General features: G+C 35.3%; 10 protein-coding genes across 15 annotated transcripts in view; 4 read left to right on the top strand and 6 right to left on the bottom strand.

Annotated features, from left to right (window-relative positions):
• The first annotated feature begins 23,764 nt into the window (after positions 1-23,764).
• On the top strand, positions 23,765-32,762 carry LOC131643362 (protein DWD HYPERSENSITIVE TO UV-B 1). Of its 3 annotated transcripts, XM_058913563.1 has the most exons (10): positions 23,765-24,004; positions 24,980-25,046; positions 25,322-25,575; positions 26,501-27,095; positions 27,649-28,269; positions 28,937-29,377; positions 29,605-29,799; positions 31,189-31,245; positions 31,690-31,752; positions 32,489-32,762. In XM_058913563.1, the coding sequence occupies exons 1-10, from the start codon at positions 23,973-23,975 to the stop codon at positions 32,570-32,572; spliced, it is 2,409 nt and encodes an 802-aa protein (XP_058769546.1). In that variant the 5' UTR covers positions 23,765-23,972; the 3' UTR covers positions 32,573-32,762. The 3 variants fall into 3 exon arrangements, with proteins under 3 accessions (XP_058769546.1, XP_058769548.1, XP_058769547.1); XM_058913565.1 differs by lacking the exons at positions 23,765-24,004; positions 24,980-25,046 and having other exon boundaries at positions 25,558-25,575; positions 26,213-27,095; XM_058913564.1 differs by lacking the exons at positions 23,765-24,004; positions 24,980-25,046; positions 25,322-25,575 and adding an exon at positions 26,213-26,329.
• Positions 32,763-33,099: 337 nt separating this feature from the next.
• On the top strand, positions 33,100-33,810 carry LOC131643363 (peamaclein-like). Its single transcript, XM_058913567.1, has 2 exons — positions 33,100-33,434; positions 33,519-33,810. Exons 1-2 carry the CDS (start codon positions 33,347-33,349, stop codon positions 33,701-33,703), a joined length of 273 nt encoding a protein of 90 aa, XP_058769550.1. The 5' UTR covers positions 33,100-33,346; the 3' UTR covers positions 33,704-33,810.
• Positions 33,811-38,149: 4,339 nt separating this feature from the next.
• On the bottom strand, positions 38,150-39,562 carry LOC131610863 (thioredoxin domain-containing protein 9 homolog). The gene is made up of 3 exons (XM_058882921.1): positions 39,162-39,562; positions 38,752-38,910; positions 38,150-38,632 (listed from the first exon to the last, which is right to left on the bottom strand). The coding sequence occupies exons 1-3, from the start codon at positions 39,459-39,461 to the stop codon at positions 38,450-38,452; spliced, it is 642 nt and encodes a 213-aa protein (XP_058738904.1). The 5' UTR covers positions 39,462-39,562; the 3' UTR covers positions 38,150-38,449.
• Positions 39,563-40,505: 943 nt separating this feature from the next.
• Positions 40,506-48,786, bottom strand: LOC131647682 (zinc finger BED domain-containing protein RICESLEEPER 2-like). Its single transcript, XM_058917550.1, has 6 exons — positions 48,659-48,786; positions 43,463-43,476; positions 42,642-43,104; positions 41,873-42,550; positions 41,480-41,788; positions 40,506-40,737 (listed from the first exon to the last, which is right to left on the bottom strand). Exons 1-6 carry the CDS (start codon positions 48,784-48,786, stop codon positions 40,506-40,508), a joined length of 1,824 nt encoding a protein of 607 aa, XP_058773533.1.
• An 11,209-nt stretch (positions 48,787-59,995) lies between these two features.
• Positions 59,996-66,600, bottom strand: LOC131647661 (pumilio homolog 12-like). The gene is made up of 6 exons (XM_058917533.1): positions 66,143-66,600; positions 65,784-65,946; positions 65,480-65,640; positions 65,105-65,363; positions 64,348-64,616; positions 59,996-60,095 (listed from the first exon to the last, which is right to left on the bottom strand). Exons 1-6 carry the CDS (start codon positions 66,598-66,600, stop codon positions 59,996-59,998), a joined length of 1,410 nt encoding a protein of 469 aa, XP_058773516.1.
• Positions 66,601-68,758: 2,158 nt separating this feature from the next.
• LOC131643361 (uncharacterized) lies at positions 68,759-73,228 on the bottom strand. Of its 2 annotated transcripts, none has more exons than XM_058913562.1 (6): positions 72,875-73,228; positions 72,592-72,737; positions 71,085-71,361; positions 70,766-70,873; positions 69,464-69,708; positions 68,759-69,304 (listed from the first exon to the last, which is right to left on the bottom strand). In XM_058913562.1, exons 1-6 carry the CDS (start codon positions 73,037-73,039, stop codon positions 69,187-69,189), a joined length of 1,059 nt encoding a protein of 352 aa, XP_058769545.1. In that variant the 5' UTR covers positions 73,040-73,228; the 3' UTR covers positions 68,759-69,186. The 2 variants fall into 2 exon arrangements, with proteins under 2 accessions (XP_058769545.1, XP_058769544.1); XM_058913561.1 differs by having other exon boundaries at positions 72,592-72,797; positions 72,875-73,224.
• A 9,155-nt stretch (positions 73,229-82,383) lies between these two features.
• On the top strand, positions 82,384-90,665 carry LOC131643360 (homeobox protein HAZ1-like). 2 transcript variants are annotated; one of them, XM_058913560.1, is made up of 10 exons: positions 82,384-82,668; positions 82,934-83,013; positions 83,381-85,062; positions 86,357-86,522; positions 86,612-86,735; positions 86,820-86,932; positions 87,225-87,773; positions 88,194-88,469; positions 89,534-89,623; positions 89,700-90,665. In XM_058913560.1, exons 3-10 carry the CDS (start codon positions 83,423-83,425, stop codon positions 90,378-90,380), a joined length of 3,639 nt encoding a protein of 1,212 aa, XP_058769543.1. In that variant the 5' UTR covers positions 82,384-82,668; positions 82,934-83,013; positions 83,381-83,422; the 3' UTR covers positions 90,381-90,665. The 2 variants fall into 2 exon arrangements, with proteins under 2 accessions (XP_058769543.1, XP_058769542.1); XM_058913559.1 differs by having other exon boundaries at positions 82,934-83,026.
• A 27,251-nt stretch (positions 90,666-117,916) lies between these two features.
• On the top strand, positions 117,917-122,860 carry LOC131643358 (TIP41-like protein). Its single transcript, XM_058913557.1, has 8 exons — positions 117,917-118,130; positions 118,277-118,462; positions 118,604-118,694; positions 118,875-118,985; positions 119,280-119,339; positions 119,443-119,484; positions 119,773-119,901; positions 122,303-122,860. Exons 1-8 carry the CDS (start codon positions 117,988-117,990, stop codon positions 122,405-122,407), a joined length of 867 nt encoding a protein of 288 aa, XP_058769540.1. The 5' UTR covers positions 117,917-117,987; the 3' UTR covers positions 122,408-122,860.
• A 120-nt stretch (positions 122,861-122,980) lies between these two features.
• On the bottom strand, positions 122,981-124,820 carry LOC131643359 (zinc finger protein 4-like). The gene has a single exon (XM_058913558.1). The coding sequence runs from the start codon at positions 124,340-124,342 to the stop codon at positions 123,758-123,760; it is 585 nt and encodes a 194-aa protein (XP_058769541.1). The 5' UTR covers positions 124,343-124,820; the 3' UTR covers positions 122,981-123,757.
• Positions 124,821-142,590: 17,770 nt separating this feature from the next.
• The window catches only part of LOC131643357 (alpha-L-fucosidase 2-like), a 5,764-nt gene continuing 4,175 nt past the window's right edge, over positions 142,591-144,179 (bottom strand). For both annotated transcript variants that reach the window (XM_058913556.1, XM_058913555.1), the window contains exons 6-10: positions 144,161-144,179; positions 143,944-144,045; positions 143,645-143,780; positions 143,278-143,473; positions 142,591-143,100 (exon numbers count right to left, since the gene is read on the bottom strand). The exon at positions 144,161-144,179 is cut by the window's right edge and continues 206 nt beyond it. In XM_058913556.1, the coding sequence (XP_058769539.1) occupies positions 142,782-143,100; positions 143,278-143,473; positions 143,645-143,780; positions 143,944-144,045; positions 144,161-144,179 (772 nt within the window). In that variant the 3' untranslated portion in view covers positions 142,591-142,781. The remainder of the gene's footprint in view (positions 143,101-143,277; positions 143,474-143,644; positions 143,781-143,943; positions 144,046-144,160) is intronic.

Below are 144,179 nucleotides of genomic sequence, written 5' to 3'. Positions count from 1 at the left end.
TAATCACTGATAACACTGTTTCCGAGACGTCTTGTCATTTTCAAAGATGTCTTCTCATAACCTACATTCCCACGTTTTAACCTTACTTCCTGATCATTACTCCTACATACTAGGAGTGAAGCTAACTCATTCGACCGCCGTTGGATTAAATCACCAGCCGCCACGTGTCTCTCGGGTTTTACCCAAAAGATTTAAAAAGGTTTCCGTTAAACCTTTAAATACTTGACCTTGTGTCTCTATACCGCCTTTCATTCATCTTCTTCACCAAAAATTTGAAACGTCTTCACTCTTTTTAGAATCTTGTTCTTTCAATCAAAAATTTCCTCATGGCTTCATCTTCAAATGTTCTTCAACCCGCTTTGAAGCTCCAATCAACAACACGTTCTGGGGAACGAGAGTTCGTTCCAAACCCTAACACTGAAGAGATACGCGCTATTTACGCTTCCCAGGTAATCATTCCCTTTGAACTCTCTGAGAAAACTCTTGCTTTTATGGGTCCATTACCGAGTGAAAGTATCCAATCTATGAATAAGTTTTTCCCTGCTTACTACAAGACTAGACCATTAGTTAGCAAAGTTAAGATAGATGAAGACGGTCGCTCTCCTTTAGGCAAATCTGCTAATGTTGAGGAAACTTCAACAGCAACCCCTTTAGCTTTAAACAAAATTAGGTTAAACTATATGACAAATTCTGTAAAAGTGTTTAGGTCAATCCCTTTAGCCAAAGATCCTGACTTGTACTATGCCTGGCTAGAAAAGGTAGAGAAACAAAAAGGATCCTTCTGGAAAACATTAGGAATATACGATTTGATTCAACTGTCAAGAACGGGTTTAGAATACAACCAACCCATGTTAGTAGCAGCGGTTCATTTTTGGGATGCTTCTCACAACACCTTCCATCTCCCATGTGGAATGGTTACCCCCACGCTTTTCGACGTGGCCGCTATTACAGGACTTCGACCAACTGGTGAAACCTTCGACCCCAATGACATGGACAATGACACTATTGGTTTTAACGATTCGCAAGTCACTTATACGGCATTCATCCAGAAGCATCATGTTACCACTGAAGCGACAGTATCTGATGAAGAGCATATTGCTTTTCTAGCATTATGGCTTTCACGATGTGCCTTTTGTTCAAGGTCTATCCAAGTTGCGAAAAGGTACCTTTGCATGGCTAATCAATTGCATGCTGGAAAAAAGCTCAACCTCAGCCAACTACTTCTAGGGTCTCTTTATGAAAACCTTAGTGAAGCTGCAAACCTTACCAAGAATTTCAAATCTGGTAGTTTACTTTACGCTGGTCCTTTCTGGCTATTGCAATTGTGGCTTAATGCTACATTCGAAACTCATCTTCCCTTTCGAGGAGATGTCAATGAGGAGGATAGCATAATAAAAAATCGAACTATAGAGGGGACCAGGTTAGCTTACCTAACTCCAAAAGAAGAAATGGGAAAGCTTCATGAACATTTCCTGGCGTATTCGATGATGTTTGCTCGGCGTGACCAGTTCGATCCTTCTATGGCCCCATTTGTACACAGAACAATAGGCCCTGAATGGTTTACTCGAAAATTTCCACCAACATCTCAGGATCAACAAACTGAATCTATGGAAATTTGGAAAGCCTTTCTGACTCCAAGATTGTTTTCCCACCGTCTTCGACCATCAAAGGGTCAATGTATCCTCATGTGCTATCAACCGAATTTGGTCTCAAGACAATTTGGGTTAACTCAAATAACACCCAAGTGCTTATATGAGAAAAGGAACCATATGTGTTTCCACACTTTGTATTTGACTGAAGAGGAATGTGAACAAAAAATCGACAAATATGTTGACGTCACCAATCTTTCTCCTATTCCTTTTGAACCTTCTTTTTACTCTACACCAGATTTTCATCAATGGTGGACAGAGTATTATAGCTCTCAAATTTTTGATGCTGATAGCCTTGCTCAGGAACTAACTGCAGCTTTCAATGATGTGCAGGAGAACTTCCAAAAAGGTACTTCCACTCATATTAAAGAAATCCAAGCTTTTCAAAAATTCTTTGAAACTATCTATAGGCCTGATGATCTTAGTCGGACTGTTCGTGAGGCTGCAGTTACTTTGCGCGAAAAGTTTTCCGCCAAACTAAATAAGTTGAAATTGCCCTCGTATGTTCGACCAGAACTACGTTATGAGGTGGCTTTCAAACTCAATCCTCCAAAATTCCCCCCACTACCAAGTGCTGATTTTGGTGTGGCTCTAAGTCCTCCTTTCCCAGACTGGTTCGTGTGTGGGAATGCTCTCAAAATTCTTCAAGAGAGTACCAAAAAACGCGCTGAACGAGTGGTTCCGACTAAGCATACCTTGGATACTTTCAAAGGACATCTTCATATAGATCTTAAACATGTTCGTGTCCTGACTCCAATACCTGAAGGTCTGGATTAAGGCAATCTTTTCGACTGACTTATTTCTTCTTTATTGATGTACTGATTTCAGTCTCAACTACAGCTGTTGCACGAAGGAGGAAGATTAAGGAAGCTGCTGCCCCAAAGGACTCTGGGACATCTAAAAGCAATAAACCAAGTGGGAGTGACTCCCTCGTCACTGATAAGAAGCCCACGGTACATACTTATCTCATACTCTCAATCTCGTACAATATGTGACTAGTACTCATTTTTCTCATTTTCCACTTGCCAGAGTTCGAAACCCCCAACGGGTTCGAAGCGTAAAGCTTCTTCGACCACTGGTTCGGATGGCGAAGATAAATCCCCCCCTCAAACTAGACAAGGACAGAAGAAAAAATACAAAGCTGTTACCCCTTCGAGAAAAGGGAAAAAGGCAAGTCCTTCCAAAGCTGCTTCTCCTGGTGATAAAGCGTCCTCTGAAGAGTCTCCTTTGAAAGCTGCTAGTAATGCTTTCATTGTGGAAAGCCATAATTCAAGTCCAGACAATATTCCACCCAAGGTACTTTGGGTTTGTCCCACATATCATCTTATGATTTTAACATTATTGTACTGACACTTTACCTTGTTATTGCAGGATGATGCTGGCACTGCTACTTCCGGTTTTAAAGATCCTGACCTCACCATTGAAGTTGACAAACTTTATGGTAGTTGTCAAACTTTAACTTTCGTTAACTAAACTCTTCAAAAGTTTTATTTATTTTTGAATAACTTTGCTCTGTTTAACGTAGGTACCTCTCAAAACCAAACTCGTGTTCTTTCACCAGTCTTTGAAGACGTTAGGCCAATTGCTACCATATTGCCTAATGAGCCAGTCGAAGAAAGCCATTCTACTGACGAATCCCCACCTACCCATCAAGGCAAAAATTTGGAAGAGGATCATCCATTCTCAGGCAGCGATAATGTGAATCAGCAATCACATGGCAACGAAGATTCTGCGTCGGAGAAAGATGCTATGGAAGAAATTTCTCAGCCTGAAAAACCAGTTTCTCATGGAACTTCAACTCTTGACGCAAAATCCAATCCTGAGACAACTTCGACGCCTGCCCCTGCAAAGCTTACTCCTTCAGAGCTTGAACAACTTAAGCAAACTGATCCTCTCAGTTTCTTAAAGGCCATTATGAATGTGAATACTCCTTCGCCTCCGGAGCTTAATGTCTCAGCAGCTGTTACTGCAGACTCTAGTGACAAGGAAGATATCCCCAGTCTTCTTCGACAAATAAAAGAAAGATTCTTTGGGGTCAATCTTGTAGATGTTCTCAACCGGGACCCTATTAAGAGCCACAACCTAAATCAACTTCTAAAGAGAGTAGATTTGCTTCAAGTATCCCCAGAAGTTTCAGAGGTAATTATTCTGCTGGGCTCTCTACTCGAGCAACTTCAAGCTAACATCCTTCGAAGGCAAAATGTCGAAAAAGAGTTATCTGAGACAAAGGCCTCTCATGACTCTTCATGGAATCTTGCTATGGACGCAACGAAACAAGGTGAGGCCCTCAGGCTCAAACATTCAGAAAATCAGAAGGCCATTGATGATTATGAGAAGAAAATCAGCTCTTGGAAACAAGAAATCAAAGTACTCGAGGGCAAGATAAAGGAGGCTGAAAGTTGTCAAGCAGACTTACAAAAGTCCAATCAACAAGACTTGCTCGAAGTGGTGCAGTCAGGAATGAAACATTTTGAAGCTGCGCAAAAGTTAGTGCCAGAAATCGAAAGGTTGAAGAAACACCGGGCACTAATTGAACTTCGCATGTCTTCATGGGAGACTCAATACTTGAAGATCAAAAAGGATCTCCCTGAGGATTTCAACTAAATGTTTTCGATCTTGTTACTTATTGCACCTTTATTTTGTAATCGAGGCCACTGTAGACATATAATATTTGTACGCTTGGCTCCCTTTTATCTCTATCATATTTGCCATTGTTGATTTAGCAAATCTTTCAATTTCTTGTCAAGATATATCTTTAGATTTCCTACAGTGCTTTTATTAAATGCAACATGTAGAACCTGAACATCCTTCGCAGCACTCTTGCCTCTAGACTTGACGTTTCCACTTCTTCTAGCCATAATCATTATTAAAAGTGACGTCACTTTCTCCAAACCGTCGGTTTTCAGACGTGCGTGCATCAGTTTAATGATTACTTCTCAACTTCCAAGGGCGGGAAACGGCGGAAGCCATAACTTCTTTCTTTGGAAAACCAACCGCAGTCCAATCACTCATTGGCAATTACAATCCACCCTTCAGTATTCCCCTTCTATATAAAGGGTCCAATATCACCTTTATTTCTCATTCATGCGTTCTCTCTCCAAACTAAACACAGAAAAAAAGAAAACACACAACTTCTCTTTCAGAACAACTTTCTTACCTTTCAATGGCTGAACCTCTCTTCTTTAACGACATCAAAGCCCTCATTAGAGGCGAGTTCAGACTCTCTGAAGATGAACTTGTTCGCCATTTCATCAACATCGAAACCCTGTTTGTTAACCAGGAACTAAACTTCTATTTTGAGGAAGTCCTGGAGGGTGCCATTTACCCTAACATGGTGGCAGAATTCTGGATGAATGCGTCTTTACGCATAGATCCTGAAGGCAGGACCACCATTGATTCTGAAATTCGACATGCTCGTCTTAGCATTACTCCCACCACTATTGCCAATCTGATAAAATGCAATAACTCTGGTGAAACTTTTGATGACAACAGTTTCAACATGACTACTCATCTCATGCTGAGAGCTCTTGTGGATAATGACCGCTTCAGTGCCAAAGTCATCAGGATCTGGCACAAGATGCTCGTGGGGAACTTCCAACCTCGGAGGATTAACGAAAACGACATCATGGTTGAAGACTTGGAGTTTATCCTCTGTGGTATTCGAGGGAAGAAAATTAACATCCCTTTGATGATCTTCAAGGGACTTGTTAAAGCTGTCTCTGCCGGTGTCGACCGTCGAGGGGTTGTGACTTGTCTTCCGTACGGGAGACTCCTTAGCTATATTTTTCTTAAGAAAGGCGTAGTGAGAAGGATGCGTACTTCTGGAGCCATGGATATGTTCGAGGCTGAACCTTCTCCCGTGTTGTCTTTGGACAGTTTAAACCAAAGGATTGACTAGCAAGTTTTTACCTTAGGTTTAATCTTTTTATTTATATTTATGCCTTCCTTCTTTTGTAACTTCAGATCCTATTCTTTGGATCTTTTTGTAATGAATGTACTCCCATGCTTGAAATGAAAAAAGAATATTTTGGTGTCTTCTTTGATTTTTCTCTCCCTAATTTTCCTGATTGTGAAGCCATTTTGGTGCCTGACCATTTTGGCTTTTCGTAGTACGCTGGGTATCTACGTCTTCGCAATCCTTACTTCGTGCATACTTGGTTTATATCTCTTCAAATATTTCCCGTTTACTCTCAAGATCCTATGATCTTCTGCTAATTCTTCAATTTCATAAGCATTGTTCGAGAATACTTTTAAGATTCGAAAGGGTCCTTCCCAATGTGGGGACCATTTACCAAGTGCCTGATTCCTTCGATCTATAGGCAAAATAACTTTCCAGACTAAGTCATTATTAACAAAAGTTTTACCTTTCACCTTTTTATTATAAGCTCTGGACACTCTTTCCTTTTGCCTTTTTATCATTTCCAGCGCTCGAAGTCTGTCTTCGTCCAAATCTACTAACTCATTCATCATTAATTCCCAGTATATGTTGGGAGGAATGTCTGCTTGTCTTTGTATCCTTACTGATTGCAAACATATCTCAATTGGGAGTACTGCGTCATGTCCAAACGTCAACTGGAAAGGAGTTGTATTCGTAGCTTCTTTTGGAGATGTTCGACAAGCCCAAAGTGCTTGATCTAAAGTCTTATGCCAATTCTTGGGTCTTTTTCCTACATGCTTCTTGATAAGGCCAATTATTATTTTGTTTGCTGCTTCAACCTGTCCATTTGCTTGGGCATAATAAGGTGTAGAAGTAAATAACTTGAAACCTATTTCTCTGGCAAAATCTTGCATTTTTCGTCCAGTAAAGACTGATCCATGATCAGTTGTTATACTTTCTGGGATTCCAAATCTATATATAATGTGTTTCTGAATAAACTCAATCACCGCCTCTTGATCCACATTTGCCAGTGGTATTGCTTCGACCCATTTTGTGAAATAGTCTATTCCTACCAAAATGTATCTTTGCCCTTTGGATGACTTGGGGTGAATCTCTCCAATCAAATCTAGTGCCCATCCCCTGAAAGGCCATGGTTTTACTATTGTACTTAGTTCGTTTGCTGGAGCATGTTGGATACCTGCATGTTCTTGGCACTCTTGGCACCCTTTCGCGAACTCTATGCAATCCTTTAGCATCGAAGGCCAATACATCCCAAAACGAAACAAGAGCCATTTCATTTTGTGCCCTGCTTGATGTGCACCACATGCCCCACTATGTACGTTCGACAGAGCCAAGTATGCTTCTGCTTCTCCCAAGCATTTCAACAATACCCCTTCAGGAGTTTTCTTGAACAATTCATTTCCCATCAGAAAATATGACAGGGCTCTATACTTGATTTTTCTGTCTGTATCCGTCGAAGGATTTTTCAGATAGTTAATAATTGGATTCCTCCAATCTGTGTCAGCCAATGAATCTATATTTAGTACCTCGAATTGTTCTTTATTGGCATAACCCAATTGTGAATCTTCCAGATCACTTGGCGAAAGTTTAGTAAACATTGCTCTTCCTCTTACTTCAATCAACTCTTCCAACTTTTCTTTTGATACTTTATATCCCGAAGCTAATTGCGCCAAGTCGTTTGCTTCCTGGTTATTCACCCTTGGTACATGTTTTAATTCCACGTATTCGAATTTCTTGAGCAGCCTATTTGCGATGATAAAATACATGATCAAATTCTCTTTGATGCACTTATACTCCTTTGTCAATTGTTTGATGACTAATTCGGAGTCTCCTTTAATTTCGACTCTGGTTGCCCCCAATTCTAACAAAGCCTCAAGTCCAGCAATTAAAGCCTCGTATTCAGCTTCATTATTGGAGCATGATGGACCTTCGATTTTATACTTGAGCTTTGTTGGAATTCCATCAGGAGAAATTATCAACATTCCAATACCAGTTCCCTCTCTATGCGTTGAACCATCGAAATATAACTTTCAAGGTTTCAAATCTACACAATGCTGATGATTCTCAACCACCGCATGGTCAACAATGAAGTCTGACACAATCTGGCCTTTCATTGCCTTGAGAGGCTGAAATATTAATGAATATTCAGTAAGGGCTAAAGCCCATTTGCCAATTCGACTATGTAGTATTGGCTTAGATAACATATGTTTAATAACATCATAATGAGATGAAACGTAAACATCAACTGGCTTTATATAATACTTGAGTTTGATACAGGAGAAATACAAACAAAGGCAGAGTTTTTCTATATCAGTATATCTAGTCTCTGCATCATTGAGTACTCTACTTAAGTAATAAATGGCTCTTTCGATGCCATTCTCATCCTCCTGGGCAAGCATGCTGCCTATTGTTTTATCTGATGCTGAAATATATAGGCGCATGTGCTTCTTCCCGTTTGGGGGAGATAGAATTGGTGGACAAGTCAAGTATTGCTTTATCTGATCGAAAGCTTCTTGATGTTCAGCACGCCACTCGAACTTCCCTTGCTTAAGCCGAAGTAGAGGTGAGAAAGCTTGCGTGCGTCCACTTAAGTTAGAGATAAATCTTCTTAAGAAATTTATCTTACCCAATAATGATTGTAATTCTTTCTTCGTGGAGGGAGAGTTGGTCTCCATAATGGCTTTTGTCTTGTTTTGGTTGATTTCTATCCCTTTTTTGTGGACTACGAAACCCAAGAAATCGCCTGCCTGCACAAAGAAAGCACATTTAAGGGGGTTCATCTTCAAGCCATATTTCCTCATTCTTTCGAATGATTGGCTCAGATGATCGAGATGACTCATACCCGAGGTAGATTTTACCACAATGTCATCTATATACACTTGCATGAATGTTTATATGAAGTCGTGAAATATAGAATTCATTGCTCTTTGATAAGTTGCCCCTGCGTTTTTTAAACCAAAAGGCATCACAACCCATTCGTAAGTGCCTATTGCTCCTGGGCAACGAAATGCTGTCTTGGATACATCATCTTCTGCTATAAAAATTTGATTGTATCCCGAATATCCATCCAACATGCTCAAATACTCAAAGCCTGCGGCCGAGTCTAATAGCATTTCTGCTATAGGCATGGGATACTCGTCTTTCGGAGTAGCTGCATTAAGATCGCGAAAGTCTATGCATACTCTTAATGAGCCATTCTTTTTAATTACAGGTACTATATTAGCAATCCACTCAACATACCTTGTAGTTCGGATAAATTTGCACCGTAAGAGTCTTTCGACCTCTGCCTTAATCTTCGAGTGAATCTCTGGCGCGAATCTTCTGGGAGTTTGTTTTATTGGCTTCTTCCCTTCTTTTATTGGTAATTTTAATTCGACTAAGTCTCTTTCGAGACCAGGCATCTCATCATAATCCCAAGCAAAACAATCTCTATTGTCTTTCAACATTTTGATGACCGTCGCTTTCAATTCTAGTTCTAGTTTCGCGCTGATATATGTTATTCTCTTTTGATCATTGTCTCCAAGATTGACTTCTTCAAGCGGATCTTGGGCCAACATCTTTATGTTCGACGCCATCGGGTCTTTTTCAAATCCCAACGGTTCTTCGTCATATATTGCATCTAACCTTTGACTTGGTTCTTCTCATATGATTTCTTCAACTGGACCCGTATCTTCAGGGAGTTCGAAACTCGTACGTATTTCCAATTCTGATATTCCTTCTTTGGTTAGGACTGAATCTATCTTTGTATTTGATAGTTCGGCTTCGAGATCCGTTTTTCTTTTGTTCTCGGCCACATAGGCCGAAATATTTTCGAAGAATGCAGACTCAGACATGATTAATGTCATCGTCCCAGCCCGTTGGCCGTACTGCTGGATAATTCTCCGATGTTGCTGGATCTGGTGGACCATCCATGATCTCCCTATCCCATTGGAATCCATTTGGATGTAAAGTCAAATAGTACATTGCATTTTTGTTTGGGGTATACATTTCTTCAGCAGCATGACAAGGGCCTATGTTTGCCAAGTTCCTGTCGAAGTTGTTTTTGTTCACCTGGTTGACCTCAGCCATGTAATAACTCTGATCACCTTCGATATTCTCCACTATACCATCTTCTCTCCAAATTGTCACCCTCTGATGCATGGTTGAGGGTACAGCCGCTACTCCATGAATCCATTCCCTACCAAGCAAAAGGTTGTAGTTTGCCTTTGCTGGTATAACCATGAACATGGTTGGCCTGGTAACTGAGCCTACTGTCAAATTGACTTGAACAACTCCCAGAGTTTGTCCTATTTTGCCTTCGTAGTTGGATAAAACCATGTTATGTGGCCTTATATCCGTATCGAACATACCAATCCTTTTTAGCATGTACTGAGGCATTAGGTTCACTGCTGCTCCCCCATCAACTAGGACTTTATTTATGCCCACGTTCTCAATCTTAGCCCTGATATAAAGTGGCTTCAAATGATTTCGCATACCCTCATCAGGCCTTTCGAAGAAAGCATTCTGTTCTTCTACTGCACCGTTATTCAGCACATAGTAACACACGGGTCTGTGTTTTGCCATTTCTTCGATATCAGCCTCTTCACAGTCTTCTACTTCAGTTTCCTGATTAAACTCGTGAGGGAGTACCGAGACAACATTGCAGTTCAAGTTTATAGATGACACTCCATCAGAGTCAAAATCATTTGTCATTCTATCCTCTTCTTTCCAAGAATTTGAACGCATCTTGTCCTCTTCATCTAAGAGTTTTTCAGCTTCGAATAGTCTGCGTTCCACCGGAGGTCTGTTCGACTTTGCCCCCTGGTATGGGACTTGGTTGCTACTAGATTCTCCAGCTTCTCTTGGCCTGTATTCCTTCTGAGCCTTTTTTATTCTCTGATGCCTTCTCCACTGGGACCGAGACATAGGATTTTTTCCTTTATAATTCTCCAACCGATACGCCTCTCGATTTGATCTTTGGAATTGTTTCCTATATGCCATTGCAGTTCTACCACCTTGGTCCCAACTTCGCCATTTGTTGGTTCTTGCATCAGCTTGTACCCACCTATCCCTGGGTGCATTTGCAGGGACTTTGAACGTCACCCTTCGAGTCCTAGGATGTGGGCTATCAGGCCTCTTTGTCGGAGTCCAACTGTCGAAACCGTACAGGTTGGGACGCAACCCCTTAATTTATTGACTCATGTAGCAATACACACGTTCGAATGATCGTGCTAGTATTTCGTCATAGACTGCCCCACATCTTGGGCAGAGAGCAACTTCAGTGTTTTCTTTGTGGCATCTGACCAAAAATTCTACCAAGCTTTCCTCCATCTTTGGGTACAGTTGTAGTAGGGGATTTGGCTCTCTTCCTGGGTGTTCCCACCTTTCGCGTCGAACCCTTTCGAAGTTGGCTTCGACCCTTCGATTCAGCATGATCGAACACCTTGGACACATCCATTGCTTACCACCATTTCTCTCGTGGCAATTCCAGAGATATTCTTTGAGGCTTTCAGTTCTTGGAGGAACTTCGATGCCCCCATTTTTCATCGTCAGCCATGTCTCTAGTTCGCCAAATTCAGACGCTGGTCGTCTGGCACTAACCATGTTGACCGCTGCTGGAGGAACTTCAGAGATCTGGATTTTCTGGAGTTTCATCCTGAGGTCTTCAGTGGCCTCGCTGTTTTCTTCCTTCGAGGCTTCAGTTATTTCTGCCTTGGAAGATTCTTCAACATCAGTATTGAAGACTATGTCACTATTTAGGCTTTCAGTAGCCTGCTTTCCATTGAACATTGCTTTAGTCTCCTCAACCTCGATTTCAGAAACTTCCACCATGTTGATATCTTCTACCTCGCAGAGGCTGGCGTCAGCAATGTTTAGGGGATTGGTATCGACCCTCATATGACTCTTGGTCTTGTCAGCAAACTTCAACCTTCCTTCATTGAGAGCATTTTGAATTAGATCCCTGAAAAGAAAACATTGAGAAGTTTTATGGCCTAAAAACCCATGATATTTACAAAAACCTCTTTTCTTCCGTTGTTCCAACGGAGGAATTTTTGAATTTGGAGGTAGTATCATTTGGCCATCTTTTACCAATAAATCAAATATTTCATCACACTTGGTAATGTCGAATGTATAAGTTTTCTTAGGGAACCTATCATTCTTATCGTTTTCTACTGGATTTTTCCCATTGGCAGGATTTAGCAATTTACAAGCATAAGGTGGCGCTTCTTTCAATTCAGCCAAGTCTATTTCGACTTCTTCAGGGCTATATGAGTCATCGAAAGACTCATTCTCAGCCTCCTTGGCTTCGACGTATGCCACTCTTTCTTTCTTATAACTTTTACTTGCCCTAGCTTTTTCTGCCTTCAGGCGTTCGACTTGTCGAACCCTATCTGCTAATTGGGCCATGTCCTTAAGGTATTGGGTATCTAGTTTCTTTCTTATTGAATAATCTAGACCACCTGCAGCCATTTCGACAAGTTCATGCTCTGGGACTGTTGTAAAACACCTTGACTTCAACAGTCGGAACCTATTTAAATAATCATCAATTGTTTCTGTGAATTTTCTTTTAACACTGGCCAATTCTTTCAAACTTATCTTAGTTTGGCCCATGTAAAATTGCTCATGGAAAAGTCTTTCCAAGTATGCCCATGCATCTATCGAATTTGGTGGCAAAGTAGTAAACCAAATGAAGGCATTTTTTGTCAGTGAACTGGGGAAATATTTGATCCTTAAATCCTCGTTTCCCGCTAAGTCTCCTGCTTCCGTCAGATATCTAGCAATATGTTCCACCGTTGACTCGTTTGTTTCGCCTGAAAATTTGGTAAATTTGGGTACCTTGGTGCCCCTAGGCAGTTCTGTTTGCATGATATAGTCTGATATAGGGGATGTATAATTTGGACGTCTAAGTCCAGTACTAAGGCCATTGTTGGCCATAACCCTTTCTATCATGGCAGTCAAGTTATTTTCTGTAGCCAGATTTTCTCTTCTGACTCTTTGAACAATCTCATCTGGGTGCTCGTTCCTACCCACAATCCTTAATCTGGGTTGCTCCTCCTCCGTTTCTTGTCGGACGGGGACAGTTCTTTGATTTGAAGCTTCTAAGTTAATTATTGGAATCCCTTCGAACACCTCTGTTCTTCGTGAGGGGCCTACATCCCTAGTAGCCGTCCTAGATGATGGAACTATGTCTTGTACACGTTCTAAAATGGGCCTCTCTTCTTGATTCGAAGGCTGTTTGTCTTTCCTTTTAGGTGTCGTTACTCCCATGAATTCTGCCATTCGATTCATCTGAGATGATATCTTTTGGAAAGTCTCCATGTTTTCTCTATTCGTAGTAGTAACATTTGCCATTAGTGGGCTTAAAACTGAAGTCAATTCTCTGGCTAAAACCCCTACCATATCATGGTTGCTTGCATCCATTTCTTGTCGAAATGCTGCTTGGTTATTTGTGGTAAAGTGAGGCATCTGGGTAGAGAAACCAGTGTTATGTGCGCTTCGACCCACTGAACTAACATTTGGTGAAAATGTCGCATTGTTAGTTGGGGGATATATATGTCCTGCCCCTCGTACGCCTGTTCCATGTGGGTATGGCATTCCGTATGGATTATTTGGTCTCCATTCGAAAGCGGAGTTCGTGCCTTGACCAAATAAATTGTTTGCAGCATTTGTCGAGGCAAACGATACGTCCTCTGCGCTTGTGGATGAGGGTGCGGTTGTCGACACTGAAACTGGAACAGTCCCTGAGGGTGCTGTATTATTTTCAGGCATAGTCTGGGAATTATCTGCAGGTCTCGAACCATTTGGACCCGTTGCATCTCGTGCTTCTTGAGTAGAAGTCGAATTTGCCGCTCCTGATCCTGAACCTTGTGGGGGATCTTGATTACCCCCTGCACTGGCCGTAACGACCATTTTCCTGTTGTACCTTCGTTTGGGAATCGGTTGTGCACTGTTCTTTAATTTACCGTTCCTAAGGTTCATACAAGATCTTGATATTGTCTAGACAAAAATAAAGCAATTGATTAAAACAATCTGCTTGACACTGTCCCACTGGGCGTGCCAATTTGTTTACGGTGATTTCCGGTAAACAACCGCTAGTCTTCCAAACTATAATAAATATGATTTGGTTACTTGCAGGATCGACTAGATTGATCCTAGGACACATAGCCAAGAAGATTGTTATCAATGTCTGTTCGAACCATATTCATTATTTGTCTTCTTCAATAAGCGTTGTTCGATTTATAGGACAAATAGTCTTGACAATCACTTTATTATACATAAATGTGACTTCAACGAAGTGACATGACATAAAAAATTAAAAGGACAATTGAAACATAAAGAATCTTAAATTGCAGAAATATAAAAGACTTTGAAAGTAAATAGCATGAAAGTAATTCGAAAGTAAATGACGTTAAAGTAAAGATGCAGAAACGTAAATGGCAAGAAGTAAACGAAATGCAGTAATTCTGAAAGATAAAGACAAAAAGATAATACACATGTATTAAAATGGTGGTGTCATACGTACATTTTCTCAGCGAACTCTTTCTCTTAACGCTTGATACTTGAGTAAATATGTGAGTGATTTGTACAAAATGAACACACAGAATCCTAACACTAAGACTCCTATTTATACTAGTTTCGACCTTAACGGTCCTACACTAATCTGCTGCCACGTTTCTCATCAGAACTTCCAGCGAAGCCATCTGTTGTTGAACGGTTACGAAACCGTCTTCGAATTTCAAATCTTCCCGCCTGAGTCCATCTTCGACGCGTGGCAGTGTATTAAATAAACACTACTAAAAACACGCTAAGTAGTAATACTTGAATACATATTCTATGAATTTTGTCTAAGTCCCGAAGACATATGCTTTCATTAATCTTTCAGCGTTCACTTATCTTCATCGAACTTAGAAGTCCTTATTCTTCGAAGCATGACCATCAGTAGCCATTTTTTTAAGGGATGGCCATCAGTAACCATCTTTCCTTCGATTCTCAACTCCTTCGAAGGATAAACAACATAAAACGAAATCTTCAGCTAACAGTGGTCATATCACACAACAATTTATTCTACTAAGGAAACACCATTCAAGATAGTTTATGGCGTTGATGCCACATTTCTCGTTGAGATAGACATATTCACATGACAACGTGATAGTTTTAGTGAACAAGTTATAGTGCACATGTTAGTGTCAATGAACAAAGTATCTAATCGCCTCATACAAAATTAATTGTGTTTTTGGATGCATTGGCAAACGTTATAATTACTTTTACTATAATATTGATAAAAGGACAAAAAAATGTAGAGAAAAAAATACTTTAAGTAGAAAATTATAAAAAAGATAAATATTCTTTAGTCTCCTTATTTTAATTTCTTAGTATTTTTTAAAAAAGTATAACTTTTTATCCCCTCTATTTAATATTTTCTGAGTTTTTTTTCTCATTCGAATTTATCTTATTGACACTTCATCTTATGATATGACTCAAATATGACATTGTGTATGCGCGATACTATACTTTTGTCATGTTCTTGGCTATCTGGTTTATTTAGTCTCATTATTAATTTATACTTTTTAACTAGAAAATTAAAAAAAAAAAAACAGAGTTTTGATACTTGAGATAGCTTCTGCTCGAGATATTTTTTGTCATATAATATAATGTAAGTCATGTTTGGATGTTGTAAAACGAACGAAATGGAATGAAAAGAAGCAGTATAGACCAAAGAAAAATGAAAATGCAATTCTATAATTTAGGTATTTTATGACAAAACAAAATAATTTTGTCATTCCACCAAAATTAGAATGTACAAAAAAAAACGATAAAATGGAATGAAAAACATTCAATCTAATTCGGCTTCATTCCATATTTTTTAATTTTTCCAAATAATAAAATACTATATGATTTCATTCCTCCACTCATTTCCATTTTATAAGATTCTGTTTGGATTGATGGAATTGAATGGAGCGGACCAGAATAGAATGGAATATAGTGATATTTCATTGTTTGAGTAATTTACAAATGGATGGAGCAAAATAGAATTGAGTGATATGGATTCTATTCTATTTCATCACTTATCATCATTTTTTTCCTTTTTATTTGAACGGAATGAACAACTTGTCCTATTCCATCCAAAAATTTCCAAATAATAAAATGATATTTTCGTTCTGTTCCCCTCTATTCCACTCCGTTAAACTCTATTCCGCTCCGTTCATTTTTTTAATATCCAAATATATCATAATAAAAAAAATCATATTTTTAACTACTAGTATATATTTTGTATATAATAATTGACTGTCTTATCCCTTAATTTTTAACCATCATTAAACTAGCTCTAAATAATTACTCCCTTCTTTCTTATTTATAAGTAAATTTTAACTTTTTAAATTCATTTAATAATTAATGTATCTAACTTATATATAGTCTAAATACATAATTTATTCAATGAGCTTAGAAAGTCAAAATTTGACTATATAGAAATGTATAGAAATGGAGGGAGTAAACACTAACACGCCCTAGATAATTAATCCTCGTAGTTTTGTATATTCTTATAGATAATGACATAGTGCTATTTATTCACTTTCAGTTTCACAGTGGCATATGCATGATCTTCAAATTCAGACACTTATCTTAAAGGTGTGGGCCTCCATAGTTACAGTTAAAGGAAATAATTACTAATTAGTGGGGTCAATACATTACTCTCTAGACAAATTTCTTGTTCCTTATCGACAAAGGCTTCTCTATTGCCATCAAACTTCATCTTCTCCTATACATTTGTTTAAAAAACGTATATCTAATTAAATATTCCCTACAGAATCATGTATATCGTTAGTATCACATTATTGAATCAGATAAACAATCATTAAAAACTATCCTTAAAACCGTCAAAAAAAAAATATTTATCCTTAAAATTTCAAAGCATGCATTGTTATTTAATTTTAAAAACCTAGTGACAATTATTTAAAAGACTTGATATAATTAGTTTATCTTTGTTTATTATATTTTCGAAAGTGGGAAATGAGTAGAACAATTAATTTTTCAATTATGTTCCACTTGAATTGATGTTGCAACCAATTACCTACAAGCAAAGCTACAATAGTTTGCACTTTTTCATAAACTTAAACTCTCAAATAGTGTCACTATCAAATAGTAGGAAGTTAGTTATAATAAGTGATATAAGTGAGTCCAACTTGGACCCATAATTATTAATTATGGTTTGATGGTTAGTACAGTTTTATTACTCTATCGGTACTCTTTCTAGTATTATTTTTTTGGGGGCCAATAAGTAATCTTTCTATAGATTTCTTTAACTGCTGATTTAAATGAGTATCAACCGCAATATCTTAGAGTAGTATTTATGAGTCAATAGGTAAATCTGTCCTTCAAAATTGTAGATCATATATAAAAAATAACTGTTTTTTTTAAAGTTAACAAACACATCATTTAAAATAATTATTTTATGCATGAGAAAATTTTTCAACCAACCCACGGATTTCTTACGGTCTACAGGAATTTCTATTTTTGTCCCCAGCTTCTATAGATGGATCTTCGAAAGCATTCCATATTTTGAAAAAATTTGATTTCTTCCGTAGATACATCTACGGAAGCGTACAAAATCAAAGAAATCATATTTAAACACATTTTTTTCATTTTAAAAATACTTTCGTAGAAGGTGGGTCAGGTACAACCGCAACTCCATTGGTCACCTGAGATACTGTACGCAACGTCCGTTCTCACTGAACGGATGCGTGCTATGTTGTCCTACCATGGATGACCTTGTCCGGACCGTGAATCATGATGTCTGCATTATGATACAAAAATGATCGAGTTAGAAACTGCGTATTTATAAATAAACATAAAAATAAAAACAGGAAAATACTCTTCCGTAGATGCATATACGGAAGCACCATTTTTTTAGAAACTCTGGGTGCTTCCGTAGATGGATTTGCGGAAGGACCTTTCTTTCAAAAACATTGGGTGTTTCCGTAGATGCATCTACGGAAGCACCCTAACGTACATCTATTACGTAGATGGATCTACGGAAGTTACTGAAAGCAAAGAACGTAACAATGGCGTATTTCCACTGTTCAATCACCAGAAAAACTATTTTTGTGCCTTGATCGTACGTTTAAAACCTAAAACATTACATACATTATCTATAAACACTATTTCTAAACCTATGCAATCAATTATACACATAAATATCGAATTCTAATTCGATTTCACAACTACTCTAAAATAACTCGAAATACCGAAAATATACCGATTAAATAGATATTTGAACTTGATGGAATGTGTAGGTTGTTGATGTTGACAATGTCGGCCGAACTCGAGAGAAAAAAATGCAACGGATGAGAGTTGTTTGATTTTTGGGTTGGGAGGAATTTTGAGAGAGAGTAAGTGAAAAATAAAGAATGTGGAGGGGAAGGGTCTGACGCGAACTATAACATCAAATGCTTCCGTAGATGGATCTACGGAAGACTTCCGTAGATGCATCTACGGAGCAAAGTAAACTTAAACAAAAAAAGGGGTGCTTCGGAGATCCATCTACAGAAGTACGAGAACAGCTTTGTCATTTCGGTGGTGCACCTAAATGCTATGGGGTGGGGTGGGAAATTTTCTAATTTGATATGTAGTAGTACTAAATAGACTTTAAAGTAAAACTTAAACCTTCCCCTTAAAAAAAACAAATATGCATCTAATCTATACTATATTTGAGGATTAATCAAAGGTGACAATCAGATATACTCATTTTACAAAAATTTGTCAGAAAGGAATCAAAATGAATATAATAGGGGGTGGATTGAAAATTTTGGTTGGCTTTATAAAAAATAAAACTTGTGTCATAAAATTTAAAAGTGGTCAAAAATTCGTGCTACACTCGTCAAAATCTGTCAAAAAATTAGATGGAATGAGATGAACAAAATAAAGACTGCAGTAGAGCTGTCAAAATAGGCTAGTCTATATGGGCCGGCCAGTCAGGCCCACAAAATCATAGGGCTTGGACTTTAAAATTAGAGCCCATATTTTTCAGGGCCTTTTTAGCCCAACCTTAAAAAGCCCGCTACCCATTAAGACTAGCCCATATGGGCCGTGGGTAGTCCATTAGGCCCGCATAATTATAAATTTTAAAAAATTATATTAATATTTATATTATCTTACTCCAAAATAGCATATTGATTTTTATGACTTCACTGAATTTTATCTCTATTATATTTAATCTTTTTCTTTTGAATATTATACATTAATATAATCATTTTTTCATCGTATTATATTAGTTTTTCTCTTATAATAAATATTCAAGTATTATTTTATACAATTTAGACATGTATTATATTTAGAAACCCATTATAGTATTTATAAGAGATAATATAGTACTTAAAAATGTATTATGTTTAAAATAACATAATTTTTAATTTTATTTATAAAAAATATTATGGAGTTTTTATTTTAATTTTTTTAAATAAAAAACTCATTTAGGGTCGGGTAGCCCGAAACTCATCTAGGATTCGACTCGGGTAGTAAATCTCGAGCCCATATTACATGGGGCCTTTTTGGCCCAGCCCTAAAAAGCCCAGGGCCTGCCCGTTTAGGGACGGGTAGCCCATTTTGACAGCTCTAGACTACAGTATACACACATAAAATATTGATTCGATTTGAAAAAAAAATTGTAGACGAAACGAATATGTCCATTAGACAAGATCCATTTGTCTTTTCTAAGTTTTTTTTTATATAATCAAATTGGATTTAAATAGCACTAGGGGTGCTTAACCCAAATACAAAGAGAAATAAAATCGGTCGGTGAGTCACCCACAAACCAACCCAACAACAAAGAATCCAACCAACAATCACAACAAGAAAAATCTCGGGTCTAGGAACCACTCCTCCCGAGACCTATTACAATGATTCTTAAAAAAAACACTAAACCAATCCCATGAGAGAGCTTTCATGAGAAATATACCATCAAAGGAGTTCACATCCAAGCCATTAAAAATAACATCATTCCTACAGATCCACATAATCCAACAAAAGACTAGACCAAAGAACCACTTCAAATCAAAACCAACCCCTTAGTAAGTTTTTCTATATTACTAAGGGGTCCTATATTTAGAGTTTTTATCAACATTGTCCTACAAGCCTAAAATCCAATTATAGCAGTCAACAATGAGACTCCAGAAAATTTGCTACTCCAATTTTTTTTTTGAAATCAGGGCAAATATCATGCAACTTACTATAAATTAGAAAATTTATACAATACGCTGTAAATTCAAAATTACCGAACATAAGTTATTAAATTGATCTATTTTAATTTTTAAAAGAAATCCATCATGATATTAACAAGTTTGACAGGTCTCATTTAAAGTCCGAACAGAATTTTGTATGGAGGATGAGCACATTCTCAAGATTCAAGTCTCTATCACTAGACCAATCTTGAGAGTTATCGTTATTTTATAGTTGAATAGTATATTGTCGAAGAAATGCACGTGATACTGTGTATATTTCATAGACATACCCATATCCTTATAGCATTATCTAAATTGGCAAATGGAGAACTTGCAAGACACCTTGTGATGAAAGTTTCTCAGTATTTTTGTCACATGCATGCTACTAGCTAGCTACTCATTACAATGCTAAACTAGTAAACACCACTTGCAATATTTTGGAATATTCGGAAAAAATATAAAAAAGTAAAATTATAAAACTCCTTCATGAAAAGTTGCATATCTCTTAATTTTCCTTTTTTTTTACTTTTTCAACAACTGCATCTTGTCACTCTCCCAAGTTAATGAGAATAAGATAGCTGCTACATCCAATTTTTTTTTAATATTCTTGTCCTTTTGTTGCTACTATGTTTCTTGATTTTGACCAGAACAGCAAAAAAAACACCCATGTTCTATGCTTCTTCTACTCTATAATTTACTACTAAGCTAGTCCTATATTATATAATAAAGCAACGTCTCTTGCTTTTGGGTCCCAAACCATATGCTACTTTCTTTGTATAGCTAGCAACCTTACTCTTTACGCACTATGGCACGTGCAACACAGATTTTGGGTCATAAAAAAAATATATCATGACATGGAGATATCAGAAGTGAGCACTTCATATGTAAGAACGTAGTTGAACAGAGTCCACTTCTTGATTGGTGTGTGTCATCAGTGGTGGGGCTCAGCTTTACAACTAATATTTGAGGAAGATGAAGAACAAGGGTAATATGAAAATATCTTATTTTAAAAAGTGGAATGTGGTCAACTTTTTTTTTTTTTTCATTTTATGATTATGATTATTATTTTTATTTTCATTTTTATTTTTGAGTTGTGTAGCTGTCAAGTCTTGTATGAAGAAAGTGAGGGACCAACATGGTTGGTTTTTTGAGCGACAGATTTGGTATCTAGATTTGAAAGCTTTAGTCTCACATTCAATGATGGCTTGTGGGAAATAAAATGATGGACACACTATAGTTAATTGATATTTTTGCACCACACTTTGGTTATTTTTGCACCTCAATTCAATGGATTTTTAATGTAACAAACAACAAGATCAAGTCCATAAATCCTATCTCAACCGACAAAATATTGATATTGTTAGGTTGAACGTCAACGTCAAAACTCAAACTCTATTTTTTAAAATTGTGTGTATAAAAATGATTATTGCTGCTTGTCTATAATCTTTTTTTTATATATAAACAACTACTTCTACTACTTTATTGATATTTTGATGTTCATTTCACACCGATCACTTTCTCAATTAAGTGGACCCGAACAAAAATCCATGAAACTTGAAAACACAACAAATTAATGTGGTTTACACACACGGAAATGTCTTCTTCTATGTTTTTCAATATCTCCTACAATACTTATGTCATTTGTGTTTTGATTTTACAACATGACATTGTTCATATAAAAGAACATCCTCTAATTTCTCTTAATTTAATATTGATTTTTAGAAAACAATTACTAAACATCTAAGAACATAAAATCCTTTCTAAATTTTAAGTTTTTCATAAAAAAGCATCACATTTCACACACCTATAAATTATAAGCAAGATGCGAGTTCTCATTTTCTATATGTTTTAGGTTGTTTTTTTTAGACATGTTTTGTTCTGATTATAGAATTCAAACACGATCATTTCATGTCTAAATTGTAAAACTTAGACGCTATATATACATGCTAATTTTTTTATTTGTTTTCTCTTTTGTTTCAATAAGAGAGAAATATGCTGAGATGCTAATCGTATTAGATAAGCACTATTATAGACAATACGTCTATTTTTCAAAGCGGTAGATAACTTATATGTGAAAGAGGTGATAACTCTCTAGCTCAAGTTCAAGCTCATGTGGACTCATATGCTCAAGAACAACCACAACCATAACCAAAAAGCACGTGAAGAAGAAGGGATTGTTGAGTGATATCTAGGGGACCTGTAATACATCGATGTTGGTTTTGTTCGGTGATCACATAATAAGGTGTATATGAGACATAGAGGTAAAGTTATCAATTTATTTTTCAATCTCAATTAATTTGTAATTTATTTCTTATATAGCTATTAATTTACACTTTTTTAGTTCTATGAAGCACTTGCGTCAATAACAATTGACATTTCACCAAATTATAAATTCCAAATGAGGAGTAGTTTGTCACTGCCATTAGGGATATTAAACTATCATAAGTCGTCACCACCGACTACGACAATATTGATTCCAACTTACTTTTCCATTTATAGAGAGGTGGCACAAAGAGACCACCAACTTTCATATCATTGTTGTATCTACATATCCATGCCCATTAGTTGAATCATGTGTCAATTGACAGAGGCAAGAATGTTAAGCTGTAGGTGGATCTTATAAAAGCTAACAGAGATGACGCTGAACATGACTTAAGGTTTTGCTTGGAGTACTAATGTCTTTGCATTCTTGTATAATCATTTGAATGATGTAAAAAAATTTGGATGAAGTAGCTAATCAGTTATATGACACTTCTTAAACTAATAGTTTTATTTAATTACTATTAACCAAGGAAGATGAAATTATTTAGTTGATTATGATGAGAGTTAGTTAGTAACTAACTTGTGTAGCAAGGTATCATCACATGTTGGAGATACATGTTAGTCGTGATGTACCATCATCAATATAAATTTGTAATGTTGCTGCATTCAAGAATAATGAGAAAACTCTTATTCTTCCATAACTTTCTTCTTCTTCTTCCTTTCTCACAATACATAAACTTGCTTGAGTTCTATATTGAAAATGTATGGTTTCAACATTTCTTAGATGGTATAAGTTGCAAACACATAGTTTCTCATTGATTTTGTTCTTATACATTCATTTTATGCACATCTTCTTCATCCTTCTTTGATCATGCACAATTCTTGATTCAAACTTCAACCGAAGATATTATAAGGATGTTGTCACATTCTGAACCACCCATTTGTAATGACATGTAATGTTAAATTTATGTTAACATTAACTATTATCTATGTAATGTTAATTTTGAAGTTAATTTATGTTGTTTTTCCATTCTGCCATTGTTCTTGCTTGTTTATGCTTAGAACTAACAAGTCATATTATGGTGTTACATCTTCGAAAAAGCTCACAAAATATTGAACTAAGGGGGTTTATGGAGATGCATATTCTAATTAACCTTTTATGCATATGAAGATGCATCTCTAGACTAAATTTTGACAGAGTAAATATTTTTCCAGCAATTTCGTCTGAGAGGTGTGTAAAAAAGGTGCGCTCGGAAATGCATTTTCTGACATTAAGGACAATTGTGATTTTTCCTCACTAAATTCAATGGTATAAATTAGATCTCGATGATATCAAATCAAATCAATATCACAAATAAAGATATCTGAACTATTAAATCAATATTCATGGTCGAGAATTTAAATACAGTGTTTTCAGAGTTGGATCGGCGACTCAAATAAAAGTCATGAAACAAGTTGCTGGTAAATTAAAATTCGATTGGGCACAATTCGCAAAATTAGAAGTTTTTACACAATTCTCTTTAGTTCTCGATAAAGCTACGCAAAATTAATTGGCAAGAGGTTAACGATTGCGCGAGTTGCTTAAACAATCCCAATCAAGGGGGGAGAACATACAAGGGTGAAAAGAAGAGCCCATCCACCTAGGTAGGCTTCATACTTTATATTGGGCCTATTTTCCGGGCTTGGACCATCTTTAATGGACTCCATTTACAGGCCCAACTGTAATAGAAAGGACAACGAAAAGATGAAGAACGAGTAAGACAAGAAGAAAGAAAAACTGAAAAACCAAAAAAGCAAGAGAAAACTCTTCGAATCTGAATTCCTAAAAAAAATCTGCGAACCCGTGGTTTGCATTCTATATACTCTTCTTATCCCTTCTTCTTTCTTTGATTTTCATTCCCCCCTTTGGTTCGATGTAAGCGTTGATCAGAGCGTTTTCGCAATCACTTTCAACAAAGCTCGATCGCCATGGCTATCGATATGCTAACCTTAGAAAACAGGTATACTTCATCAACTCAAAAATCAATGCACTATTATCGTTTTGTATAATCTATGTCATTCATTTTAAGTTCTTTGTTATTATCGAATTGATTCTGGTTATACATTAGAACATGTATAGTGATTAGTTTCAGTTGTTCGCTATTAATTTTCATGGGATTGAACGTTAATTATGATAATCGGTTACTTGATTTTCATAATTCAACTCGTTCTTTAAGAAGCATGATTTCAGAGAGTTTTATGCTTTTCGGTTTTTTCTAATGATTCTATATACTACTGAATTCACTGCTACTTCCTTTGTGTTATCTTATTGAATCGATGAGAACCAAGTTAGTTTGCGTATTAGATGTTGTTTAAATTCATTTTGGTCATAGTTGATAATTTCTTACTGTTGCCTAGTTGTTTGTTGCTTATCTATATTGTTGACTATATTATAATTATCTGATATTGGTTTTGGTTCTAGGTATGTTGATTCATTTTGATCATAGTTGATAATTTCTTACTGTTGTCTTGTTGTTTGTTGTTTATCAATATGGTTGAGCGCTTAAGAATCAACACGAGAATAAAGTAAGTGTAGCAGATATGAGGATGTTGTGTTGGATGCGTGGTAAGACTAGAAAGGATAAGATTAGAAATGAAAATATTAAAGAGTGTTGGGATAGCACCTATAGGAGAGAAAATTGTGAAAAATAGACTTAAGTGGTTTGGGCATGTAGAGAGAAGACCATCAGGTTCTGCTGTAAGGAAAGTAGACCAGATGGAGAGTAGTCAAACAATTAGAGGAAGAGGAAGACCTAGAAAGACTATAAGAAAAGTCATTAAGAAAGATCTTGACATTAACAATTTGGATAGAAGTATGGTTATGGATAGAACATTATGGTGAAGCGTGATCTACGTAGCCGACCTCACTTAGTAGGATAAGGCTTGGTTATTGTTGTTGTTGTATTATAATTATCTGATATTGGTTTTGGTTCTAGGTATATTGATTCCTGCAGGAGACACGGTGTTTTGCCTAACGCTACTATTTTGTCAAGCTTTTTCAAGGTATGATATTTATTCCAGTACATTATTTGCTGCTATATTCAAATATATAGTTTTGTTAGTGTCTTGGTAAGTGAGGACAAGAGATTTGTACTTGCATAAGTTACACCAATCTTTGGTACTCAATCAATTTTTAATTGTATATCAAACTATTTATTTTGGTAATCTAGTTCTTCATCTCTTGACTCTGTCCGCGCTGGGGGCAGTGAATGTATTCTGTTTTGGTACTCTATTCTTTTCACGGATTAGAAACTAAACTAAATCTGACCATTGTGCAGGCCGAGGTAAAAAAATCCAACCAAGAGCCATGCATCCTGGAGATTTTAATTGACGATCTTAAGGATATTGATTTTGCTCCACTCTTCGAGATATGCATGAACATTGATACTTCTGAAATAGAAGCTGTTGATGTACGTAATGAATCACCATGTGTATTAAGCGGAGAATATGCATTACCATTGATGCGTGCTATTAAGCAAAAGCTTCGGGTAGTCGAACTACAGGATGTTTCATTTGCAAAAGACTTCGTACGGTATATTATGGTGTTTGTCATGGATTATCTTTTGTAAAAATGAAGTTTTATTTTTTAATCATTTATAGTTTATTTCCACCTTTCGTTTAATTTGACACAGTAACATTTAATTTCCATCCCTTCGTTCAGAATAATCAACAAACTGCATTTTACTGACATAAGAGCTGGGTTTTTAGCCTGGCACAATGATTTTATATAAATGGGGATGTAACATTATTGTCGTGATATTGGCTTTTATGTCACTAAGGATATGCCTGATTTGCTTTTAAAGGGGTGCTAGACATGACAAATTATTCCATGTCCGATTTTAAAAATGGCCATACAACAAAACAAATCTGGAGGTGAGGTATAGGATAAAACTTAAGTACCCATTTTGACTTTCTAATCAACTAATATAAGTCTGCATGATTTGAGAAAATGCATTCTGTTTTCACTTTCAATTGGAAAATTGTTTTGTTTTCAACGTCTTTCCCTGTTTTTAAATATTTGTATAGGAAATAGTGAAAACAAGTTGTTATCAAACTAAATAAGTCATATGCTCTGTAATGCTAATATGTTGTGCAAAATAAACATTTCACGTAACAAAGAACAGTATTTTGCATGTATTGTATATTTACCATCAAACATATTATGTTAGGACTCGAGTGTTACTCCAATAACACTATTCTGTTTGTGACGTGCCTTGGTGTGTATCAAACACATCATAAGGATTCCTTTTGGCATTCCCAGCAGCCAATTAACATGATTACATGAGGTGCTTCCTTCTTATTGATACACGGTGAATTGGTGCGGTTGTTTCCCCTAAAAGTTTCAGGCATGCACTGTTCTTTCATTATTGGGAGAACGTGCTTTAGTGGATGCACTTTTTAGTGGCTTATTTTCTTGCAATTGATATTTTCTGATTAGTTTTGGGTTAAATCACCAGGGATATCTCGCAAAGAGGTTTAACATGCCAAGTTTTGACATTGAGGTCTTGGCGTTTCCGGAAGTTGAGCTTGATGGGGGAGTTCATGCATATGCACACACTTAATCTTGATTTCAGTTCTTCCCTTACCGGTTTTGAAGAAGACTGTTTTAATTGCATGCCCAATCTAATGTGTCTCTCAATGTGTGAAACAAGGATTTCAAATCTTTGGACAACTGTTGCAGCTCTCTCTAAGCTTCCTTCTTTGGTTGAGCTAAGATTTCAATATTGGCAGTATTGTAATGATGAGGGAACATCTTTTACCTCATCCAGTGGGAAGTCAGATGCCACCGCCGATTTTAGTCTGCTTGATAAAGTTCCTTTTATTGGGGAATCCTGCATTGATACAAGTGAACTAACAGATCTTAACATTAGTGTCGAGGATCCACTTAGAAATTTTTATTCCTTTGATGAAGAAGTTATGAATAATGATGTTCAAAGCATGGTCGAGGACTCGTCAGATGATAGTGAAATTGAATTGACAAATCATCATCATAGAGACTGGTTGGCAGGTGTTTTTCCTAGGTGGAGTTTACAAATGCCTCTTCAAAGTGAGGTAGCCAATCTACTTTTAATTTGAAAATATATTTCCTTAATAGCCGTCTCTATATCAAAATAATAATTGGAATTTGGAACTCTTTCTTGCTCTCTTGTCAGGGTTTTGATCATTTTTGTCTAATTTATTTGAAGTAATTTACTATTAATTGCATAAACATAATTTGGATTTTAAAATAATCACGTTGTAAGTGTAACTTCCAAGGTCATGGTGCGTCTTATGCTCTTGTGATTATCTTATAAAATGCTATTAAGTTATAGAAATTATTATAATTTAAAGCTAGTATACCGAGGTAGTCAAATTAATTACTTTATGGTTTTCTAGTTTGCCCATTTCTACTTTATTTTTATGGTCTTATTTTATTTTGGAACTTTAGTTAATGACTTTCTTTTTGTTAGATTTCAATATGCATGCTGTAAGAAAAATATTGAAATGCTTGTTATTAAATTGCATAGAAGTGATTCAGGTTATTGTACTATTTCTTACGTCAATATTAACCAAATCATAACTTCAAATTCATTTTAATCTTTAACTTCGACTATTTGTGTTACAGAATGAAGAACAATCGTCAAGAGATTACTTTACAGGGAATAGTGTTGATGTTTCTATGAAGTATATGTCTTGTCATGCATCACCAATATGTCAGGAAAAACATTACAGAGAATTCATAACAGCTTCATTACCGAAGCTTAAAAGTTTAGATAATCTACCGATCAGAAATATTGACAAGGAAAGGGCTACTGGAATATTTTCTCAATACTTTGAATATCTTCCGTACAGATGGAAGAGCAAAGAAAGTGTTTTAAGTATCTTACACAAGCGAGAAATAAAATCAGGCCGCATTAAAGTACAATCTTCTAAGCGTAGCCCATCACATATTTCTGGAACATCTCAACATTTTTATACAAGGTCTCTTTCTGCTGCTAAACTAGGGTCTTCAACTTGGCCTCTCTTACATCCTCTTTCTCTATCAGGATTTGAATTGGATAAGGGATTTCGGCCAAGGCAGTTTGAGTATCACCCATCTGACTCCAGCTTGATGGTGTTTGGAACTTTAGATGGTGAAGTAGTTGTCATCAATCACGAGAGTGAACACATTGTGAGTTATATCCCATCACTTGGCGCGATGAATAGTGTCTTGGGCCTTTGTTGGCTCAAGAAATATCCTTCTAAGGTAAGCTACATGAGAAGTCATTGATAGAGATTGCATCTACTTGCGATATTTGTTTATATGAGAATACTAACAGATACCTGCTACATATATATCCACAATCATTGACGTAATTCTTCTACAATGCTACATCAACAATCATACTTTGTTGTTTGTCATACATGGCCAGATAGTCTTGTAGAGCCTAAAGTAGTTTTAATGACATATTGGACTTTGTGATTTCCTGCAAGAAAGCTAGTAGATTGTTGGTATAGCCTTGCAGACTATAATTATGTTATGTCTGTCCCTAAATTTAGGACATTGTAGACTAAATCACAAAGCTAAACAATTGGCAATGTTTTTACAAGTTTACCCTTTAAATGAGATAATGAGCTTATGTTCCCATCGTCCTAGTATTTAATGCTGGTTACAGTAAAAGATGTAAAATTATTAGGAGTATGTTGGTAAATAAATAATTATTGCAGTTGGAAATTTGAAAAGATCCTATTAAAAGGGGCAAAGAAATTTCTCAATAGGATTCTATAATTAGGGATTGGGTAGATCATTTATCTAAGGAAGGCATTAATTCAATGAAGTATTCCATTCTGTTTAGTTAGATTTAGAGCACTTGATCCTCCAGTGATATTTTTTAATAGCAATTTCTGATGTTTTTTATTGTGTCGCATGTCAGCTTATAGCAGGTTCAGATAATGGTTCCCTGAAATTATATGACATCAACCATATACCGAGAAAAATTACTGGCTTATACGGGAACTCTGGTTGTGTTACCTTTGATGAATTTGACCAGCTGACATCTGTTCATGTTAACTCCACAGATGAGTTATTTCTTGCAAGTGGTTACTCAAGAAATGTTGCTTTGTATGACATCAACAGTGGAAAGCGCTTACAAGTATTCACAGATATGCATCGTGGGCATATTAATGTAGTGAAGTTTGCAAATCATTCCCCGTCAATTTTTGCCACTTCATCATTTGATCAGGATGTCAAGATGTGGGACTTGAGACAGAAACCAATTCACCCCTGCTTCACTGCTTCAAGCTCCAGAGGAAATGTGATGGTTTGTTTCTCTCCAGATGACCAATATATACTAGCATCGGCAGTTGACAATGAGGTATTATACTTTGTAGTGTGGTTAGTTATTGGTCCTTGCATGCAAAGTGCAATAGCTGAGATAGGCTATGCACACCAGAGAAAATCTGCTTCAGCTTCATAGTAGTGTTGATTGATGTTTTTCATATATATTTTCAATTGATTGCCTATATTCTTGTTTTTTTGTGTGGCAGTTTTTATCTTAAAAAAATCTTGTTCGTGTGCTGACTAACTTGTCAATTTTGACAGGTTAGACAATTTCTGGCTGTTGATGGTAGGCTTCACTTAGTTTTTGATATAGCTCCAACTGAAAGTTCTCAAAATTACACCCGTTCTTATTACATGAATGGGAGGGACTATATCATAAGTGGAAGTTGTGATGAACAAATTGTCCGTATTTGCTGTGCTCAAACAGGGAGGCGCCTGAGAGATATTTCCCTGGAGGTATGTCAATCATCTTATTACGCTCTTTACTGGCAACCATCTAATGAATATAACATAATGGAAGAGAAGAGACAGAGAGTAAGGGGGTACCAACATACAATATGGGAGCTGGGTAGTTTTTTGTTCCACACTTTGATGGGAACCCAGACTTTTAAAATGCTAGAAACAGTAAATAACAGAGAATGGAAATGAATTGTGTTTATTGATGGTGAATTTGGACAATTACGGAGGTAAATGACCGATGATTCTGATACAGAGCAAGCTCCTATGGAAAGCTAGAGCTTTCTATTCATATCTAACAACTAGATTCTCAAAGATAATCCTCTCAACCTCCCCTACTTCCTTATAGAGTGAAACCGTTACACAATCCTCTCACCTCAATCCAATCTAACAATTATTCCTCTCTACCCTTTTTGCCCCTTCTAGAGTAAACTAATCTTAGGCCCCACTGGGTCATGATGAATTAATTTCTCCTTTGGGCTGACTTCTAAAATTATGGATCAAGTGGCCTAAAGTATGACAAATTTATTCTAGAAGGGGCAAAAGAGGGAATTATGGATAACTATTGAGATGGCTGTGGGGAGAACAAACAGTCTATAACCATTTCCATTTAATGAGTTATTATGGATAACTCTTGAGATGGTTGTGGGAGAGCAATAGACTGTGACAGGTTCCTTTTATAAGGAGTGGAGGTGGGGTTTGAGAGGGCATCTTTGTGAATATGAGAAATTAGAACGAATAGGGAGTATTAGCTTCCTATAGGAGCCTAGCTCTGGTCAGAAAACTAGGGATTCTTTTTCCCCTTCCTAGCTCTGGTCAGGAAACTAGGGATTCTTTTTCCCCTGTAATCACCCTCGAATTATAAGCAATAAAAGCTCTCTCCCTCATATTGTGTATTTTCTACTCATTTTATTTTTTTGGGTAATGCTAACTTGTGCCCCAAGGGCACAAGTTAAGAGATAAATATAGTAAAATTTTCTTGAAAATTGTGTAATGCATTTAATACAAATTTATAGTTAATGATTTTATTATTATTTTTAATATGAAATTTCTATTTATGGGTTTATTAACTTGTGCCCTTGGGGCACAAGTTAGCATTACCCTATTTTTTTCTATTTACTGGTTCCTATCAAACTGCTCTAATACAACTTCACAAATAATATGAAGGAAGTATTTCTTATGTTACAGGGCTGCACTCTATGTGATGCTTGCTCACATTTTCCTACCTTACATTTATGTTTATATTCCCCTATTATTTTTCCATCCAACAAGCAACATCTCAAAAGCCAGCTTATGAAGGAACTTGAACAATTGATGCTTGAGTATTGTGCTTTTATTTGTTGCTCCATCCTATTGAGAATTTGAGATTACTTGTTTACTTCTATGCAGGGTAAATCCTTAGGAAGTTCCATGTTTGTTCAATCTTTGAGAGGTGATCCTTTCAGGGTAAGTTCTATTTGGCTTATCCCAGCCTTCTTTTGGTAAAAAGGAATGGCAACCCTAGTTAGCAGGCTCATGGAGAAGATGAATAATTTGGGGATTTCAATTGTTAAATATCATTCACTATCATACTAGACATAAAAGATTTTTCTCATTTGTTTGGGTTATTTCTTTTCATATTTCTTTGTTAATTCTGCTTACTTGGGTTGGCACTTGGCTCTTACTGTGTTGTCCTTGTTAAACTTTGACACGGCCTTTCGATTGAATGTCTTTTCCTCGGAAATACTTTTAGAAAGGCAAGAAAAAAATTCTATTTTTATCTTCAGGAGTAAACACATTTGTTCGGCCCAACGAACTTCTTGTTTTCATTATTTTGTTAATTAAAATTTAGTCCCACAGCTTTTCTTTAACGAGAGTTCTCTTTGTTCCTTTCAATGATGTTGTATGCAGGATTTCAATATGAGTGTGTTGGCAGCTTACATGCGACCAGGCTCCAAGTCTGAAATAGTCAAGGTTTTGTACCTTCCTATATATGCATTAAATAGGGATGTCAACTTGTATCCTCTAATGGGGACTCCCGCGGATGTGGAACTTCCTCCGTGGGAATGGGATGGGAAACAAAGTCCCTCCGAAGGCATTTCGAGGACGGGGACGGCAAACATATCCCCTCCCCGTGGAGTCTCCGCTCTATCTAGAATAACATAATATCCTTAATTAATATATATTTTATATTTATATGTAGGTTTATTTGTCGTTTCATATAACTTATTTTATAAAATTTCTTGAACATACATGTAATGTTACCAAAAGAGAGATATAAATGATGATTTAAAAAATTGAGTTTGAAAATTTGGTGGTCATGACTCCTCGTAAGTATAAATTACATGTTGCAAAACAATAGGTTTACCGAAGAAGATTACTTTCTTAATTTCTTAATTACTTAGGTTAAAAATAATAAAAGATCTCCGCGGGGGCGGGGATGAGGGTGGAGGACAATGAAAAAGCATGAATACAGATGAATTTATACAACAATTAAGATTTCCCCCATTCATTTGCTTTCACAATGACTACATAGTTAAATGTTATTGTTTTCCTTATTCACTTTTCAGTCTGACTCCCTTCAAGCAGGAAAAAAAAGTGTTCTTATTTATTCTGCCTTTCACTTTGGAACATTCAAAATGAATGAGAGGAAACATTTACTTCGCTTAACGGGAGATAAGATTCTTAAAAACTTGTTTTGATTTTGCAGATCAACTTACTAGCATCTAGTAGCCATGCTAACGACGACTCTGATGATCATCCTGTATGCCCATCCAACATTATGGGAGCTTGATGTACTATTTTGTATGTAATATATGTAGAGGTGATTTTGTATTGGTTTTTACTAAAGTAATAATAATTGTTGTAGTTAACTGCCGTGTTGAGCTGAGATTTGGCTACATATAATGTAAATCAAACAAATGTAAATTAAAAACATGTAATATCTCAAAAGTTATAGGGATCAGAAATCAGAGTTTGTAAAACTATTGCTTTTCAGTTTAGGATATTTTCTTTTATTTTGTACACTGATAAAAGTTTGCTTGAAAATAAAATAGATCTCAATAATTCATATATTATTTGGGAGTATGGTGTTATCTGTTTTTAATGTTTTTTTTTTTCACTGTCACGCACCCACCATGTATCCATTCATGAATCCAGGATGTGAGAATGACCCTATTATTTTTGTAAGTAAATAAAAGAGCAAAGCAACAAACAAAAAACAGAATGGGACAAAAGAAATTGAAGGCACTATAAGGACTCGTGGGTGGAGATTAGAGCCTGAACAGAAACCATTGCATGATGTCTCACTGTATCTTCCTGAGTTAAGACTGATCCTTCTGCTTTTTTTCATATTTTATTACATCACACACCGACACCACCTATTTTTCTATTGCATCACACGCTAACCACAGACCGATCCTTCTCCTTTTTCATATTTTATTGTCATTTTCACCATCCCTGTTAAGACTATTCCCAAGTTGTGACCATCAATATAAATACATACTCCTGCTTCTAGCAAATTCTATCATAAACTTATTGAGAGTTAAGTTGAGACTTGAATATTAAAATGAAGCCTCTCTTCACCATGCTGCTATTTTGTTCCCTTCTTCTATGCTCCTCTTTCTTGGAGCAATCCATTGCATATGAAGACTCATGTAAGAATTTATTCATTTAATTTGCTTACTTTATATCTTTTTTATGGTTGGTGTAATGAAATTTAATATTCATTTTAATGGCAGCTTATTGCACCAACAAGTGTTCAGACAGATGCTCTAAAGCAGCTGTTCAAGATAGGTGTCTGAAATACTGTGGAATATGTTGCGGAGAGTGCAAATGTGTTCCTTCTGGAACTTATGGGAACAAGCATGAATGTCCTTGCTACAGAGACAAGGTTAACAAAAAGGGCAAGCCTAAATGCCCTTAATTTACTGTTTTGTTTTAGGAGCTCACTGAGTCTGAGGTTGTTAGTGTTTTTGTGTAAGGCATGTTTCAGTATGTATGTTGGATTACTGTTAGTTATTTCAGTTTTCTTATGTTGTGGGGTGTTAGATCTGACGAGGATTAATAAATATTACATCAATGTTTGCCTTAAAAAAGAGGTTATGAAAATACATACCTAAGATTCTCCTCTTTTTTTAAATCTTTCTATCCGGCATTTCAAACAACTAATTCAAAAGAATCAATCCCGCCATTCATTAGTGGAGGTTCCGTTTAAAGTTAGAGGAAAACTCTGTAAGAATTAACCCAACACAAATATTATTAGCACCTAACAGAATTCGATTATGAGAATTTTAAAAGAGCACACTTTCAAGACCTAAGTCTTTACCTAATGCATAATAAATTTAAAATTCAAAAGTATCTTTTATATTTCACAAGTCTCAAGTGACATGTCACTATTCCTTCAGTATATATAACAATAACAAGAAAATATACAAAAAAAAACTACGATAACCACAAATCCAACTGCGGCATCAATCTCAGCATTGTTTGGCTTGCATTGCGTCCTCAAAAAGGTGTATATTTGATTTGCGTATTGTATTATTTTTATCTGACAGGAAAGAACTATAGTATTCGATGTTGATAACATTTTGATTCCTATGTTTTACATTTAATGTTTTGAAGCTGTGGAAGTTTACCATTGTTGATTTTTAATTCAATATGAATAAGCTACAGATTTATTTTTATATTTGTTAAAGATATGGAAACTGACAATCTTGACTATTAGGCTTTCTGGTGTATTAGATAAATAACTATTAGCATTAGGCTTCAGGGAGTGCATGTGAGTGGCTTGTGATGAATGCTGTGACACAAGAATAATGTATTAGTCCTAACATGACAAACTCTTCCTTTTGCAATCACAATTGACTAATAATTTCTTTTATAGTAGTAATTTGAAAAATCGCATTGTTGTATGAGATGAAATGTTGGACGGTAAAAAGCAAACACAAAACTACGCTGTAGGAGTGAAGTTCATGAGAGGGCACTGCACTAGATTAGGTGGTTTGTACACTTGTGGCGGAAATCTAAAAAATCCTACAGTAAGGAGAACTAAATCATATGGATGATGGCACAACTGATAGATGTATAGAAATTTCATGAAAAACTATTTAATGAACTATTAAGTAACGCAGAGGTCCATATTTTGGCTATATATATATAAGACTTACTCCCTCCGTCCCAAATTATAAGAGAAAATCATTTTTTAGATTCATTGAATAAATAATGTATCTGGTCTATATATAAACCAGATACATTAATTATTCAATGAATCTAAAAAGTGATTTTCTCTTATAATTTGGGACAGAGGGAGTATGTAATAAGTTATAACATTATGATGACTTTTGATTCAAGTAGGATAAAACTTGATTGTTGTTGTATAGTATTGTGACAATGTTATAAGGATCAGCCCTTCTGTTTTGTAATTTCAACAGTGAACTGTTATAGTAATGAAAATGAAAATGAAAATGAAAATGAGTAGCAACATTTTAAATAATGAGTAGTGAAAACTTGGTCAGAATAATGAGTAGCAGAGTACTCAATGCTGCCTGCAAAGAACTTTCTAACAATTTGTTCTCACTCCCTGCACGCACGCTTGTGCATGCACATGTCGCACACACATTTCAAACTCTCAGTTCAATTATTCAAGTCTCTAAAAAGAACTACGATATTTATTTTTAAGCTTGGCAAGGAAACGCGTGAGGCTCTCTCTTTCTTTCTGCGTGCTTTCATTCTGAAATTTGTTGAGGTGTGAGGGCAATCCCTGATTTCGCGGGATGCTTAAAAATGCAAGTTGTTTGTGTGCAAGATGTAACTTCTCAATACATACACCACTCCAATGCAAATCTAATTTTGTTCTTATTCTTAATCTGGTTTATCCTGTTTGTTTTTGTTTAGTTAGTTGTGTAATGTGGACAAAGTGAATTGAGCTTTTAAATGGAAAATGCAGAGTAATCCCTACTTGGAAAACGCAACCCAATGGCTTCATCTCAAACTAAACCTGCCTTAGTCAAAGCTAGCTCGAAAATTTTCATTCAACCTAGTATGGAAGAGCACTTCGTACAATGGAATAAGCCCCCTAGAGACTGGATTAAGATCAATGTTGATGGAGCAGTAGATAAGAAAGGCAATGCAGGATGTGGTGAAATAATTAGAGGATCGGATGGAGAGTGGATTAGAGGTTTTGCTAAGAGGATAGACATTTGCAATGTACATACTGCAGAGCTTTGGGGTGTCTTTGAAGGATTAAAGTTAGCTGAAGATCTGAGTTTCAATCAAATTATTCTTGAAGTCGATTCTAAACAAGTAGTGAAGGATATCACAAGTAATCAGGTTTCAACTGTTATTGGAAGAAGCTTGCTGGAAAAAATCAGGAACTATTTCCATCATGAGCTTGTAATTTCCATTAAGCATATCTATCGGGAGGCCAATTCGTGCGTAGATTCTATAGCAAAGAAAGCCATGCATCAACAAGCTAAATTTATGTTATTCAGAGAGCGTCCTAGATTTATTCAGTCTAGTTTTGAAGATGATTTGTTGGGAAAACATTTCCCGCGTTTTGTTCCGTGTTAGTTTGTTTTTTCCCGGGACTTAGGCCCTTCATGTAACCAAAAAAAAAAACTTCACCTTTTATTTACTTTCTAGAAAAATTTCCAATGCAAAAAACCATGACTATGAATGCAAGAGATACATATAGCCTCTAAATTGTTGACTTTTTTATTTTCTATTGACTTTTCAACCAACTACCTTGTGCCAACAGGCATGCTTTAAAGTCCTAAAATGATGAATGGCCTATGGATGAGTGGGATCAACCCTAAATTCTATGGGCAAAATTTGAGGTATGACAGCACTGTGATCACCACCAAATCGTTGTTACGAGGAAAAATTCCAAATGACGTTTTCGCGAAGGTGATTTTGATTTTCGCCTCCTCCAATCTTATTTCGGGACAGTCATTTATTATGCTCACCGTCAAAATCTGTATGGCATTCTTCCAGTGGCGGAACTAGAAATTTTAGAGAGCCTGGGCAAAGATTTTACACCTTATTTATATTAATTTTACACCTTGTTTCTACTAATTTTGTCTAAAAAATTTATCCTTGATTTTGTCCAAAAATTTTACACCCTGTTTTTATTAATTTTGCCCTTAATTTTGTCTAAAAATTACTAATTTTGTCCATGATGTTGTCTAAAAATTGACTATTAGTGTGGGGAGTATACAATGAAAGGAGGGGTTGAGCCCGGGCGCGTGCCCGGACTCGCTGAGCTATAGCTCCGCCCATGATTCTTCCAACAAGAAGAATTGGATTTTCTACCCACGACAAAACCTTCTGTGATGAGATATTTAAGCTTTATTTCGTCATCCCGATGGAAAAGGTGGACAAAGTGAGTGATGAACGATAATGAGTGTGGTCCAAGTTAGTTTTACTGAACTCCACGGTAAATATCAATTGTAATTGCTAAAAATACAATGAGTGACAATCCCTAATTGTGTAAGGTTGTTAGAAAATTTTAGGGTTGATGTTGGTGTTAGAGTAAGCTCGTATATGGATGGTAAGAAGCTTTGCATCAAACAGTTTGTATTTAACAATATCCATCAAACAGTTTGTATTTAACAAAGAAAAGAAAAACCCAAACTAAATGAGCTGGCTATCAGATTATTGATATCCTTCACTACAGGATACAATTTTTTCACATAGAGCGGAAAAAACAAATCACTGAACCACCGAATTATTTTAAATCTCAAGTATTGAAAGACAAAGAAACTGAGAGACAAACAAAAGAGCTCTAATTCATAGATTCACAAGATTAGGGAAATAAGAAAATGAAGACCTGATGAATATAGAAGACATGAAGATGAGCTTAAGTTTGATTTGATGACCAATGCTTCTCAGAGGTCCTTCGTATACGCTAGAAGCAAGCTTTTGTGGAATAAACATCCCCCTTCACATATATACTTTTGGAATTGATTGGAACAGAAGGAAAAGGAAAATTGTCATCTCAGATATACCATGTCACAATGTTTTTTAACGTGGTTGTTAACAATTAGTGTTCAGAAATTTAGTTACAAAATTTTAAAATTTTAAGGACTTCTAAAAAGGCTATAAACTATAAGGCCTTAACTACAAATTGACATAAAACTAGAGAGGCCAATGATTCAAATTTAACACACAGCATATGCAATCGCTTTTAAATCATTCAAATTCAACACACAACATAGTCATATTTATTTTTCATTTAGAAACTAAATCGAAGAGGCCGCAATAGAGATAAATATTAACCTCATTTACTTCATGACTACAGAGACTGCATAAAGTAATTCTTGGCAATAACACATTTGCAAAAAGGACAAACACATTAAAGGCTATGTGTGTCTATTTCAAAACTCTTAATATTACTAGTTATAATGATTAATATCATTGGTACAATCATCAGGGGATAATGTCAAAAAAATATTTCAGGAAAAAGATGATCCAAACAACAGTACTTGGAGTCTGATAGAAAACCTAGATCTATAAATTACTATAAAATCTTACAAGACACGCAAGTGGCCATTGAAACCCAATTCAGAAAGACACGCAAGCTCGGATGAAACAAAATTTAGACAGTGATCTGGGCTCTTGTCTTTTCAGGAGGAGGGCAGCGTAAATAAAACTCAACATCAGAAAATACAAGTTACTCAGAATCTGAGGAGTCTGCATGTGTGCCCTGCCGAACACTTCTTTTGTTTTGCGCGGTGGACCTTGCACGGTGCATTGATGATTCACCCTCCAAAAAGATGACTTGGGCTTGAGCCAATCTTTCTTCCAAAACCTCGGTGCTAAAGTCATCAGTACCACCGAGTTGGTCAAAACCCACCTAACACATTACCATACATTTATAAAATTACTTAAACAAAGATGGAAGCCCTAGCCAATGTAGCATTTCAGGCAATACGAATCAACTTTATCAATAAGTAAGGGCCTTAATACACATACCACATAATCATCCACTTTTGTATTCTTTATGAGGGCAATAGTAGGAAGAACAATGATCTTGAGCCTCTCCGCTAAAAATGGACTTTTTTCCGCATTAATTTTTACAAAACGAGTCTCGATATGCTGCTTCGCCAACAAACTTAAATGCTTGTCCACAACCTGCAAATGAACTGTGAGCACAAATGTTTCTCCTCATTTCAGTGAAATCAAATATCTAAACCGCAAAATTCAAATCGCCGTATAAGTTGCTTTTCCTCTAAAGACAAACCGATAATTCTAATTGAAATAATATCAAATTAGAAAAACTCCTTAATTGTGAACATGATTAGCTATTAGCATATGTTGAATTGAAAAATCAAATAACTATGAGAGATCGAAAAACGCAATGAGAGAGGTGAGATTGTTTGTACCTTGCAGGGCCAATTTTCGCGGAAGAAGTGACAGACGACGCGTTCGCTGGCCTTGACGACGGAGAAGAACTCTTTCTCGGAAGGAATCTCGGTGTATTCGCCGTGTCCGAGGGAGATCCAACGGCTACGCTTCTCAGACATTTTCTTCATTTGTTGCAGTCTGCGTTCCCTGAGGGCTTCAAGATCGTCATCGTCGAGGCGTTCGAGGGCGGCGATCTCTTCGTCGATCTTGTCCTCGACGGCCTGCGCAACCGTCAGGACTTGCTTCTCGATAACTTCTTCGATCTTTCCTCGATCCATCTTCCACTCCTAGATCTCCTCCCTCCCTCGCTTTGCACTTCAACTTCAAATTGAGGTGAAACGACGCCGGCTAAAGGTTCCTTTGAGTTTGGGGCAAATTTGAATTTAATATAAGTTCATTTACCTCAAATAGGGCTGTTATCGGTCCGGACCGGACCGGTTATTAGAAGTACCGGAATTTGAACCGATAACGCTATCGGATAAAATTGGGCCGGACCGAAATAGTGTTGGGCCAAAAAATCAATCCGCTACTCATCCAATCATTTTGGGTAAACCGAAATCGGTCCAGAGACTCGGTTCGGTTCCCAGGCCCAACAAAATATCCATTTTTTTTAACAATTTTTTTAATTTTTTTAGAGGTAATAAATATAATATAATGTAGAATTTTGATTATATTAAAAGTTGTACAATTCATGAGTTTGTACAATCCATGAGTTTGTACAATTCAAAAGATCCATGTTAAAATTCCTAAGAATTCAGTGAATATTACAAAGCGATCCAAAGATGCAAAATACATTTGTCCAATCATACTGATGCCTCAGAACATACTCATCATTGGCATTGAATTTTCAACATTATAAAGCAACAAAACAACAAAACAACATCTCTAAGAAGCGAAGCCACACCCAGATTTTCTATTGCTGACCAAAATCATATGTAAGAGGGTCATCTTGAGGTTCCTCAAGCTACAATGACAATGAAACATTAGTTAGAATCAATGTAACAATGAATATCAATGTAACAAACTAACAATGACAGATACTTACAATACTTGAAGTGCATCCCTTTTTAATCCCGTATCTCTCCTTGACCCAATCACCCCCACAAAGCACCATTTCCACGGTCTTAGTTTTCATTGAAGCTCGTTTTGGATCAATAATCCTTTTACCAGCACTAAAAGTTGCTTCTGAAGCAACTGTTGTAACTGGAACAGTTAGTATATCTTTTGCTAATCTACTAAGAACAGGATACTTGGCCTCATTTCCCATCCACCAAGTTAAAACATCAAACTTGGTGTTTGGGGGAACCTTCAATGGAGACTCCTCAAGATACAACCACAGTTTCTAAAAACCTCTCAAAACTTCTCTTTCCTAATCCAGAACTACTTCCTACTTCAGGAGTTTTAGAAATAAGGGCATCATTAACTCCAAAGGTGTCTTGATACAATTGGAATAGAGTGTGTAAGTTGGTTGCCAACTCTTGTTCATAGGAAGCTGCTTGAGTAGCATTTGGATACAAGAAGGGATATACCCATTTGATGAAGATCATTTTATACCTATTTGAACAATACGAGTTGTCAACCACCTTAATCAATTCCAAAGTATTTTTAGCCTCAGAAATCAGACTTCATCATTGGCCTCAAACATACACTACTAATGTCACACAAAGAGGTAACATAATTGACCTCAAACAAGGGCAATTAAATCACAACTGACAAAGGCAACATCAGTACAAAAAATGGTACAAAAAACTTAAATAGACTAAATAGACAGCTGCCAATAGCATCAGGGTCAGAAATCAGAATTCATCATAGGCCTGCCTGATATACACTACTAATGTCACACAAAGAGGTAACACAATTGGCCTCAAACAAGGGCAATTAAATCACAACTGACAAAGGCAACATCAGTACGCAAATAGGCTACAAAAAACTTAAATATGATGAACACTCAGCATGCATCATAGACTAAATAGACAGCTGCCAATAGCCTCAGGGTCAGAAATCAGAATTCATCATTGGCCTGCCTGATATACACTACTAATGTCACACAAAGAGGTAACATAATTGGCCTCAAACAAGGGCAATTAAATCACAACTGACAAAGGCAACATCAGTACAAAAAAGCTTACCAAAAAGCCTCAGAGTCACTGAGTCAGAATGCATCATAGGCTAAATAGATTCACTGAGGCAACAAAATAGTGACAACATAAACCATCAATCATCACAAGGCCACTTCAAGTAATCACAAGGCAACCTCAAATATAATCAAAAGGCAACATCAAGTATATTTTCATACCTTGGATCAAGAACTGCAACAATAGAAATCAATGTATTAGACTCTGCCCAATACTTGTCATACTTCAACTTCATCTCATTAGCAAGGGCCTGTAACTGAGGATTGTTTGAGATCTCATAGGGGTTATCAAGTAAAACCTTCACCCTGAAAAGCTCAGCCAAAAACAAATTAGCAGTAGGGTAAGATGTACCACTAATAATTCCTGTCACATCAGCAAAAACTTCCAAAAACTTGCATTTATCATGAACATCTTCCCAATCATTTGCATCAGGCAAAAAATTAAGAAATGCTCCATTTTCTTTAGCATATCTGGGTCATACTTCTCTGTAATGATAAGCTGTGGACAACATCAACCAAGTTGAGTTCCATCTGGTCTTAGTATATAATACTTGCATCCTGCCCTCAAGTTGCAACTCATCAACAATTTTCTTGAATGCTTTGCACCTTGTTTCAGAATTCAACAAATATTTGACACCATTCCTAACTTTATCCACAATCACCTTTATCATATCAAGCCCATCCTGAACCAACAGATTTAAGATGTGTGCACAACATCTAACATGAAACAATTTTCCATCCAGTGGAAGATTTCTCCTACCAGAAAAATCTCTCTTCAATCTAGAAATACAATTATCTTTGGCACTAGCATTGTCAATTGAAATAGAAACAACTTTATCTCTTATACCCCAATCATCCATCACCTTAATCAATTCCCTACATAAAACTTCACCAGAATGTGGTGGAGGAACATTCTTAAAAGATAAAACTCTTTTATGAAGCTGCCATTTTGAATCAATGAAATGGCCAGTCACAGTCATATAACCAATTCTTTGTTCACCAGACCACCACAGGTCAGTTGTAAGACTGATCCTGTTAATCTGTGCCATTGAACTTTTCATCTTAACTCTCTCAGCTTCATAAAATGTTTCACAATCCAACTTAACCTGATGTCTACTAATCTTTTTGTACCAAGGATAAATCTCTTTAAGGAATTCATTAAAAATCACACCTTCCATAACAGAAAAAGAAAATTCATGCCCTAGAATCATATGAGCTGCAACCTCTCTAACCCTAGCATGGTTATATGTCCAGGTTGCCAAACTAGGAGTACTATCAGAACCTACACTTAACCTAGATTGTGCTACCTCCTTATCAGTATTACCTCTCATCCTCAGCTTCCTTTGGATGCAATTTTCTAAGTGTTTTTTTACCATTAGAAGTGCCTTTCCATTTAGTGTCATAAGTATAAAGCTTACCACACCATTTGCATTTCCACTTCTTGACACCATCTGGCATCTCAACAAGAACTATCTCAACATGAACAACAGACTTTTTGGGACGAGGAGCTTTACCAAAAGCATTGATTTGGCTCTGAGAACTCTGAGCTGGGTCAACTGGAGGTGTTGGCTCAACAACAGTTGTTGTGTTTTGAGTGGTACTTGTATTTTGGGTAGTGGATGTAGTCTCAGTTGTAACATCAGTTGGGATTGGTACTGGGTCTAGAATTCCTAAGTCAATCATCTCACCAATCTCTAAATTGCCTCCATCCATTGTCTCCTCCTCTGCCCCATCAAGCAACAAGCTGATATCTATCAGATCAGCCATGTTGGGAGTCTCAGAAGAATCTTGAAAAGACATCACACAAAAAAAATTATATCAATCAAACAATAATAGAATGGTAATCAAGGTAAAATACAACCTCAAATCAGCAACACCGCCACTTATTTTTAAGCATCAAGGTAAACCTCAAATCAGCAACAAAACTTACAAGTTACAATGGATACAAACCTTAAATCAGCAACAAAACTTACAAGTTTCAAAACCTTAGGCCGAAAAAATTAATCTCAACTCAGCTCAACAGAAAAGTAAACCTCAACTCAGCAAACAAACTCATAAAATGGATACACTTTATTTAACAACAATGTAACGATTAGGGCAAACTATGTAAACTGTGTTCAAAAAATAAGCAGTCATCTTTAATACCTCCAACATGCAAACTATGTACAATACAACATAAAACAATAAAAAGAATATAGAGTTTAGATACATTACACAAAGATTTCAGATGATCACAGTTTGCCCTAAAACGCACGGTTGACCTAAAACAGCCCTAATGGTGAGACGTTGATTTCAGACGAAGCCCAGGGAGAGAGAGAGACATATGGAGATTGCATAAAAGATGGCATGATGATTGATGAGAGACGAGAGAGGGATTGGGTGTGACTTAGGGTTTTGAGGTGAACTCTGAGTGTGAGAGTGAGAAACTAAAGAAAAGAGAGAGACGAAGGAAGAAAAGAAATGAAGAAAAAATAAAATTTTGGTTTTTATATCAAACACTACTGGTTCCTTATTGGATTAATGGATCCGGTTCTTTGAGTTGGATACGGATACATTTTTTATCCATTACTTAACTAATGGCCTTTTCCGCCGGACCATTTAACCGGTTCTAGTGGTCCGGTTTTTGGACCGGTTCTGAGTATCAGCCTTCCACTAACAGCCCTAACCTCAAATACCAAATTAACTTCTATACTTTAAACTCTAAATAATTAAATAAATTTGAGTAAAAATAAACAAGTAAATAAATTTGAGTAAAAATAAATAAATAAATAAATAAACATTAAAATATCATTTCTCTTTTAAAAATATTTTTATATTTTATAAAATTGATTTTTTTTTATAAGCAATTTGAACCTAATAGAATTTGAATTTGGGATCTTGAAAAGATTACACTCTCAATACTCAAATCTTTATCATTAGACCACACACGCATATTATTTCATGTTACTAAAATGGGTTAACTCATTGAGATGTCTTTGTAACACCATACCTGATATTTGCTATGTAGTTGGAATAATGAGTAGATTTATAAACAAGCCAAAGTGGTCACATTACCAAGATGTTGTCGGGATACCGAGGTATATTAAAGGAACTCAGAGGTATGGAGTATTTTCCCTTTAGGTGTTAAATCTGACTCGGAGCTGATATGCTATTCAAACTCTGATTTGTGTGGAGACAAAGTTAACAAAAGAAGTACTTTTGGATATTTTTTTCAAGTATCTGGGAAGTCCCATTTCTTGGTGCTCCAAGAAGTAACATGTAATTGCGTTGTAAACTTGTGAAACTAAGTACATTGCAGGTGCTTTGTCTGCGTGTCAAGCTGTTTGACTTATGAACTTATTGCAAGATCTGAAGATTAAGATGAGCAAGCCTGTGAGGTTGATGATTGACAACAAATCAACTATAATACTTGCCAAGAATCCAATGTTGCATGGAAGGAGCAAGCACATTGACACAGAGTATATTTTTTATAATCAAGTTCAGAATTGAGTGCTAAAAGTTATATACTATATCACTCAAAAGCAACTTGTAGATGAATTGACTAAAACTATCAAGACTGAACACTTTATCCATTTGAGAGATGAAATTGGCGTAATAGATTTTAGTTAGCTGAATATGAATTAAGGGATGGTGTTAGAAGTAATTCATATTCAAAAATTGTTTTTAGTTAGAAGTAGAAGCTTCTAAGGTTGTTAGTCAGAAGCCTTGCATTAGTCAGAAGGTGTAAAAAATGTTTAGTCAAAAGCTACATGCTCAAGAACCTTGTTTAGAGTTTTATTAGCATAGTTAGTTTTGCTTATGTGACATAGTTTGCTTGCATGGCATTTAACTTTTTGTGTATTTAAACAAGTTTGTTATAATGAAATCATAACTAAACTTTCACCATTGAGAGTTTGTTACGTTTTTCTCTTTTCCCTTTCTTCTTTCATCTTCATCTTCAACCTTGTGCACCAACACCTATTACCGAAGTGGATACGAGGGAAGCCTTAGGCCTTCTAGCAGCAATCTAAGGGTTCATGAGTTTCATTTGGATGGTGTGGATTTTGAGTTAGATTCAAAAAGCGAAGCAGACAACGTGAATAGGCCACAACTGAATATTACGTAATTTGGCGAGATCATCGAGGAGTAAAAATGCTTGCTAACCCGTTATCGTATAAACTCTCATATTATGTTTTTTAGGAGACGAACTAATGAAGTTGTTCATATTATGGTTTTTAGGAGACGAACTAATGGAGTTTGTCATTTTATAGTAAAATTAAAACATAATATATACATGTGTAATAGACTTGGACTAAGTGTGGAAAGTCTTTTATGTCTTTGATTTATGATTTTGGCTTCTTTAATGGTTGTGTAGCCCAGAACTTTGAATATCCCGAATATATAAATTATACTTTTGTGTGCTAAAGCATGTAATGTAGCTTAGAAGTACTAACGAGATGGCAACCCACGATGAGAATTTATGAACCAAACTAGTTTCCTTAAGCACTAAGAGCCTTTAATAAAAATGTTATTCTAAAATAATCTAGAAAATAGTATCATATGTTTGGGTTCTGTCATAACTTGTTCTTTTCTAATGGAGGTCGCTTTACTACTGGAAGTGCTTACTTTATCATAAACATCTTTACTTACTGACGAGGACATCAATTGTAGTCTATATCACACTACAAAACAGTAACCAGATGTGGTGAATTGTAAGGATCAAATAAACCAAACTTCATGTAAAAGGAAACAAATTGCCCACAAAGAGGCGTAATATACCACGAGTGTTAGAATATGAGCTAACGAAACTAAGTTGAAAGCAAGGATTTATCAAGCAAGATTATTGGAAAAACCAGGAGGCTAGACAGGTGCAAGTTTATGTTTTATTTAATTGCGTTTATTGTTTGATGAAGTGAGCTAATGTCCCCGCCATTTGTAGTTTCTTAAAAAACTCTTTAAGTATACTCTAAATAATGAGGTGAAACTCTCTTTTGTACCCTACGTGGGTAGGTTTTAAACGAGGCATCCCCACCTTGTCTCGCTTCAGTTATATCAAAATTTACAAGGTCGCATGCTGAGAAGGACTGATGAAATTAATCTTGAATAGTTGGACTTTCACCAGAAGATCCCTGCCGCCTTAAAAAATAATTGTTGTCTCCTAAGGCATTACTTGAGTGTTGGACGTCCTAAGAAGATCTCTGGTTCCCGCTAAGATAATACATGAATACAAGATTTTTCAAGAAGGTCATTTTCGCCTCTTAAGACCAATGTTTTAAAAACCGAACCAGTCATCAAACCGGAGAGGGTACTAGATCACTGGTTCATTGGTTGAACCACTAGATCACTGGTCGAACCGCATGACTAAATCAGATTAAATCGGATAACTCGGTTGAATAAACCAGTCTTTATTACAACACTATATATTTATTAAATCGGTCGATTGGATGACTTAGTCTCTTAAAAATATCACAACACCTACAAAATTTTACAATTTTAAAATATCATAATTTCACATGTTTATTTTTTATATTCAAATTCCAAATATAATCATCACTCACAACAAAATAATATAAAATATAAATTTAAATAAATTTTAAACAAGTCTAATTGCAAATAGGAGAAAAGTGGTTCCAAATAAAATTTAATTATATTTTAATTATATTTTTTATTAAAAAAATCAAGAAAATGATGTCGTTTTATGCGAAAAAAGAGAGTATGCATTTGAACCACTGATTTTCTAAAACTGCCGGTTCATCGATTTTTTTCCGATTTTGACCGATTTTGGCCGATTCTCACCGGTTCAATAGCATATCTGGTTTAACAATCACATCATACCGATAACCCCTATAATTCTCGGTCTGACCTGTCTCACCGGCCAATTTTGTCCGGTTTTTAAAACACTGCTTAAGACTAGGGGAGGGAATAGGCCAGGCCGGCCTACAGGGGCCTATAGCCTAGCCTACTTAAGGCCAGGCCAGGCCAGGCCAGGCCTATTTGATAAAAAGGCCAGACTTGGGCTTTTTTAAAAGCCTATTTAATAAAATAGGTCAGGCCCAGACTATTAAAAAAGCCTATAAAGCCTTGTAGGCCAGCCTATATTTTCATATATATTAAAATTAGTCTAAATAGGTTGGCCTATATATGCATATATATTAGAAAAAGTGTTAAATAGATTGGTCTATATATGCATATATATTAGAAAAAAAATGCTAAATAGGTCGGTCTAAATGTTCATATATATGCGACCTATAAGACTTCTTAAGTAATATGAATTAATTCAAAACATTAATAATTGAAAACATTAATAAGAAAGAGGCTTTTAAATAGGCTTTCAGGCCAGGCCAGACTTTTAAAAAGGCCAGGTCAAACTGAAAAAACGAGCCTATAGTAGGCCATAGGCCAGGCTCAGGCCTTATAAGTTTATCGTAGGCCAGGCCCAGACCTTATAAAGCCTAGCCTAGCCTATTCCCACCCCTACTTAAGACAATACATGAGTGTTGGACTTTTCGGTAAGATCCTTGCCACCCCTATATACAATACAAATAAACTACGTGCGAGGACATCACTTTATATACAAATTGAATTTTATTTAAAAAACGTTTGATTTTATTTTATTTTTTTTTAAATTTAGAAGGTGAAATTTTCTTTTAACTTAGAGATTACCTTTAAAAGCATGCTATTTAATTAAAAATGATTAATTAAAAGTAAGAACATCAGAGTTAGTTTTAATAATCATATAACAAAAATGAGCTTGCAAGACCTGCGAGAGAGTTGCAAAATGGTTATTCCAATTTTGAAGATGTCCCTGAGCATATTAAGATTCTCCTCCATAAAGACTTCTTGGGCCTAGTTGCCTCGAGAGTTATAGCTTTGTTTTTGTTTTCGGGCTTCGGCCCTCCTAATTACCAAAATGAAAAAATTAAACAATATATTAATAGTTTAATGAACATGCACAAAATAAAAAAAAAGTTTTACACTATCATCTAATATAAATATATTATTATGTCATGTTATACAAGTTATTTAAAATTTTCAATCTGATTTAGTGAATACATGGTTATCATTGGTTGACTGTGTAAAACCTTATCATTGCATATTTTTTTCCATATATTAATTATTTAAATGAATATTAGAAATTTATAAAATTATAATTTAGTATGATGATATTATTTTTTAGTTATTATTATTATTAATTGTAGAGAGATTGAAAATTTTGGAGGAAAATTTAACATAACATGATTTAAAAAACTAAAGAAATAAAAATAGTTTAAAAGTAATAATGATGCGGTACAACACGACAGAGAATCTTCTACATTGATGTTTATCCTTTTTCTTCTTTTTACTTTGCTTTTTCTCAATTACCATTTATGTGTTTTAAGCACAGCACTGTGCACTGCACAACTGTTCCACTGTTCAACACTGAAACCTGCTTCTTTATCAATTGCAATATACCTTCCATCACTCTCTACCAACCTTGCAATATTTGGCATCTGGCTACACATTAACCCTAATTTTTTAATATAAAGAGAAATAAACCAAACACACCCAAGGAAAATGTAGAGGAACCGAATATCAGCCGTCGACGTCTTTTCTCTCCGCGATCACCGTCGGACCTCTCTCTCAATCACTTTCACTCTTTAATAGAGCCAGATCTCGGAGAAGAAGATTTGACTCCAGCTTTTAGGAAAAGAAATGTGTATGAAGTAAGTCCCTTTTGTGGTATAAGGTTTTAAATACTGTTCTCTCATTCTACATGCAAGCTCTTCTTTTCTGCTGAGGTCTGCTAAATATGAATTATGAAAGAACTTTAATAATCTTTTTACCAAAACACTTGAAGGATGCATGGAATCTGGTTCCAGAGGTAAAAAAGCGTGGATCTTCGTTTAAAAAAATTGGAGCAGCTACTAATCAGGTGATTGTTAATTACTGTTATTACTATTCTTAAGCAAATGTTATTCTTTGAAGTCAATCAATCTGTTTTATGTTATGCAGCCCAATAGGCCCAAAAGAATTAAAAAGATTCCTAGTTCTTTAAAAGATTATTATTATTAAAGAGGGGTGTTGTATCAGAATTTTTATTTTTGTTGTGTGAGTTTTTGGCCCATGGCCCATTAGTGGGGTGAAAACCCTAGCTATTTAAGTGTATCTTCTCCTTGATGAGAACTATGAAGAAAGTATGAATTTTGTTTAATGTCAATTTCTTTTAATGCCTTTTGATCTAAATTTAGCCTAGCAATTATCTAACATTGGTGCTTTCATCTCTTACCTCTCATTCCTCCCATGGCTCCCCCTAAACCTCCTAACCCTTCTTCTAAGGAAATCTTAGAGGAAGCCCTTCAAATAACCACTTTAAACCTCAACAATGTCATGCAAGAGAATCAAGAACAAATGGATGTCCGATTTCTACAACTCTCTACCGAATTATCTAACCTCCAAACAAGGTTGGATGATGACAAATCTATGGAGGATTCTAGATTTGAGTCTCTCATGGCTGCCATCACTAAAATCTCTACTCAAAAAGATCTACAACAAGCTCTCCTTCATAGTTCGGCTACTGTTCATGGAGCTGGTACAACTACCAGATCTGCTACTGTTCACGGAACAGTAACCACCGCTGGACCCGCTACTGTTCACGGAACAGTAACTCCCACAAGCTCTGTTACTGTTCATGGAACAGCATCCCCTTCAGGTATGGTACATAACCCTTCCTCTAATTCTAGGGTTATAGCAGCTAATTTTTACCCTCTTTCACCAACAAACACCCCCTTAAGAAATTCTGCTACCTTTTCTACCACACACCCACAAGCAACACCCATGAGATACTCTAATCCCCCCATTCCCACAACATTTTTACCCTATCCCCCTATCCCACCTATTTTGTCATCCACTCAGCCCTTCCACATTCCCTTGTCCCAACAGCCCCCTTTTTCACAATTTTCCCCCCACGTTTCATATCAAAATCTCTCCCATATTCCACCCTTACCGACACCGCGAACTCCAAAACTAGAACTCCCTATGTTTGACGGATCTGCACCTCTTGATTGGTTGTTTCAAGCGGAACAATTTTTTAATTTTTATAATATGCCACCGGAAAATCGTTTGTCACTAATTTCATTTTATATGAAAGGTGATGCCTTAAGTTGGTTTAAATGGATGCATAATAGTCATTTACTATCTGATTGGACCTCTTTTACAAGGGCCTTAGAGTTGCGATTCGGCCCATCGACTTATGACAACCATCAAGCAGCATTGTTTAAATTGAAACAAGAGGGAACAGTTGCTGAGTTTCAAACAAAATTTGAACAGTTGGGCAATCAAGTGGTGGGCCTGCCACAAGATGCTATTTTAAATTGCTTCATTTCTGGTCTTAATGCTGATATTAGAAATGAAATGGCAATTCAACGGCCCACAAACATCTCACAAGCTATTGGATTAGCAAAACTGATTGAAGCTAAGCTTAAGGATTCTAAAACCAAATTTTCAAAACCCTATGTTAGCCCTTATTCTAAACCCACTCATAATGCCTCTACTGCCCCAAACCAGAAAACCCATTATAACCCTTCGGCCCAAACTCCTTTTCAGCCCAAAAACCCTTCTACTTCCCACCTCCCAATAAAAAAGTTATCTCAAGCTCAAATTCAAGAACGAAGAGCTCAAGGATTATGTTTCAATTGCGATGAAAAGTTCATTCCCGGTCATAAGTGTGCTACAGGCAGATTCTTAATTCTTTTATGTGATGATGAAATCATCGACCAAGAGCAGTTGGGTGAAGAACAGCAAGAAAGTGGTAAAGAAACAGAACCAGCGGACACTTATTTTCAATTATCCACACAAGCTTTAACGGGTCAGTTCTCACCTCAAACACTAAAATTCAAAGGTCTAATTGGTGGCTTAACAGTGATGGTTCTGGTCGATACGGGTAGTACACACAACATTCTCCAACCAAGAATAGCACATCACCTCAACCTCCATACTACTCCTATACCACACTTTTCGGTTATGGTTGGCAATGGCTCTCATCTTCAATGTGAGGGAATTTGTAATGATGTCAAACTCATGTTACAGGAAAAACAATTTAAGCTGCCTTTTTACCTTCTTCCAATAGAAGGGGCTGATGTGGTTTTAGGCATGGCATGGTTGCGTACACTTGGCCCTATCCAAGCAGATTTTTCAATACCCTCTATTACTTTCACTCACAACAATGTACCCATGACAATCCAAGGAGATTCATGTTCTCTTCCCCAACACACTTCTTTCCACCAACTTAAATAACTCATCCACCAGAATTCTATTGCCTCTTTACACCTTATGATCCTTCAGCCAAACCCTACAACAATTACTCCAATTGACCCACATCCCTTGACCACTTTACCCACAAATATGAACCCCCAACTTTCCAAACTGCTCCACCAATATCCCACAATATTCCAAAATCAAACAAAACTTCCCCCACCAAGACCACATGACCATCATATTAACCTTTTCCCAAACACACCCCCTATCAATGTAAAACCCTACAGATATCCCCATTCACAAAAGACAGCAATGACAACAATAATCGCTGATATGTTAAAGGAAGGACTCATTACACCTAGTCATAGCCCTTTTTCATCACCAGTTTTGTTAGTAAAAAAAAAAGACGGAACATGGCGTTTGTGTTGACTATCGCGCCCTTAATGCTGTAACAGTGAAAGACAGATTCCCCATACCCACAATCGATGAATTACTAGATGAACTTGGCGAGGCCAAGATTTTCACCAAATTAGATCTTCGCTCAGGCTATCACCAGATTCGAATGGCATCAAAAGATACACATAAAACAGCTTTTCGTACTTTCGACGGACACTATGAATTCTTGGTCATGCCCTTTGGCTTGACTAACGCACCCTCTACTTTCCAATCGGCTATGAACGATCTTTTGCGACCCTATCTACGCAAATTTGTTTTAGTCTTTTTTGATGACATTCTCATTTATAGCTCCACTATGACTGAACATCTAACTCATTTGCAGGTTATCTTTGACTTATTGAAGACTAATTTTTATGTTGTTAAGCTTTCCAAATGTGTGTTTGCAGTTACTAAGGTTCATTATCTTGGACATGTTATTTCTATGGGCACTGTTGCACCTGATGCAGAAAAAATCAAGGCCATTTTGGATTGGCCTCAACCACGTTCTCTCACGGCTCTCAGAGGATTTTTGGGGCTCACCGGATTTTATCGACGTTTTGTAAAAAAGTACGCCACACTCGCCGCTCCTCTCACCGACTTGTTACGTTCCACTAAGTTTGTCTGGAGTACAGAGGCGGCCGAAGCCTTTACAAATTTACAGAAAAAGATGACCGACATGCCGGTCTTAACTCTACCTAATTTTACAAAGAAATTCATTGTCGAAACAGATGCATCCGGAATCGCGATTGGTGCCGTTCTGTCCCAGGAAGGCCATCCCATTGCTTTATTCAGCAAGAAAATGTGCCCTCGCATGCAAGCAGCATCGGTCTATGTCAGGGAAATGTTTGCTGTCACAGAAGCAATAAAAAAATGGCGTCAGTACTTAATTGGGCAAGAATTTCATATCTACACAGACCAGAAGAGTTTAAGAAATTTGTTGTTACAGAAAATTCAAACGCCAGAACAACAAAAATGGGCATCTAAACTACAGGGGTTCAATTTCGAAATATTTTACAAACCTGGTAAATCCAACGTCCTTGCTGATGCTTTGAGCCGCAAGTACACCGCTGAGGAACCCGTTCTGCTTTCCCTCTCTTCATCCATACCATATCTCTTGTCCAGGTTGCGCAGGTTATATACAACAGATAAAGCAGGAAAACAAATGGTCAGCGGAGTTATCAACAACAGAACAGAGAGTGCTAACTTCAAATTTTCCAATGGGCTATTATTCTACAAAGATAGGTTGTTCATACCTGAAGTAGATCAGTTACGCTCGAAGGTGATTCATGAATTCCATGCTACTCCGACTGCGGGTCACTCCGGGGTAAAAGCGACTCTGGCTCGTCTGTCTGCATCTTTCTCCTGGCCAGGCATTTATAAGGAGGTAAAAATGGTGGTTAAACATTGCGACATATGCCAACATAACAAGTACATAACTCAGAAGAAGAAGGGGCTGTTACAACCTTTACCTATTCCATCTCAGGTCTGGGAAGACATCTCCATGGATTTCATAACCCATTTACCCAACTCTTTTGGCCACACTTGCATTTGGGTGGTTTGCGATCGCTTGTCTAAGTCAGCACATTTCCTTGCCCTTCCCACTAAGTTTACAGCAAAGGATATCGCGACGAGATTCACTGTAGAGATCACTCGGCTTCATGGCCCACCAAAATCCATCGTATCAGACAGAGACCCGTTGTTCCTTAGTACCTTCTGGAAAGAGTTTCACAAAATACAAGGCACAACATTGAAGTTCAGTACAGCTTACCACCCAGAAACGGATGGTCAAACAGAAGTTCTAAACAGATCAGTTGAGACATACCTCCGATGTTTTGCAAGCACTCATCCTCGTAGATGGTATACCTTCCTCCATCTCGCAGAGTATTGGTACAACACGTCGTTTCATTCGGCGATTCAGACAACCCCTTTTCGTGCTCTTTACGGTCGAGATCCACCATCAATCCTGGATTACTTGAAGGGATCCGTGCACGAACCGTCTTTAGATGCAACCTGGCAACAACATCACGAAATACTGAAAACATTAAAAGCGAATCTACAAAGAAGCCGTGTTCAGATGGAAAAGCAAGCTAACACAAAAAGGATGGATTTTACCTTTAAACCTCAAGATCTGGTTCTTCTCAAACTCCAACCGTACCGACAACAATCGGTGCTTAAACGGACGTCTCAAAAGCTGGCTCAACGTTTCTTTGGTCCATTCACGGTCATAAAAAGAGTTGGTGCGGTCGCATACTTGTTAAATCTCCCTTCTTCGTCAAGAATCCACCCTGTGGTCCATGTTTCACTTTTACGTCCATATTTCGGCACCACCCCAGAAGCAGATTTCCGACCACTTCCGCCTCATACGAGCATCCCTTTCCACTCTGGAGTTGAAGACGACACCTGCGACACAACAGAACACACATTAGACAACAACAAACAAAAGGAAGCGTTGAAGGTAACACGCCTATCAGGCTCCTTACGGTCAAAAACGAGTGAAGACTCTTTGCAAAACTTCGCTGAGGAAGAAGGGAAGCGAGATCGCTGCAACTCAAACAGGGACGGAAGAGAAAAAGTGAAAGAAGTTGGAGAGAAGAAGTTAGCGTTTTCAGAAGAGAAAGAGAGTGAAGTAAATGACTTTGTGAAAATAGAGTTAGACTTAAGTGCAAATAATCCATCTCACAAGTACAACTTTGAAACACCTCCCAAGTACATTAAAGACTCTCGTGACAACCTGTACCCTTCAGATCTCAACGGATCTTTCCCCACGCCACATGCACCGTTGGATGTTAATCTCACGGTCCCCATCAAACCCCACACACAGCTGTCTCCAACTACTACTTATCTTCCCAACACTCCACCGCCCCATGCCCCTCTTTTCCCTCACCTACCACGTGATAACACACTGCCCAAGGAAGACTTTTCTGCCCTTTCAAACCACACAGATTCCTTCTTATCTCCAAAACCTACCTCTCCACATACTTCTCGGATTGGGCCCCTTGACCAATTCCAAAGCCCACCACTGCCTGGGTCCATGAACCTTGAGGACAAGGTTCTTCAAGAGGAGATAAGTATTGTTATGCAGCCCAATAGGCCCAAAAGAATTAAAAAGATTCCTAGTTCTTTAAAAGATTATTATTATTAAAGAGGGGTGTTGTATCAGAATTTTTATTTTTGTTGTGTGAGTTTTTGGCCCATGGCCCATTAGTGGGGTGAAAACCCTAGCTATTTAAGTGTATCTTCTCCTTGATGAGAACTATGAAGAAAGTATGAATTTTGTTTAATGTCAATTTCTTTTAATGCCTTTTGATCTAAATTTAGCCTAGCAATTATCTAACATTTTAACTTTTCTGATGTGCTACAAACACTTATTTTCCAATCCTCTACTATGAGATATATAAGATTGACTATCTTTTCTATTTGGGACCTTTCTAGAATTTTTGTGGCAAGCCTTGTAAACAAATCTAAAAATTTCAAGGTTTAAGTTCCACTTGCTAAGACACATTTTTTACTTATTATTTAGACATGTTTAGTAGGTGTCTATTTATCACGAGATTATAAGTTATTTTACTAATTTATAATTTATTTTTCAAACGCTATTTAAAAGTATTTTAACTTATCATTTTTTCTTTTTTTTATCTTTATTATTTTAATAAAAACTCAATTTTATCTTTTATATTTTTTTTTATTAAAAAAGAATTTACATTTATAAAATAATCGAATCGTTAATTTTACAAAACACTCCAATTAACTTAGCTATCAATCTCAATCATAGTTATAAGCTATATAAATTGTCAGTTATATATCAATCATCACCCATAAACTATAAGCTATCAATTAACTTTTTTGTCTACTACTATTTTTGAATTCTTACTTTCATATATTTTTATGAGGAAAATGTTAGCTGTTAAACCGTAGATTCTTGCTTTCATTTAGGGTTTCAACACTAGATCTTTTGATTATAACTTTGTCCATGTTCCTTATCTCACCAACCAATCTGCTTACTTGAGATAAATCCTACGTTTACATTCTTTTATTGAATTGTGGATTTCATATATTTTCTAAGTCATTGGTTAATGAACAACATTGTATAATATATAGACGGGTTAATACCTATTTTCACTCCTACCATATTGTTTAGTTTGAAAAACCCCTGCCAAAAAAAAGTTGTAAAAATGGGGTGTTAAATCCAGGACCCATAGAATACATGACAAACACCCTTAGACAAAAACCAAAGTGCAACCTAGGGGTAAAGGTGTTTTTCATGTATGTTTTGGGTCTTGGGTTCAACACCCCATGGAACCAACTTTTTAAGCTTTCATATTTAACATTTTAAGAACCAAACAATAAAAAAAAATTAAAAATTAAAAAAAGTTGCCACATCAGACTTTTTGATGATGTGGCCTGATTAAAGAGGCAAAATGAAACTTTTGAAATTTGTTAAGGCTATTCTTGCAACTTTTTTTTTTGGTATGAGGTTTTTTCAAACAGAGCCCATATGGCAGGAGTGAAAATAGGTATTAATCTATATGGACTAATGTCGCTCCCGAAATGTTCATCCAAGTAAAAATGTGAAATTGGCACAAGAAATATCGTGCCTATCTATCCCAAGGGAGGGAAAGGAAACACAGAATAAACCTGAGGGAAACGATAAGAAAGGTCGAAGCGAACTAGAGAAACATGTAAGGGCGTCGGTTACGTGAGGGAAAGGTGTTAGCACCCTCACGTCCATCGTACTTGATGAGATCCATGCTTGTTGTCTAATCTATGGGTGTAAAAGAATCTAAGTCTAATGCTAAACTAGTATGCATGAAATTTAGGGAAAAGAAAGAGTTGTACTTGCACAGGCCCTTCCTTGCTGCCGACATATCCTTTTAAGGAATCAGAGATACCATAACTTGGTTAACTAGTTTATGTTTGTTTGGTGTTTTTTTAGCTAAACAGTGAGGGAGGTAGGAAGGAAATAACCTGCTCTAAAGCACTGTGAGGCAAAAGAAACGAAACAGTGTGGTTTGTGTTTTAAAGATGCATGAAAAAAATCTTATTACGAAGGGAAGTTTCTACCTAAGTTGGCAAACAACTAACCACGATTTGGATACTGAGGTTGTGACCAGGGAATTGGGGTGCTATAGCCAACGACAAAGATCGTCCGAGGCAACCAAGCGGGGGATAAAAGGTGGGAGCTCAGCCAACGGGTCTTACAATAAAGGCTATGCGAGCTAACCATGGGAACAAATGGGTACTCGATAAATTGTGCTTGCGTATGCAGAGCATCAGCCTTTGATCAGTGCAAGCTTGAAAAAACATGGGCATCTGATTGCAAGATCCTATTCCACTTGCGACTCGAAACAAATATCGGGGGACGATTCTGAAGCAACAACGTGTAACGCGCGCTAACTGAACGAATGCATGAGGACTTAATGATGTTGCCCACTAGAGGTCTTTTGGCACATTGGCACCTGCAAGGACATAGATGAACACACAAAAACATGGCTTCCTAGTGAGGACTTCTAACTAGAAATTGAAACAGAAACAAATGAATGTCTATCCTATTTCTCATGGGAAAATATGATGCAGAAAAAGAGTAAAAGGGAAACAAGAAACAATACTGAACAGATAATAATCTGTAAATAACAGCAAATAAATGAAAGAAACCCAGAGGTCCGCGTGCAAGTTAGCAACAAGAAATAAAAAGCGTCAGATATCCAGTGGACGACATAGCATCGATAAAGTGCGTTGACAACATGAAAATAAATCGTGTCGGAATCGAAGTGTACGACAACACGTCCGGGTAATACACCTGCAATATAAGTCACAATACAGACATGCAACAAACAGGTGTATATGCCATGTCTCAACGGGTGAGATGGGAGAATTGGGATAGAGGGAATAATATCGCATCCCACAAATAAAGCAAAACACAAAGCAAAGCGCGTCAATCGGCAACCTCACTCAATGTCCCTTGCAAAAATTAGCACACATAATTAGAAACAAAAGAAACACAACCGTAGTTGCACAATTGTATCATGAAGTAAAATAGAAACAAATAGTCAAAAAAGGAGTGCAAATCGCATTGAAAGCGCAAGATGGTGCACAGGACAGCAACAACGCAAAATATCAACACATACGGTATATTAAACCAAAAGCATTCAAAATGGTAAATGAACATGTGAATTCATGAAGTAAGCATTGATTAGATCCAAATCAAGCAAACTCAAAGGAAATAGCACACAATTCAAAGCACAAGATATGTGTCAATCAGAAGCCGAAAACACGAAATCGTAAAATAAGCGTAAAAAATTATCGACTCGGAATTGAACAAAAATCGCATGGTTGAATGAAAACGTGCCAACGGACCTATAAACGAATTTGGTTTGCCTTAATTCCGCCCGGAAGTGAGACTTTTAGGCCAATTTCGTCGCTGGACAATAGCGAAACAGCATAAAAAAGTCGTTCGAAATCGGCCAAAAAGTTCATATCTTTCACACCATTTATCCGATTGGGCTGAAATTTTAATGGTAATTCCATCTCAACGTTCCCGACATTTCGTATGTTGGAACCTAAGGTCAATTCTACACCAGAAATTCCAGAATATTGCGGAAGTATCATGATTTTTCTGTCAAAATGCGTTTTCACGCATTGTTTGACAAAATTCAAAATTGCATAACTTCTTCGATTTTTATCCAATTGAGCCCATTCCGGCGACATTCTCTTTGAAATTTCGTTGGCTTCAATTTTGATTCTTGAAATTCAATGCACTTTTTTTGATTGATAATTGTTGAAGATGAATGTGTTAATTGTTGTAATTTGTTGTTAACATGAATTGCTAATAATTGTTGTGTGTTCATGCATCAAAATGCTATCAAAAATGTGATGATAAAAATTAAACCAAGTTGTTGTTGTTGCTCATGTTTGTTGACTTGAATTTATTTCTTGAACAATTGGTGAAAGGTGACTATTGGACAAATTATGCACATTGCTTAACCCTTAATTGTTGTTGTTCTTTGATTCAAATGTTGAATGAACATGATTGTTGATTAATTGGTGTTGACAAATGAGATTAAATGTTGAATGATGTTCATAATTGGTGTGCAATTTCTTTGGTTTCATGAGTAACGTAATTGTGTCGCTAAACTTGAAAATTCCTTTAATTTCGTAACCATGATGAGTTTTTGCGAATGCGATTAATGTGAATTTAGTATGTTAATGATTTCGAAGTCATTGGTTAGATCTAACTTCTCAGTCCTTTTGTCGAAGAACTTCAAATACGTCACCTATTCTCTCTCCTGCAGTCGAAGATTCCCGACTAAAGCCTGCTTATAGTATTCAGTAGGCATGTATTCAGATAGAATCAACAGTGGTTGTTCTTGCAGAGGCTCCATCCTGTCATACGACAATAGTAGCTTTTTGACCTGCTCTTGAACCCACTCGATATAAGGTGTCAAAGCAATGGCATCCTTCTTACCAAGGTAGACTTTACCTCTCCTATAGATTTTGTCCCAAGCAACTACCACTCTTTTCAACAATGCTGGATTGGTTCCTTTCTCGAAATAGACTGTTTCCTCCATTTCTCTGTCCAAGGGTTTATCTTTCAGAACATAGCCCAACTGGCGGAGCGAAAGCACATGATTGTAGTTGATACAACCCTTAGTCCCAATGAGAGGAACATTGTTAAACTTGCCGCAGCTGACGATAAGAACCGAAATATCAATCATATACTTGTGCCATTGGATGTCATAAGAAGTGAGCGACATGACCCTTAGAGTCCATCGCAAAGTCTTTTTGGTATCCGCAAAAGGTCCTTTCGAAGGCAAAAGAAACGGAAACAATTTAAACTAAAGCTAAAGACAACAACTTATAGTCCCACCTTTCCCGTGCCTGGAATGAATAGCAAAATACGTATCAGCGAGCAAAGTGTTTACCAAATTTTTCCCCATGAAAAATGCAAACAGGAACAAAGTCTACAAAGTTAGGATTATGAGGAAACAACACAATCCCGTAAATCGAAACAGCAAAAAACGCATTGAAAGCATCTCAGTTCTCCTTCTTAGCTTCTTCTTTCACTTGATTCACCATAAACGGTAAACCACCGGTACCACTGTACAACTTCCAATTGTCAGACACATCTTTCAACCTGAAAGATATGTCCGGCAATTGGAAGTTGAACAATAGTACCAGTGGTTTTCCGTTAAAATTTCTGGTGAGTAAGGTGAAAGAAGAAGCTAAAAAGGAGAAGTAGGATTCTTTCAATGCACTGTTGGCTGTTTTCAATTTACGAGATTGTGTTGTTTCCTCATATTCCTAACTTTGTAGACTTTTTTGTTGTTTGCATTTTCATGTGGAAAAATCTGGTACCCACTCTGCTCGCCGATATGTATTTTTCTATTCATTCTAGGCATGGGAAAGTTGGGGCTATAAGATGTTGTCTTCAGCTTTTGTTCAAATGGTTTCTGTCTCTTTTGCCTACCAAAGGACCTTTTGCGGATACCAAAAATACTGCGATGGACTCAGAGGGTCATATCACTCACTTCTTATGACATCCAATGGCAGAAATATAGGATTGATATTTTGGATGTTATCGTCAGCTGCGGCAAGTTCAACAACGTTCCTCTCATCGAGACTAAGGGTTGTATCAACTATAATCTTGTGCTTTCTCTCCGCCAGTTGGGTTATGTTCTGAAAGATAAACCCTTGTACAAAGAAGTGGAGGAAACAGTCTGTTTCGAGAAAGGAACCAATCCAGCATTGTTGAAAAGAGTGGTAGTCGCCTGGGATAATCCATGTAAGAGATGGAGTCTACCTTGGTAAGAAGGATGTCATTGCTTTGACACCTTTTATCGAGTGGGTTCAAGAGCGGGTAAAAAGCTACTATTGTCGTATGACAAAATGGAGCCTCTGCAAGAACTACCACAGTTGATTCTATCCGAGTATGCGCCTTCTGAATACTATAAGCAAACTTTAGTCGAGAATCTTCAACTGCATAAGAGAGAACATGTGACTAATATGAAGTTCTTCGACGAAAGGGATGAGAGGTTAGATCTAACCAATGGCTCTGGAATCATCAACATACTCAAGTTACATTAATCACATTCGTAAAAACTCATCACGATTAGGAAATTATAGCATTTTCAAGTGAAGCGACACAATTACGTTACTCATGAAACCAACGAAATTGCATGCCAATTATAAAAATCATTCAACATTTAAATTCATTTGTCAATACCAATTAATCAACAATCATGTTCATTCAACATTCGAATCAAAGAACAACAACAATTAAGGGTTAAACAATGTGCATAATTTATCCAATGCTCACCTTTCACCAATTGTTCAAAAAATAAATTCAAGTCTACAAACATGAGAAACAACAACAACTTGGTTTAATTTTTATTATCACATTCTTAATAGCATTTTGATGCATGAACACACAACAATTATCATCAATTCATGTTAAGAACAAATTGCAACAATTAACATCTTCATCTTCAACAATTATCAGTCAAACAAAAGTGCATTGAATTTCAAGAATAAAAACTTATGAGCAACAAGCATCCAAGCATTATGTTCAACCAATATCAACATTTTAATTCTCAACTAATCAACATTGATAATTTTTTTATCATTTTAATCCACTGATAATTTTTTCAATGTGAATAATTTGGCTTATACATTGAAGTTTCCTCTAAATCCTATCACCATTACATATGGACATTGGAGGGCACAAATTGGAAAAAAAAAATTATTCACATTGAAGTTTCCTCTAAATCCTCCGATTATCCTGGGTCAGGTACCAAGTTTTCTCTAAATCCTTGGTTTATACACCCCTTTCACGAAAGAGGATACACTCTTTGTGATTTAGAAGAATTTTTTAGATGTAGTTTGCAATTAACTAATTGCTTAATTGATTCTATGGTCTAAGGGCATGGTGAATTGCTTCTCATATATAATATAATTAGTTTCAGATGCCTCTAATTTTATTCTTTGGCCATTTTTTATAATTAGCATGTTATGTTAGTGGAGGAGTAGAGACAATAATCACCATATCACTCCAACGCATATCTTCCAACTTAACTTTGTGGATATTAATGACAAAGAATAATGACTCCTTGCTCACCTTTGGTTGACAATTAATGAAAAATTCAAGAAAAAGAATAAGAGTTTTATGTTCAAAGTGGATATTATCTGACTATGGAGACCAAGTAGATCATGACACAGATGAAAATCTAACTAAATATATTTTCATGCTTACTAAGAACTTTAGCAAGGTCACGAGAAGACTTTATAGGAGACCTGTGAATAATTTATCTACTAATGTTAAAGACAATAAACATCATAATTCGAAAGGTTGTAATTTTCAACGACGATGAAAAGATGGTAAAAGACGAAACTTCAACCATCTTAACATAGTCAAAGGGATTCAATGTCAAAAATGCAAAGAATTTGGACACATTCAAGTTAAATGTCTAAATTATCTAAGGAAATAAAGAAAATTCTACAATGTCGTCCCATATGATAACGGGAATGTCATTGATGATAATCTATCGGACGATGATCTTGTTGAAACTTATGAGACTATGTATCTTAGGTGGACTAAAGAATCACAAGTTGTTGAAAATCATAAGGAAGGATTGAATCTGTACTCAAAGACTAAACTCGTCTCATGTTCACTATTTCTGAGTTGAAGAAAGAAGTTGAAAATTTAAATTTTGAACTTCATGGAATGATTAAATTTGTTCGCATGCTAAATTTAGGAGCTGAGAATATTTATGTCATTTTAACTATAGGGGAAAACCATCAAAGGACATGAAGGAAATTGGATATATTGGCGAAACAACCAACCCAGAGACTATATTTGTTTCTCCTATCCATAAAGTAAAAACCAAGATGCCAAAAATGATTACCAACATACTAACATTTTTATCATACCCACTTAAGTTTGTCATTACAGTAGTCGACGTGATCATAGTCCATCTCAATGTCATACATTGTATGGCAAACAATCGAATCACAAACAACTATATCATTAGAGAATTGTGAAGTCTAATCTATATCCTCAACAACTTTAGAGTGCCAAACCTAAACTTCCAATTCATATTGCATGTGCCTTCCCTAGAGTCTCATCTCATAAAGGTTGATACCTTGATAGGGGTTGCTCTAACCAGATAACCACCTGAGTCAGTTGACCGCTACTAGCAACCGACATAGAGTGAGAAGATAAATCCTTCTTTGAGCCAAATGCAATTCTTCTCCAAAAGAATAATAATAACTGAATTAGTGGGGTTATGAACATTTTTCCTTCCACAAACCTCATCCTTAGCCCACCAAACCAACATCCTTTCTTAAACCCATTTTTCCCGAATAAAAAAAAAATCCTCCAAAAGATCTTTACCCAAAGTCCCGTCAGAATTAGTGCCCAATGATTTTGGCCCAATATGAAAAGTCAAATTAACTGAGAATTTCTTTTTGCACCCTATTACCTTCTCCCAGGCCCCTGGTGAAATGTAAAAAATGCTCTCAATTTTCGGAGATACAACTCGAACGCATAATTTATTCATTTTACCTAAATTAAATTCAGAGATACATTTACAAAGGTATATTTCGGAGATGTATATCCGAAAATGCTTAATACTACAAATCAAACGAAAACCAAAAACATGACAGTATGACCAAATTAAAAACCAAACCAACACCAACATTTACTTGACATTAAAATAAAACACTCAACATTACATAAATAGTCATTAAAATAAATTCAACATTACATATTGTTATGAGTGAACTTTACCTTAATTTGTAACTTCTTTTGTATATCCGGACAAAGCGCACATTGTTCAGCTCAAAATCAAGATTAATGCAAATAATGAGAGATGAAATGAGTAAACTTTATCTTAAATTGCAGCTTCTTTTGCTCCCTTTGATGTGATAAAATCCAATAATGTTGGTTTGGAATCGAAAAGTTGGTTGAAAATGAAATTGTTTTAAGGATTTTTGGTTATGGAGGAAGTTTGAAGTGTGAGAGAGATGATCATGCACGGTGGTCATATATTCAATTCTCCCCGGGAGATTTTTATAGATATATTTTCAAAATTATTATTGAGAATGATAAATTATCTAAATGAAAATGTTGGGAACTGACTTTAGGGGTATGTTCGAAGATGTACTTGCGAATTAACCTCAGAAAATTTTATGGTCATCTTTGAATTAAATTTTGGCAAAAACTAAATTTTGGTACATTCGAAAATATATTTCTAAATAAACCCAATAGTATTTTGGAGTTTTCATAAATGCATCCTACTTTATAAGGGTGGAAAAGAAATTTTCAATTAATTTCATATTGAGACAATGTAGAAATTCCTCTTCTAAAATCTAGTGTTGAATGTGTTAACCAGTTTGCAGTTAGTGGGCCAGAAAATGAATGTTCTTCCACACAAATAGGGTGCATATGTATCAATTCACTACATCCTCCTATGATTATATCATCCATTGGCACAAGCAAAATTTGGTCAACCTCCATAGTCCCCCATGAGGGGTCACTTTCAACAAAATATTTTCCTCCCATCAAAGGTGTAACATGAACATAAGTCCTAGGCTCTTTATCCAAAACTAATTGAAGTGAATTATCAACTGCTTCAGCCGAATGACTCAATCCCTCTTTCTATAAAAAGACATTGATGTTATAACTAACATTTGAATGAGGCAGCATGAATAACATTTTAAAGTTTTCACTACATAACAAAAGAGTTATAGTTCTACTATTTTTTCTACTTAAACAATAAACCAACAAACATGGAACATCATAAATTTACCAAAACAACCATACTGCACTACTCTCTATAAACTAGTAATCCTAACACATCACATGAATCAAGCTTAAAAATTATCTTTGGCTATATATTTGGCATTGTCCAACACTATTTTTCCATGGGGATGATTTTGAAGGTCGTAGCGATAGGATCGAATTTTAAAAGAAAGTCTTTTACGTAGGTAGCCCTGCAATAAACAAAACCAAAAAAATAATGATTAAAGAAAATATGAATAACTGTTTTAACACAAATACTATGTGAATCAAAAGATCAAAAAAATTTAGGAATATTAGATTTTTTTTTAAGAAACATTGAAAAAATGAGAAAAAGAAAGTCAAACCTGAGTGCATTTTAGTGCTCTTTGTGCAACATAATTCCCATAAGGATCTTGGATAACATTCAAGAAATTGTTGCTTCTTATTAGCTCTTCTACTATAGAATCAACATCATCTTGATTAGAACATCTCATTAGATCTTCCACCACATTGCTAGCATGCTTGTTCATAGAGAGTCTAGCAAATTTTCCATAAAGTTGTGCCATCATCCGTTCATTTACAAACGGAAACTCCATTTTAATTATAAATTGCACCACATAGTTTCTTCAAACATACAAAAAAGTATAACATTTATCAAAATACTAAATTTAAAATCAAACAATCTATTCAACAACTTTAACATAAGCAAAAAATATGAGTTCAAGAGTGTGGATTCGAACCCGTAAGGATCTTCTGCTAGAAACATAGCATTTGAGATGATTGCAGTTATCAAATCCATGGCTAGTATCTCACTGTCTTTAAGACAAATTTGAAGAACTGAACATCCAATCTTGTGCGTCGCAATATCAACACAATATTTTGCTAGTTCGTCCAAGATCACCTGAACACGTTATATAATTTGAAAGGCATTAATAGATGACAATAAAAAGTAAAGACAAATAATCGGCTGCAAGACTGGATACCAAGATTTCAAATAAAAATATATATCGAATTTGAATTTCCATTCTCAATTTACAACCCAACCTTTTTGAGTGCGGGTGGGAAAACCTTCACACATTGCACAATAACATAACCACCATTAATATTTTTCATCAATTCAACAATGATAGGCTTCATCTTATACAATACCGCATATTTTGTTACTGGGCATTTAATATTCTCCACCATTATCTGCACAACCCGAGTTCTGCAGAAAACAAAATAGAAAATTACACGAAAATTATCAAATAAAAAAAATTAAGAGAATAATTTTTTTTTGTCTTCACTACCAATATCTGGTCCACTTGACTTCGAAGTCAAGTCAATTCTGACCTCAAGTGGTTCCAGAATAGTAACTGCATTTAAATGAAATTGATTTTTATCTATTAATAATAGATACTTACCCATGATTGTTCTTGCAGACATCACTGAACTTTTGAGTACTAGAAATAATCAAGTAAACAATAGAATCTACTTGGATATTAGTGATACCAGTATTTGCTTCAAAAATCTTTTGAATCAAATAGTTGCCAAACTGGTGCTTCATGAGCTCGTGTAAATCATCCTTTATTTCAAAAAGGATCCTAGCAATATATCTTGGGTCACCCTCTTCAATCACCGCTTGCAAATATTGACAGTCGAGACAATCCATCGCCATTGGAACCACCAATCCTCTCCATGATGGTTGAAGGAAGTTGTTATTATAAGGTAGAAATCTATAATCATTATTCCATATATTTCTACCGGTATAAAATCCTCTCATTATTGGATTAATCCCTTCCATCGAAGGAGCACTATTTATAAAATAACTACTACCATGATACCAATGGATATTTCTCCCAACATGAATTTGTTCTTCCATAGCTAGAAAGACGTTAAAAATTAGTTAGGGCATAAGTATATATATATATATATATATATATATATATATATATATATATATATATATATATATATATATATATTCTTTGAACAAGATAGTGTTATTAGTTTCTTGAAGAATATGAGTACCTTGTTGAAGTTGAAGAGCACGAAATTGTTGCTCCATAAGACCAAAGTTAAACATGGCTGCAGAAGAAGAAACAGTACTCCTATTGTCCCCCAACGATAAACAAGACTCAGATGACAAATATTTATGGAGAATAATAATTTCTAAAGATTTGATGCACTTAATTTAATCACTTGCGCTACCACTGATTGTTATATATATTAAATTTGCAGCGGTTATTAGGATTTGAGAAAAAGAAGGTCTGATCAATTTGTTACTTTTTTTGTTGAGTATAAAGATGGAATATAATTTTATAACCTAAATAAAGATACGGTATATCAAATTAAATATGATAATTATTCTCAAAAAAAATTGAATCTGATATATTTCTTTCTCATATGGATTTGAATTTAAACTAACAGATATCTCTTCCTAAAAAATCTACCAAATCCCTATTTATACTCCAATCCAAAACTGAATGAAAAGATAATTTATTTATCTAATCTTTAGCTTTTGAGTTATATTGTGAATGAATCAAAATCTTCTAATAATAATATTTATTAGATTTAGATAGGTAGGAGATGCAAATTTTACAAGTTACATCGCACTATAGATGGTTAATAAATTAGTCAAAACTACATTATTAAAAAGTTTATGAAGGAAATTAGAAATTAAAAAAAAATAAAACATAACATTCTTCTTTAAACTAAATAGACACTAGTATTAATTAGGTTTAATTTTAATTTTTGTGTCTTATTTAATTTAATTCACAAAACTAATTATTTATTTTAAATTTAAATAATTTTGATCTTCTCTTATTAATTTACATTAAAAATTAATTTTTTAATTTATACTTTTTATTATAAAGTCTTACAAAATATTTTTATAGCATAGTCTGTCACATTTTATAAATGACATACAATATCATTCAAAATAAATACATAGTTAATTTTAAGTACAAAAGTGTGAAAAATCTAAAACTATTTGAATTTAAATACGTAAATATATACCTTTTAATAAAATGTGTATGTATCTTGTAAATCAATTAAAATAGTTATAATTAAATATATTAATTATTATAACCAATTGATTATTAACTTTTTTTTTTCTTTTATAGTATTATAAATTTATTTTTGATTGAATTTTATTTGTTAGTTTTTTTTTAAATGAAAGGCAGAATTAAAATATAAAGTTATAACTCATTGTATTTTGTTCACTTCTCAAACAATAATTGGTAGATATGTTTCGATTCAAATAATATATATAATAATGTTATACAATATTTTTACACATGTATTTAATTAAATAATATTAAAATATTAATAATTAAATATAGTCTAATGTGACCAAAGTGTTAGTTAAAAAAATCAAACATTGTTATTTTTAATAAAGAATTAATATTCATAGCTCTTTTATAAATTTTCGTGTAATATTTACATTTAATTTGCTTATTAATAATTATATACACTCACACACAATCTACTCCTCTAATTCAATTGCGTTAAAGACTTGCAGAATCTGATGATATTAGGTTTGAAAAATAATATTGTTTTAACTTTTATAGAGATTTGAAAATTTAAATATATCTGTAGAAAAATATCCACAACGATCCCTGCAGTTTTTGTTGGTAATTTATAAAATGAAACATTATTTCTTGTGAAAAATACCTGCTGTGGTTTTATTTTTATTTACACTATTTGAACTTTAGTAGATATAGTTGTGGTTTAGCCCAAAAAAAATCAAACATAGATATAATAATGAAAAAATTAGAAAGTCAAACGATCACCATTTGATCATGAACCAATCATCAAAGAATTGTAATGTGCTTGGGTAGTGACTTGTTGGTCTACCGTTACTACCTGGAAAAGATTCAAGAATATACAGGACAGCCATTTTGAATGTAAGCACTTCCTGATCTTTTGGGAGGGAACGACAGTGTTATAGGACACAGACAGCATGAAGAATCACCTCAATGCTAACTCCAATCCAGCCACACACACAAAAAAAACAATAAATGTGTCTAGCAAATTCATTCTTCACAATAAGGTCATCTAACTTAACAAAATAGTAATAATTTACAGAAAACTTAACATCTCGCTCATAGTAGTATGGACACAATGATACATCTAAGTAAACTGTTTTATTCAAATATAAACAGATAAATAACCAACTTCATTTTGCATCTCAAGCTGCATAGTGCGTCACATTTTCATATTCTCTGTGTAGACTATAAAATAAGCAATCAACCATCAACAAAAATGCCAACCACCTTCAATTCTTCTGATGGTCTGACATTAGAAGAGACTGAGAATTGTTACCGATTCAAGAAAGCAAGATTTGTTCTTCTGTAAGCAATGATAACCCTCAGCAGAAGTGACTAGCACTTGATGTGGATCATAATATGTTTGTGTTGAAACCACACCTCTATAAACAGATTGTACCCCAAAATTTGAACAGCGTTCAAACAATTTGTTCATTCCCAGAAACATCGTTCTCACCATCATTTGTCAAGGATAGCAGTTCTGTCAAGTCCATTCGGTACTCGAGACCTCTAAGATAGTGTCCCAACAGCATGCACCTACAGGGGGAGGACAGTGAGCAAAATTAGTTTAGTCCAGAAATGAGCACCGCACTGGTACATAGCCTTAAACATTCCAAATCATTTTTCATAAACAAATAAAATACATAAATGGAAGAAAAAAAACATATAAGCCAATGGCAATAAAAAAATACTAACCAAAAGAGCAGGCGGGCAAGATAGTCCCGAGTTAATGAAATAAATGGCTGAAATTGAAGTGAAGAATTCTCAACAACCTCGGCACAATCCTCACTCCCTTCATTTGCTGTTCCAACTGTTGCATTCTCTGACGTAGCTGAAGGTTTAGAATGCATCTTAGGAGAAAGGGTAGCCAAAAGACCGTGCACAACAGAGAGGATGATGTCCCTAAGCTCAGGGGATGTAAATTCTGACAGCTGCGCTACCTGTTTATTAGTGAAATACACACCCAGCTAAAACACTGACATAAATTGAAAATAAGATATAATGATATAAAATAGGTCTACACAAGCTAGTAAGGTCACAGACTCGCAGTTAACATTTAGGAATACAAAAGAACATGTTTATTAATGTTTGAATGGATATTTGGAGTTTTTACATCTTTGGAGTTTTCATCCTAATTATGGAAATTGGAAAAGGATACAAGTTTCCCGAAGCGGAAACAATCAGAAGTTTTTTCCAACCAAGAAAGGTTGGTTATAAGGATTAAACGGCTTTAATAAATCATATGAACATCAACAATAACAAACCAATCCTTATCCCGTTAACTGAGGTCGGCTACATGGATAAACTTTCGCCATAATGTTCTATCCACAACCATGCTTCTATCCAAATCGTTTATCTCGAGATCTTTTTTATTAAATTCTCTTAGGCTTTGTTTGGGAGTTTGAAAGGGAGGGAGAGGGAGGGCTTCAAAAAACAACTTTTTAAAAAAATATAGAGAAATCTTTAACATTTTTTGAAAAAAATATTTTGTTTAGAATGATAATAGAGTGTTTATCATTTACATATTTTTAATTTTTGGAATATTAAAACAACATAAATTATATTTGAACAATTTGTCTAAGCCCTCCAAACCCCTCTTCCAATACAATTTTTTAGTTCCCCAAATTAGGGGGTTTTGGTTTTGGAATAAAAATAAATCTCTCAAAACCCTCCCACCTAAATCCTTCTATTCTTTTCACTAAATCCTTCTGCATTTTTCAAAACCCTCCCCTCCAAACTCCCAAACAAAACCTTATGGTCTTTCTCATGTAAAAGAGTTATTTTAAAATAAACAAATGCAACAGCAATTACAGATAGACATTCTTGATATTGGTTTTAAGTAATGCATGAAAACAAATACAGGATAAAAAAACAAGGCCAGATATCATTCAAAAGAAAGATGCATTGCGGTAATGCATGAAAATTATACAACATATACACAAAAAGACGTGGCTCGTAATGAAAACACAAACAAAGAATTTTCACAAAAGGCAAAACCTGTTCAGGTTGAAGCGATCTCAAGTAATCCAATAAATCATTCTTTTCTTCTCCAACAAACTGTTGCATTTGAAGAGCAGCACTTTTCCTCTTCACTTCACGTAGCTCCTGGAAAATTTTTCCAAAAAACAAGGAAAATAAATAAAAATGAGAAAACAAGTTTGTTGTAATGGTAGCCTAATTGCAATTGAGATAAGTGGCATTCAATAACTTACAATTTCCAATGCAAAATAAAATTCATAGACAGTTCAATGAAGCATGAATCCAATTAATAAAACCCATCAAATGTCAAGGAATGATCTTAAATTCTACAGCATACCTTTTTCATAGAGGACAAACGAGATTGCAAACTGGAAATAAATTCTTGAGCTTCGGCGGATAATTTGCCAAGGTCTTCAATATCGACATCCTCGTGAGACTTTTCAACTTTGGAAGACAAATTATTCTTTCTACCAAAGTCAATATTTACACTGTCACGTAGGAAGTCTTGTAAGTCGAACTTTGTACTTTCTGTCTTTGGCTTCTCAAGATCTCTTTCGCACGTGTCAAGAGTTTTCTCCAGACAAAGCCTATATTCAGCATTACGCAGTGTATACCTGTAAATACATGAAGAAAGCTTCTCATAATCCCCCCATTTGGATAAACATTACTTGGCAATTAATAAGAAGTGTAGATAAAGTTTGCATTTTCTGTTATAACTAGAATTTCATTATGGAAAAGTTAGTTACAAAGGTGTATCTCTTTAGCACTTAAAGGTGCAAAACAGTTCACCTACAATGACTTGCTATTGCGTGTTTCTTCCTTACAAGACAACTAGCTCTAGTAGCTGTTATTAGTTAGATAACCTATAGAATATCTCTAATTGCAATGCATGATAAAATTAGCATTCTTTAGAAACTTCAAAATCCAGGGACATTTATCAAGTATCAACATATATTCTCACAAACTATATAGTTAAGAGTATGCAACATTCTCTCCCTTCTCCAAATGGATTATCATAACTCTGAAAAGGGAAAAAATGAGAGTAAACCACCAAATCCATCCCGGACTTCGTAGGGCTCTCCCAATTCCCAAAACATGTCCCCGAGGTTATGAATATTTCAAAAAAGAATCTGAGTCTGTCAAATTTTGCTCATAGTAATCCTTCCGAGAGTCAGAAGGACCAAAGCCAATAGTAATAATTTCAGGAACTAAATTGATAGTGGGTGACTAAATATAGGGACCTACTGAATATAAAGTGGTTAAATATGAGGACCAACTTGACAGTTTACTAGAGTCAGTGATCTTATTCATAAACTCATAGGTATAAGTGGTTAAATATGAGGACCAACTTGTCAGTTTACTAGAGTCTCATGGACCTACTCCAGAGCTTGAGTCAAACTAATTAGGTGGTTTATTCAAAAAACTAACTACCATCGTTAAAAGAGCATATCTCTTCCTCGTATGCAACGTTTTAAAAAACGATTTGTTCCCGGGAAAACCGCTGTAGCACCGAAACCTCTTAAAAAAGGCGTGTCAGTGTCGGTGTCTAAAGCCGACACTTATGATTAAGTTTTATTTATTTATTTTTTCAAACTATTACTGATGTCAAAGTGCCGGTGTCATATATCTGGTGTCCGTGCTTCATAGGGGAAAACTGCCGCAACAAAACGATATCGGATTGCTGTCAGAACACCTGTACCGACCGAAGTGGAAATGGCGAAAGCAGCCACCGTTATTTTAAAACATTGCTCGTATGTATGAGCAAAATAACAATTCTATGAGCTCCACAAAGAGAACAAGAACATATAACTGTTAACCGTAGTGATAGAAACTGAAGTGCTAACCCAGTCATCATAGAAGAAATCAACAACTTGGAAAGCGGCTCCCACAAGGCCTCAACAACTACATTAAACTGATCAGACGGAAGCAAACCCAGCATACCAGAAATAGTCCTTTTCATAGCATCAGCCGTCGTTAGCGGCACATCTTTCTGAATAAAACTCACATCAAGAGGTTCAATTTCGTGTATCAATTCAGAAAGAGCTGATTTCTACAAACAACAACAACTCAATTATCAAAATCAAACTTCAATTGAAATAAACAAACCAATTAGGGTTTAGAAATTACCTTGGAGGTGAAGTCGTCGTGTGATGAAGAAGCGAGAACGAGAAAGGGGGAACGAGGTTTTGTGGAGAAACGGAGAGAGGGGAAAGAGAGTGGGATGGAACGACGGAGGCGGTGGATAGGGAGAGAGGAGGAGATGGAGAGGATGGTGGAGGGAAGGGTTGCCATGTCGAGGTGAGAGTCGACGATGAACCAACCGCAAAACCCACACCACTCTCTTTTTTTAATTTTTTTTCTGTTTTCAGTGTGTTTTGTAGTTGCGGCCACAATAATGAATTGTGAGCGTGTGGGTGATATGAATGTGAAACGCACGGTGGATATGTCGTTCGGGATTAGTCCAAATTGTATAAGCTGGACGGTTTGGTAATCTGCAAATCTACATGACAGCCAAGTTAGCCAACAAGATTCTAACAAAATCTAAATTAAAATAAAAAAAATATTTAGTTTAAATTTTTGCATAAATAAATCAAGATATTTAAGCTCTAACGTGAATTATTATTTAAAAAATAGGATTTCTTTTGCTTATTATGAATTTTATGTGATGTGGCATGTTAAAGTATGACTTCAATGTCTAAGGATTTTGTGAGCCAGGTTAAAATTTGTTTTAATCTGAATATTTTAATTCATTTTTATAATTGTTCAAGGTCGGCTATGGATTCAAACGGAGGATGTTGAATACTAGTTCAAATCGCTTCACTAAGAGTGTGTTTGGATGGAGCATTTTAATGAGGGAAAGTAATGTTTTGAGGGAATTTAAAATGATTTGACCAAAATCCATTGTTTGGATACAAAAATGAAGAATTGTTAAAATGATGGAAATTTATGGAGTATTTCATCTAAGTTAAATTTAATCATTTTGAAATGACACCAAAAACCAAAGAATTTGAAATTCCTCTCATGTTCCATAGAATGTATTATTTCTTCAAATTTTACAAATTGGTCCTCATATTTTCCAAAATTATAAAATTGACCCCAAAATTTTTTTAAAAATTGCAAATTGGTCCTTAATAATTTTTAAAATTTACAATTTGGTCCTTCAAATTTTTAAAAATTGCAATTTGGTCCCTACTTTTCAATTTTTTAATTTGGTCCAAAAAATTTATATTTTATAAAAAAATGACCCAAAAAATCTAACAATGAATTACCTTAATACTTCATCCAAACAAAATAATTTAAAATGAATGGATTTCAATTGAATCATTTGAATTGCTTTGAATTTTAAATTCCCTTAAAATTTCTAATTACCTCATCCAAACACACTCTAAGGGTATATTTGGATTGATGGAATGTGATGGAATGGAATGGAGTGGAGTGGTATTTAATTAGATTTCATTGTTTGGATTTATAAATAATGGATAGAATGGAATATGATGGAATCCATTGCATCTTATTCAATTGTATCCTTCAATTTTCATTTCATCCAATTTGGAGTGTATGCAATGGAATGAACTAAAATATTCTATTATGCTCCGTCAAACTATAAAATATACACAAACAATATAATGGAATCTCAATATCGTTCCGCTTCGCTCCACTCCATTTCATCATGTTCCACTCCGTTCCGCTCCGTTCTAGTCCATTAATCCAAACATAGCCTAAGTGTCGATGATATAATGTAACTTTGCTCTAGACTTCCACATTAAATCCACGTTAGAGAATGTTGCCTACTATTAGATGTCATCGGACGGTTCCCTATATTACATGCCGAAATGGTAAGGAAAATTTGTAACTACCATCATATATATATATATATATATATATATATATATATATATATATATATATATATATATATATATATATATATATATATATATATATATATATATATATATATATATATATATATATATATATATATATATAACATCTCATGTGAGACTTTAGGTTCTTTCTCTAACTCATAACTCATTTTACTCGTAATTCTCTTATTGACTTAACCAATGAATGTATTTTACCAAGCATGGGTATCGTCGTACTAGGCTTTCTTCATCATTTTACCAAGCATTTTTTGTTCCTTAGCAAAACAGTGGCGTAGGCTTTGGGAATCGAATTTTGATTCTAGTAAAATTCCACAATTAGATTTCTTTTGATCCAAATTTACAAACCACAATGATTATGCTCGAACGAAAAATATGACTTTTGATCCAACCGCAAAAAAAAACTTAGATGCTCTAGCATCCAGATCGCTATTACCTTCGTCATTGATCTGTTGGTATCAAAATTCTTGGCAAGAAAAATGTTCCACCACGAAGCTCATTCAAATTGTTAGCACGAGTCCAAATGCAATGGAAAGACAAACCTATATTAAGGTTTCGAGACCACATAAAGGTGAGTGAAACTCCTATTGTGACACTTCCACTAGTTGTAACTGTTGTCATAGCCACTACTACAAAAATACATTTTGTAACGTTATTAAAATGCCCTTCATGTTAACCGTGGTAATATCTCGTTTACGTGCTCCTGCATTTTTTAATTATTTATTAAAATTCATTTAATTACGGTCTTATAACCTAACCCTTGTGGTATATTGAAGGTTACTTGCTTCAATTCCCATCACCAACATTTTTCTTCTTTTCGTTACAAAAATGAGTTGTCAGTTTAATCTTATGAATATATTAGAATAAAATTATTTATCACCACGTTTAATTATTGAAACCTTTGTAAATATGTGTAACTTATTATCACGGTTTTTGTAACATAAAGTAGATGAACTTCATCATTAATTTCACGATTCTTTTTATAAAAGGTACGTTCGTGAAACATTTTATAATATATTGTGTTATTGTATGTTGTTGTATGCTGTTGTATGTTGTCAGAGTTTTGTTGCTAAAAGGTATGTCGTTGTTGTGTCATAGATAAATGTTGTTGTATGTTTTTGTTGTTGATTAATGTTCTTAGAACAAGAACAAAACATTGCTAAGTCATAGGAAGTTTTCTTCGTGTGACTTAGCAGTGTTTTGTTCTTTAATTTCTTATGCAGATTGACAAAAGATCAAGTTGAATTTATTATATTGTATGTAGATTATTTGTTTCACTAACCCTTCGTTGAAAATGCATTCTTTTAAATTGATTCAAAAATTTATAATATGAAAATTAAGTTGTATTTGAAAACCAATTTAGATCAATCAATGTTTTTTGAATTGCATTCGTCTCATAATTTATCTAACGCTCTTTAACATATAGAACGTGGTTCAATGACCTAAGTTCTTAATGACATTGATTCTTTCTCTTATAGTTTATTTTTAACAACATCACTTTATTGAATAAGTCTACCTCATTATTGTCACTTACCATCATGATTGTTATGATGATAAGTCATCGTCACAATCATCATGATAGTGACAATGATGAGGCAGACTTAACCAATAAGTTGATGTTATTCAAAATAAACTAGAAGCGAAGGAATTGATATCATGAAGTACTTAGACCATTGAACTATATCCTATTTGTTAAAGAGCAAGATATGAGTTATGACATACATGCAATTCAAAAAATAGTTACTTGTTTAAGTTGTTTTTCAAGAATAGTTTAATTTTCAGATTATATACTTCTTCATCAATTTGAATGGTTGAATTTGTTTAGTGAGGTGTATGGAAAACAATCAATCTACATATTATATCATAAACTCAAGTTACTTTCCACAACAGTTATCTATTATAACCGTGCTAAAATGTTAATTATATTCCAAATAAATTGGTACGGTTGCGTTTCGAACCCATTACCTAAATATATATATCACAACGGTTATTAATCGTAATAGTTATGATTGGTAGCGCCCGTCATGCCTTATTATCACGGTCTCGCGATCGTGGTGGAAAGCACCAGACATATAACCACCCCTTACCTTACAACGGTTGGTCAGGCATTGTAGTATCCTTTTTCAAACCATTACGGTATATATGACTTTTTCGTAGTAGTGAGGCAACCTCTCAATATTAGAGATCCTCATCAATAACGGAAGCTCGTGTGACCTGATGTTCTTCTTAGCCTTCACAATATTAAGATTACACGTGAAATATTTTAAATTGTGCTAAGTCTATAGCCTTCTAGCATTCACTGGCTCCTTAAATCGTTAATATGGAACCATAGATCTATTGGTCTAGTTTGGAGAAGGCAGAAACAACAGATCCATGAAGATAAGATTCCTCGTTAACCCTTGCAAAAATAGTCTACAACGAAATCCTAAGAAGGTCATTAATGGCGACATTAGATGTCGCGGCCTCCATGGTCCATTTGAAGATGAAATATCACAATGATTCGAGTAAGCCACTCGTTATATGAGAAAATTTACGACGAGCTCTCTTATACATAGTACAATATTAAAGAACTCCCTTGCGACTTAGAAACGAGTAACTCATTCCCTATATTTTCTCAATTGTTCGGCCCAAGGTTGAATTCGCATGTGACGCAAATGATCGGGTAAGACCAATGAAGCTCTCACGAGTGAGGCTTGAGTTATATCTGGAGGTGATTTCTAGGAGTTCGTTGATATCTCAAAGTTTGGGTTCGGCGCGGGAGAAATGGGGTACCTTCAAACACTTTGACTCCCAAGCCATTGTCCGTCAATGGTGAGAGGTATTCTTAGGGTTAGAATGTGATTGCATTACGTGATATTTTACATATACTTTTATAGAAAATTCATTAGATTTCACAAACCTAAAATATTATATGTGGGATATGTGTCAGAAGGGACATTTGTCAAAAGCTTATTCATTTTATGATCAGATCAATGTGATTTATTCACATGCCTTAATCAAGTGTAATTATATGGTATGTTCCTCACTAGTTATGTGGTCCAAGTCATTCATATGGACCTTGTATGGAAATGTGACGTCCTCGACCTAACATCATTATTTAGTAGTTAATTTGATAGTACGTTCTCCTTTTAGGGGGTTTGGGATTTCAGAGAACCTTGTATTGGGTTAGTCATCACTTATTTGGGCCTTGTCACTAGACCTATAACATGTATCATTTCAACTATAAAATCAATTCAAAGAAAAGTATATTTATGGTTGCTCGTGTGCATGTTATGCTTTAGGGTTTTGGTTATGTTAAGGATCACCTTAATCTCGACAAAGACACTTTGTTAAAGTATTCAAAGATCTCAAAATCATTTAACACTATTAGCTTGGATCCATCTTTCCTTCTTATCTGTTTAGTTGAAACTTGAAGGTATGCCCCAAATTTGAACGTAAATTGAGACAAACTTTAAATCAAAACCCTTTAAGAGATTGTCACATTACGACTTCATAAAAAGGCATTTAATGCTCCTATTCTTAAGAAACGAAAATGTCCCATTCAGGACTTCCACATCCATGAATTCCTAGCTGGATAATAAAGTGTATCACAAACCCTCGCCCTACAAAGCAGTTACAATGGCTTGAGGGACAAATATTTCGGATCGTCCGAAGGCCTAGTAGACAAAGGCCTAATTACGAAGCAGCAAACTATAACACAAAGGATATGTATACCCTTTTCCCTGTGTCGCAAAGCATCCCTCACGAGAATACCATGGTATTCCATCTCACACGCTTGGAGTTATCAATCGTTTCCCCGTATTTAAAAGGAAAATGTGTCACTTCACGAGTATTCAAATCCTTTCCAATCAAACTTCACTTAATACTCTCTTACTAATTTAAAAGTTAGAGTGACAACCTTGCAGGTAAGTCTCCTCTCCACTGTCTCGGAAACCGCGAACCACCTTAATAGACTTTGAATTCCCTCCTTGTGGTTGATTATAGTTCCAATAATGAACAAATCGTTAAACTATTTTCAAATTTGTTCATGCTAAAAACACCTTATGGTTAACCTTCTTGATGCTAGTCAGAAGTTGTAACATCCGTAATTTTCCTTAAATTAATTCAATTAGAATTTAAATTATTTTATTGGAATTATTTGGCATTTCTCTGAAAATTATGGAAAATAATAGAATTGAGCCGAGGTAGTGTTTAGTAAAAGGAGGGGTGTTAGTCAGGAGGCCTTTTACTAAAATTATGTTGTTTTCATAAAAAGAATGAAAAGAGGAAAATTGGAAATAGAACGAGAAAAGAGCAAAAGAGGAGAAGAGAGCAAGAACCTGAAAGTGCAGAAGCAGAGAAAGAGGAAGAATTCAAGAATTTTGCTAAGGTAAGGGGGACTTATCTGATTAGCATCTATTATCGGGTTAGGGGTTAATAGCATAGAATAGATGTGGGATTTGTATCAATTGAGTCATATGATAGGTTTAGGGATTTAGTCAATTGTGTGATGTTTAATCCCTTTGTTGAATCTATGATGTGTGTGATGTTATGGTCTTAATCGATGCTTAATTAGTGTATTCTGATGTGCATTTTGTGTTGTATGTGTGATCCATTTCCTGAAATTCGTGCTGGTATGATTTGAGGGCAATTGGGATGTGTAGAATGTTGTTTTCTGCAATTTGGGGTTCTGAAATTACCGGTTGGCGCCGTGTCTCAGGGTTGGCGCCGCGAACGGCTGGGCAGAAAGCTAGGAAGTTTTGACACGCTCAGTTCGCGCCGCGTCCCAGTGTTGGCGCCGCGAAAGCGTACCTTTTTCTCGTTTCGCGCCGCGAGCATATGTTTGTGCCGCAAGCTGCTTGGCAGAGAGCCAAGGATTTTTGAGACGCTCAGTTGGCGCCGCGAACCAAGTTGGCGCCGCGTGCTGTTAGTGATTGGAACATTTTAAAAAGTTCAAAGATGCATAACTTTTTAACCGTTGGTCCGTTTGATGTGCCGTTTCGAGCTAAACGAACCTTATAAAATAATCTATTTGATGATTAATGATGTGATTGTGATTGAATGATGCATATATATATATATATATATATATATATATATATATATATAAACATGCTTGATGATGATGGTAGGTATGATGAAATGAGTATTTTGATAATGTTACTCATTAGACTTGACGATGGTATAAGTATGTTCATGTATGTTGCATTCATTCATATTCATTGATGATGTTGTATCCATGATGATGTGTTGGATCAGTGAAGGGCATGATTCCCATTGTGTGGAATCTGTGCTGGCAGGGCCGTATCTTGATGATGTTGGATCGGTCATGGGTTATTCCCATTTGACGATGTTGGTACCACATGCATAGTGTCAGTTCATACATATGCATATTTTTATAACATGATTGGATATACTCCAGTGTTGTAAATATTGATGATGTGTTGGTTGATTGTTCGTGATGATGAAGCTTGTCTGAATGTCTGTTCATGAAACAATTGGGTGAACGATGCAACTATGATGTGTTATTGCTTTATAACCTTATAACATTTTTTAATTATGATGAGACTCACCCTTACATGTTGTCATTTTCAGATTGAGGATAGCGGTTGTTCGACTCGGTGAGGATTAGCTCATGAGTCAGTTATTTAGTTAGCGTTAGGTGTCATGCTCCGATATTTGTAGCACTGGGGACGCGATGCTTAGAGTTTATGTTTTATAACTCTAGTTATGTTTGATGTTTTGAAGGATAAGTTTTAAAGATGTTGAACTTAGTCCGTTTGATTTAATTTCCGCTGTGTTAACATGAAATGTCTTAATCGATGATGATTGCCTCAGTGAATGCATGACATGACTGAATGATGTTTATTTTATTTATGAATTGTGGCACCCTTGTTTTCATGTACTCTGAATGAATTTAATTAAATTGCCGCGGGGTTAGTAAGGGGTGTTACAAGAAGAGGTCGCAATTGTTAAAGAATTATGTTCTATACTACTGTAATTGTGTTATGTATCTTGGATACCTTCATGTTCGTTTCGTTTGAGTGTCTTTTATATACTCTAAGCTTCAACCCTCTGGCCATAATGAACCGCCTTTTCGTTTTCCACACTTAAAGACTTAAAATAACATATGTCGTCGCTATAATTATCGACAATAATGATCCATAATTCCTTCATGAAATTCATAACCCCTTACAACCCTGAGACTACATCTGAACCGTTACATTTCGACTATCAACCCGAATATCCTGACGGCTACACGAATATGTGTCTGGGACCTCCACGTCCGATCTCCACCATAGGAAGATGTACGGATCCTACCAGACCATGGTATACAGATGCCAAGTCGGTTTTCCGGTTAAAGTCCTTCACACACTTCCGAATTCATCACCTCACACACTAAGATTTTCGGGATGTACAAAATTTATTTGTTATAAATTAAAATAATTTATTATTATAAATTTTATGATAATAAAAGTTATATATTGAAAAATTATTTTTAAATGATTTTATAAATTTATTCAAAATAGTTTCTCATTTAATTTTTTTTAAAAATATATCATTCAATATAATTCCTAACAATAAATATTTATCATTCAAAAATAATGATTTTGTCATGTTAAAACATGTAGCAACAAAAGATAAATTTTATTATAAAAAGGAATATCTATGTTATTGAATATGAAAACTATTTTTTTAATTCATAACAAATAAATTTGAAATAGATTCTATTAATTTAATGATTATATAAATATTATATCATATAATATAAGTCATAATAAAAAGATGAAATATTGAAAATGATTTTTTATGAGAATTTGTTTGTTACATTTAAAAATAAATAGAAATAATTTTTTCAAAAATTAAAAGGTATTTTTAAAAAATAATATTTGTCGATACATTTAAAAAAAAAATTTTTTTTATCGTTACATATTTTTTATAAAAATTTAAAAGTGAGTCTTTAATAAAAAAATGGCTTGAATAAGACTCTGGTTTAAATATTTTTTTCATAAAAAAGTATTAAATATTTTATTTTTTTGTTACGATTAATTTTGGGTATGAAATTTCAAAAAATAATAAAAGTGTATTTTTAATAAGTTTTCCTTAAAATTCATTTGAAAAAAATATCTTCTAACAAAACTGTAATTTTATAATGTTAAAATATCTAGCAATAAATATTTACCTTTATTGTTAAAAAGAAAAGAATATCTATGTTAATCAATATCAAAAATATTTTCTTTAACTCATAACAAATAAATTTGAAATAAGTTCTAAGCATTTTGAATAAATTAGTATAAAAAGGTTTTACACCGGTGCATACCCCCTTTTTCCTAAATTTTTTGTAAAACTATAATTCTTTGAAAGAGAGTAATATTCATACACTTCGTTTAAAATTATTTTACACAATCAACCAATAAAAAATCAACAAAATGCTATGTCATTAAAAATTTCTTAAAATAAAAGTGGGGTGTAATTGAATATATGGTTGTGATTGGTTGACAATGTAAAAGTGCATGACTTCTTTTCTGTTCTTTGAAGACCTTTAACAAATTTTCATATTTAGATATTAATTTTTTAAAATAAAAATATGTTATATTATGAAAACTAATTTAAAAATAAATCGTTAAAATTTAACCCTCAGTTGAGGTAGTTAGTTAACCTTGAACATGAAATTAAAATTTATTTAAAAATATTCTCTTATAAATAAATATAAATATATAACAAAGGAAGTGTCTAGACCAAAAAATATATGGGGTGCGGATAAGAGGTTTGTAACCTAATTAGCCATTACAGAATCTGAATGCAACGCAAGCCCTATATTGTACAAGAACGGTGGCCCAGATTTGCAGGAGCAGTATAGAAGCACCGCTTTTTTCTCGCATTGGCGCTGAGATTCCGAAAAGGGAACTCTCACAAACGTAAACACAACTCATCCCCCCTCTCTCTCTCTCCGTTTCACATTAGATCGAACTTTCCCCCCTTTTCCTCCATCTTCGTCTTCCTCGCCCCCTCTTTCCCGTTTCCCGCGGAAATTTCTATGTCACTCACTACCACACCGTAAGCTTTTCCTTCTCGTTCAAATCTACCGTTTCTGTTTCTCTTGTTCTCTATCTAATTTCTTAGTTTCATTTAGTTTGTCTTAAATGTTTTATCTCTTTGCTCTTGTTGGTTACTTGGTGTTGCTATGCAAGTTTGAGAATTAACTTAGCGTCTTAAGAATGGGAATTTTGAATGATATCTGTAACTGCAACTTGTTTGTTAGTTTGGTGTTTTCAACTGTCAAGTTCTTTATTTATTGGATGTTTCTTTGTTCATTTTTTAGGTAAATCCAAGTAACAGTTTTGCTTCATTGGCGTAAATCTGCAGCGGAGTTTGAGAGAGGCAAGTCCTTAGTGGTTAAAGGTAGTTGCACCTGGTGAGCTTTATTCTTCACATTCTCATCTTTCTTCAGCACTTCACTTTAGTTAGTTTAATTTAATTGTGTCAAGGAGAATTTTTGTTAAAGTTTTTTAGTAAAGAGAGAGATATGTATGTATTAATGTGCATATGTATACATATGTATGTATGTCTATGTATGTGTATGCATATGTATGTGTATGTATGAAATTGTAAAAGTTGAGACTTGAGAGAGGTTGCTTGTCTTCTTTATAGTTTTTAGACTTGTTTTTTTGGCTATGGTGGTGGTGGATGCTGTGGTGATGTGTTTTTCCTCTTACCAATGACTAGTTGAACTAGAAATTTGACTAGGCATAATGATTGTGATTTGTAGGTGAAATTTGAAAAGATTTCTGTGGTTCAAACTACTGACAAGATGGGAACTCAACAATGTGATTTGTCTGAAAAAACAGCAAAGATCGGCGCTGAATGTTTAGACAACGAACAGAGAGTACTTGGTAATGAGGTAACTGATTCTGTTATTGATGAAAAAACAGCTCATGTTGGTTCTGAGGGTTTAGACGACGAACGCAGAGTACTTGGTACTGTGGCAACCAATTCTGTAACTGATGAAGAAACAGCTAAGATCGGCTCTGAATGTTTAAACAACGAACAGAGAGTGCTTGGTACTGTGGCAACCAATTCTGTTATTGATGAAAAATCAAATCAAGTTTTGGGGAATGTGACTGAGAACTCTGTTAGTCAACTGCCTGTACCCTCTGAACAAGTCCCTGTTTGCTTATCTGATGATAAATTGGAAAACAAATGTCTTCAAGATGTTCAAAATAAACATGGGGAAACGAGTGATGCAGTTGCTTCCGTTGTTGTTGAAGAACCAACACAATCCGTTCTTGCACAAGTGAACTCGGATTCTGCGAATAAGCCATCTGATCCACCTTCTGGAGATGGCGTGAAAGATACTAGCCTTCCAAATGAGCCTAGTGAAATGAGTGATGCAGTAACTTCCCTTGTTGTTGAAGAACAAACACAACCTGTTCCTGCTCAAGTGAACTCGGAATCTGCGAATAAGCCGTCAGATTCACCTTCTGGAGATGGTGTGGAAGATATTAGTCTTCCAAATGAGCATGGTGAAATGAGTGATGCAGTAACTTCCCTTGTTGTTGAAGAACAAACACAACCCGTTCCTGCTCAAGTCAACTCGGATTCTGCGAATGAGCCATCAGATCCACCTTCTGGAGATGGTGTGAAAGATATTAGTCTTCCAAATGAGCCCGGTAAAATGAGTGATGCAGTAACTTCCCTTGTTGTTGAAGAACAAACACAACCCATTCCTGCTCAAGTGAACACACATTCTGTGAATAAGCCATCGGATCCACCTTCTGGAGATGGTGTGAAAGATATTAGTCTTCCAAATGAGCCTGGTGAAATGAGTGATACAGTAACTTCCCTTGTTATTGAAGAACTAACACAACCCGTTCCTGCTCAAGTGAACACACATTCTGCGAATAAGCCATCGGATCCACCTTCTGGAGATGGCGTGAAAGATATTAGTCTTCCAAATGAGCCTGGTGAAACAAGCAACGCAGTAGCCGGCCTTGTTGAAGACCACACACAATCCATTCCTGCTCAAGTGAATACAGATTCTTTGAACGAGCTACGGGATCCACCTTCTGGAGATGGTGCTAAAAATGTTAGCTCTGATTGTTCAGAAAGAAAGTCTAAAAGCTTAGCTCGTTCAAGTTCGAGACAAGGGGGTAAAAGTAACTCAAAATTACCGAAGAAGTATATATTGAGGTCGTTGGGAAGCAGTGACAGGGCTCTGCGGCCAAGAGATAATAAACCTAAAGCTCCTGAACCAATTAATAATGTTGCTGATGTTAACAGTGATGAAACAAAGACAAAAAAAGAGAAGAAGAAAAAGAAAAAGCCAAGAAAAGAGGGAATTAATGATCAATTTTCTAGAATCAGAGCTCAATTGAGATACTATTTAAACCGAATGGGATACGAACAGAACTTGATCGATGCTTATTCTGGTGAGGGCTGGAAAGGAGGCAGGTGTGTTAATTGTATCATTACCATGTGATTTGATTTACTTGTACTCTTTATTTGGATTTGCATTCTAATTTATGTTTGATCTTAGCTTCAATATGATAATGATAACATTATTTATACTGATTAATTGCGGGGCAATTGAAATGGAACTACATCTGCAATTTTCTGCCCCCTCCCCCCCGGGGCTTGTGTCCTGGTTTTAAGATGCCATCATAAGAATCCTTATCCTATATATTGCCTTTTACAAGTTGAATAATTTCAAGTCCATAACTGTATGTTTTGGAATATATTGAGTTCTGGAACAGTATGCTTACCATGTTCTCAACATGTACAGGAACTTTTATTTATTGCCCCCAGATAAAAAAAAGGTTCAATGTGATCTTAGGCATTTGGATTTGATATGGTATCAGATTATTTTATGTTATTTTGATCATTAAATCCTTTCCAAATATAAACATAAGAAACTTATAGTACAGATACCTTACTTTCCCTTTACTTGTCTTCAGTATCCTGCTGAAGAATGCATCAACCCATGTTTGGATTTACCTTTATTGACCATTTGAATTTTACCTTAGTTGTGTAAAAGTAAAATTACAAATGTACATCACCAAATGGAACTTTATAGAATTCAATTCAATTTATCTTTAATGATCCATTTTCTTGGGGTTCATTTAATTTGGTCCCCTGCTATATTACCCTCTTACCTTTCTGTTACTAAATTCAGAGACAGTTTGGTTTAGATTTGAGCAAGGCCCGTTTTACCTAATTGGCTTAAGGGGAAATTTGCTCTGTAGTAGTAGTACCCTGGCTGTAGTACAGGATTTGAACAATTGACTTAGCACATCAGTTGTTCCAAGCTTATCCCATGTATTCCACATCTTATTTGTGTCGCTTTTTCAACTAATTCTTTTCAGTCTGATATTTTAGAAATCATGTACATCAGCCTTTGATCCACATGCAGTTTTTGTGGCGGATTTTATTTGTGTCATTCAACTAATTTGTTTTACTCTAAAATTTTGGAAACTATATACATGCATTGATCCATCTGCAGTTTCTATGCTGCATTTAAGCATTAGAAAGTTTTCTATTTCAGTACTGATATAATGATCCAATATTTCCCTCTGTTTTATTGTCGTTTTTGAGCATATTCTTTGTTTAAAACTGATGAATTCAATGATATTTGATCATTCTTTCTTTGCCAGTTATTTTATGATAGCCAATTTCAAAGCTTGTTTCATTTTTGTTTGTTTTTGTGGTGGATAATTTATTTCTATTGATGATTGTGGTAATTTTGCAGTTTGGAAAAATTAAAGCCCGAGAAGGAGATTCAACGGGCTAAGTCTGAAATTCTTCGACGTAAATTAAAAATTAGGGATCTATTTCAAAATTTGGATTCATTGTGTGCTGAAGGAAAGCTTCCTGAATCATTGTTTGATTCCGAGGGAGAGATTGATAGTGAGGATGTAGGTTATTCCTTTATATTCATTCTTTAATGAAGCTTCCAGTTTCCCAGGATTTTGGAGTTGTGACAGTTTCAATTTTGTTGTTGCAGATATTCTGTGCAAAATGCCAGACCAAAGTGTTGGGCACTAATAATGATATAATTCTTTGTGATGGTGCTTGTGACCGTGGATATCACCAGCTCTGTTTGGATCCTCCATTGTTAACTGAAGACAGTAATATCTGGTCCACCTGATTAATTGATCACTTTATGCTTTGAAGTTATTTATCATTTATGTATTTTCTTATGTGGCTTACAGTTCCACCTGGCGACGAGGGTTGGTTATGCCCAGGATGTGATTGCAAAGATGACTGCATCGATATTGTTAATGACTTGTTAGGGACAAGTCTCTCTCTTACTGACACTTGGGAGGTCAGTTGTAAAATTCGGGGCCTATTTGATCCCTTCTTAAAACCTGGTTTTTAGGTTTTTTTTTTTTTTAAATTTTAAAAACTGAAAACCTTGTTTGGTTAACATGTTTTGTTAAAATGTTTTATGAAACAAATTTTTGATTTTCTTGTTTTTGAAACTAAAATCAAAACAAATAATACTTGTTTTAAAAACAGGTTTTCATAACTATTTTATATAACAGTTAAAAAACTAAAAAATAAATCAACATAATTGGATCTTTGCCCTCCTGATTATGTGACTGATCCTTGTTCAGAGGGTTTTTCCTGAAGCAGCTACAGCTGCTGGAAGTATCTTGGATAATAACTTGGGACTTCCTTCAGACGATTCTGATGATGATGATTATAATCCTAATGGTCCAGAGGATGTGGAGGTTAAAGGAGGTGAATCTAGTTCTGACGAATCTGAGTATGCTTCTGCTTCTGAGAATTTGGAGGAGACGCATCACGAGGATCAATACATGGGTCTTCCTTCTGAAGATTCAGAAGATGATGATTATGATCCTGATGCTCCAAATCTCGATGTTAAAGCCACTGAGGAAAGTTCAAGCTCTGATTTCACATCTGACTCTGAGGATCTTGCTGCTACAATTAAGGATAACATGTCTGTTGAACAAGATGGCGGCGTCACATCTGCATCCTTGGATAGTGTTAAGAACAAAGGTTCTAATAAACAAAATCGCAAGAAGCCATCTATAGCTGAAGAACTGTCATCTTTGGTAGAGCCAGATCTCGGTGAAGAAGATTTCACTCCGGTTTCTGGGAAAAGAAATGTGGAAAGGTTGGACTACCAAAAGCTGTATGAAGTAAGTCCTTCTTTGTAGTATGAGGTTTAAAATATTATACTATGATTCTACATGCAAGGTCTTCTTTTCTTATTTGAAGAAGGGTATGCATTACACAATTTGACACATGATTTACGGTTCTTGTATGTGTCGGAATATAATAAAATATCATCAATATCTTATAAGGTAATTTATTATATTCTAGCAGTATCAGAATAGTACCCTTAGACTGACTGGTTTCATTACTATTTTCCTGCTGAGTTCTGCTAAGTATGAAAGAACTCTAATAATCTTGTTAGCTGTAAAAGAAAACAAAATTCAGCTATTTTTCTAACCGCACAAACCGAAGACTTCTAGAAGGGGTGCGGAGTTAAATATACTTATTGTTCCTTTTGTTATTTTCCTCTCCAAATATTTTAGACTGCTATATTCCTATTGTAGGAGGCATACCATAGTGCCACTAGTGAGGATGAAGATTGGGCTGCTACCGCTACTCGAAGTAGAAAAAAAAAACTAACTGGCCAAATTACTCCAGTGTCACCAAATGGAAGTGCCTCAAATAATTCCAAACGTTCTGCTAAGAGGAACACCCATCGGCATAAAGTTGATAACACAAATAATTCTCCCACCAAAACACTTGAAGGATGCACGGAATCTGGTTCCAGGGGTAAAAAGCGCGGATCTCCGCACAAAAAACTTGGAGAAGCTGCTGTTCAGGTGATTGTCAATTATTGTTTGAATTTGGTTTTGAAGTTTGTTTTCTGTTCAGGATATCTTTCAATCAAGATTCTAATTTGCATTCTTGTTCATCCTCTGTATTTCACTCAATTTGTGCCCTTTAGATATGCTCAAGGACCTATATGCAAAATTGAATTGCAAAAAGGATCTTTTTATTTTGGGGGGGAGGGTTTATCTTTTTATCGGACTACTTGTAGTTTATTAGGTAGAAGGTTAAGAATTTTCTGGAATACAGAAAATACATTGAAATTATACTAGTTAATAACAAAATACTTTGTTTTTTACTTTTACCACTACACTTAATAACTGGTCCTTTTATGGGAATTTTAGATATCTTTCCTGGTTTGCCGCATAGGTTATATTTATTGTTTTACATTTCTATTATTTAATGAACTATTAAATTTGTACATGTTATCTACATATATCATGATACATTCAATAAATAAAGTTCAATAAATAAAGTTAATTTGTTTCAAACAACAGTGATGACATTTGTTTTGCTTAAAGTTTTTTGAATTAAAGCTTCATTGAGTCCTTTGAATTATATAATTGTCAGATTAGTAGTTTCATATATATTTGGACAGCATGTAAGACTATAAACCATTAAATCACTGAACAAAGAAGTTAGGTTTTGAGAATATAAGTTTCATCTAAATCTATATAGTTTTTAATATACCTATTTTCAAAAAAACAGTAAATTTGACTACTTTGAGATTAGAGAATTAGTAATGGTGCTGATTGTATAAAGTTGCATCTAAGTTGGGTTAGTGCTCACTTTACATATCTTGGGTTAGAGTTACTTATGAAGGGGTTAGCACACTATTCAAACCCCTTCATAATCAACCTTATCTTCTCGATGAAGCATGTTCACAAACAAATTCACACACAAAAACACAACCCACAGATTGGATAACGCCATATGATCTACTGTTAATTTTTGTATATTTTTCTATCTTTCCATTCAAAAGAAGAAAGACATAAAACACACCTCATTCTGCTTCGGATTTACCTTAAGAATTACTATTCTTGTATTTATTTTTCAGAGGCTTTACAAATCTTTCAAAGAAAATCAATATCCAGAACGAGCCACAAAAGAAAGCTTGGCGCAAGAAATTGGACTCACATTTCATCAAGTAATTTCCTTTACCATACTTTCGAGCCAATCTTCCTCAAACAACTCCGAGTTTACCATTCTTTTTTCACTTATAGGTTGACAAATGGTTTGGAAATTCTCGATGGAGCTTCCGACATTCAACACATATGAAAGCAAGTCCAGGTAGTAATGCTTCGCATCAGGCCACTGACAGCAAAGCTAAAAAGAAAGGAGAGATGGGTAATGCTTCGCAGCAGGTCACTGACAATGGAGCAGAAAATAAAGGAGAGAAGGAACGTGGATTAGTTTCCCAGGAGACTATTGGAGAAAAATCAAGAACCCCGAGATCTAAGAAAAGGAAGCAGCAGGACACTGACAGTGGAGCTGAAAAGAAAGGAGAGATGGGTAATGCTTCACAGCAGGTCACTGACAATGGAGCCGAAAATAAAGGAGAAAAGGAACGTGAATTAGTTTCCCAGGAGACTATTGGAGAAAAATCAAGAATCCTGCGTTCTAAGAAAAGGAAGCAGCAGGCCACTGACAGCGGAGCTGAAAAGAAAGGAAAGATGGGTAATGCTTCACAGCAGGTTACTGACAATGGAGCAGAAAATAAAGAAGAGAAGGAACCTGTATTAGTTTTACAGAAGACTATTGGAGATAAATCAAGAACCCCAGCGTCTAGGAAAAGGAAGCAATTGTCTGAGCCGCACGCATCTGAAGCAGTGTTGGCCCCTAACGACCCAACCCCACCGAAAGTTGAAACAGGCAAGAAAACGAAGAAAAAGAAAGGGAAATGATACATATTGCCGAAGAAAAAGAAAGGGAAATGATACATATTGCCTTTTTTCCTAAGGCAGAAAGATTAGCATCCATCCTTTTGTGCGATTGAGATTCTCAGATGATCAGCTTGGATATGGGATGTTTCTGTTCCGGGAGATAATCTCTCATTTGTATTAGTTTGTATTTTAAGAAATAGCTATTCAGGTATTCATGTCAAGTGACTTGGTTTTAGAGTTCCCTCATGCAAACCTTAAAAATAGTTGTAAGTTATCAGTTTTTGATGTATTTTTTGTTTTCATTCACATATTCTTTCCACCAAATGATGTTTTTTCTCCTCTTTTGAGAAGTGATTACCAACAAAAAAAAAACACAGATGGAAATTGGGCAACAATTTAAATTAGGATTCAATATTATATGATGTGTAGTGTTTTTTGTGTGTTATGTTGCACCGCAAGGAGCATCATTATATTTTACCATGTTTCTAACCATGACTAACAATCAATAATTAATAAGATTTTATAAAATTTCAACTTTGTTAGATATATTTATAGTTTTTTAGTCTCTGAAAAATCTAGGACAAGATTATTTTGGAATGAACTCAATGAAGTAATATAATTAAAGTACTTTTTTGAGTTTTTTCTATAACTGGTCACATTAATTAGATATTTATTAATTAAAGTTGTATTAATGAAGATCTTTGTATATATAGATATTCTTAATTAATGAGCTGTAATAATGTAATAATGGTAGTAAGTTTATTGATAAGATATTTTGGTACAAATTTATTCTTAGAGGGACAGTTCATTTTCAAATTTAAGATACTATGTCATAATAAATGGAAATTTATAACGTAATTATTAATTTTGGCCAAATCATTCATTGTTAGCCTTGGATAACACAAGCTTTTTCCAAAATATGTTCTACAATAAGGCGTTAATTTGAGTGTTTGGTAATAAATACAAAATAACACAAAAAAGCATTCTTATTAAAAAATTTGTGATTTATTGATCTTATCATATTATATTATTATATTATTAAATTAATTTATATTTGATAAAAATAAATATATTAATACAAACTTAAGCAATTTTAATATGTAAAAAATTTAAAAAACATCAAAATCTTTTAAATTTGTTTATAAATTTAACGAAATACATGAAATTTGAATTCAGTTAAATTAATCAAAATTAATGATAAAAATAAGTTTATTATATAATATTATACCATAAAAATATAACAAAAATTTTAATTTTCTTCGTCTCGGTTAATCTCATCGATTCTTCGATTATGTTTCACTAATTTGAGAATTATCAACACTATTTCAAAATTTATGTATACTTTAGATGTTATTAAAACCATTAAAGATTTAAAAAAACATTAAACATTGAATCATAATATATATCGAAGGATAAAAATAGATTTGTGTTAAAATAATATAAATGAAAGAAAAAGTCACAAGCTCAAAAGCTACTTCAAATAGCTTTTCAAAAAAAAGAAGACAAAAGCTAGTAAAAAAGCTAAAAGCTAAAAACAGTTATCAAACATAATTTTTTATTTATATGAGCTAAAAAGCTAAAAGCTAAAAGTTCTTTTTATGGCTTTACCAAACACACTCTAAATCTTTGAAAAGTTAAAACATATTCCACAATAATTCTTAAAACAAAATTGAAATCATAATTCTCTTGTCCAAAAGTGATTAAAGAACAATAAGGGTGTGTTTGGGTTGATGGTGGACAGAATTATTGATTCTAGCAGAAGAGAAATGTTAATAACACTCTCTTTTCAACACTCTATTTAACATTCACTTTTTTATTGGTTGAAACATGTGTGGGTTCCACCGCTTTATGTGAGATCCATTTTCAAAGTGAGAGACCCACACATGTTTTAACCAATAAGAAAGTGAGTATCGGGGAGAGTGTTGAAAAGAGAATTTTGCTAGCACTCTTCCTAGCATAATTGAGTTTGATAGAATTAATTTTATTAGAATTGAGTTTAGTATAATTGATTTATGTTTGAAAACATTTATGTAAAAATGAGTTTAATAATAAATTACAATGTAAAACTCATCCATAATCAATTCTGGAGGCAGAAGTTACAAATTCTAGCTTAAAATAGAATCAATTATGGAGCCAGAATCAATTATATTTTTACACTTTTAGAATTGCTTTTGGTCATTCCAAAAGTCAAACCAAACATGCATTAATTATATTTCTCTGACTCAAAAGGGATTAATTAAACAACACAAAATATAATTCCAGAGTTAAAAGAGGTAAACCCAAATTAAAAATCTTATTAAAACAATAGACACAATTCAAAAATAATTTAGAAGATACTTTGAAAAAACTCTCCGAAAAAGAAAACATAACTCAACTTGAAAAAGAAAACTGAAATTTATATCTCAAAATTGATTTAAATTGTTCAGTGCAAAAGAAAAACTTGATCTTGATAAAAAGTTCTTAATAATATTATATAAAAAAATCACAAAGAGTCAAAAAGTCCTTCTTTATAGAGTCTGAAAATGTGTTTCTCATTTATGTGGCCTAAGAGACAATACCCAAGGTATGCTAGATTTAACTCATTAGGTTTCATCCTTTTAATATATAGCCCATTATTCATTTGTTTAGTAACAGAGAATACATCATTCAAATTGTGAGATATTGGATCGAACTCTAGTATGGTCGAAGGATAGCTTCTTGGTTCGACATGATTAAGCATGAAGTCGAACGTTGTTCACATGCTTGTGTCGAAGATGCTAGGGTTGTTAGCATGTTAAATTAGGTTTTAGTGTTTAAACCCTAATTTGTTAAGTTAGCTTGTTTATTAAGTTGACTTGTGTAACGGGCCTTGTGGAAAAAGCCCATTAGTTAGTATGTTAGGTTTTATTATAAATAGCATACTAGTCTCTCATCATTGCAAAGCTGCAAATCCTAATTTAGGGTGAGAGAGCTTATTTGTTATTCTTGTAAACTTGTAATCTTGTTTTAAGAGAAAGTAAAAGAATAGCAGTTATAACCAATTCTTGTGTTCTTCTTATCTTCCCTAATTCCTATTATATTTTGTTCCTGACATCATTTTTCACAACAAATTGGTGCGGTGAGCGTGGAGAAGATGCATTCAACAAAGTATGGCATTGAAAAGTTCACCGGAGTGAATGATTTCGGTCTGTGGCGCTTGAAGATGAAAGCCTTACTGGTTCAGCAGAGTTGTTTGAAAGCGTTGAAGGGAGAGGCAGCCATGAATGCTGCATTAACGGCAGCGGAGAAGACAACTATGATCGAGAAAGCACACAGCGCAATTCTGTTGAGTCTTGGTGATAAGGTTCTACGACAGGTATCAAAGGAGACGACGGCATCATGGTTATGGGCTTAACTTCAAAGTTTGTATATGACAAAATCGCTGGTAAATCGACTCTACCTAAAGTAGGCTTTGTATTCATTCAAGATGATTGAAGACAAAGTGTTGGCTGAGCAGTTGGATATGTTCAACAAGCTGATTCTTGATCTTGAAAATATTGATGTGAAGATCGATGATGAAGATCAAGCGCTGTTACTATTGTGCGCTTTGCCTCGATCACATGCTCACTTCAAAGAAACTCTCTTGTATGGAAGGGAGTCCCTGACCTTTGAAGAAGTTCAATCAGCCCTATATTCATAGGACCTGAACGAACGAAAGGAGCATAAACCTTCGACTATTGGTGAAGGTTTTCCCGTTAAAGGAAAACTCTTACGAAAGGATGGTAAGTTTGACAAGAAGAAGGGCAAAAGCCAGTCGAAGTCCTACAGTGGCGAAGCATCTGGAATTCGATGCTATCATTGTAAGAAGGAAGGTCACACAAGAAAGGTGTGCCCTGAACGCCTGAAAGATCATGGAGGTAAGGATAACGGCAACGCTGCCATTGTTCAAGATGATTTCGAAACATCCGATGTTCTTGTGGTTTCAAGCAGTGACTCTAGGAAGAAGTTGATTATGGATTCAGGTTGCACTTGGCACATGACTCCAAACAAAGACTTGTTCGAGGAATTATGTGATCAAGATGGTGGATCAGTATTGCTGGGAAACAACAAGGCTTGCAAGATTGCAGGTGTTGGATCTGTGAGGTTCAATCTCCATGATGAGTCAATAAGGTTGTTGACTGAAGTCAGGTATGTTCCTGATTTGAAGAGAAATCTGCTTTCTCTTGGTGAATTCGGCAAGAAAGGATATGTTTTCCAAGGAGAGAAAAGTATCTTAAAAGTCATGAAGGGGTCGAAGGAAGTCTTGAGAGGCATGAAGAAAAAAGGCTTGTATACCCTTGAAGCTGAAGTTGTAAGTGGTTCGACAAATGTTGCATCCACGAAACCATTGTGGAAGGCAAAAATCTGGCACATGAGATTGGGCCATGTTAGTGAAAGGGGTCTAGTCGAATTAGGGAAACAAAATCTGCTTGATGGAGACAAAGTCGAAAAGTTGAAGTTTTGTGAACCCTGCGTACTTGGAAAATCTTGCAGAGTGAAGTTCAACAAAGGTAAACAAAGAACACATGGATCCCTTGACTACATCCATGCTGATCTTTGGGGACCTGCAAGGTGAGTATCACATTTTGGGGCGAGGTATTTCCTATCCATAGTAGATGATTATTCTAGAAAATTATGGGTATTCATCCAGAAGACTAAGGATGAAACTTTTGAGAATTTCAAAAGTTGGAAGACTCTGGTCGAAAATCAGACTGGCAGGAAGGTCAAGAGGTTGAGAACCGATAATGGCCTTGAATTTTGCAATGAAGCGTTCGACAGTTTTTGTGCTGACTCTGGTATTGCAAGGCACAAAACTACTGCAGGCACTCCACAGAAAAATGGTTTGGCTGAAAGGTTTAATCAAACTATTTTGGAGAGAGTCAGATGCATGTTGACTAGTGCGGGGTTAAAGAAGGTGTTCTGGGCTGAGGCTGTTTCGACAACAACATATTTGATAAATAGATGTCCTTCGATAGCGTTAGATATGAAGACACCTGAAGAAGTTTGGTCGGGGCATCCACCAAATCTCGACAAACTGAGAGTATTTGGCTGCATTGCCTATGCTCACATTAGGCAAGACAAGGTCGAACCTAGAGCTCTGAAATGCATGTTCATGGGATACCCTGAAGGAGTCAAAGCTTATAGGCTATGGTGCCTAGAGCCAAGTCACATGAGGTGTATCACCAATCGAGATGTAGTTTTCAATGAAGCTGAAATGGATTTTAAGAAAACTGATGATGATGGTCGAAGTGTAGAAGAGCTGGAACAAGTAGAGATTCCTGTTGAGGTGGAGCATGTTGATGCTGAATTGCATATCCTTGATGAAGTCAAAGAAGAAGCAGAAGAAATTGAGGAAACTATCGATGACTACCTATTGTCAAGAGATAGGTCGAGAAGAGCCATCAAGCCACCTCAGAGACTTGGATATGCAGATCTTATAGCTTATGCCTTAATCTCTGCAAGTGAGGTTCTAGACGAAGAAGCTAGAGACTACAAGGAAGTTATGAGGAGTCGAAATAAGACCGAATGGCTGAAGGCCATGAATGATGAGATGAAATCTCTTCATGATAATCATACATGGGAACTGATCAAGAAACCTGCTGGGGCAAAGTTAGTCAGCTGTAAATGGATTTTCAAAGTTAAGGAAGGAATCGAAGGAGTGACGTCGAAAAGATACAAGGCAAGGTTAGTTGCAAGGGGTTTCACTCAGAAAGAAGGTGTCGACTTCAATGATGTGTTTTCTCCTGTTGCGAAGCATAGGTCCATTCGAATGTTGCTTGCCATGGTGGCACAATTCGACCTTGAACTGGAACAGATGGATATGAAGACTACGTTCTTGTATGGTGATCTAGATGAAACAATTCTGATGAGGCAACCTGAAGGGTATGTCGAAAAGGGGAATGAAGAATATGTGTGCAAACTGAAGAGATCTTTATATGGGCTGAAACAATCTCCTCAACAGTGGAATAGGAGATTCGACAAGTTCATGGCACGCATAAGTTTCATTAGAAGTCAGTTTGACCACTGTGTTTACTTTCGATTTCGACCTGGTAATTCATTTGTTATTTTGTTGCTTTATGTGGATGATATCCTCATTGTAAGCAACAAAGTCGAAGATGTGATGAGGGTGAAGGCTGGACTCAATAAGGAGTTCGATATGAAGGATCTGGGAGTTGCTTCTAGGATTCTTGGAATTGACATTCGAAGAGATAGAAAGAAGTCGAAGTTATGCTTATCTCAAGAGGCATATCTACGGAAGATTCTCGAAAAGTTTGGTATGTCGAATTCGAAGCTAGTTGTGACTCCAACAAACCCTCAATTCAAGTTGAGTATTGATCAGTGTCCCAGTACTGATGTCAAAAGAGCCTATATGAATAGCATCTAATATGCTAATATAGTTGGTTCTTTGATGTATGCTATGGTCTGTACTAGACCCGACATAGCATATGCAGTAAGTCTTGTAATCAGGTACATGGCGAACCCTGGAAAGGCTCACTGGCAAGCATTGAAGTGGATTTTAAGGTACATAAATGGGTCTTTAAACAGAGTCCTAATTTATGGTGGAACCTTAAGTGAAGATAGTAAACACAAATTGAAGGATATGTCGACTCTGATTATGCAGGTTGTATGAATTCCAGAAAATCTATTTCCGGATATGTTTTCACTATGTTTGGCACTGCAATTAGTTGGAAAGCAACACTTCAGAAGTTTGTTGCTCTATCAACCACTGAAGCGGAGTATATTGCCCTAACTGAAGCTGTGAAAGAAGCATTGTGGCTTGAAGTTTTTGCGAAGGAGCTGAAACTTCAAGGTCGAGGTATCACTGTTAAATGTGATAGTCAGAGTGCAATACACCTGTCGAAGAATTCAGCCTATCATGAGCGAACTAAGCACATTGATGTGAGGCTGCATTTCGTCAGAGGAGTAATCGAGCGTGGAGAAGTCCAAGTGCTGAAGGTTTCGACTGGAGACAATGCTACTGATATGATCACCAAGACATTGCCGAGTTGCAAGTTTTTCCACTGTATGCAGTTGATAAAGCTGCATGAAGACAGCTAGTTTGTTCCCTTGACGTTGTAGAGTTAGGTCCAATGTGGAGATTTGTGAGATATTGGATCGAACTCTAGTATGGTCGAAGGGTAGCTTCTTGGTTCGACAGGATTAAGCATGAAGTCGAAGGTTGTTCACATGCTTGTGTCGAAGATGCTAGGGTTGTTAGCATGTTAAATTAGGTTTTAATGTTTAAACCCTAATTTGTTAAGTTAGCTTGTTTATTAAGTTGGCTTGTGTAATTGGTCTTGTGGATAAAGCCCATTAGTTAGTATGTTAGGTTTTATTATAAATAGCATACTACTCTCTCATCATTGCAAAGCTGCAAATCATAATTTAGGGTGAGAGAGCTTATTTGTTATTCTTGTAAACTTGTAATCTTGTTTTAAGAGAAAGTAAAAGAATAACAGTTATAACCAATTCTTGTGTTCTTCTTATCTTCCCTAATTCCTATTATATTTTGTTCCTGACATCGTTTTTCACAACACAAATGAACAGAGCAACAATTTTTCTTTACTATAAATTAAAATCCAAACTTGTCAAAACAAGAAATAGAAATAATATTCATGTTAATTGAAGATACATTAATAGCAGTTCTCTAATTAAATTATTAAACAACCAAGTAACGTTAATAATACTCCCTCCGTCTCAAATTATAAGAGAAAAAAGCAAAATCACGCTTATTAAGAAAAGTAAAAACACAATTATTTGACTTATGGTTTTCTTGAAATAAAGTGCTTTGGAAGATGTAAAAAAAATTCTAATTGGTGGTTGATTATAGAAATGATGAGAGAGTACCTTGAAAGAAATGAAAGATGGTTTTTTCTCTTATATTTTGGTACAAGAAAAATGTATTTTTCTCTCTTATATTTTAGGACGGAGGAAGTAAGTTCCTACGGATAAAGAACAACCTTTGCTCCATTTCTAACTCGTAGATCAACTTCACCTTTTTTCAACTATATACTCCCTTTTAGACCATGCACATTAGTATAAATGTGAGAACCATATTCAGTATCCAATACCCATGATGCAGAAGTAGATACTTTTATTTCTATAACAAAAATTTATGAAATTGCGTCTTTACTCCATTTTTCTTATCTTCCAGGTATTTTGGGCAATTTCTCTTGCAGTGTCTCGTCTTACCGTAATAGAAGCAAGTGCCCTCCTTTACTATACCTTTGTTAGGCTTCAAAGTACAGATAATAAGTTTGGACTTGGGAACTGTAGCGGGGAAATTCTGATATCGAAGCCATGGGATTGACTCGAATCAATATTTCGTTTGAAATCGCCACCGCGCTTTATTTTTTCAAAGGAAAAGGGAAAAGAACGAAAAACCCAAAGTTTTGTTTTTAAAACAAGAAAGAGATCTTAGGTACGGGTGTTGATTATATGAGGGGAAGGTTTAAAGCACCCCTCATATCTGTGGTACTCCACAGGAACCTTTTTGAAAATCTGTGTTGTGTGTGTGCTAAAAAACGGTTTGTTTTATTTTTAAAATAAGCTCGGCAAAGCGTTAAGCTTCGGGCCTACATACCTCCTCGGTGCAATGGAGAAGTCAGAGCTAATGTAGTTCCGCTTAAAGGGAAAAAACGTTTTAAAACGAATAAACACTTTGTTGTCGTTAGAGAGAAATACTCAGCCATTGATCTTGAGCATGAGAACAAACAAGTTCTTTGCATCGCAAATGAAAGAAGGGCTCCAACTCGGATAAAATCAACGAGTATGCCACTAGCTCTCTCACGCGGAAAAGATCTCGTTATTATCAATCAATTTCAAAATCGTGGGGTACAACCACTCGTTTCGACAATTAACGGTGTCTAAACTTTCGAAGAAAAGCCACTAAGGGCGAAAGATATTTTTAAGAAAAAAGTTTTGAAAAGGTTTGCAAACATAAGAATGTTTTGGAAAAAGAGAGAAGATTTTGAAAATTTAAGAATGGGAGGAGATGAAGAGGCTATCCTATTGCGTAAAATAAAAGCTAAGGAAAGAAACGGTCTGACCGAAATAAGAAGCCAACACTTGACATTAAGAGTCAATGTAGTTTTCCCATCCTTTGGACTTATCAATACCAATACATTAACACTTGGGGGATCCAGATGAACTTATTGTCTTAGCACCACTTTTTATTAAGCACATTAAGATTCTGACGAAAATCGGGCAGAGTAACGGCTGTTTTCGGGTAAAATCCTTATATCAATGCCTTGGAATTAACCATCAAGGGCTTTCAAGGAAGTACCTGCACACATAAACATACAACAGAACAAAGCCAGACAGACAGAACAATCACAGGGTAGTAATAGAATGAGTCCAGAGGTACTAGGTCCATATGTCCGAATCTCCAAAATGCTAGGGATAGTAACCGATAGTCCAAAGAGAGCCTTATGTATTTTTTTAGATTTTCGATTGTTTATTAGTGTTTTAGCCAAAAAAGGTAAAGTATGGTCCAAGTGGACAAAAGAAAAATAACGGAAGCATAAACATATGTCCAAGTGGACAAAGAAAAAACGGCGGAAAGTAAATATGATGAAATGATAAAATAAAGCGATAAAGCTAGAAATATAAAGAGCGGTATAGTAAAGGTGCGGAAATTAAAGTTAGTTGTTAAATGTTAAAGATAACCATCTTGAAACTTGTCAAGTATGTTATCAAAGTTAGTAGGAGATCGATGGTGAGTGAATGATGTACTCGGATTTAAATTCAATGGGGTTTATCAGAAGCTTGATAAAATCATAGCGTCTACACGATAAAAACCTCCACAAGTCTTAAATCAACCGCATACAATTCTCTTCCATATTTGATCTTTTTGATTCGGGACACGAAATATTGCGCTATGTTAAGCAGATCGCCAAGTGATTTATGTAGAAATCACCCTACAACGAGGCCGGTCAAAACTTTATGTGCTAATGCATGCGAGAAGAACGATATGTAGATCGTTTTCCGAAAGCAATACCGCACGAAAAGAAAAATGGTGAGTGATCTAGTCTTTACCAAGAATCCATAAGAATTCTCAAGGTATTAAGACTTTCATCGATCAAAATAAAGAGAAACAAAAGATGGAACCACATTAAAAGCTCCTTTCATCCATAATTTCAATCACATAATTTTGCGGATTTGGATTCTCATCCTATCGACGCCCTAAGTCCATTGAAATTAGAGAGAAATTAGGCCTCTAACTTGTGATTCAAAGAAAATATCAAAAGAATGGAGTAGAAGATGAGTTAGAACCAAAAACAAGTCAAAAACCACAAAAACAAGCATTCTGTCCAGATGTAAATCGATTTGCACAGAGTGTAAATCGATTTGCACAACTCTGTTTTCAAAATCTGCGCAGTTTTCAGTTGTGTAAATCGATTTGCACAAGATGTAAATCGATTTGCACAACACAGTTTTCAAAAAAACAGCAAATAAAGAGAAGAAAACTTGTTTAAACATAAAACCAAACACCTTGTGATCTTGGATCAATTTGTGCACGAAAATGTATCAAGTAAGCAAGCAAATCTCATCAATGTAGCACCAAAGGTGCATCAAGCATAAACAACAAAGGATCACATCTTGGATCATGAAAAGGATCTAGAATTTTACCAAATCTTCACAAACTTTGAGTCTTCTTCAAGAACACACAACCACAAGCCTTGATCTCTCACAATTGATGAAGAAACTAGTGTTTATGTTGAAGTTTAGCTCTAAATTAGTGAGGTTCAAGATGTGACTCACTAATTTGTGTGGAAGAGAAAGAGCTTTGAGTGATGGGTTTGGAAGAAATGAGGAGAGAATTTGCAATAAGTTTCTTGGCTATCAAAACTTGAAAAATGAAGAGGGGAGTGCCTCAATTTATAGCACTTAGGCTTGGGAAATTTTGTGGCTTGGAGTTAGGATTGGAAAATAGAATTAGGCTTGGAAAAGTGATTTGGAGCCAAAAATGAAATCCAATGGTCTTGATGCAATCACATGAGGGTACATGATTAGATGATGTAGGAAATCAAATGTAAGAACCAAGTCATGCTTCCCATGCTTGCAAATGATGTCAACACTTCAAAAAGCTGAAATTTGCCTTCATTTTTCCAAATTCGTGCTGATGCAATCGATTTGCACATTATGCAAATCTATTTACATGGCTGAAAAAGGCAAAATCTGGGGCAAAAACAGTTATGCAAATCGATTGATGTCTTATGCAAATCGATTTGCACTGATGGCAGAAGCAAATCTGGTGCAGAAACAGTTGTGTAAATCGATTTACACCTTATGCAAATCGATTTGCACAGTGAAAATGTTGAAAAATGCTCCTTTGATGGGTACTTTGACTTGGTACCTACAAAACACAAACATACAAGAGCACAAGGCAATATTTTTGGTATTTTGGTTAGTAAAGGAATATATACAAACTAAAACATGGGTGCTCGATGATTCCTTTGCAGATGAATTGAGCACAGCATTGCAAGTAGATATCTAGGTTAAAACTTCTTGATTGATGATTGGTATGCAAATGATGTGTGATCTTAGGGTCAAAAATTGGGGTATGACAGGAACTTCTTTGGCTTTCCCTTTTACAACTGTGCTTGTTGGGCCGTTTGTTCTACTTCTTAATGTTTCCATTATTGACCATCAGAATAGCCTTCCTTTTTGAATTCATATTCTGCTCGACAGTTTTTAACATGCCTAGTAGCTCTAGTGGAGTTTTGTCCAAATCAATCATATTAAAGTTTAGAACAAATTGACTGAAGCTATCTGGAAATAATTGCTCGATTAAATCAGCCGCAAGCTCTTTTTAAAGGGGAGATCCAATCTCTCAAGGTTTTACACATACCCAAACATCTCGAGTACATGGGGACTTACATGGACTACTACAAATAGTACATATCACAAAAATTTCACCTAGACCAACCAATAACCGAGGTATATGTCCTCAGAATGCCATGATTATTTTTTAAAAATATATACAACCTATTCCCTCAATTTTTGAGAAACCCGAGGGAATAGATCTACCGAAGACCTTGCTCCGAATCCTAGTTAATGCATTTTTTTGTTTTTTAAATTTTTCAATTAGCTTAAAGACTAAGCTTTAATTGGTGCCTTTCCCTTTCTCTTTTATTTATTTATTTATTTTGAATTACAAAATTAATATTTTTAAATAACTTTATTTTTCTATTAATTTTTTACTTTTAAATTTGTGTTATCCCTTTGCTACTTTGCCCAACCGAGGGGTAATATTATTTGTAAGAATTTCTCAGAATATGGCACTTTTATTAATTAATCCATTCACTTGTTTTTTCCAAACCCTGGTGTGAAATTTATTTTTCACGAATATTTTATAGAACTAGACTCTAACTTTTCATTTACCTATCAATACTTTTCGTCTCATCGTCATTTTCTTAAAAAAAACTAGGCGATTTCCATCTTCATCAAAACTCAGATTCCACCATCTCTTTCAAAATAAACTTGAACATAAAATCTTCCAACCTAAGTCGTAGAAGCTTCATCATCATGTTTTCAGAACGTAACTCACTTTATCTAGTGTTAGTTTGAGAAAATATTGTCATGATCACTCGGATATTGATATAAATGTTGTTTTTCTTAAATAATGTTAGTTTGAGAACATGGTGTCACTGACCACTGAAATATTGATAAAAATGTTATTTTTCTTGAATAATCTTAGTTTGAGTAAATAGTGTTACATACTGACCACTGAAATGTTCTTAGGAATATTGCTTTTCTTAAAATGTTGTTTTTCTTGAATAGTTTTAGTTTGAGAATATGTTAAATGTTTGTTCTTAGAGATTGTACCATTAGTATAATATAATTCATATGCATTAGGTGCATTATCAGAGATTTTTTTATTTGAATAATAAAGTTCTTGGTTTACATAAAGAAGAGCGATTTGACCAACACCTCTCATACAACCTTTGCTACAACCTCTGATAATATTAAAAGTAAAAGAAAAATTAGAGGAGCCACAATGTTGATCAAGGTGACAAAAGCCCAAAAAAACGGTGTTCCCTTCCCAGTTGATTTTTGGTCCAATAACTGGGCAGGGTTATGGTGAACATACTGATAGTTTTAGGGGCTACGTATCCATATAAGGTAGAAGCAAAGTCAGCATTTTGATAGATAATTGACACGAAATTAACAGTGAATTGAAAGATCAATTATGGACCAATATTTTTGTTGGAAAAAAAAACATAGCATAGAGAAAAAAGAGGAACACAATCACAACACAAGAACATAATGTGGAAACTCCAAAAATAGGAGAAAAAACCACGACTGTTTTGAATAGACAACCAGAGAATAATACTATGTGAAAAATTATTACAACACATAATATACCCTCAATTAACCTAGGCCCCCAGTACACCCAAACCTTCAAAAAAAATATTTAACTACATCTCACAACACTCTAATACAAGAGCATATGAGAGCAAAGAAAGTCAAATACAAGCTTAAAGTGCTTTTTGACTGGTGCACCTTGTAAAGAAAAAAATGAATCCTATATATAGCCTTGGATTCTCTCTCCCATCACTCAACTAAGAGACGTGAGACTTTGAAAAACTTTAATCCTATATATAACCTTGGATTTCCTCTTCCTTCACAAAACTAAGCGACGTGAGACTTCATCAAGACTTATATTTTCAACCAACCCCAACAATCTCCACCTTGATTAAAAATAATACATTAACTTTCATTGTCTTCAGCGACAATCATACTTCCCCATAAAGAGTATATTCACTTGAAGCTATACCACTCTAAGAATTTTTAAATTGTCTTTACCGATAATCATAGTTTTGCTGAAGTGGTAAAGCGGCGAGCAACAAAAGTTTTGGAAATATTTATCCGGGAACTTATCGTGTCCACAGAGATTAATGATACTGAATTGCTATTCAATAATTTCTGCAGTTGCGAGTTTGGTTTAAATTGTTTAAAGCATAAAAATTCAAAAGTAAATATTAACACAAAAATAATTCATTTTTCAGAGAGAATAAACTTATTAGGCATTGTATATAATCTACTTCTAACAAACTTTAACTTATCGACCAATTATACTCAACCTATAATATACATCAATATCATTAAGCATCGCTCACACCCTAAGCAATTTCTAACGCAAAGTAGAGAGAACTACTATATCATCTCGACGATGATCTCTTAGCCAACCTCAACAACACAACAGACATCCATATCATTCGTACCGACGATCTCTCAACCGACACAACTAACACGAAAGAATTAAACTTCAATACCCGTAAAGATTGTTAGCTCTAAATCTATCTCTAGAATCCAAAAACTAAATCATCCTAGATAAGGATTCAAGTAGTATATGTCTATAACAACTCAAACCCCGAGCACAGAGCAAAAATTTAAGACAACAATAAAAACAGATTTGTAAAGCAGATTAAATATAACGTCATGGGCGAAAAATATACATGAGTTCAAAGTAAATACATATACAAAACCCAACTAAAAGAGAATACAAAAAGAGGAAGAGAAATGAACCAAACATATCTTGGTTTTTCAGCTCCGATCGATGATCAATCCACCCCGGATCATTTGTATGCAAGCTCCGATGTTGTTTTCTAAGCTAATCTAACTAAAAAATGTTTGGTGATGGAGTGAGAGCAAAAAATCCCCAAACCATCTTCAACCATCTATATAATCTTGCACCTTGTATAATCTTAATTGTATCGACACATCTTTGACTTAAAATTTCCACAAGTCAAAAAATCTTCCATTAATTTTCTCTAGCGCAAACCGCACAACAGAATTTATGAATGCAACTCAGCTACTCTTTCACAATACTATCCTTCTTTTTGGATGTGGAAGATCAGAACGAAGCTGTAACCACAAAGCATAATAAGAATTCCTATCCCTAGATCAAACCAAAAGCTCTAATACCAATTGTTTGGAAAAAAACAAAGCATAGAGAAAAAAGAGGAACAAAATAACAACACAAAAGATTAATTTAGAAATTCCAAAAATAGGAGATAATCATTAATCCTATATACAGCTTTGGCTTTTGACTGGTGCATCTTGTAGAGAAAATCATTAATCCTATATACAGCTTTGGATTTTCTCTTCCATCCCTAATTTAAGTAATGTCGGACTTAGAAGAATTCTAATCCTATATATATCCTTTAACTCTCTCTTCCTTCACAAAACTAAGCGATATGAGACTTCTTCAACATGTATATTTTCAACCAACCCCAACAATTATGGTATTTATTTTAAAATTTATGATTTTTTATAAGTATATATGATCATTTATTTTTTGGTTTAATAATAGTATCAATTCTATTAGAAAATTTCTTAACCAACCTCCTAACCTTCTTGGTCACCTCTGGCGAATTTACAAAAATACCCCTTGTTTCGGAAGTTCATTTCCGAAAACGTACTTTTATTGGAAAAAAAGGTGTTTTCGGAAATGAATCTCCTAAAAGGTGAATATTTTAATGAAAATATTGATTTCGGAGATGCATCTCCGAAATAAGGTTAATTTTCAGAAAATTGGTGAATTCGGAAGTTCATCTCCGAATTCACCCCCCTTGGAGGAATTCGAAAATGCACTTCCAAAATAAGGTCTGGACAGAACAAAAATAACAAACAAGAACGATTCGCTTTATTTAATCGGATGAAGACGATGGAGGAGACGCTGCAATAGGTTAGAAAGTCCTGATCCTCTAGAAATCCATACCACATTGTAACTTACCAACATAATAAACAACAACAAAAAACTTATAAGCAAACTATACTTACATCATAGTGGTGTAGATCCTTATCAGCCACTCGCAACTGAGAATGATTAGCACGAACTTGAATTTTCCTTCCCAATTGACCGTAACCAGGTCGGTTAGGGAACCTAACCGCCTTGGAAAGTGTTCTAACCCTGCTGATCTATGGACAAGTTCTGTTTCACCGTTGCGACAAAGTTGTTGATAGGGATGCTATCAAAATCTTCCTTAGCAAGAATCCTGTTCCTACTCTACTTGGTGATTTATTGCATTCCATCAATGCCAGAGTGACAAAGAGACGAGGTTGTGTTCTAGGATGCATTCCCCTCCTGCATAAGTGGTTTATTTCTCACTTACCCCGATCAGCAGTAAAGAATGAAGAGGGTTTGACTTGGATTCAGAGGATTATGAAACTTTCGTATGATGACATCATTTGGTATCCAAAAGAGTTCGAGGGAGTTCAGTTATTTGATCACTGTGGAGAGTTTCCTAATGTGCCTCTTCTTGGCACCCAAGGAGGAATTACTTATAATCCTATACTTGCTCGACATCAGTTTGGTTTTGCTTTGAAAGATAAGCCTTGCTCCATATATCTTAGTGCGGAAAGTTTTGACTATGGTTCAGGTACAATCGAAAAGAAGAAGCGTTTCATTAAAGCTTGGTACGAAGTAAAAAAGGTAGGTGCAAGAGATTTGGGAACAAGGGTCCATACTCCTTCAGATCTTTACTTTAAATGGATTTATGACCGAGTCGTCGAGTTTGGCATACCATATCCATCTGACACACCTGTTGTTCCAAGGATCACTCCTCCAGAGGTTCACGTAGAAGTGGAGCCTTATATACCCGCTCCGAACGAAGACTTTGCTGCCACCGTTGCTCACTTAAGACAAGAAAAGGCTGATCTTGAAAAGCGTCTACAAGAGGTTGAGGCAGAAAAAGCGGTATTAGTGGCTAATGCTAAAGAACGAGATAGCATGCTCTACTATTTCTCTCGCAAGTGGAAGATTGAAGACTTTATCTCACCTGATCAAATACAATCATGGGAGCAAGAGATTGATAGGCTTATTCAAGAAAAGAACGAGATGGTCAAAGCCCATAAAGAAGAAATCAGAGGATTGAAGAGGAAGTGCCGACTTGAAGAATGATTTCTTTTATTCTATTTATTATTTCTTTAGTTTTTCTTTGATGTAACTTCAAAAACATATAATACATTGGTTTCTAATTAAAACAATTAATTTGTTTTGTTTCTATTTTCTTTTTTAAATGTGTTAAAAAGCCTTTAACTCCTTGAGAACATTGCATATGCATAATCATGTCATTCATAAACATCGCATCACAGGTTTCATAAAAACAAATGCCTCATCTTTACATTGTTTATTTCAGTAAGAAAGATGGATCTCGAACAATCTGTCAAACATCTTCAGGCTCAGAATAACCAGTTCCGAAAAATAATCTTTCACTTGGCCAAGGGGCAAGAAGAATTAAAGGCACTTTTGACCGAGAAGGAGAAGGATCAACAAAGGGAGCAAGGTGTGCAAGATAAATGGAAATCCAAACCTAAGCGGTCATTCACTCTGTTGCACAGGCCGTTGTCTCAAGTTCTACAACAACTACTCGATCAGAACTTGATAACTCTATTGCCTCCGTATTCATTTCCTACCAACCCCACTCCTGGGTATAAGTACCATGCGAGATGTGCTTATCATTCGAATAGTCCTGGTCATGACACGGAGGATTGTGGACCATTGAAGCATAAGATCCAAGACTTAATTGACAACAGAATCATTGACTTCAATCCAACTGAAGAGCCTTACAGGGCTAATGTTGTGCACAACTTGAAGGGTCGAGACAAATGCAACCAACAGGTTGGGGAAGTTCTGATCTCTACATCAGCATCACAACCACAACGTAAACATAACGCGCCTAAAAGACAATTCACAAAGATCAACATGACTTTGGCTGAAGCATTACAACAGATGTTGAAGAAAGGGCTAATTACATTGAGGGATCCGCCTCGGAATCCTAACACTTTGTCTCATCAGTATAACCCTAATGCAAGATGTGCTTATCAATCCGACAACATTGGACATGACACTAACGATTGCTGGCTATTGAAGAATAAGATCCAAGATTTAATCAACGACCAGATCATTGACTTCAACTTACCTGGGGAATCTCATATGGATGATACTGTGTACAATCGGAAAAGTCGTAATGAACACATCCAATCTGTGGGGACAATTCTTATCTCTACACCAGTTCCACAACAAGGACGGAAGTCAGGGGCACCAAAGCGTCAGTTCACAAAGATTAATATGTCACTGGCTCAGGCATTACAATACTTGCTAAAGTCAGAGTTGATTACTTTAAAGGATCCCCCTAAGAATCCTAGTACTTCCGCTCGCGGCTATAATCCCAATGCGAGATGTGCATACCACTCCGATAGCCCTGGGCACGATACAAATAGTCGCTGGACGCTGAAGAACAAGATTCAAGACATGATCAATGCTGGTGAAGTTGAATTCAATCATCCCAAGACCCCTGTAGTAATCACTGCCCCCATTCCTAGTCACGACAAGATTGATTAATGTTTAGAAGGATGAACTTTTTAGATCATTAGATTTACTTTCATTTGCAATTTCTTTTTCGGTTTGTTTAAAACATTCGACTTATGATAGACATTATTTGTCTTAATAATAATCATTAGTGCATTGCATATGTTTGTCTTGAATAAACTACTTTGTTACCACTCATTTTAAATTATGTCTTTACTTTGCATATGTTTTGTGATACTCAATTCCTGCTAAGCTGTAAGCCTTTTAAGGGAGGATGACGAAAATGATACCGTAACCTCATACAGTATGCTTTTGAACAGACTATGCTGACGATGTACAGGCATTGTTTCAATTCCTAAACAGTGGGGATATAAGGATGTTAATCCCTCGTCAACCCCTTTGAGCCGAAAAAGTAGAAGTTTCTTCCTTGTACTAATTAAAACCCTTGATTATAACCTGGGGCAGGGTAGTTCTCCGTTAATTTGGATGTGCATTCTATTTTAAGAGAATCATTCAGTACGCCTTTCAATAAAGCCTTCAATCACAAGCGTTCATCCGCACACATCAAAGAAGCGTTGGAGATGTCAGGCAAAAGCCAATGATGGTTCATCAATCATTAAGCAAGGCAGTCAATATCTTTCAAAAAAATGAATAAAAAAAACATATATACAAAGAAAAGCCTGCTAAGTCAAAAATCAAAAAGAAGACTTAGGCAAAAATCAAGGCGTCCCGCTGACTGTAAGCTCAAAATAGACAGTTCAAGCAAAAGTTAGGGATATCAAAAGATGAAAGAAAAGAAGTCAATAAATTCCTGAACAACACAACGTTGTGACTACCAAAAGGAAGAAGTGGCGGCCATCTCAAAAGTTCTCTTTGCTTGTGAACCATCATCATTAGCAAAGGTGCAAATCCAAAAGTCTCTTGGAACCTGAATGCATAAGTTGAATTAACTAAGTTTAGGACTGAAGATCATCACGAAAAGGGGTGGGTACAAATAAACTTTGAGCCTTTATCCTTTGATTCTTAAAACCATGACCCAAGCCACGTTACAACCCTTGAAAGTCCTAATTGAAGCATGGTTAGTTCGAAAGCATACTGTCACCAAAAAGGTATCCCGACTCCCTAAGGTTACCAAAAATGCTAAGTTGATATCACGTTTTTACAAACATCACATTGTTACGAATATCAGGTTTTTACAAATATCACGTTTTTACATCTCTTGTTTTAATGTTAGTTCAAAACTCAAGACAAACGTATGCATTGCATCTCATAAATTCATTATTAAACATATTCTGCTACATAATTTCAAATGTTAGCATCAGAAAGAACTTGCACAGGGTATACCTAATGACTGGAAGTTATCCCGATAGACAAGATTACTCCGAGAAGCAACGTCTCCTACGTATACAAGGGGCATGGCACGTTTGCCCAATCAATATGGGGCAATCAAGTCAAGAGTCGAAGAATCTCTCAAATGCCAAAAAGTCAAAGGCATACATCACAAGTAGATTTCAAACTATTTCCCGATCAGCCTGGGGCATCATACTAAGTACTAGGGGCATGTCGCCCATAGTGCACATCTCACAAAATCCTCACGAGGCGAATCTTTCCAAAGTTCCTACTAGCAGGGGCAAATCTATACAAGTCCAGTTTGACATCTTGATCAATACTCAGTGGTGTGTCCTAATCAAATCCACGAATGGTAGTTACTATAATACTAGGGGCAACTTTCAAGACACCCATGTCTCCCCACGGAGCCGGGTTCACAAGATCATATCCCCACAGAGTAATCATCTTCAAATGCTCTCGTCCCGACAAAGACATGGCTCCCCAACAGAGTTTACATCTTCAACACTACCGGTTCTCCAACACTTTGCTCTTCTCCAACATGGTTTACTAATATCTTTTTCCCAATCAGGGTACATCAAATTACTATTCATCCCCAAGCAGAAATCATAAATCCCCAGCTGAGCATCTCCAAGAAAAGATCAAAACATCAAACTCACAATGACATAGAGATTTATCTTCTCAATCAATATGCTTCGAGTAACATAAATCATAGCCATACATCATATACATCACATACATATTCATACATTGCATGCGATTATAATTCATACATAACATACAAAGCGTCCCATTTATTTTTGAGAACCCCATCTCATTCATTACATACATCATACACATTGCATAAAACTAACATTGTTACCAAGTGAATATTATCTGACAGGTACATTACAAAGGTTCGAATCTTATTCAAAGGAAAGCCTAACGCACGGCCCTCCAGACATCTACAGATGCAAATCGGATTAGTCTAACGCACGACTTATTCATCAACCTAACACACGGTTTTTCCAGACATCTGAGGATGCAATTGAGAATAGTCTAACGCACGACTTATCCATCAACCTAACGCACGGTTTTCCAGACATCTGAGGGTGCAATTGAGAATAGTCTAACGCACGATTTATTCTTCGACCTAACGCACGGTTTTCCAGACATTTGAGGATGCAATTGAGAATAGTCTAACGCACGATTTATTCTTCGACCTAACGCACGGTTTTCCAGACATCTGAGGATGCAATCGAGAATAGTCTAACGCACGATTTATTCTTCGGCCTAACGCACGGTTTTCTAGACATCTAAGGATGCAATTGGGATTAGTCTAACGCACGACTCACTCCTCGACCTAACGCACGGTTTTTCCAGACATCTGAGGATGCAATTGGGATTAGTCTAACACACGACTCACTCCTCGACCTAACGCACGGTTTTTCCAGACATCTACGGATGCAAATTGGATCTGATTTGATGTACGACATATCCTTCAGCCTAACGCACGAATTTCCAGACATCTGCTGATGCAAACTAGACCCAGTCTAACGTACGACTCAACCTAAGTCTATTCCTCAGAAACAGTCTAACGTACGACACATTCTGACTCTCGAGTCTATCAAGTCGGATGACATCTTCAAGCCTATCTCCAATAAATTTTTTTCTCGAGGCCTGGATGGCATCTTTAAGCCCATCTCCAATAAAATTTTTTCTCGAGGCCTGGATGGCATCTTTAAGCCCATCTCCGACAAAAGTCCCTACTTCAGCGAGGGCAAATTTCTGGGCATTCTAGTGTTCAATCCTCTTCTACCCTCCGATTCCGACTGGCATACAAACCACTCTACATCTTCAGGTTTAAGAAAATTGAACAGGGGCAGCTGTCATACCCCAAAATTTGCCCACACATTTTTTCCTATGCAAATTCAAATCAAAATACATAAAGCTCCTAGACACACTCTCCTATACAAGGCTCATAAACTAGGGTTTGGTTTATTCAAAGGAAAATCAGTGAATCAAATGGCTCCAAGGCATCTCATATGGCTCGATATATCTCACATCATCTCCATGACAAGTATCAAGTCTCATCTCAAAGAACTGGTCACTCAATTGTTCATAAAGTCAACAGTCGACTAGGTTAACCTAAAAGTCAACTGTGGTCAAAGTAAAGTCAAAACTCCTGATTTTTTGTCAAGATCCTAATATTGAAGTATCATTCACCATTTGATCAAGTATTGATCATGGTCCATCAAGGAAAGATCAAAAATCAACAATTCAAAAAGTTTCTAAATTAGGGTTTTCATAGGAGAAAGTCAACTGAACTTTGACCAGCCATAACTTTCAATTCTCTACAATTTTGTCTCTCACATGCCAAGTCTAAAAATGCTCCATTTGAGAGATATGGACCAAAACATTACAGGTCCTTTTCGAAAGTCAACCAAAAGACATTTTTTTCAAAAGAACATACAAGGAGCATGGAAAATTATTTTGATGTGAGACCAAAGACACTGGTTAGGGGACTCTCTAAGGTTTCCAGAAAGTCCACAAGCTTGAAAAAATATTGAGATATGAAGAAATGGCATGGTGTACAAGTTCACCTATTTTCAAGAGTGTACAAGAGGAAAAAAAGCCTAAAACTCAAAATATTTCTAGATGGGCTTGCATTCTTTTTGTTCTACCCTCATTATAGGCCCAACCACGTGCTAAAAACAAAGAATTTTTATTTTTTAATTTTTATTAATTATTTTATGATTTTAATTCATTTAAATCATGATTTAATCATATAAAATATGAAAATAATGAAAGATTTGATTTTTACTCCAATTTTAGGTCAAGAAATCAATCAATATATCCCCCTAAATAAATCAAATTCGTGCTAAGCAAGGTTGGTGAGGAAAATATATGATTTGGTCAATTTTGGAAAGATTGAAAAACAAATTTCAATCATATTGCAAATCAAAGATTCACAAAGATTCAAACCAGTTTTATTGACCTAATACCACCTCTATAAGTACATAAACAAATTCAGATGTAAGGTTTCACGTTTTGCTGCCTCCAAGAACCCTAACCTAGTGCTTCCAAATTGAAGAAAAATTGAAATTCGTTTTTGGATTTGGAGGTCGATTCACAGAGTTTTAAGGGCATAGACACGTTCCTGGGGTATCATTGAACGTTTCTCAATCCACTCCAAGTCACCACGCTTCAAGGAATCAAGCCAACACCTCACGGTTTGTTCGTTTTTAATTTGAATCGAATTGCATTATTCACGCATCATTAACCGTTTCTTGTTGCATATATATGTTTTGCGTGGTGTTTTATTGGATTCTGGAAAGTTAATTATGTTTCTGTGCTATTATGAACCTACCACCATTGTTAGGGTTTTGAGGTTAAAAAGGGGGTTTTTGGTTCTAGGACATATATTGTGAAATTGCAGGGTCCATTAGGTTCGTGAGTGTTGGACGAACACAACCATGTGATTGCGCCAAATTTTTATTGCATTTTGCTAGTATTCGTTGAGAACAGGTGTAAAAGGTCCAAGCTTTTCATAGCTTCTGCAAAAAAAGCGCTGTAAAAGGCGCATCCTGCAAATTAAGTGAAGAAGATGGAGACGTGTCCGTCTCTGATTGGTCTGATTCAAAACAAAAAGGGCGCACAGGGGATTTAAGGGCCAGACGTGTTCGGTGCATTATGACTCATCTGGATGTCATGCACCCTCGCTTCGAAGCCGTCAGATCTCATCATCCTTCAATCCAACGCTTCCAGGAATGCAGGTCCACCATGGTCACCATGCGCCTTGCCACACAGGATCCAAGCTAAGTTTTTCCAATTTTTTATATATATATATATATATATATATATATATATATATATATATATATATCATTTAATTTCTTTTTTCTTTTCTTTATAATAATAAAACAATTATACTTATTTTCTAAAAAAAAAAAGCTTTTTAATTCATTTATTTATTTATTTGTTTTATTTACTTCTTATACTTATTTATTTAATTAATATATATTGTTTATATTATGTATAATAATTTTATTCTTAATTATATATTTATATATTTATTTTAATTATATATTTATTTAATTATATATTTATTTCTTTTTCTTATTTTAATTACTTAATTCTTTTAAAAATTCATATTTATTTTGTTATAACTCTAAAAATTCCTAAAAAAATACCTGCATGCTCGATTTTATTTTCTCTTCCCGATTTAATTAATTAGGTCGCGAGACCAATAATTAATTAAATCGTTCGTATTTTCTTATTCAATTCGTACCCTAATCAGGGTTTACGAAGATCATTCCATACACTGAAAAGATTTTTTTCCTGTGTCTTTTATTTTCAGGGTTATTCTTCAAGCACACATCGACTACGCGCCAGATCAAGATCCGAAGCTAAGTATTCAAATTCATTATTATTGTCTTAAAAGTCTATTTTGTTTCCTTTTAATTAGGGTTTACCTTTTGAACTCCGCACTCACTCACATCCTTTTCTGCCTTTTCTTTGCCATTTTTCAGGGTTAACCCCGAGGCTTCCTCCGACTGTCAACCATATCAGATCAAATTCAAAGCTAAGTGCCTATTTGTTTATTTATTTTAAATTTCTTTATCTTTTTATTTTTAGGGTTAGCTATGTTTGCCTCCGAACCGATAATGCACTCACCCTATTTTTGTTTGTTATTTTTCCACCTTTTCAGGGTTTGCCAATTGCCAAACTTCGAATATCGGTAACCCTAAACCCTGCTATTAATTATAACTCGTGTTAGACCTATTAATATTATTATCCCGCTGGTTTCAATTCCCCTTTCCTCCGCTGGTTTCATTTTCCCCTTCCCCTATCTGCTTTAATTATATTTGTTTATCAATTGTTGTGGTTAGTAACTTTAGGGAGTGCAACCCTGAATTAAACTAGCATCACTTAATCATTATAAGATAATATATTCTGAACTGATCACGTGATTGGTGCACACACGCACACTTTTGGGGTAACCTCTCTGTTGCCGGTTGCCTTGTTGCCTTGTTGCCTTGTGTTTTTTGCAGAATAGCCAGTCCCTCGAATACGAGGATACCTCAGCTATGATGCCTTGATTAAGATCATGGGTCCCTAATGATGCTGCCTTCGATACACTAAACATGATCTCGACCCTCGGAAGTTGCCTACGAAAAGGCTGAGGTATCCTCTGGCTGCCTACGAAAAGGCTATTCTGGTTCTTCCCTTAGACTACCTGCCTCTCTGTGGCATGGGACAGTCTTATGGCGAACGAACTCTTGATGACCCTTCAACCTCCAAATGAAAGGCTTCCTGCCCTCTTATGGCAAGGATAGACCCTTTCACCTTGAAAGGCTAAAAGAACTTCTTTTTCAAACTATAAGGTAATTGCCCCTAATTGCTTTGCCTTGCTCTAAAACTTCTTTTTTCATATTCTTTCTCATAAATCTTCAAAATGGCTACGCTCATTTACGAGCTAAAGTCCGCTTTCTTCTTCTACATTTCTTTTCAAAAAACGAGCAAAGCAATTAAGAGCCCATGGAAAATCATGGATGCAAAGGGTGCCTTACACCTTCCCTTTGCATAATTACCCCCCGAACCCTATTTTATTTAAAAGGTTTTTCCTGTTCTTTTAGCCTTTCCGATATTTGGATAAAATAAAAGTCGGTGGCGACTCTTGCTATCCGCAACAATTCGATAAAAGTCAGTTCACCGTATTACAAGGTGGATGTCCGGAGGAGGTGGATGATTGTTGAGAATGTGCAGGAGATGGTTGACTCCGGCAATTTTCGGGATGGTTTCCTCGACCGCGGCGAGACATTGTGATGAAAGCGGTTACAAGAGAGAGAAAATGTGTGAGTAGAGGAAAAGAGTAAAGATCGAAAATGATTTCGGATGTGATTGGAAGAAAAATGGGTGAGAGAGCAGGCTTTTAAGTAGGAAAGTGTTACCACATTTCTTAGAAGGTAACCGTCTGAGAGTGGTGGGGGAGAAAGAAAAGGCACTTCAAAATTTCAAATCAGGTTGATTATAATTTTTGTCCTGTAATAGTTTTCTTACCTGATTGTAAAAAATAACTGAACTTTGATGCATTTCGGAAATGCATCTCCGAAAACACCAATTTTTTGGTGTTTCCGGAGATGCATTTCTGAAATCTAAAAAAATCTAAAAAAAAATAACTTCGGAGATGAATCTCCGAAGCAGGGGTAAGTTGGGAATTTCGCTGGGGTGACCCCCATAGGGAGGTGGGTAAAGAAAAAATCTTCTATTATGTAAACATAGGAAGCCTTTATTGTTCTAGAAAATGGTATGCTGAAAATGAAATGAATTGGATATGCTGGTAAATGTTGGAAGGGCTTTAAGACACATCTCACACATGATTATAATTTATATTTCAACTTCAATTCCAACATATCACTTCTTTACAAAACTCCAATATATCTTCTTCAACTCTTATGAATCAAGAAAAAACATTACAAAAAACTCATTTCTTTCACTTCCTCTTTACATTTAAGGTACATGAGACCTCTCCACATTTTATGTTGTTGATGATTTTGTTTTCGTTGATAGATGTTGTTGTTGATAAAAGTTGTATGTTGTTGATGAATTTGTTTTTGTTGATATATGTTGTGTATGTTATTGTTAATGCATGTTGTTGTTGATAAAAGTTGTATGTTGTTGATGATTTTGTTTTTGTTCATATATGTTGTATGTTGTTGTTAAGATTTGTTTAATTCTATACATTGTAAATTGCAGCTTTCAATATGTTTAGCTAGTCAACATGTCATAGAAGATGAATTTACTATATCATATGTGGTTTGAGAGTTTTTCAACCCCTTACTGAAAAATAACCTTTCAAATTGAGTTAGAAAATTATAATATGAAATATTAAGTTATATTAGAAAATAACTTACACTTATTAATGTTTTACGAGATTTCTGCATCCTATTATCCACATTTTTCTTTTTAACAGTTAGAACTTGGTTCAATGATTTTAGTTTTTCAACTACCCCTTCTTTCACCTATAATTTTATCTGCAAAATAAATAATATTTTCCAAAATAAACTACAAGTGAAGGAAGAGGTAGTTGAAGAACTAGAAGCATTGAAACAGATTCTAAGTGTTCAAGAGCAAAATGAGGATAATGAGTTGTATAAAGTTTGTACAACATTGATTAGTGTAACTTGTTATTTTAATTTAACTTAATTTGTCATAATATTGATTTCTAAATTAGATTGAAAGACTATATGTTTAATGAGCGGTTAGTGAAATAAACATTATTATAATAAACTCAAGTAAATATATTACCATGGTTGGAATCAAGAACCATGGTGAAATGTTGTGCGCTAAGTTTTTCACAACGGTTGGACTCAATAACCGTAGTGAAATGTATTAAAATATGTAAAAATCCAAGTGTTGGATATCAAACCCCTGACTTCAACCTTTTACTATAATTGTTCTACACAAATGTAATGTTATGTTACGTGCTAATGTGTTTTTACCATGACTAATAGCTCGTGGTGGTAAAAAATACACATACAATCACACACTATTTTACTACGAACCATTGTCCGTAGTATAATATTTTTTCTAATCGTGATAAAATATATATTTGGTAATAGTGACAATTGATATTATATATTTTACTTTTTAGGATGAGTTGTTTAGAAGAGATTTATCAAATTAACCAAGTTCCATATATTTTTTTTTAAAAATTCCCATACTTTTAAATTTGGTTGAATACCTATTTATCATTTAACTATTTAATATTATTTTATTATCTTAATAAATTTAAAATTTATACTAGTTTTATTTGATTATTCAACTATCCAAATTGAATAAAAAACAGACTAAACAACCCGACCCGTATACATACCCATTCATGTTCTCTCTGTTACTCGATTAATCACTGATCCAGTAACTTTTTATTTTTCGGACCAAAAATAAAAATCTCGAAGCGCGAGGGAGAAGGAAGCAACGATGGAATTGGAAGTCGACGATAACGACTTGAAAGCCGCCGGCGCCGAAATCTTCGTCGACGGTGGCCGGAGAGGCATCCGCATCCACGGCTGGTCAATAGAGTCTCGTAGGAACTCCATACTCAACTCGTCAAGCGTTCAAGAGTGAGTAATTCTTGCATCACACAATCAACACAAATTCCTCTAACCTCGAATAGTAAATTTCCATATGCTTGTTAGGAATTTTTATTCAATCTTGTGAAATTTTCAAATTTGTTATTGATTTGTTTCCGTGTTGTTTGCGTTTGCAGGTGGGAAAAGAAACTTGTAACTTCGCATTTACCAGAAATGGTTTTTGGGGAAAATGCTTTGATTCTGAAGCACTCGAATAGTGGCACTAAAATTCACTTTAATGCATTTGATGCTCTATGTGGCTGGAAACAGGAAGCTTTGCCTCCTGTTGAAGTTCCTGCAGCGGCTAAATGGAAGTTTAGAAGGTAAAAATTTGGAGTATTTTGAATTTTTGATGCAAAATTGAACTTTCATGTTTTATATGTTTAGCTCGAATTCTCGTTGCTTTTATAGGTATGTGAAACTGAATGTTAAATTTGTTATTGTCTGTGCCATCTATTGTGCAGCAAACCCTTTGAGGAAATAATATTAGATTATGACTATACATTTACAACACCTTATTGTGGAAGTGGTGCTATTGAGATTGATAAAGATCTGGTATGTATCCCTTTTCGTTTATTTGAGTTGTTGCCCTGATATTATTTTTTGTTTTTGCTAGAAAATGTAGTTTGTGCATAACTATCCGCTACCATGTTAGAGATTTAGTAAGAAAATCTGGAAAATCCCGTTAATATTAGTATTATGCTGTTATTCAAGGTATTTAATTTTTTATGGTAGAATGGGAGAAAGATATCTGAGGAAACCGGCAATCTCCGTTGGGAAGACTGCAAGGAACAAATTGATTTAGTTGCATTGGCATCCAAGGAGCCTATACTTTTCTATGATGAGGTAGGCTGTAATTAACCGTAAATGATTACTTAGCAAGCCTCTGTAGACAGGACTGTTTTAGTGAACAAATCTTTTTGTGTTTAAACCCCACCGGTTCTTTACTGTTGTGCTTCATTTTTACAAGTTGACCATGCAATTCCTTACTTGTGCAACATGCTATGTGTTTATTAAGAATGTCCCAGAACTGTAGTATATGTGTTTACTTTCCTGAGTATTTGATATGCTGTAAATTGTCCATTTTTTCTTCTTTGATGGTATTTTTATTTCATCAAAATGAATTCTCATCACGAGCAGGTGGTGTTATATGAAGATGAACTCGCTGATAATGGAGTATCACTTCTTACTGTAAAAGTGGTAAACACTGATTTGCTTTCTTTTGTTGATACAGAGATCATTTTTTGCTGTGCAAATTACTATGATTTTCAATGACTAATGATGTCACTTTTTGGTTTTATAGAGAGTCATGCCAAGCTCTTGGTTTCTTCTCTTGCAATTCTGGGTGAGCTGCTCCCTCTTCATATACTAAACTTCTTCATAAAGTTTTTTGAGTGAAGCTATGCTAAGCGAATTGCTTATCGCGTTGTTATTATTCTTATTGTTGATTTTGTGATTGTTTATCATAAATAATAAATGATAAAATATATGATACTGAAGTAATTGCTAAGGATCTATAATGCTTTTGACTGACTTGGATATTAATGTCACTGTGTCAGCTACACATTTACACACTTCACTGCTCTTTCCCTAAACTTGCAATTTTTTTCTGGTTGATTTGGGACTGTTACAGCTTAGAGTTGACGGAGTGTTGATTCGATTGAGGGAAACTCGTATGCACTGTGTATTTGGTGGAAGCACAAATCCTGTTGTACTTCGGGAGAGCTGCTGGAGAGAATCTACTTTTCAAGCATTGTCTGCGGTACGTTTGTGCTATGCATCACATGATATGTTCCTTATGTAAATTCTGAATGTAAATTTCATTGGCCGATGTTGACCTGTGTAAAGAGAGTGAAAGTGGGTGCATCCTTGTCTACCATAGGAGTTGTTTTGAAAAAACTGTTTTCCATGCTTCTTTTTTTGTTCAAGATTGTGAAAGAAGGGCTTTGGTAGCTTATGGTTTAGCTATTTAGCACTATCGATTCTACTTCTATCTCTGGCGTTCTTATAACACTCACCAATCATAGGTAAATGAAATAGTTAAAACTTACTCTTGTGAGAGAACCATTTTTCTTTGCAGGGATTCTCATTGAATTATTTATACCTTAGGTAATGTTGACAAACTCTAACGTTTCGTTGCTGAAATCATGTTGGTATTAAGGGTGTTCATGATTTAGATTTTATAGAATCCAAACAACAACCCAAAAAATGGATTGGATTTTGTAACAGTTTTCAAAAACTGGTTTTAGAAAATAGAACCGGTTTCATAATCGGATTAATTCAATATAAACCGGTTTGGTTCAAATTTATATGCAACCAATTTAAAAGCTGTCCAAACCAAGAAAATGAAAATCTGCTCAGAGGGATCAATAGCAAAAGGATCTAAAAAGCTGTCCAAACCAATTAAAAATATTTTTTTTTTACAAACAAATATAATCTGATACATAAACAACTTTTGTGTTGCCTATGGTGTTCTTGAGGGATCAAAAGCAAAAGGATCTAAAAAAAGTTATCATTGAATAATATAAAACAGTATGATAAAACAGGAATACTCATCATGAATGATCTTAGAATGCATGATTCATGATTGGATTTCTGCTCATCAATAAAAACGACTCAGATCTCAAAGAAGATCGCATACTTGTCCCGATCAGCAAACTCAACGGTAAATGAAGCCTTATAAGGATTTAGCGATTTATTCTCGAATTTACTTGATGAAGATGAATGTTGCTCAAGTGCCGAAGTAATATTTGTGGCTTGTAAGGTTTTATGGATGCAGCACAGTACGTGGTTCACAGAGAAGAAAATGGGGCAAGTTGGTTTCAGTTTTTGTTGGTTTTATATATAAAGTTTTATCCGATAAATGGAGAATAAACGGGGAATGTGTGATCAAAATCATATTTCTATCAATTTTTAGGGATTTTATGATCTGAAATTTTAGAGAGACTATAGAATATTGAGGAGAGAGTGTGGGTTTAGCAAAAGTGATGTCTCACTATCACCGTTTTGAGGTTTTGTTTTTCAAAAATTTAGATATTTTTTTTATGTATAACATTTTTAAATATAGTTATATTTTCGGTTATGGGTATCCAACAACTTGGATATGGATGTCCGACAGAATCAAAATATGGACTGGGAATTAACTTATCCTTTTTTTTGTAATCGGATATGGATATCTCACTTATCCTATTAAAATGAATACCTCTAGTTGGCATAGTACGTGAGTACTTGAACAGTTGATTTAGAGAAGGATTTGTGGAACCTCTCATTTTTATATCCAAGAACTTGTCAGTGTAGTAATCTATTATAATGCCCTAAAGAGCTAGCTGATTATGAAAGATAGCACTCCTTTAAGTTACTAAATCAAAGGCAAGCTGCCTTTGCACTGATCAATAAGTAAGAGGATACTTAACACCCACTACTCTAACTCAGAATGCTCCAAACTAAAGCTGAATATGTGCTATATTAAATGATAAGTATAAGTGCTCGAGAACAATTTTGTTAGAAAAAGTTGACAAAAGAGACATCAACTCAGTACCCAAATGATATTTAATACTCCATTACTCTTATTATAAGGGTGTGTATATACCACTAATTCAATTGAAAATATCTCATGCTCTTAACCCATTGAAATGCAAGGGTGAATAATACACTCTTACTCATTTTAGAGTAGTTTTTTTTTCTCCCGAGGAATCTCTATTATCGCTCATTCTTTCCCTTGCAATCTGTTCAACTCAAAAGTGTCAATGTTCAAGCCTCGTGACAGTTACAGCCATCTGAATGCTCAGTGGTTGTCAGCTTCTGATAGACCCGTATTATATTAGTTTTAGTTTCCCACCGCTATGTTTTCAGATGAAACAATTAGAGGTAGAGGAATACCTAGAAAAACTATAACAGGAACACTATTAAGAAAGATCTCGAGATTAACAAATTGGATAGAAGCATGGTCTTGGGTAGAATATTATGGCGGAATTTGATCCATGTAGCCGATCCCACTTATTGGGATAAAGCTTGGTTGTTATTATTGTTGTAGTATGTTTTCATTCTAGTCTTTTACTGTTCTTATTTCTCTTTCATTAAGGTGTATTATTTACAATTAAAAAATATTTATAAATTAATGCCGTATTTCTAATTGTACTTGACTGTCTGATTGATTGATGCAGAAAGGGCACCCTTTTGATTCTGCAGCATATAGTGATCCCAATATCATCAGCCAGAAGCTCCCTATTGTCAAGCGCGCGACCCAAAAGCTTGTATTTTCCTCTTAAAGTTATAAGGCTGTAAATGTCCTTCAGGGATTCTGATAAATTGTTATCTTGTTTATATTTTATTCTAACTTATTCCAAGATTGTTGAAATCATTACTTGCTTCTTATGGGATGAGCTCAGGTTGAGATGCGTGCAACAATTGTTTTGTACTTTTACAAAATGTGGGGGCTTAAACTTGCGGAGAAGGTAATGTGTGTAACTGAGCAGACACTCGCATGCTAACCATTTAAGGATGGTTTGTTTGGCTTACTGACAAACTTCACATCCAATAGTTTGGCTCATTTTCCAGTATTATTAGTGTGTTTTATTTAGGAAAAATTCTTTTAAAGCAACTGAAATGTTGAAATGTCTCTGGCAGATATCACTTGTCTTCCAATTATATTGCTTTTGGATAACAAATCATATTACAGGCTTACCAAATTATGAATGTCTCAGACTCTTCATATGCTTACATATTTTTTGTGTCCATTCATATTTGACATTGCTCACTTGACTCACTTTCAACATAGCTATAATTATAGAGAAAGCCCCATAAATTTTGAATAGGAATAACATACTGACTTTGAAGTACTGAAACAAATATATTTCTTTTCCTGTCTACTGACGGGCGTTAGTAAGCATCCACTCACGAGGCTTCAAAGTTTCAACTATGTTTATCTATTGAAATTGAAATACATCTTAGTTTGCTGATTTTAGATTTGAAGCTCTCTACCTATATGGAAGCATCCCTTCTTGAAAACACCAAACATTCAAATACTGGATAATAGATTTGGATGTTTGAGGTTGAGTTATGAAGATTGGGTGGTTGAGATTTTGAGCTGCCAATTTGTCAAATCCAACCTCTATCGATCGGTTGATTATAGGAACTATTGATTGCTGTGAACCCAAATCCCAAATGGTAAAGTGCTTGCACTAGTCCTTGCAGGCAAAATTTTAAACATTATGTTAACTAATACATTGTTTGGAAGTCAGCTTTTAAGGCCAGGTAGCTAAAGTCTCACATTTCCTAGGTTAGTAACAATGTAACATATGTAAAGTGAGCACTGCACATCAGGAACTACTTCAAGCATTAAGTAACTACTATAGATAGCTAGGGTGTTATAATTTGGTTTTTATTGCGCTTAACATGTAGTCATTTACATACAGTAGAAACTATAAATCACTAAATCTCCTATCATAACTATGCAGTACCATTTGGTAAGTTATTTGACTCTTCCAGATCAAGGGTCTCCTACCTGAGTAAGTGTCATGCTTATATTTCTTTTGATGAGTATTTGTCCTGCTTAGATCAATGAAAAAGCTCGTCAGGCTGAAAAGGAGGATAAGACGTCAAGGGGAGCCAACAAATCATCAGAGTCTGAGGTCTAAATCAAGCTTGAGTGATTCCTGTGGTAGCTGGGGCTGTTGTGAAACCATACGAAAGCTACCTGGCCACACCTGGTCTGCATGATATTCAGACGTGAAAGGTGCACATGCCATTCCGAGCCCTGTTGCATATGTTTCTTGAAAGCTTGGAACCACCATAGTTCCTCCTTTACATGGCTTATGCACTAGTGAATGAGCCTGGACACCAAGTGATCGAAACATTGGATTATTCATGGACATGCTCATTAGTGCCATCGTCCTCTGACTCTGAGATTGATATCTTCTGGCTGCACCTCTTTCCCTTTTGTGAGCATTCTGATGACCTCCTAATGCTTGTGAACTAAAAAACTTTCTCATGCAAAAGTTGCACGAAAAAACTTTGGCTGGTCTTGATTGTGAATCAGGGTCTTCAGCTGTCAGGAGTGAAGTGCCTCCTAAGCTCAAGTTTAACCACTCTTTGGGGTTGTCGTCATGTTCACTTCCATCATCACTGTTCTTATCTCTGTTCATCACTTCACCTGGTTGTTCCTTGGCTGTTGCTGCAAGAGTTGTTTCATCTCCCTCGATCATCCTGGATGCGTTCTGGTGTTCAAGGTAAGTTGAGTAGATAAGAAAATGCTTATTAGAATCCCTTTTAAGGTTAGTTCCAAATAAGAAAAAACTAACAGACAAATGTATCAGAGTGTAATGGAAGTTAGATGGGATGTTGTTTATTTTATGTCATCCCAATCAGTAACCCCACCCAGTGATGCTTGGTTCTGTAGGGAACGATGCTTATGTCATCTTCACTGTTAAACCCCTTTTCAAGCTCAGGATTCCCCACTACAATCTTTTACCCTTTTTCCTCTTTTCTCCTTACAAATTCCCAACCTTTCTTGGCTAACTTAGGAATAGCCATCTAAATATATGGTTGACAATGCTAAATCTTTCCATCTACTGTCAAAATCGAAATCGAATCACAGTTTATTTGAACTGCCTGCCAATATATGCTTACCCAATTTCACAAATCTTTATCTACTATATACTTTTTGAGTAGGATGTGTTTTCAAGATGGAGTCTTGATGTTTATCCATTTGGTTATTGGAATATGAATTAGTTGTTTATTTTAACCTTTTATATTCCACTTGATAGTGAAGTAGGAAATGACTTGTGAGCTTTGGCATATCTATACATATAAAGTAGAGTTAGGTTGGCTTTTCAATGCTTTTTGATATGATGTTTTGTGGGGAAGATTGGCACCATGATTGTACCAATAATGTTGATGAAAAGTTGGAAAGGAGATAACATGGTCTGTTGCTATTTTAGAGCATATGCCGAGTGTTTTCTTGTTGGGGCATATTATTATTAGTGTTCATTCCTCTTCAAACTTGTACTAGTTGGCAATGTTATGTACAGTGCCAAAGATGCATCAAGGACCCATTTGCACATAGCTTATCCATTTTAGTGGTCAAGGATATGTAGCCACTTGTACTTTCTTTTCCCTCACTAGCGGAGCAAAATTCCACAATTCTCCTGTGATGTAAAGGTGGTTGTTCTCTTCACATTTACTCTGAAAAAGAACACCTCACAAGACACCAACCAATCAGAGGATAGCTTTGTGGAATGTAAGCTAGACATGGAAAGTTTGTTCTTGCATTGTATAACAAGGAATTCAAGGAACAGAAATCATGTCATGGCTTTGATGATGAGACTAATCAAGCAGCAAAGTTAAACACGGCTACAAATTGAACAATTTCATCGTCATCAAATAGTTATTTTAAAAGGATTATTCTAGTGTGCAGCCAACAGTACTCCCTCCTTTCCAAAAGTGTCACTTTATCCTATAAGTTGTTTTAAAATTAATATCATTTTTACTTTTGATTATAAATTTTTTTTTTCTGTTATGCTCTCTGATTAATACTATATACACTAGTCTTAAAATATTATAATTCATTTTACATTTATGATGGTGAAAAATACACTACTATATGATGAGATTATTTGGTAATAATTTTAAAAAATCATAGACCAACAAAAAGAGCAACAACTAGGTTGTTTCTTATTTTTGTCAGTTCCTGCTACAATGCTGGAAATGGCAATCATAAGCTGTTTCTTAGACCACCAAGAAATAAGGTTATTTCCAAAGTAGATTGGAGCACCAAGGGAGTTCCCTCTGTCATTAGGGTTAGAGGCCCATTCACCATCATAATAAACGTAGAGAAATGGAGGAACAAAAGTGGACAGAGGAGAAAGTAATAGGCCATGTCCAATTGTGCTTTTTAGGTATCTAAGGATTCTTTTGACTGTCAACCAATGAGTCTCAAGAGGATGAGACATAAACTGGAAGACATTGTTGATAGAATGGGCAATGTCAGGCCTAATAATAGTAGCATATTATGAAACACCTACCAATAACCTATACAATGAGGGATCAGTGAGTGCTACAGACCCAGTTTTGACCAATTTTCATGTAAATTACATGAGTGTCTGCATAGGACAGGTTTCCAACATGTTGTTCTTCAAAAGTATATCCTTAATATATTTGGATTGAGTGAGCAAAAGAGAGTTCTAAGCAATTTTTTTACCTTAATTCCTAGGAAGTAATCAAGATCACCAAGTTTCATGAGAGGGAATGCAACATTGAGCTTTGAGATAATAGTTTGTAGAAGGGAAGACGAAATTCCTGTGATGTTAATGTCATCTACATAAATCAAGATGTAGATGGTGTGACCTACAAAAAAGTAGATAATCAAGGAGGGATCACACTTGCTAGGTTTGAATTGTAATTGAAGTAGGTGGTTTGAAGCCTTTCAAACCATTGTCTAAGTGCTTGTTTAAGGCATTAAAGAGCCTTATTAAGTTTGCAAAACAAAGAGGGATTGGAACTTTCAAATCCCTTGGGTTGTTTCATATAGACTTTTTCATGAAGAATGCCATTAAGAAAGACATTATTCACATATAGCTGCTGAATTGGCCACTTATAGGTAAGAGCTATATATAGCATAATTCAAATTGTGATATGTTTGTCCACAGGGAAAAAGGCTTCAATAAATTCAAACCCATATCTTTGATGGAAACCCTTAGCAACAAGCATGGCCTTGTGTAATACGGTGGGAGAACTGACTTTTTGAAATGTGCGGATAGCAATAGTCGCCACCGACTTTTATTTTATCCAATTGGAAAGGCAAAAAGAACAGGAAAGACATTTTAAAAGAGGTTGAGTTCGGGGGGTAGGTTATACAAAGGGAAGGTGTAAGCACCCTTTGTATCCATGGTTATCCATGGGCTCTTAATTGCTTAGCTCACTTGTTTTTGTTTGAATTGCTTGAAAAGTGTCGTGTGTGTTTAGAAAAAGATTTGAAAAAGGACTTTAACTTGTAAATAAGTGTAGTCTTTGAAATCGTCTTGAAAAGAGGTGTATGAAAAGTATTTTGAAGTACTGAGATTTGAATTGAGCAAGCAATTAAGAACTACCTACCCTAAGTTTGTCTTTCTTCTTCTTTAAGTCTTTTGTTTGAAGAGGCTATCCATAGCAATTGTTAGGCAGGTAGTCCTTTCATTGGACGTAATCGGGTCATCGAGGGTCATCGTTTGCCATAGGGCTATCCATACCATAAGGAGGGTAGAGAGTCTTAGGAATTAATAAGAATAATCATTTAAGGCAACAAGTAAGGATACCTTATCAATCGAATGGACTATCATCATTCAATCAAGGCAACATCGAGGGACGAGAACATTTTAATCGTAGGCAACTCGAAGGGACTATGATCTTTTATCGGAGGGACTATGATGATTTGAATCGAAGGCAACAGGCTAAGGTATCCCTACATTCGAGGGACTTGACTATTTAATCGAAAGGCAACGGAAGAGGAGTTACCCTAAATGTGGGTGGGTGCAACAGTCATGTGGGTTAAATTCAGATATTTATCTTGCATTAGGTGAACTATATTCAATTAATTATTTTGTCACTCCCTATTTTACTAACCACGCAGTTAATAGTAAACAAATAAAATAGTTATAGTGTGCGGAAAATAAAAGCAGCAAAGATAAATCCTAATTACTATTACATCACAAAAAATTGTAACCTATACACCTTCTAGAATTTAAATAAATAACTTGAATAATTAAACAATTAAATGAATGACATGCGACAATCACAGAGTTTTAAGATGAGAAGAGAAGATCGCGATTAAATTACAGTTAAGAAAATTAGGGATTAGAGGTATTTGCGGTGATAAATCCTAAATCTTGAGGTTTTAGTTTAAGGCTAAATAAATTATAACCTAAAAATAAAAAATGAAAACGGACAACATTCGTCTAAGGGAGAAAACCTAGTCGGTAAAAACCTAATAGGTAAAAAACCTAATGGCTAAGAACTTAAGGGTAAAAACCCCTAGCCTACAATTTACTGGACAACGCCTACCTAAGATTAAAAACCTAATTAAGAAAACTATCCTAAAAAATTAATCCTAATTTAATTAATTTAACTAAACCCTAATTATATAAAAATATTAAATTGATTAATTAAGACCTAATATCTAAATTATACTAAATTTATTTTAAAAAATTTATTTTAAAAGAAACCTAATCAAAACCTAAATTCTAAATATTTTAACTAATTACTATTAAGTCTAAATCATTTAACCTAAATTAACTAGCTATAATTTAAATTATAGTTTTAGTTAATTAGTGGTTAGTAAAAAAAAAGGGATTAAGCCATATAAAAGGTATGAGCAAAATAAACAAATAAAAAAAAACAAACAGCAAAAACAAACAAAGGTGGGACGCTTGGATCCAGTGCGTTGGTTTTTTGATTGTCCACGGTAGAGCAGCACTTCCACAAGCGTTTGATCCGTCCAGGCAATGATCTAACCATTAGTCTTTGAGGGTGCATGGTGACCGCGTGTGAGAGAGCAGCACTGGATCTGCAAGCAAATAAATACAAAGAAAAAATATGGTCTACACATGGGATCGAACCCAAGTCTTGACAGTCACACACTTCCACACCCAGCAATTCGTGCCATATGTACCTCGTTAATAATTACTCCATGACAAAATATGATATATGAAAAAAACCAGAGTAATGGAAAAGTCAAAAGGGGTTAGACCTGGGCCCCACACGGTCACGCGAGAACCAATGGGGAGGAGAGAGGGAGCGTTTGGCTAGTTGACTGGCCATTCAGCAAACTCCACGCGTGATCAGAATGGAAGAGAGAGAGAATGGAGACCTTTTGATCTGCCAATAACGTCATGCCACTCAGCCACGCATTGCAGTCAAAGCTTTAGTCTACTGTTCACCTTCTTCAACCTTGGTACCCACGGAAGTACCTGCGGATTCTTCCACGGGCTTTGCTGCGGATTTTGTTGCAATCATCGTATCAAAGTTCTGGAATTTTAAACTTGAAAAACAACAAGATGCAACGCAAAAAGGGAGACTCTACCCCCCTAATTTGATGGCTGTGAATCGATTAGTGGTAGTGGTTTGGCCTAAAACGGCCTGTATCGTGAGCTTCGACGACGAGAAGGTTTTATGCCCTAGCCATGGTGATCTGAGTTTCACACGTTAAATCTTCGCGATAATCATCCTAACCTTCTGTAAATGACCTCAGGAAATCAACTCAACGGTTAGTTTGCAAAAAAACACAATGAAACGTGAGCTACAAAAATTCAAAGAATATGCATGAACATGTGAAACTTGGTATGAACATTATGGACGCTATAGAAGCTTAAGAGCGATGCACCCTTACCTTTTCTTACCTCAGGGACGATCTGTGATGGTTATTTGGCTTTGCAAGTGGCTAGAGTTCTGATATGGAATTACACCTATTCTTGAATAATTTTTTCCTTTAGAAACCCTAATGCCCTTCACCAATTTCGTCCCCTTTGATCAGGCATGTGTTGTGTTTATATAATGGAAGAATTTAGGTCAAGTGTTTTTGGAAAGAATCATGTGATTGGTGGCTTAAAAATATAAAAATATTTGATTGGAAATATGATGCAAATCTTTCTTATTTTGCTCCATTCTCTTTTCAATCATATTTACCATAAAATTTGATCAAAATTATGGTATTTGGATGATTGGATTTGAATGGAAATCAAGGCTTTGATTAAAAACTAATTATTTCATATTTTGTATGATTTATTAATATTTAAATGAATAAAAATTCAAATAAATAAAATAAATACCATAAAAATAAAATAATTAATTTAGGGGTCATCATGAAGCCCATAGACACGTTTGACATCCAAAAGTTTGGCCCAATAGTTCAAAATATCAAACTTCACCACTTTGCACTAAGTGTATTTTCTCAAAATCGACCAACTTGTGCAAGCCATAACGCCTTTAATTTTTATCATATGGATATGTTCTAGGACTTTTTGGAAATCCCAAAATGTCCTCTATAAGCCACTTTGGAACACATTTTGCATTTGGAGATTTTATCTTGATGATATGGCTCCTGACAAAAAACAGCGTTTTGCGAGCTTCTAGAAGGACCTGTAATGTTTTGCCTCATATCTCTCAAATGGTGCATTTCATTGTCTTGGGCTTAACATCAAAGTTGTAGATAATTAAATTTCCTTGGGAATGAGTTATAGGTTGGGGAATTTATAATAAAGTATGAGAGACTTATGGCCAGTCAAAGTTTGGTTGACTTTTAGTTTAAAACCCTAAATTAGAAACTTTTGAGTTTTGTCAACTTTGGAGCTTTTCTTGATGAATCATGATCAACCCTTGATCAAATTATGAGTCTAACCTAAAAATGTTGATATTGACCAAAAATCAAGAGTTTTAACAGTGATTTGACCGTAGTTGACTTTTAGGTCAAACTAGTCGACTATTGATCATTTGAGCTTTTGACTGAGCAATCTTGTGAATCAGAGCTTGAAACATGGTGTGAGGATTCTTTGAGGCATATGAGATGCTATGAAGTCCACTTGGGGTGTCATAAATCTCTTTTCCCTGAGAAGAAACAAAACCCTAGTTGAGGACCTATTACTTAGGAGAAAGAGTAGGCAGGCTTATTCCTCAGTGCTTGAGCCAGATTATTTTGAAATATGATGGACAAATTTGGGGGTATGACACCTTGTATCTATTAATTGTACCATTTAGATTTTTCATAACCCTAAATACCCACTTGCAACCAATGTCATGTCTTTGAGGGGGTAAGGGAACACATGTCCAAGTGTTATTAGTTATGAGAGCATCGTACTCCTCATGCATTGTTGTTTTCCAGTTCAAATCTGCCAGGGCATGTTTTATACTTTTTGGTTCAGAGGTAACAAGAAGAAGTCTTGGCTCAAGTCTAGGCTAGACAAAACTAGATTTGGATCTAGTATGCATATGATAATAATTAACAAGAATTTGAGAAACAATGATTGCTTTGGGAGGAATATTAGTAGAATATTATGAAGTACTAGATTGATCAGTTGAACTAGACTCGGAACCTGACAGAGGATAACCATAAGTATTTTGGAAATTTTAGTCACACTGCGCAGAGTTAAACTGACTGGTTGAAGCTTGATCAGACTAGGTGCAACTAGATTGACTAGTAGAAGCTTGATCAGACTTAATGGAACTAGATTGATTGGGGGAACTTTGGTCAGGTTGAACTTGAGTTTGAAAGGGTGAGTTGGAATGATTAGGAGAAGGAGACTTGGATATAGTAGAAGAATGACTAGCTGAGGTGATGTATTAGGATAAGAGGTTGAGAAGGATTGAGATGAGGGTAATAGAGACAAAATTGAAAGTGGAGGAAGATACACACTATGATAAGGAAAAGAAGGAGTGTTAGAATTAGGAAATAACTCAGGATAAGGAAAACTAAGTTCATTGAATAAAAAATCCTTACAGATGTATAGCCCACCACTAGAGGATAAACGTCTATATCCTTTATGGGAAGTAGAGTAGCCAAGGAACAAACACTCTTGGGACCTAAAGTCTAGTTTGTGATTGTTATAGGGCCTAAGGAGAGGGAAGCAAGCACAACCAAATACCTTTAAAAATTGATAGTCAGGTTGTGTGTTAAACAAGAAAGTATAGGTTACTTTGAACTAAATAGAGGAAGAAAGGAGCCTATTTATACGATAGACATAAGTTGAGAAGGCATAATCTCAGGTTTGAATCCCGCTGGGTGCAAACAATTCATGCGTTGGGCCAGTCCATACAGAGGTTTACTTTAAATGGGCCCCCGCAAGTGGACGATGGGATTGGTCCCCTTGGATTAGTCGGTCGCAAGGCCGAATATCAAGATTTAAAAAAAAAAAGTGGCAAGGAAGATTGACTAAGAAGGGTTAGGCCCATGTCAACTATATGCCTATGTTTCCTCTCCTCAACGCCATTTTGGTGATGTGTGAGAGGAAATTTTACTCTATGTATGATGCCATGATCTTTTAGGAACTTGAAGAAGGGCCTAAATTTACCACGCAGTCAGATTGAATGGACTTGATATGACATCCAAGTTGGAGTTCAACTAAGCTCTTAAATTGTTGGAAAGTGGAAAAAGCTTCAGCCTTAGTTTTAAGGAAATAGATCCAAGTAAACTTGGAATAGGCATCCACAAATGAAATATAGTATTTGAAACCTAAAGTGGAAGAGTAAGGGGAAGGACTCCACAAATAACTAAAAACAGGTTCTGAGGGAGTGGTGTGTGAGGCAGAAGAGTGTAATTTGGGTGCTTTATCCTACAACAAGCGGAGCAAAAACTAGTAAAATATTTAGTGTTGAAAGAAATATTACTTTTGATAACACGAAAAATACATCGTGTATTAGGATTGATTTACATGAATTAATTTACCGTTTTTATTCATTATATTTCTTTATGTTGGTATTTTTAGTATGTTTCAGGTAACTACACTCATCTAGGCCTGCATGAGAGAAGAGGAAGAAATTGGAAGAAAAATGGCTTAAATATCATACTTCAGCTAAAGTAGCAGAAGTAGCAGAAAAATTATAAGACAGAAGACTGTGTCGTCCGGCACAACCCCTTGTTATGCCCGGCACAAAAGCCAATGTTCCCCTCGGCACACAACACACCCCGACCGACACAAGTGTAAGCCCACTTCAAAAAAGACGTGGTTTTTCCCACGTCAGAAAGAGAAACCCCCGTTCACATCCTATATTTTCTGAACACTAATTCTCCAGCCCACTACGTACTGCTAAATTCTAGGGAAAGTATGTCATGGCAAGGCAAGATATATAAGACTGACAACTACCAATATTGGAGCTCTCTCATCTCCGTCATTATTCCTAATTTTTTCATTTTCTGCAACTTTTGTCTTTCTCTGCAATTTCCTTTTGTTTCCATTCTTAGTTTTAAGCAGTTAAATATATTTCAAAGCAATAGTTTCCTACATTGGGGAACTATTGCAACCATATATTTAGGAACTTTCTATCCCCGAATTCAATTTGTAATCGAAGAGGAATCTGTATGTTTGCTAAAGGATACTTTGGCACTTGAAGGATCTCTAATTCTAGTTTACTTAATTTAAATTCCAGGTTCCAATTTATATGCTTTTTTCGTTTTTATATTCAATCTCCATGCTTAAATTTATATCTCTAAAATGTTTTTGTATGTTCGTATTTGAAAGCATGTCTAGCAAAATTCCCAACATTGGTATGTAAGGTCACAGAAACGAAGGGTTCAATAACGATTTGGCATAAACATTAATTAAACTTTTTCTGGTCTTGATTTCTAAAATTAAGACTAAATTGTTTTGTTACGAGAGTAAATTACAAACTAAGGTTTAAAATCAACACAACGAGAGTTTGAGGTTTTTACCAGATAGTAGTTATCAAACATTAACTCTAAATATAAAGAGAGCGCTTTAGAATTAATTAGACTATGTTGTTTTTCAAAAAGTATGTTCAATTTTAAATGAGATAGAGAGAGCAAGCATCTAGACCTGGTCATATGATTTGAGTCAATAAACACGGGAGTGTGAGATAAAGGTTTTTAATTCGATAACTTCTACTGAAAAGTGTTTTTATACATAAAATAACGCCAATGACTTATTGAATCCCTTAAGTCCGACTATTGCATACCGGTGTCTAATTCTCTGATCATTTAATTCAAACTTTATTAAATTTCCATTTCCCCCTAAAACCAAAGAAATCATAGCTTTATCTAAACTTAGTAACATAGATCGTACTAGAATTGACCCTCAGTCCTTGTGGGTTCGATATCTTTTCAAAACTACGCGATCAGCTTTATTATAGAAAAAGTTTTAGGGCATGAGGATTAGGGTGACCTAACCTTAAATTACACATATTAGATGTACTAGAATAGAAAAAAAAACATTAATTAATACTAGAATCAAACTTCTTGTGCAATACTCAACTAGAAGGTATAAGTGACTGCATTTGTTGGCCAGATAGAGTCATAGAGGGAAACTCATATAATCCAACCATGTCAACATCAAATTTAAGTAATGTATCCATAGATACCTGTGATTACACAAAACATTTATTAGCTGAGAATAAGAATTGGACATTTTTATCACGACAAAATTGATTGACACTGATTAAATTCTTGGTGATAGAGGGAATAAGTAAGAGACTGTGAAGTGTTAGGGGTGTATGAGGGTGAATGGGTGAAGGCAAAACACTAGATCAAGATGACTTAATATGCAAACCTTGTTTATTTCCCATGAAGATCTGATTAGGACCTTCAAAGGGAACTAGTTGTTGAATGTTCTTGGCATCATTTATAACATGAAAAGAAGCACTAGAATCAAGGAATCGTGATGTAGAGATAGTGGGTAATGGATTAGTAACAAAATCACTTGGATCATGGGTGAAATTCACAACACTTCTTGACTGTGTGGGAGGCCATTGCCGAGAATTATAGGAATTACCAAGTGGTGTAAGAGGCTGGTAATTATGATTAAATCTGTACCAACAAATGAGATTTGAGTGTCCATCCTTGAAGTAAACTTGGCATTGTATGTGAGCATTAGAATTCATGCATCTTCCTCTACCAAACCAACTTCCATGAGATCCTCTGAAGCCACAAAAGTGACTAAAATATTGTTCAACATAAGGTGGAGGCGGCTGAGATGAAGTAAAGTCAACACTAGTGGATTGGATGTCATTAGTAGGACTAAACTAGCTTGAGCCAAGTTGAGATACTCGATCTGGAATATAAGACTTCTTGACGAAGTTCATGAGCTAAAAGTATAATTTCTACTTCGTGTAAGTCCATGATCTAAACTTACTATCAATAACTGACATTACAAGCGCAAATTTAGAAGGAAAACTTTCAAGGATAACATCTATATGGTGTGATGCAAGCACAAAATCACCAATAGAAGCAAGAGCATCCACAATAGTATGCGCCTTGAGTAAAAACTCTTGTACTATTTAAGTAATAAAAGTTAGGGCACGAAGTTCCACATGCAATTATCTTGCTTGCGCACGAGTCTGCTTCTAGAAGTAATTGAAAAATTGGCCCCAAAGTTGTTGAGATTGCGAGCCTCTAAGAACACGAGAGGGAATTTTGTTTGAAAGTGTCGATTGCAACCACGAAAGTAGCATTTGATCTTTTTGAAGTCATCTAGAATACACAGGGTTCATGCTATCGGTTGTGCGAGCTTTATCATCCACAAATTGAGGAGAAATTTGAGTGCAAACAACAAAATCAATATGGTTATGCGCGTTGATTAATGGCTTAATCTTGTGAGGACATAGATGAAAATTCTTTTCATTGATTTTCTGTGCAATTTTAAGCGAGAACTGGAGGCGATCAGATTCCTCCACAGAGCTCGAAACAATCAGTACAAGATTCAGTGAAGTTTGAGCGGAAGAAGGGTGTCGTAGCCATGGCCAAAACCTATATCGCAACCTAACAATATGATACCATATTACAATTGGTAGAGGGAAATATTAACTGCATTTTGAATCTAACAAACTTTTGATTTTAGAATTAGTTAGTTAGAATAAGTTACAATTATCTACTTTATATATAGCAGATTAGTTGACTTGCAATAAGAGGTTTTATCAGTGCTCAAGCTAACATGTGAAAGTCTTGAGCCTCACGTACACAACTAGTGTTCAACCCTAAGTCCTTATCTTTTGAGTTTAATTTTGGATGTATTTACGGAACACATCCAAGAGTTTGCATTAATATGTATGCTTTCTCTAGATGATATAATCCTACTTGAAGAATTGAAGGAAGATGAAAATGAGAGGTTGAAGACTTGGAGACGAGTGTTAGAAACATATGACTTTTGCCTAAGTAGAAGTAAAATGTAGTATACGGAATGTAAGTTCAGCAAAAGGATAAACATTTCTAACCTAGAGATGAAAGTTGGAGATCATAACGTTCCAGAAGTCACATAGTTTAAATATCTTTGGTCCGTAATACAAAACAATGGAGAAATAAAAGAGTATGTAAACCATCAAATTCAAATTGAGTGGCTGAAATGAAGAAGGGTCTCAGGGGGTTTTACGAGACACAAAAGTATTGCTTAAGCAGAAGAGAACATTTTACCAAACAATAGTAAGACTTGTGGTGTTGTACGAGATAAAAGATTGGGATGTTAAGAATTAACACGAGAATACAATAAGTTTACTATATATGAGGATGTTGTGTTGGATGTGTAGTAAAATTAGACATGATAGTATTAAAAATGTTAATATTATAGAGTGTGCGTTGGGGTAACACCTATAGTAGAAAAGATGGGGAAAATAGACTTAGATGATTTGGATACGTAGAGAGAAAATTTTTAGATTATGTTACAAAGATAGTAGATTAGATGTAGGGGTAAGAATAGACTAGGCCGTGTAAGGCTTTACCAAGCCTGAGTATGGCCTACTAAAAAATTTGAAGCCTAAGTCTGTCTTGTAGCATATCTTAGACTTATTTTTAGACATGTGCCAAGTATTTTCAAAGGCCCGATTAACCTATTAGCATACTTAAAAGTTTATAAAAAAGTCTAGACATTTTAAAATTAAAAAAGTCTAGACATTTTAAAATAAAAAAAAAGTTTGGTTTAATTTGAGTTCATGTAGACTAGATTGTAGGTCTCTATTAATTGATCTGACATGTTTTTTACCCCTGATCACACTAACATATTTTTCACCCCTAATCAAATGAAAATGCGCCATATAACTACATATTGATAACGAAATTGAAAATGCGCCATACAACTACTTGTTGATAACGAAGTAGAAAATTATAAGTGAAACCATTACAAAAGATTTTGAGGTCAATGAATTTGATAGAAATATATTGTTAGATAGAAGACTTTAACAAAATATGTTTTTTTCGAGTTTTTGTAGAGTATGGACTATAACATAAAATTTTGTAATTTGAGACTTTAAAAATGTAGTGTCAATCCATCCTAATTTTTTCCCAAGACAATGAAGTTTTATAAAAAAAAATTAAAAAAAATTTACATAAAGATTTGTAGAATAACTTTTTTTTTCAAAAGGAAACTATATAGTTAAGAAAAAAAACTGAAAAAATAAAAATAAAAATATCAAACTTTCTTTCTTCTCTTACAAGTATCATCAACTCCATTTTATGAAATTAAAACTTTAATTCAGACTTTTAATTTTTTTTTTAAAAATATACGTCCCATAAGTTAATTCAATCTTAAGATTGTAGTTAGAAAATAAAACACAACCATGCACACACAAAAAAGACTGATATGTGCTTGGTTGTAATTTTCAATTACCCACTATGAGTCCACTACTAAATTGTATTGCTTACTTTAACATTAATAAACTGTTTCTTTTTTATGAAGGAGACTACTAGACACTAGACCCCTTTAATAAACTGTTTTTGATTAAAAAAGTGAACATTCCAATTAGGGGTGGCAAAACGGGCCGTGGCCCGCTGGACCGGCCCGCGCACCCGCCAAAAAATAGCGGGTTGGATTGAGATTTTAGGCCCGCCGCTTGCCAAAACCCGCCCCGCCAAAACCCGTCACCCGCCATAGCCCGCCCCGCCAATGCCCGCCGTTGTAAATATATGTAATATTTTTAAAAATAAAAATGGTTTAAAATTGCATTTATAAAAAATTGTTTTAAAAAATAAGTAAAAAGTTTAATTAAAAGGTAAAAAAATGAAAAAATATATAAATAAAAATAGGCGGGCATGATTTTTATACCCATTTCACTTGGCGGACATGTACATCCCCTCGTTTTTTGATGGACTTAAGGCGGAACGGGCGGCCCGTTTTGCCACCCATAATTTCAATACTTTTGAAATTCGATTGTTCATGTAGTCATATAATAATATCTTTTCACCTTTTTATAGTAACTTGTCTATGCACTCATCCGCATTCACTTATGCCATATCATCAAAGCCATTTTGATTGCCATAAACTAGTTTTATAATGGTATGAAATTGTAAATATATCCTTTTTGATTAAAAAATATTTATTTTTTAAAAATTACTCCGAGACTTTCTTCTAGGATTGACACACCTTTTTTTTCAATTCCATTGATCTATTTATATCGATCAGATCGAAACCAATGTGTGGGCCACTAAATATGAGTGCCAATACCCAACTAAATTGATAGGGTACTTAAGAATTTATTTAATTTAATTTTTTTGTTAATCCTACATTATGAAGCATCCGTCTGCCAAAAATCCTCTACTAGTGTGTTTATTTCCAAGTTCTTTAAACCATGCATTGAGTAACAATATCATTCCCAAATAGTTGAAAGGAACACGATGAATGATCATCATTTAACCAAAAACCAAATACAACAAGAATCAATAACTAATCTTGAATGATGTCACAGTTTAAATATAACAAAACAGGTTCTTTCTTCCGGAGTTAAAGAAAAACAAATTAGGTGGAGAGTCTCGTTCAAGATTCTTACAACCGATTCTTCCCAGATAATACTCCCTATAATTATTGGCCCAAGCAGCCATGGAAATCCAACAGCTTGCTTAAGTAACTGCAACATCAAAAAAGTAAATTATAAAAAAGCATTAGTATTACAGGGCATTAAGATTTTATACTATTGCTAAACCCATCATTACATCACTTAACTTTCACAAATTTTGCCCTCAGAAGCTGTTATAACACTATAGACAAAAATACGTAAAGAAAACTGAATATCAAAAGGAATGGGAAGTGGTTGAAATCATCCATGCCTGAAGATTTCAAATTGTTTTTGGTAGGAAGTATTTCAAACAGAAAGCAAACTTCATTACCACGAAAAATTTATTTTTCAAAGTAAAGTATTTGGGTCAAAGAGGTCATTCTCATTTGATTTTAAGTTTAACCATAATAATAAATGAGAATTTAGAACATCACCTCAGGAATCAGGATCACCTGTGAAAGGAATGGAGTTTACCAATTAGTAGTATTAGAATAACTGATGAAAGGACTGGGTAACCAGCCATTTCAAGGACGACTCTTGCAGGGATTTTATTTGTGAAAGTGAACAAATTTATGCAAGGAACAAATTGAATAGAAATGCCAAAATTGACCTATCCACATGACATTATAAGGGAGGCCTCTACATTTCTCCATGAAAAACACAGTTTTATATCTTGACAATAGCATTTCCAGAATGGTATAGAAACTTGAAAACAAAAGTTAACTACTGTTATTAAAAAAAAGAAACCTAGCAATGAAAATATGATTATGGTACAATCTTAGTTTGTGATTCACTTAGGACTGAGGACTACATAAATAACTACTAAATCAGCAAATAACTTCAACATTAACAATGAAGTATCACATAAAATGGACATGCCCAAGGGAAACAAAATTGATTGCAGACATTTCAAAAATTGAAAATTCAGTACTTGAGCAAAATCTGAATAGTGCTCAAGATTATCTCTAAAAAATCATTAACCCCTCACTCACTTGTACATTTAATTAAAAAATGTTATTGAATTCATAATTCTAAACAAAGTAATAAAAGAGAACCTACAATGCAGCATTCGTCTCTCCCCATTGGATGATCAACGTCCTTGAGCATCACCCATCTTTTCCATTCCTCCCTATAAATTCAAATCTTAATCTTAATACCTTATCATCAACCAAACTCACAAAGCTCTACCCAATCCATCTCTTCACATGAATCAAAACAGAACTGACTAATTTTTAATATCAAATTTCTATACTCTATAATATGCACAAACCCAAAGGGTTACCATTCATTTTGATACTTGAATGTATGAGAAACTGTCAATATAGTCCCTAAATGTATCAAAATTGCAAACTCGAAGCGCCTCTTTTATGAGTAATTTTTGTATGGTCTGAAAATCAATATGGCAAAACAACAAAGAAATCGATTTTTCACATTTTTCACAGACAACACATATCCTATAAAACAAACAAGACTCACAAAGAGACTATTAGCGATCTTGACAAGAACGACGGAAGGTACCATTCGACAGCTCGCTACAAGCTCGTGCACTGGCGACAATATGAGAAGTGAGACAAGCTACCGCCATCGTGCTATGCAGTGGCAAAAGTGACTGTACGCAACCCAATTGCCCCAAATTCCTGCACCAACAAACACACAACAAATTCAGAATATGCATAAGCAATACATTCACATTCACATTCACATTCACATTCACATTCACATTCACAATTCATAAGCAATTTCATTTTCGTTGAAGTTAAATTCGATTAAGGTTAAAGAGTGGAATGGTGAGTTAGGGTTGGGACCTGGAAGTGGTGGCAGGCATGGAAAAGAGGCGGGACTGGATGCGAGGAGCGGCGAGTGGCGGGGGACGGATGCGGGGAAGGGGGGAAGGAGCGACCGGGCGGAGGGAATTTCTGGCTGTGGAGATGAAGGAGCGAGATAGAGATCCAGATCGTAACGCCATTTGTTTGAGTATTGGAAAATCGGAAAACGGTGGTTAGGGTTTTGTGAGGGTTTAGTTTCAGATTTTCAGTGACAGTGGAATATTGAATCTGATACTGATTGTAGCCTGTAGGTTGGTTTTGCCTCGAATTTTCATGCGACGACGTCGTATTTCCTCCCTTTCGACTTTTTTTCCATTTTGACTTATTTGTTTTTTTTTTAATATGTACTTTGACCTCCTAACTTTTAAATTTGTAATTTTGATCTTTTAATTTTTTTTAAAATTTTTTAAAGTCAATTGTAAGGAAACTCGTCAGTGCAAAGTTTAAATATACAGAATGGAGCACTTGTCAATTTTTTTTGACAACATGCACTCACCGAATTATAAAGACAAATTTGTTATATCGCGTATATCTTTGGTGGTGAGTTATCCACCACATTGCTAAGTGAAACGGAGTTTGCTAAGGTATGATTGAGATGTTCACCTCAAGAAATGATATGTTTCCTTAATCTGCATCTTACTATAATCTCGTTGCTAGGTTAAATGGACAATTTATACATGTCTCAAAGATTAGGTCGGAGACGAATTATTAAACATTTCCCCTTTTATAGGTCTCACACTTGAGGGACTCAGTTAACAAGTTTCCACCTAATCTCTTCAACCCTTTTGCAAACCTCATACTTGAGGAATTTTGGACTATAATGTTTTTGCACTCAGTTACTTCGCCTTTATAGGTCTCGTGCTCGAAGAAGTATGAATATTTATACTTCTTCCTTTAATCACTTCGTTTTTACATGTCTCGTGCTTGAAGGACTATGTACCGTTATGACTTTAGCATTAAACCACTCCACACTTACATGCTCTGTGCTTGAGGAGGATATGTCTATAATGATCGAAATCCAATTAGCATCGACAAACCCTAACCCATTTATCCTAGAACACGCTAAACTCCACAAAGTACTTAGATCGGTATAGAAAAGGTGATGCACATGCCAAGTCAAACTGGTTAGCTCACAACGATATGCTTAGTGAATGAGGTCATCCAATTTAAGGATTAGCTCGATTCTTGGGTAAGAGGCTAACTCAGCTTCAAGTCGAGTCAAACCGGTTAGCTCACCACGATATGCAGGGTGAGTGAGGTCATCCAATTTGAAGATTAGCTCGGTTTCAAGGTAAGAAGTTAACTCAGCTTCAAGTCATATAATGGTGATCAAGATTATATAATTAAACTTCAAATAAAAGTACACAATAATGAATAGTCATAATGTTGTTGTAACAATCATAAATAGTTAAGACTGTGAAGGTTTGAATAAATGGTACAACTGAACTAATATGTTGAAGCTTTGTTTGTTCTCTAGAGGTTCTCTAGAGAGAGAGAGTCATCCATAATGTAAAAAATGTAATTTCATATTGTAGAATCGAGAAAATAGTGTAATTTTAAATTGTAGAATTCAATGTGCATCGGCCAAACCGAACAAATAGAATGTATTTCAAATTTTAAAATTCAAATATTTTAAAAAAATATGTCCCAATTCCTAAAATCCGAAAAGCATTTTTAAGTTTTCAGAATTTCTTAGAGACGAAATTCATAGTGTGAATGTAATGTATTTCAAATTTTAAAATTATTATATTTAAAAATCATGTCCCAATTCCTAAAATTCGAAGAGCATTTTTAAATTTTCAGAAATTCCTAAAGTCTGAAAAGCATTTTTAAGTTTTCGGAACATCTTAGAGACTAGAGAGTTCATAGTGATGAATTTTTTTTTGGTTTATCTCCACCGGTTTAGTCCGGTTAGGGGGTCAGTTTTGACATCAAATGGTTCCAGCCCCCTCCCGATCACAGTTGTGGGAGATCGAACCGTGGTTCTCTCTACTAAGTCTAGCACCAACCAACACTAAATTAACTAACGATTGGTGAAGTTATGCCGATATTTGAGGATTCCTCTTTCTATTAACTAGTGTTCAATATTTTCCGTTCCCTCTGAACACCTTAACTCGCCAAGGGCGGGTGTCTTTCAAGCGCCGGGTCCAAATACAAATACCAAAATGAAACTATTATTCACAGCTAAAACAATTCAACAATTGCATTAATAAAATGCTTCTCCATTAAATTACATCTTCCGATACTACAATCCGAGTTTAACAATAAGATATGTCACGATCCAACAAACATGTCCAATAACTTATTGTAAAAACTAATGAATGTTGTTCCTTAAAACTTTATTGGACAATTGGAAGACAAAAAATCAAGGATTAACCTCGTTAAAGGAGTATGTCTTAACACACTTCAAGCCATTATTATATGAGTAAACTCTGCCTGGTGTTAAATTTGCCACAACCATGCTCCCTCTATAATGTAGTCTCATTTTGGAATTTTGGTTTTGTGACCAAAGCCCAACTTCATGCAGGTTTCCTTCTTTCCAGCAGATGTTAACAGTCACCCCGCCACGGGCTTTTAATCCTTTCACACAACCACTTGCCCATTTATCACGAGGCAACGCGGGAAGTAAGAAGAGGTCCTTTGTTGTGCTTTGAACAAGCATTTCTGCAATTGCTGATGAAAAACTGACACCAAACAGCGATATCAGCCAAAGAAATTCAAAATTTTTAGTACTAGCTATTGCCTAGTTTTATCACACGCAAGATTTCTAAGGCAGAATATTTCAGCTCAAGCTTTCACATGATGAATGTGAAATGAAACCAACATAGTACAGAAACATTAAAGTTAAAGTTGGGACTTACCCAAAGTTTGCATCAATTTGGAATGGAGGATGTGCTGTGAACAGGTTACTGTAAAGTCCTCCTTCGTAATCTGCCTCATGCTCAGGGTCCACCAAGATAATCAAATGTTTTATCATGCGATATGCATGCTCACTGTTGTGCAGATGAGCCCACAATGCAGCTTTCCAAGTTGATGACCATCCAGGACCGTCTTCTCCTGTAACACAATGCAAGAATGACCATTACTATTGAATTATATTATTTCAAAGTATTATAGCTGAAAAAGTTCAGCCTTATGTCATTCTGTCATACAAGGTTGAGCATGAACATGGTAATTCCTAATTTGATTATGTAATATAGTTGTTGTGATAGTTTTCTCGTAAAAAACCTCTTTTAATTAAACTATTATCAACAGCTTTACAGAGATCTGGAGTTTTTTCAAGATCTATTGTGTGCCCAGGAAACAAGCCAAACAAATGTGAAACATGTCGATGATGTACTTCTGGATCCTGAAAATCTTCAGCCTGTCAAATAAATAAGATGTTAAATTTAACATGGAATTGCTCGACTACAATCTGAGTTTGTCTTTTAAAATTAAAACAAGAAATTAGATGACATTCACTCGACAAATTGACATGTCGGAAATGAAGAGAAGGAGTGCTACTAATATTGAACATAATTGCATACCCATTCCATAATGCATCCATCCCTAGCAATTTTTGTAGGAGGAAGCCTAGACTGAGACGCAATTACTCTTTTGATAATAGCATCATCATGTCTTCCCAAAACCTGTTTTTGACAAACTCAGTAACCAAGATAAAATTAGGATAACTAAAAACTAGTACCTAATTCCAAAAAAAAGAACTAGTGACTAGTATAGGTTTGAGAACTAAGATAAGTTCACCTCAGCAGCAGAAATGATT

The sequence above is a fragment of the Vicia villosa genome, linkage group LG1, assembly GCF_029867415.1.
Source record: "Vicia villosa cultivar HV-30 ecotype Madison, WI linkage group LG1, Vvil1.0, whole genome shotgun sequence".
In the NCBI taxonomy this organism is placed as follows: domain Eukaryota; kingdom Viridiplantae; phylum Streptophyta; class Magnoliopsida; order Fabales; family Fabaceae; genus Vicia; species Vicia villosa.
This window is presented reverse-complemented; position numbering and strand designations above follow the sequence as displayed.

What these genes read in the sequence shown, in the direction of transcription:
- LOC131643362 (XM_058913563.1), top strand. Translation starts at nt 23,973, where the DNA reads ATGGCTATCGATATGCTAACCTTAGAAAACAG. An exon ending in AAATGCCTCTTCAAAGTGAG is followed by an intron (nt 27,096 to 27,648) that starts GTAGCCAATCTA and finishes TTTGTGTTACAG; the next exon opens with AATGAAGAACAATCGTCAAG. An exon ending in TGAGAGGTGATCCTTTCAGG is followed by an intron (nt 31,246 to 31,689) that starts GTAAGTTCTATT and finishes TGTTGTATGCAG; the next exon opens with GATTTCAATATGAGTGTGTT.
- LOC131643363 (XM_058913567.1), top strand. Translation starts at nt 33,347, where the DNA reads ATGAAGCCTCTCTTCACCATGCTGCTATTTTGTTCCCTTCTTCTATGC. An exon ending in CATTGCATATGAAGACTCAT is followed by an intron (nt 33,435 to 33,518) that starts GTAAGAATTTAT and finishes TTTTAATGGCAG; the next exon opens with CTTATTGCACCAACAAGTGT.
- LOC131610863 (XM_058882921.1), bottom strand. Translation starts at nt 39,461, where the DNA reads ATGGATCGAGGAAAGATCGAAGAAGTTATCGAGAAGCAAGTCCTGACG. An exon ending in GCGAAAATTGGCCCTGCAAG is followed by an intron (nt 38,911 to 39,161) that starts GTACAAACAATC and finishes GTTCATTTGCAG; the next exon opens with GTTGTGGACAAGCATTTAAG. An exon ending in CAAAAGTGGATGATTATGTG is followed by an intron (nt 38,633 to 38,751) that starts GTATGTGTATTA and finishes GTAATGTGTTAG; the next exon opens with GTGGGTTTTGACCAACTCGG.
- LOC131647682 (XM_058917550.1), bottom strand. Translation starts at nt 48,786, where the DNA reads ATGCCAAATATTGCAAGGTTGGTAGAGAGTGATGGAAGGTATATTGCA. An exon ending in TTGCAACTTGAGGGCAGGAT is followed by an intron (nt 41,789 to 41,872) that starts GCAAGTATTATA and finishes AGTATGACCCAG; the next exon opens with ATATGCTAAAGAAAATGGAG. An exon ending in GTTGCAGTTCTTGATCCAAG is followed by an intron (nt 40,738 to 41,479) that starts GTATGAAAATAT and finishes TTGTTCAAATAG; the next exon opens with GTATAAAATGATCTTCATCA.
- LOC131647661 (XM_058917533.1), bottom strand. Translation starts at nt 66,600, where the DNA reads ATGGAAGAACAAATTCATGTTGGGAGAAATATCCATTGGTATCATGGT. An exon ending in TCCCACCCGCACTCAAAAAG is followed by an intron (nt 65,641 to 65,783) that starts GTTGGGTTGTAA and finishes TAACGTGTTCAG; the next exon opens with GTGATCTTGGACGAACTAGC. An exon ending in GGCCCACTAACTGCAAACTG is followed by an intron (nt 60,096 to 64,347) that starts GTTAACACATTC and finishes CATATCTTTCAG; the next exon opens with GTTGAAAGATGTGTCTGACA.
- LOC131643361 (XM_058913561.1), bottom strand. Translation starts at nt 73,039, where the DNA reads ATGGCAACCCTTCCCTCCACCATCCTCTCCATCTCCTCCTCTCTCCCT. An exon ending in ATTTCTTCTATGATGACTGG is followed by an intron (nt 71,362 to 72,591) that starts GTTAGCACTTCA and finishes ATGTATTTACAG; the next exon opens with GTATACACTGCGTAATGCTG. An exon ending in CTTGCCCGCCTGCTCTTTTG is followed by an intron (nt 69,305 to 69,463) that starts GTTAGTATTTTT and finishes CTCCCCCTGTAG; the next exon opens with GTGCATGCTGTTGGGACACT.
- LOC131643360 (XM_058913560.1), top strand. Translation starts at nt 83,423, where the DNA reads ATGGGAACTCAACAATGTGATTTGTCTGAAAAAACAGCAAAGATCGGC. An exon ending in GAGGGCTGGAAAGGAGGCAG is followed by an intron (nt 85,063 to 86,356) that starts GTGTGTTAATTG and finishes GTAATTTTGCAG; the next exon opens with TTTGGAAAAATTAAAGCCCG. An exon ending in TTGGACTCACATTTCATCAA is followed by an intron (nt 89,624 to 89,699) that starts GTAATTTCCTTT and finishes TTTCACTTATAG; the next exon opens with GTTGACAAATGGTTTGGAAA.
- LOC131643358 (XM_058913557.1), top strand. Translation starts at nt 117,988, where the DNA reads ATGGAATTGGAAGTCGACGATAACGACTTGAAAGCCGCCGGCGCCGAA. An exon ending in AACTCGTCAAGCGTTCAAGA is followed by an intron (nt 118,131 to 118,276) that starts GTGAGTAATTCT and finishes TTGCGTTTGCAG; the next exon opens with GTGGGAAAAGAAACTTGTAA. An exon ending in TTCTTCTCTTGCAATTCTGG is followed by an intron (nt 119,485 to 119,772) that starts GTGAGCTGCTCC and finishes GGACTGTTACAG; the next exon opens with CTTAGAGTTGACGGAGTGTT.
- LOC131643359 (XM_058913558.1), bottom strand. Translation starts at nt 124,342, where the DNA reads ATGATCGAGGGAGATGAAACAACTCTTGCAGCAACAGCCAAGGAACAA.